Below are 144,179 nucleotides of genomic sequence, written 5' to 3'. Positions count from 1 at the left end.
TATTTTGCATCGAATGTATTCTATGGATTAATAGGCGTTTAAAAAAAAAACATTTTCCACTTTTGATTCTTAATAATTCAGTAACAATATATCAGATAACACTATCATTGATATGGGAGATAGTTGTATAGTGTACAATTTCGTTGGAGGTGGTTTAAAACACAAATCAGTTTTATGAAATCCATGATCAATTTCACAGTTAGGTTACAGATTTTGCTCTATTTCCAACCCTCTGTACAAAATTTTCACTTTGCACAGGGGTCAATGGGTGTGTATGGGAGTATGTGGTTAACACCCTGACAGTGGTGTTGAACAATGGCCAGGGTTTGAATGCTTTATTATTTATTCATGAGAAATTCCACTATGACAGCTAGTCTTTATTCATTCTAAAATGTGGTGTTTGCAAGCACACGGAAACATGTGCTTACATTTTTCATGTGCATGCATTTTACCCATAGGCTTTACCGTGCATGAATCCATGAAAAAAAGGGGAAAAAAAATCAACCCTTACAAATAAATCGTGTAGTTTGCACCCTTATATATCCGCGAGTTTGCTCTCTAAATGATTTTAGTTTATCATTTCCTTTACTTTCACTTAATAAAATATGCATACATAAAATGTGACAATGGTATGAATAAAATGACAATGTGACAAACAAACAAACAAAGCAAACAAACAGCAAAAGATATCAAGTGAAGGGGTGAGTGAGAAGGCAATTGGCCTTATTTAAAACTAATCCCGGAAAAGTAAATACATTGTATATACAGAGAAAAACATTGGCACACACACACACACACAAACACACACACACACACACACACACACACACTCACACATACACACACATGCATACACAGACAAAAACATGGACCAGCGCATATTAGCAACACACAAGATGTCATTTTCACAAACACACCCTATCTTTCTAGTCTCTTATAAATTCGTAAAATGATAATGGTAACTTCCAGAAAACCTTTCAAGTAAAATACGTTTGAAAGCTTCCTTAAAACTTTGTACTGTTTTCTTACATTTCACATCAGAGTGGATGGAATTCCAGATTTGAGGGCTTTGAAAAAATATTGATTTTTTTTTTCTGTCCCGAGATCGAGTCGCAACGAAAATCTTTAGCGTGTAGTAGGGTTTGATTCCATCATCGCACAGTAAGCATGCAGGGAATGCTGTGACATATTCCATTTCGATTGGTCAATACCAGACGAGCAGTCAAGTATTCTTCGTTAGCTTGTTCGCAGACCCTTTCATCAAAGACTCAACTTTATTTAAAAATGCTCCGATGAATGATTATGAAATTATGGGAGAACATCAAGTTTTATGATGTCTTAAAAAAAAACATGTACATAGTAGCACCACGACGGTATGCAATATTGTATTCAAGTGTCGATCAACACCATATGGGTCTTTTTTTTAGACTTGTTATGGGCTCAATATTGCACCTTAGCCAGAATGAACCACAAGCAGGAAGATATGTCTTTGTAATGGTAATTAAGTTTCGACATCCCAACCAATAAGAGATAGGTTAGGTGAATGTTAAAGACACGGGGATACACGAATAGAAATTGCTCCAAAAAAAAATGAAATAAAACGAACATTATTCTAATAGGCATGCCTGGGCAGTAATCTGATGTTTCTATTGATAAAGAATTCTATTTGAAGATTCATATCAGTTTGCATTGTCAGAATCATGAGGAAAAGTGATAAAATAAACCGGCTATCCAGGGTACAGTTTAAACACTTTCACATGAAACAGCTCTGATTAACACTTTTGCACAATAATATTTCCGTTCAGAATTGACTTTTGCTTTATATGTTTTTATCTTAAAGTATAGGATTTCATTTGAAGCAAAATATAGCCAAAATTATGTAAACGTCCGAAATGAATCTTCAGATTGCTCAGCGAGACGGCGACATCGAATCCCGATCAGCGAAGGCACAAATGCACCTGTGGAACTTCATCTGTTAAACCTCCTAGGTTATGTGTACAATGTGATTGGTCAATACCAGACAAGCAATCAGGTATTCTACGTTTGTTTGTTTTTTAGTAGACCCCTTTCATCATGGACTCAACTTAATTTGAAAATATTATTCTCTCGATGAATGATTATAGAATATGAAAGAAACTTAAGTTTCCTGATATCAAAAAATATATGTTCATAATATCAGCACAAGGATATGTAATATTGCATTTTAGTGCCGAGCAACACCATAGGATGGCCTTTGTTTTGAGACATAGTTTGGGGCGTAATATTGCACCGTCAATGACCGTGGCAAGATCGAACCCAAAATGAACCATATACGAAGCAAAGTTCCACCATTTTCTCAAATCGTGTAGTTTGCACCCATTTTCGCGACTTCGAACCCTTCTAGCTCCCTTATTGATCCTTTTTTTCTTAGTGTGTACATAATTAGGACGGTGTTATTATTGTGATATAAAACGGAAATGCTAATATTCGGATGACTGAGATCGGAAACACCAAATAATCAATGTCACCTATCAGAATAGAGTAAATGCTATGTAGAAGTGTCTAATCACAAATAAATGACTGAACTTTGAATATATCGACTTGTCTTCTTGGTGTTATCAATTGTGTTGAGTGAGTTTTCAACCTTTTACCTCCAAGCGGTGCTAGTGGCTGTATTGTCTGGTATTCTGGAGGTAAAAATCAATACAACCATATTGGTCTGCACAGTAATTAGCAAAACTTAACAGATATTCCCTAAAATAGATCGTTCATTTTAAGGTTGTTTAGCTCTGTGCATTAAGTTTTTTGAAGCTATTGCCATCCTTACGTATGAGCAGAATTTAGGAATGGAAATGCATAGTGTTTGGAATTTTATTTGGATGTAAACTCGAGTCAAAAGGGACCTGAGCTTTCGATCATGGCAGAATCTTCCTCAGAGGCAAAATGGTAATTTTGTCTCTGACGAAGATGAACGTATAAGGTCCATCCATACTCACGAGATATATGTATTTTTACTCCTATAGTGCGTTTTTTACAACTGATTGACAAATTGCCCTACATCCATTGACATCGACGTAAAAAAACACTGAAGTGATGATAAGTGTGTTAGAAGTAGCCATTGACAGAAGAAATCATGGGCATACATACCCGAGCAGGAGTCGAACCTACGACCTGCTGATCATAAGGCAATCTTCTTAACCACTGGACTACCGAACTTTATCCCGACAGCCAGTACTGGTTCTAATCCTTGTAACATGCAGCGGGTACTGGTCATAGGTTCAAATCCTGGTCGGAGGTTCAAATCCGGCTCGAATTCGTATGCAAATGATTTCTTTTGCCATGGCTACTACTAAAACACTGATGAATTCAGTGCTTATTTCCGTCGATATAGGGCAGTTTGTCAATCAGTTGCAATAAAACAACTAATGCAAGAATTTCATCAAGTTGTATCTATATACGCAATACCCGCTACACGCTACAAGCAGTGACAAGGAGCTGGCTGTTGGACGGAAGCTCGGACGCCCAATGGATGAGACGACTTTTATTTTACTACTTTGTCCCGCAAATTTGCCTTGAAACTTTCTGCTCCTACCTCAGGTCTTCGCCATCTACTCCCAACTCGAAATCCCGGCATACGAACAACGAGACACACCCAGCCTATCCCCCAACTTAGATTCCGAACAAATAGACTCCGAGATTCCGCAATACCATATTTTGTTACTCTCATCAACCAGCCGTAATTATGTCTTCAACCAATTGTTAACCGACTCTGAAATGATTGTATCAAAGTTTTTGCAGTACATTGCTTTATTTTCTGTCACCCCATAGCATGTGTATTTGAATGCACTGATCATTATTATGCATGTGTTACACCGCTGTGCGCATGCTCAGGGCACAAGCAAACTATTATGTCGTACTTGTGGGTGTACGTGTGTGTCTGTGTTGTATACTGCTTGGGTATATTATGCGTATATACTTGTATGTTCGGAAAAGTATAATAGGCGTATGTGTATGCCTTTTATGTGTACAGCACATTATGTCCTGTATGTGTGGGGGTGAATGTGTTTGAGCGTGTATAATGGGTATGTGTGCCTGTGTGCATGAACTACTTTGCCTGTTTGTACGCATGTATGTACCAGATCGAACACATGTATACTTGCATTATTATAGATGAGCGGGTGCGAGTACAAGTTCATATAAATTGAAATACTCACGGTAGGTGTGGCTCTGTTTGGTTGTATTATTATTACCACAACACGAACTGAATGGATTTAATCACGGAATTTACAATGTCCATTTATGTGTTTGTATTTTTTTTCTCCTTAGGAGTGATTGCAAGTGATTTCAAGCTTCTGTTGCAATGTAACATGTGCAATTTGAAGTTAACATATTGAAGATGAATCTGATATAGTTTTTGAAGATACTGTGAAGTTTTTACAGCTTTGTTTATAGACTCAACAAACTGGATTTATTTTGCCGCTCTCATGTACCTCTGTATTACTATTCACATCCGAAATCATTTACCCTTTACGTTTGTGTGTGTAAGTGTATATGTGTGAATATGTGTGTCTGTGTGTGTATGCGTTTGTGTACGTGTGTATATGTGTGTTGGCGTGGGTGCGTGTGCGTGTGCGTGTGTGTGTTGTGAGGGTATGTGTGTGCATCTTAGTGTTCCACTTGTCACTTGATTGGTTTATGCCATATTTCAAAGCACGCGGAATAACTGGAGCGCTAATATTTATCACTTGGTTCAGGTTATATTTTAGTACACCATGTAAAAGCAACAAATGTACCCGATACTCATAAGTGATGCAATAATTTTTATACTTTTGATATGGTCAATGATAAATAAGTGACTGATATTTTTATTCATGTTGATTGTTGCCGTTTAAGGAGGTTTTCTTACAGCGTGAAGCAAACTTATTTTCTCACAGTTTTATCTATGAATATAATATGTACGAGTGTATATGTGTGTGGGCGTGAATGCGTGTGTGTGTGTGTGTGTGTGTTGTGAGGGTATGTGTGTGCATCCTAGTGTTTCACTTGTCACTTGATTGGTTTATGCCACAATTCAAAGCACACGGTATACAGAATAACAGGAGTGTTGATATTATCACTTGGTTCAGGTTATATTTTAGTACACCATGTAATAGCAACCCATGTACCCGATACTCATAAGTGATGCAATAATTTTTATATTTTTGATATGGTAAATGATAAATAAGTGATTGATATTTTTATTCATGCTGATTGTTGCTGTTTAAGTATGTATTCTTACAGCGTGAAGTAAACTTATTATTTCCTCACAGTTTTATCTATGAATATAATATGTACAAGTGTATATGATCATTATATATTGTTTTCATGCAATAATGACTTTTTATATTTCATTGTGTATACAGTTGTACTACTCCGCAATTCAGCCATTTGGCTGCCATGGCAGTATTATGGATAAACCTGATTGAATTGAATTGAATTGAACTGTCCGATGATCAGGAGGTCATAGGCTCGAATACTGTTCGACTACGTATGCCCATTATTTCTTTTGTCATGGCTACTACATAAAAACTGATTAGTTTAGCGCTTATTTGCGTCGATGTCGGGGACTTTGTCAATCACTTGCAATAAAAAGAACTCGACGCAAGAATTTTATGAATTTGAATCATAGTGAGTTTGTTTGACCAAGGAGGTTCAAGAGATTGAGTCAGTATGCTATAGGCCTAGATCCACACAATAATTCCACTGTTGCATTTTTTTTTTTTTTTGTGCCTGGCCAATCGGGGTCCGATTATGCCATCTTTCTGAGCAATCTGAAGATTAATTTTGAACTCTAAAGCTAATAAGGTCATAACTCAGAGCCGTGAACGGCCGATTTGAAGCTAAAGAAGGCGCCGCTGGAATTTAGGCATCGCCCAAGGATTTTTGTAGAAATCAAGCTGGCTGTTAGGGCCCTGCCGATGCCCTGCCAAGAGATGCCCTGTCGACTTCCCATTGGTTGCCAATCGAATTTCGGTCAAAACTTGTCAAAATCGGGGGATATCTGCACGGCGTCCGGGCAGTGACCGAATGATTTCCCACCGTCCACTGGCCGAGTCTTAAGAAATCGATCAGTGGTCATCGGCTTAATAAGATAATCAATCAAAATTTGGCACATTAAATTACCGACCTGTTCAAGCTTAGCAATGACCGGTCAGTGACTCCGTGCAAGGGAGGGGGATGTTCGTTTTCCGAAGGTTCCTCATTCCGAAATACCTGACTCTTTACGTAATTTGTGCAAAAATCTTATTTGATCTGTAATCACAACCCCCAAAATCAACCTGCTCGACGGCCGGGCCGCGAGATTATGGCCAATTTCCCCTAGACCCTGACCGCAGGCCGCCGGGTAATATACGCTGTTTTTCAGGGCCTGTCGTTTGGTCGCCCTGAAATTTAACCACGGAGTTAAAATCTCGCTCAAAATACGCTTGATGGTTTCCGCCGGGTCACCGACCTATATAGAACGGTTGCCGATGAGCGATTTGGGTTTGTGGTCTCGGCAGGATCTTGATAGCTGTTGTAGTTGTTTAGGTTGAATCAACGGCATCGCAGATCTCGTTGATCTCTCATTTACAGAGCAAAAAATGTTGTGGTTGTTGGCCACGGGACAGTCATATTTTCCGCGATTTCCCTCAGAGACCGGCCTGCCGCAGCTGGTTCACCCACGGAACGCCGTATAGATGCCCCGCCAATTACCGGTCGACCGCGATACGGTTTTTTTTTTTTCCCACAAATCGGCCGGTGGCTGTTTGGAGATTGTCTAGTCATCGATGGATCAGTCATTCGGTTACTGCCTAGACGCAGGGCCGAGAAGACTTCCTGATTTCGCAAATCTTTGACATAAAATCGACAGTCGACCGACGGGAAGCGACAGGGCATGCATCGCTTGGGCATCAGATCGCTTAAATGGCCCTAATTCCGGTGGGGGTCTGGCAGGCTGCAAATCTACCGGTCGCCGCTCTGAGTTGTGCCCCAACCGTTCAGCCGAAAGTGAAATAGGGCTCATGAATCCGAACATTAATTTGTGGTGTTATTCCGAGAATCATGTTTCCGACGCTTCGTTGATCCGAGCATAAGATAATGGAGAAACAGGAAAAAAAAAAAAATTTAAACGCACTTTTCACACCAGCCCGACCAATAGATAACGTTAATGAAAGTCAAAGAGAATGAAGCAAACTCATTAGCCGATCAGATGCTCGACCTATGCTATTGCACTTTTTTTGCTTCCTTTTTATTACTATTTTTTCTGCTGTTGTCACAGGAAAGTTTCAGTTTTACAGGATACCTATTGTTATTGAACAGAACAATCGGCTATATACTTCAGCAGTTTAGTAGAAAAAGGAAACCACTATAGAATGTTACTCTTGTGCTCGGTGCGGCACATAGTTTCAAATCTTTTGAAGGTCGCGTGAGAGTATACAATAGAAGCTTAGACGCATAACAAAGACGAATCTTTCCTGTTTAATAGGATATTAATTTGCATCGACGTATGCTATCAGTTCAATTGCGACTGAGCTTCACCATCAATATTTGCCAACCTCCGGCTGGGTAGAACTCAATGCTCCGCTCACTGAGAATGGTATCTTCAAAGAGTGCTAAATCCAAGAGCACCGTTAGGAACGACCAATTTTCACATTGTATGTTAAGTTTCTGCTGATTAAGAGGTACTCTTTGGGCTGCATCTGTGTAACGTTGCAACGCAAGACGGTTTGCCCATCTCTGTCACACAGAGCAAGTGTTGTTCATCTTCAAGCGTTATACTCAGGATATTTTAGTCTGTAGAATACTTGGTAATTAAAACAAGAGCAAAAGAAGATGGCATTTAGAGTAGGTCTTCTTTTGAATTTTTTATATTTCTTTGATATTGTTATGGCTTCCTCGGATGCAAGGTTGGAATCTTCGGCCGTTTCCTTTATTGAACAGCCAAGAAATGTAGTTGCTTCTTTTGGGGAAAATGTGGCGTTTGGTTGTCAGGCCTCCAATGTCGACATGGACAGTCATCGTATGAAATGGTACATGTACTCCGTGCAGCAGGATAGATGGCAAGAATTCGAACAGTACACATCTGTCGTCTGGAATCAGAAGAGGAGAACAGCTTACTCTTCGTTAACAATTCCAGATATTTCAAGGGATCACCAAGGGCTGTATTTCTGCGAAGTCTATGACCATGAAACATTGATCAATTTCACTAGTGCTTCTCTGGCTTTGCGAGTGGTTGAACAGAATCTGACATGTTTGGCATCTTCCCGACAGGAAAATGTTATTTGTCTGTATCCCGGACGTACAGCTGAGAGGATCTCTTGTAAAGTCCCGAGGAGCTTATTTGTTGAACCCGCTTGGAACGCTCTCCATAGCACTTTTGACATCACGGGGAAGTTTGGTTATAACGTCGAAGATAAGAGTAAGTTAGTTAAATTCACACAGACTTATTTTCACATCAAATGAAGATTAGCACGCACTATGCCTGTGTATGCGGAACTTTTTTTTTTCTTTCAAACTGGTCTGGTTGATTTTGCTTGTTGATCGAAGAAGAAAAAGACGGACATAAACGTCATGAGAAAGTCTGTCTTAGTTTACAATAACAGAGATATTGATCGGCCTTCATTATTTGTTTTCAAATGATCATTTAAAGTTGTTTGATAAATTTGAGGATGAATCATGATTTATACCCACTGAATATCGAAGAATTTGTTAAAATTCTTTACGTTGGAAGATATTTGAACGAACCTCAACACAAACAAATTTTCAAATTGGACCATAGGCATATACCTCTATTAAATATTCCTAAGTAATGCTACAAAAATGCTAGATTATTTTGATACGCGTGATATGTTCTACACTGGCTAAACACGATCAAAGAGGTAATGATATTTAAGTTTTTAAAAAATGCTCTTGGAGACGTTTCTCTTTCTCTTTCTCTTTCTCTTTCTCTTTCTTTCTCTTTTTGTCACTAAATTTGTCTCCGGAACGTCAGGGCTAGGAGTCACTATCCTGGCTTTTCAGTGTTTGTTTTGTGATTTGTTTTGTTTTTGCATGTACAGTATGTATGTTGACCTTGTATTTGTCATATGAAGTATAAATCATAAAACTTCACCTTTAGCTATCAATTCCAATAAACCTGTGCTCTACGTGAATAGAATAAATAAAGTTCATTTGTATATACCTCGACTGAGACAAATTCTTTAAGTAGTCATTTTATTAGCATGACTGGATTTTTAGTCAGATGACACACTTGCAGATACATGTAGGTAATTCATAACACATGCATATATACATGCGGTTTCTTCCGTGTAAGATTTTGTAAGATCCAATACAAGCAATTTTGTACATGTTTTGATTTCCACATTCATTTCAGATGGATACAGACATATAAACGCCATGTTGTCGTGGGACCTGGAACTAGACAATGTGATTCTTTATTGCACCGGACATAGTTTCACAAATTCTTTTCCCGCCAATCCGTGCGTTTTTGGATTGATCAAGGTTGTTCATTCTGCAAGAGCTAAACCAGCGACTCACTCTATCATCCAGGGACTGGTCAACTCTGCCGAATTCCTTTGTGAAGTTCGTGGATTGTCATCGTCGTCCTGCTCGTACTCGTGGACATGTGAACCTGAGGGTTTCATTCACGGCTGCCATAGTGACACCGACAAACTGAACTTGTACACTAACGCCTCGATGACTTTACCATCACAAGATAACCTGTTCAATGTCACATGCAAAGCTGAATGTGATAATGACTACGTGACGTCATCTTCAGCAGCATTAAACGTCCAAAGCTCGGCAGGGTTTGAACCCTCAGGAGAACATGCAAAATCCGTGACTTTTTCTTCCGGTACATTTGGCTCCCAGAATCTTTCGCTTTCCGGAATTTATGATGAACATGAAGGTGCTCTTGCTTTCACGTGTTCGTTCGATTCCGAAAACACTGAAGACCCGTCATTCAGGTGGTACATAGATGGTGAGCAGCTTTCGGCTAACAGTGAAGTTAACAAGGAAGACCGAGGAAATGCATCCGTAATCTTTGTATCAGATCTTAATCACGCGAATTTGATTGCTTGTGATGTCGTAATTGAAGCTGAAGTGCTAAGAGTGTGGGCTTCCGTTGATGAAGTGCATTTGACATCACACATGATAACTGACCTTTCTGGAATGACTGTTAGCAAACAAATAGCAAATGCAGTTTCCATACCACCTACGCCATTCTCTACAAGTAAGTCCAAGACATCAAACTTTATTCAGTTTATCAAAGATTCTTGGCAGGTTGTCGTTGTCGTGTGCTGTCTTTGTCTGGTGTTACTATTCGCCGTGATCGCATGTAATGTGATGATTCGTCGGTGCCGAAGCTCAGGTGATATGCGAAGTGCTACAAATTCAGTAAAGAGCCAGCGTCATCAGCAGCACAAAGAGAAAGAAGAATATTATGACGTATATTTAGAGCCAATTGCGGCTGGACATACACGTGGTACGACCTCTCTCTCACATGCCGATTCTCCAGTTGACCATGATTACGCCTATGTTGATTATCAGAGCCCCTTCCATTTCACGGATCTCAGTAAGAATTATGAAAAGCCAGATTCTACTTACATGCCAAACTTTAATGATTCTTCAGTTGTATCCAACTATGAAAACGCCGATAGTGGTTATCGTGGTCCCATTTATGTCACAGATCTCATCAAAAATCAGGGTAAATAGTCACACTCAAGTTAAGAGAATGGAAGAGATGCCGCCAATCGCATTGTCTGGCACTCTGAATAATGAATGCAATCATCGCCGATCCAGCCCCGACTTTCACAGACAGTCATTGGAAGGATACGATCCCTTACAGTGGACACACCCTTCCCTGAAATGACTTCCCTCCAATATCATCCTGCAACTCCTAGTCGTCATTACCAAAACTAAATTACCTCTACACTTCCCTATCCCTTACACTTCAAATGAGAGTGATCGACCCTTCAAAGCTGTGAAGAAAAGAAGATTTCAATAAAGAGAGACTAACAGATAAGAAACGGCAACGTCAAGTATCGACTGAACTACTTGCAAGACTGCATTCACACCAACAGGAGATTTAAAGTGAAATGATAAATCACGGAGTCCATTCAAACGACTCGGACATAAAAGACATAAGAAACCTAAAGTCGCTTGATAATAACTTTCTCTAAGTTGATAAAAAGGACAGAGAAAAACCGTTGCAAACATTCGGAAAAAATGAATAAGATTTCGATCTGCGACAGTCCATTCTCTGGGATAGTTGTTAGTTATTTTTCCTTTTTGTGTTTTTCTGCTACTTCATTGGAATTCTGCTGACTAAAAATTTTAAACAACTAGAACCAGGCATCGTATGTTTCAGTGCACATTCTTTTTTATTTATTCTTCATTTGAGCTTATAACCAAGAATTAACAAAACAATAACTATTGATAAAACAGAAATAAGATTGGGCATCTGTAGATAGCCCATCAATGAAAACACATATGAATTACAGGAATACATGTATGATTATTATCGGGCAAACCTACATAGTGTGCAGGCTTAGCTGTAAGAAACAAATCTAGAGCTGCTTTCACTTCCGCATGATTTCATGATCACCATTAGTTTTTGTAAAAAGCGACTGCTGACAACGATGCTATTAAAATTATTACTCTGTAACAATTTTTGTTGGAAAATTCGATGTAATCGATGGGGTTAAAATCAAAATGTTGACAATGACCTCACGTAAACTTTACGCGAGCGTTGCAAGTGATTCAGGTAATTTCATTGTTGATAAACAAGGATTCTGGAAACAAGTTTTATGGATTATGTTCTTACCTGAATATTTGCATAAAATGTGTAGATATCCGTAGATAAGTGAGAGGAAATAATAAGTATGCATTTATATAAATACACACACACATACACATATTTTTCATGATAAAAAAAACTAAAAAAAAACTGTATACACTGAAAAGCACTTTAAAATCTGATTACGAAATGCACTGTGAGAGTAAGAGGGATCCCATGTGCCATACGTCTTCAGCCTTGCCTTTATTGCATGTTTAGAAACTGATAAACGTGGGACTTATATTGCATTTCTCTTCCGTTGTAAAGTGGTACGTCATTCAGTTGAAAATGTGTTGTTCAATCTGGCTCTTATAAACAAAACACATACACTTATACACTATACACTGTCTTTGATTATTGATGCCCCTATGTACGATAGAAGCATAGCTTCTTAATCTTCGGAAAGATAAGACTGGATAGTTAAAAGAAACTCCAGGATACACGAGTATCATTATCATTATCATTATCAGTATCATTACTTGATATCATGTACTGTTTTTACATGTAAGTTTTATAGCATGTTTCTTGATGCACTAATGAATAGAAAACGGTTATTATGATCATGAACAGCTCCTGGAAATCCAAATATGTCATTCCTGCTGGAAAAGAACACAGTGTCCCACAGTATTGACAATGTATTTACAGTGTGTTCACATATTTTGATGATTTCTAATGCTCGAACAATTAAGTGTGAGGATGATTTCACACTGTGGTAAGTTTTTGGGGTATTTTTTTTTTTCAAAGAGATCCACATAGTAATAGTTTGTTTCACACAATGAATTGAGGATTCACAATGTGTTCACATTGCTAAAACCCTCGAATCAAACAGTGAAGAGATTTCACACTGCATGTTCCACATCGTAAAACCCGGGTTGTTCTTTGCCAGAGTGACTCGAGCCCACAAGCGGTTACAGGTGCACGTTCCATTTTGCCTGAAGTACACTGATGCTATTTTAATTCACCTAGAAAATATGAGGCACAGAAGAATAGAATTAATTGAATAGCAATGTTAATGAAGTTGCATAAGGTAGAAGAATACACTGTTCATATGAAACTCTACTTTGTATTATACCAAATGTTAGTGTACAGATTCATGTGTCATTAAAAAAAAATCCCTAAATTGAATTAAAGGAGACATTTGTCCTTGAGGAAGATAAGAGGTTGAGGGCGACGAGGATTTTTTTTTCTTTCTTGATTGTAGTATTTGGCGTTGCCACGGTCAATTGATTTTGGTCGTCTACATGGAATGTATGAGCAACAAAACACGCGCGACTGAAACAAGAAAAAAGTCCCTTGTCTGATTTGAAAAAGAGCTAGTTAGTCCATGGGCCAGGCCAGATATTGGTACCATCTGAGGTGGCAAAACCTTTTTGGTGTCATTTTGTTTGTCGGGCATAGATATGCTTATTAAGCTATGATAGCATTTCCAAATGAGTAGCTTAGTCATAGTAAATGAATTTTTAACCAATTTGGTCTCGTTGTTATATCCCTATACTTCTGAATCGAAACTAACCGCTATACAAAGAAGAGCACTGTCTTCTGTATGTTCCATAGAGCTGTAAAATGCAGCTCTATGGTATGTTCACAGGTGTTCTATTGTAAACGCGGTGCGCTTAGTCTTTATTCAAGGCAGCGAAGGGAATATCCAAAGGTTATGATGTCCACAGCGCTTAGTCTTTATTCTAGAGGGCGAAGGGAATATCCAAAGCGTATGATACAGTGTATATCCTTTTATCTAAAAACAACAACAACAACAAAAGCAATTCCTCGTGAATTTTACCGTATCTTTCAATTATTTATCATTTTCCGGCGAAAACGCTACGGTGAAAACGCTGATACCACGCCAATGTCGCTTTATTTCCCTCCAACGATATAAGATATGCAAAACCAATGTACCGGTACACTACAATACATTATAATGAATGATATTGTAAACGAACAGAGTGATTTTTGTTTAAAACTGATGTATTTGTTGATAGGGTAGTATAAAAACAGTATAGATAATCCCTTTTATGAGGAACTGTAGATATGATAACGGTACATTGGTCTAGATAAAGACTAAGCGCACCGCGTGACAGCTGTGGACATCATAACCTTTTGGATATTCCCTTCGCTGCCTTGAATAAAAACTAAGCGCACCGCGTTTACAACAGAACACCTGTGGACATACAGAAGGCAGTGCTCTTCTTTGTATAGCGGTTTAGTTTCGATTCAGAAGTATAGGGATATAAAAACGAGACCAAATTGGTTAAAAATTCATTTATTATGACTAAGCTACTCATTTGGAAATGCTATCATAGCTTGATAAGCATATCTATGCCCGACAAACAAGCTGACACCAAAAAGGTTGTGCCACCTCAGATGGTACCAACAACCCATTTTTCGGGTCTTGGCCCATGGACTAAGTGATCAAAATTTTGTTTTCGCAATGCAGTCTGTCAAAAAAAAAAAATAGCAGAAATTTTGATTAAAGGCTTTGAATTTTTCAACATATCAGCACAAGCGTTATTCAAAAGTAAAGAGTCATAATATAGGTATTCGGATGATTGAAATCTGATGCACCAAATAATTCATCTCACCTATTAAAATAAAGTATGCTGTAGAACATGTCTGATCGCAAATAAATACTTAGAACTTATATCGGATTGTCATGTTGGCTTTATCAGTTGTTGAGTGAGTTTTTAATTCAATACCTGCTGTCGCTGTTAATGACTGGATGAACAATAATAGAAATTATAATATTCTCTTTCATAAAGCTCTAATCCTATCATATGTCTCTAATTAACCTCTATATTGGCTCTGATGGAATTTCGACCTCGGGGAAAAGTTTACGAGACCATCAGAATGAAACTATGATGAAAAGTCAGTGGAATGGACCACTATCGAAGACCATGTCTGATAATGGTGTATATCTATTGATTTGAGTCCTCCCTAACAGAGACAAAATGTTCTGAAATTACAATAGACAGATTCCACCTGACCATTATAAATTGTCTGGTTGTTTTATTTCTAATGGTACTGTCTACTCCACAATCAGATTGTATTAGACCCACATAACCGTAAGTAAAGTTCTATGACTGGACCATTAGAAATTCTCTTATTATTTCTTTTGGAAAATCTCCTTCACCATGTATTAGGCCTACAGATACTATTAGGACTCTAAAAAACAAGTTAGATTTTCCAACATCAGTAGGCATTATCTAGTGGTTTTTAAATTCATAAGCTCCTCAACCATTAGACACCATTAGATCAATGGAAGACAACAAAATCTTACTGAGCATTAGGAACTGCTTAATGGTGTTGGACGACGTGTTGGCATGACGTAAAATTCAAACGGTCTCAACCTAAAACATTAAGATTTTACAAAGGTCTTTACACAAACATTCGATTTCTTCTAATGGTTTCCATTTTCATTAGTTTTTCGACCTGGGTTGATGCTTACTCCCTTTTTTTGTACTTGATATGTAACATCATACAGAGTAAAATTCGTAAGTAGGAAGATGAATAGTATTGTTGTTTTTCCAATTTCATTTTCCTCCATCTCATCATAATCAATAACATAGGCACATTGTAGACGAAAGTGTACATAAATATCAACATAAGTAAGTAAAAAGAGAATGTATACATGTACGCAGTATACTTTAGAAAGGGATTGCCGAAATATAGGCATTACAGTGAGATATGATTGGAGAATGGAGATGTGTTGGGGGACCCACTTTAAAGAGAAGATTGTAGATTGTGAGTCCAACCATTTACAATATACGATGTACATTAAAAAAAAAGAAATTCAAGGTCACCAAACCCATTTCATATTGCTTAAAGGGATGGTACAGTATTGGTGGAGGTGAGAATTGGGCTTTGAACTTTTTGCGAGATACCAAGAAAACACTTATGAATAGTACAGAGCATACCAATTTAAGAGGAATTCAAAGTTTATTTGAAGAAAATCGGGTTTGGAATGACTGAAACATCCAAAAACAAAGTAAAACAAAGCGATCGTAATAAATTGTGGGTCCCACACTTGTTAGAATCGCTCTGTTTTTGGATATCTCAGCCATTTCAAAACAAATTTTCATCGAATAAACGTTGAATTCCTCATGAAATTACATGCTCTTTCATATTTCATAAGAGGTTTCTCATTATCTCACCAAAAAATGTTAGAAACCTAAAATTAGGTCTCAACCAAAACTCTGCCATCCCTTTAATCAATAATGACCAAATTGAAATGTATTTACACTTTTCATAAAAGCGTATTTTGCCTTGAGATTTTGTATAAAATTGCATTATAAATCAATACTTCATAAAACTGTTATAATTGTGTATATATACAATATGTAATCTTCTAGTCTTTTTTCTTTCTTATCTATACCTGTTTACAACTGGTCCCCATGGAAGATCAGCGGCACCAGAAAAGTACAGCTGATTATGGGCTATCCAGCCGTTATCTTCCTATAATCCCACATTCTATTCTTTTTGTATATCGATGATCGATGATGTGTAACACTATTCATTTGGTATGTATGTATGTTTCACTTTATGCATGATGTTTTATTTTCCTTGTACCTTATGTTGTCTTTTACATCTGTATGTATGTTTATGACGGAAGTAAAACAAACGAACAAACATATACATATGCATATACATATACATATAGCTTTGAATTGTCTTCAGGGATTGATACAACTAAATATAGTGTATTAATCCAGCAGATTTGATTAGCGTTCCCCTAAGCCAACAAACCGAAATGAAGTAGAATCAGAGAGGAATACAGCATAAGTAATGAAGTAATTGGAACTTAAAGTTTAACTCTGTTATTAACACCAATATAAATTTCGAGATATAATTTTGGAAATATTATCAACATGACATCTCCAGGAGAGTTTATTATCAGTGATTATTTCTACAAATATGAGGAACACTTTCAACAGAAACTCATCGAAGAACAATATCTGTTGGTATTTGCATGCTAGGTTGCACCAACGTGGTACATGTACCAGTGAAAAAATAGAAGACCGGGTGCACAATATATTTCTTAGTTAAGTGCGCAATGTATTGATGGAGCCAGGAGGGAGGAACTTAAAAAAAAAACTGTCTTCGGTAGGAATTGTTACCTCATCTGATAACACATGTATTTTACGGTACGACACATGCTTGTTGTTTATTATTTTGTTGTTCAAGTATTTTCTGTGAAAATGTTTATAGAGACATAATAGACCCTCGAGATATGCTTTGTCCCTTTTACTATTTTTTCTCTTTATTCTTTTATCTGATCCCATACTCAGTGCAGGTGGACAGGAATTGGAGTGTATAGGACAGACAGTTTAAACAAAATTTACCCTAATACACCATGTACACAGTATAAGTACAATGGACTGTACAAATAAAACTGATAACAATTTCTTTCACTGCATCACTATCAGTACAATGAATTTTTATTTTATAAAAGGTTGGGCAGGAGGCTGTGCGAAATTTGTTCGAAAAGCAGTCATTTCAGTTCTTCACTTGTGCGTTTTCTCATTTTGGGCAGTTTTTCTCAACCGATAGACCTTGTAATCCTTTGTTTTCGTAATATTTCACACGCTTTTCATAACAACCATGTAAGTATAAAATGAAATTGATGTCAAAAAGAATGACGCAAGTTCATTGACCTCTGCTCTTGCTCTTTTACTTTTGTTTGCTTGGATTTTCCGCTGTTTCACATATTTGTTTCAGTTTTACTGGACAATTGAACTGAAAAGAAAAAATATAGGACCTACTTGAACAGTTTAGTGGGAAGAGAAAACCACTATCTTTATGTTGACATGACAAACGTTCAAGCTCCTTAAGAGCATATTAAAAACGAGTTTTTTTTTATTTCAATAGGACCCTATTTTGAATCGACATTTGCCATCAAACCCATTTCATATTGCTTAACCAATAATGACCAAACTGAAATGTATTTGCACTTTTCATGAAAGCGTATTTTTGCCTTGAGATTTTGTATAATATTGCATTATAAATCAATACTTCATAAAACTGTTATAATTTTGTATACACTCTTAAAACATCCGAGTCAGAACTGACCCGAAACTGGGTCCGTTGGGGTCACACACCGTTCCGGGTCAGAAATGACAAGGAATGGGGTCAGATATGACCCATTTAGAGTCATGAATTGGGTAAGGGTGACACCATTTGGGGTCTTCATGACCAAATTCCAAGTCATTTTGGACCCGGAACGGTGTATGACCCCAACGGACCCAGTTCCGGGTCATTTTTGACTCGGATGTTTTAAGAGTGTATAATATTATGTAATCTTCTAGTCTTTTTTCTTTGTTATCTATACCTCTTTACAACTGGTCCCCATGGAAGACCAGCGGCACCAGAAAAGTGCAGCTGATTATGGGCTATCCAGCCGTTATCTTCCTATAATCCTACATTCTATTCTTTTTGTATATCGATGATCGATGATGTGTAACACTATTCATTTGCTATGTATGTATGTTTCACTTTATGCAGGATGTATTATTTTCCTTGTATCTTATGTTGTCTTTTACATCTGTATGTATGTTTATGACGGAATTAAAACAAACAAACATATACATATACATATACATAAATACATATACATACATATACATAATTATACATATACATATACATATAGCTTTGAATTGTCTTTAGGGATTGATACAACTAAATACAGTGTATTAATCCAGCAGATTTGATGAGCGTTCCCCTAAGCCAACAAACCGAAATGTAAATGAAGTAGAATCAGGGAGGAATACAGCATAAGTAATGAAATAATTCAAAAGTTTAACTCTGTTATTAACACCAATATAAATTTTGAGATATAATTTTGGAAATATTATCAAAATGACATCTCCAGGAGAGTTTATTATCAGTGATTATTTGTAGAAATATGAGGAACACTTTCAACAGAAATCTCATCAAAGAACAATATTTGTTGGTATTTGCATGCCAGGTTGCACCAACGTGGTACATGTACCAGTGAAAAAATAGAAGACCGGGTGCACAATATATTTCTTAGTTAAGTGCACAATGTATTGATGGAGCCAGGAGGGAGGAACTTTAAAAAAAGATAATACATGTATATTACGGTACGACACATGCGGGTTGTTTAGTATTTTGTTGTTCAAGTATTTTCTGTGAAAATGTTTATAAGAGACATAATAGACCCTCGAGATATGCTTTCTCCCTTTTACTATTTTTTCTCTTTATTCTTTTATCTGATCCCATACTCAGTGCAGGTGGACAGGAATTGGAGTGTATAGGACAGACAGTTTAAACAAAATTTACCCTAATACACCATGTACACAGTATAAGTACAATGGACTGTACAAATAAAACTGATAACAATTTCTTTCACTGCATCACTATCAGTACAATGAATTTTTATTTTATAAAAGGTTGGGCAGGAGGCTGTGCGAAATTTGTTCGAAAAGCAGTCATTTCAGTTCTTCACTTGTGCGTTTTCTCATTTTGGGCAGTTTTTCTCAACCGATAGACCTTGTAATCCTTTGTTTTCGTAATATTTCACACGTTTTTCATAACAACCATGTAAGTATAAAATGAAATTGATGTCAAAAAGAATGACGCAAGTTCATTGACCTCTGCTCTTGCTCTTTTACTTTTGTTTGCTTGGATTTTTCCGCTGTTGTCACATATTTGTTTCAGTTTTACTGGACAATTGAACTGAAGAGAAAAAATATAGGACCTACTTGAACAGTTTAGTGGGAAGAGAAAACCACTATCTTTATGTTGACATGACAAACGTTGAAGCTCCTTAAGAGCATATAAAAAACGAGTCTTTTTATTTCAATAGGACACTATTTTGAATCGACATTTGCCATTAATTGTGTGACTGAGACTCTTTTAAATATTTTACAGAGTTTCGCCATAAAAGTGTGGCATCTTTATTCTAATCGTGGGAATAGACCCCCGCTGAGAATGGTTTCTTCAAGGAGCAAGCCTACTAAGCATCTAGAGTCGCGAAGGGAACGAATTGTTGGATGACGGAAAAGTACTCTTGGGTTATATAATAGTATAACGCTGAAGGCAAGACAGTTTACTCATCACTATCCCATAACTGAACAGCCAGTGGTGTTTATCGTCAAACAATACATTTTGTCTGAACTCCTTTAGTTTGTTGAAATTTTGGTACACTTGTATATTACCACCAGTAACCAAAATGCCACTGAAAACAGGTCCTCTACTTCTGAAATGTTTATATTTCTTTGGTATTGTGATGGATTCCGCTGCTCAAAGATCGGAATCTTCGTATGTTTTCTTTATTGAAAGGCCAAGAAGTGTGATTGCTCCTGTCGGGGGACATATTGTGACGTTTGGTTGTCAGGTTGGCAACGTCGACATGGATCGTCATCGTATCAAATGGGACTCCATGCATCGTACTAATGTAGACTCGGCGTCTCGGTTCCAATGGTACTTCGTGCACAAGAGTTGGAGTGATCTCGAACAATATGCTTCTGTCGTCTGGAACAACACGAACCGATCGGTGTACTCTTCGCTGACAATTACAAATATTGCACAGGATCACCAAGGGCTGTATTTCTGTGAAGTCTATGACCATGAAACATTAATCAATTTCACTAGTGCTTCTCTGGCTTTACGAGTGGTTGAGAAAAATCTTACATGCTCAGCATTTTCCCAACAGGGAAATGTTATTCATTTGTATGAAGGAGGCAGAGATGTGTCAATCACTTGTAGGTCACCGAGGGAAAGACCTATTCCTGAGCCCCGATGGAAAGCGCTGCACAGCACAAGAAATCTCTCGAAGGAGCTCCTGAAGTTCAGGAAACATGACACTAGTAAGTCAATTTTCAAGATAAATGAACATCTTCCTTTCATATTACAACTTGTTTAGAGCTGCGGTGGACAAAGAATAGCTAACCTCTATCACTTGAATTTTGTAAAGTATTACACGAGCTTCCAATTAAAAAACAAACAAACCCCAAAACAAGAAGTACTGGACAGTAAATGGAGATGATTGTATGTACGTAAATGACAATGACTTTTTTCTCTCTCTTTGCTTGTTTGTTTTATTTCCGTCATAAACATGCATACAAATATAAAAGACATCATAAGCTACTAGGAAATGATGCATCATGCATAAATTGAAACATACATACATAGCAAATAAGTAGTGTGACACACCATCGATATACGAAAAAGAATAGAATACATTGTATAGGATTAGAGAAAGATAACGGCTGGATAGCGAAAAATCAGCTGCACTTTTCTGGTGCCGCTGGTCTTCCATTAGGACCAGTTATAAAGAGGTAAGAAAGAAAAGATAGAAGAGTAGAAGATTACATATATAAATATTACATACATATTACATAAAGATTACATATATAAATACAAAGATTAAAGTTTTTTTATTGCAATGTTATGTTCCTACAGAAGTGAATCAGCCTGTTGGCTCATTTTAATTTCTTGTCGAAGAATTTTGATTACCAATAATACACTGTCACATATTTTCTCGTCCCTGTTGTCCTGAGACACTTTCAGAGTAGATTCAATTCTACTTGTATTACCTCCGCATCTATTTCTCTCTATTTTTCCATATTTCTGTATCCTTTCCACGCCTCCCATTATTTTTTCGATATAGTTCTGTCGAGGATCGCTGGATCTGTTTTTCCTTTCTGTCCCTTGTATTGTCTTCCTATTATGTCAATCTTGTTTCGTTCTGTCTTGTATTTAAGTCCCCTTTCATAAGTTTTGTCGTCCCAGTCTCGTTTAATGTTCATTCGCCTGTGTATGTGTGTCTGTCTGTTACTCTGTCTTCTTATTGGGCTTCCAGGCCTTTTTTTTATCTGACTTTATTCCCAATCTTTTTTCCCCTTTTTGCATCAGTTCATTTTCTATTGACATTCTGTACCTGAGGGGCCCACATTCTACAAGCATTGCCTTTTTAGTGGGTCCCTCCATTTTTCGATATTTTTTGTAATGTAATATCGTCTATATCACTTCAGTCAATTTTCATTACAACATTATTTGTTACCCCAAGGTTCCACAATTGTGTTTTTTTTTCAATTTTACTTTGTTTTCATTATATGTAACCTTATTCTCTGTTACCAAAGAAGGTGAAATGTTTATGTTCTTTTCGAAAAATGAAATAAAGTTTGAATTGAATTGAACTGAAAAAGTTATAATAATCTCTCTATATTTGGTTTTTCGTTTAGTATCTTAACTAAAATTGAGTTCCCCCCTCGGGTATACTTGTTATTTGTAAAACCCTGAGTAGTCTCAAATTAAAAAACAAACACGTATAATATGCTAACTGAAAACACAAAAGAAACCATATCATTATCTGAAAAAGAAAGAAAGAAATTGGTAAAGTTTAATCATCTGGCAAGAAAGAAAATCGCAGATTTTTCGGTACTCCTTTCCAATTTCCCTCCCTAAAAAGACCCCTCCCCCATACAAAAGTAGAAAAGGACAATGCACTGTCATTTTGGAAATGAAATGTTTTGTATGTAGATGGCGTCAGAAAGATCTTTTAGGTTTGATTTGATTTTAAATTGGTTTTCAGGTCGATACAAACAGATAACAACAGAGCTCTCGTGGGACCCGCACCTTCACGGAGTGATCATATTCTGCTACGGGGCGTCATATTTTGATGCACTCCCAGCTAATCCTTGTACCATAGGTTTGATTACGGTTGTTCATTCTGCAAGAGTTAAACCAGCAACTCACTCTATCATCCAGGGACTGGTCAACTCTGCCGAATTCCTTTGTGAAGTTCGTGGATTGTCATCGTCGTCCTGCTCGTACTCGTGGACATGTGAACCTGAGGGTTTCGTTCACGGCTGCCACAGTGACACCGACAAACTCAACTTGCACACGTACGTCTCCACACCTTTGCCATCACAAGGTCTCCTGTTCAACATCACGTGTACAGCTGAGTGTGTCAATAACTATGTGACTTCATCTTCAGCAACATTAAACGTGCAAAGCTCTATCGAGTTAGGACCAGGAGGAGAACACGCAAGATCCGTGACTTTTTCTTCCGATAGATTTGGCTCACAGAATCTTTCACTTTCTGGAATTTATGATGAAAATGACCGAATTCTTGCTTTCACGTGTTCATTCCATTCCGCGAAAAACACAGAAGAGCCATTCTTTAGATGGTACATGGATGGTGTGCAGCTTTCGGCTAGAAGTAAAATTCAGCAAGAAGATCTTGGAAATGCGTCCGTTATTTATATATCAGATCTTAACAACACGAATGCGATTGCTTGTGATGTTGTCATTGATGCTGAAAGGCTGAGAGTGTGGAAATTTCTTGATGAAATTCATGCGGCATCTAGCACGACAACTGTACTTTCTGACATTAGTATTACAAAACGCATGTCAACTACAGATGTCATATCACATACGACATTTTCTACAAGTAGGTCTGATGTATTTAACAACAATGGGCTTTTGTCAGAGTCTTGGCAAATTGTTGTTGTCGTTTGTTTTCCGTGTCTTGTGTTTCTAACCGCCGTGATCGCATGTAATGCCATGTCCCGTGGGTGCCGATGTTGTGGGGATAGGCGAGATAGTAAAGATTCATCGAGGATGCAGCGTCATCGGCAGCACGAAGAGAGAGATGAAGGTAACTTAGAACCTATTGTAGCCGTACACAGGGAAGAAACAACCTCTTTCTCACATGCTGATTCTCCAGTTGACTATGATTACGCTTACATAGATTATCACAGTCCTTATGTCACGACTCTTGGGGAAAATCGGGGAACAGAGACCCACCTAAGTTTAGAAACAGGAAGATGTGCCGACGATTTGCCCTGCTCTCTAAATAACGAATGCTGTTGTGACCAGTCCAGCCCCGACTCACACCAACAGACGTTGGAAGGATACGATCCTCAAGAGTGGACAAACGCTTCGTCCTTCCCGGAATGAACGTCCCCCAATTTCGTTCCGGAACTGTCGTCTTCATTATCAGAATTAAATCACATTACCTCTCTCTGCCTATTACCAGCGCGAAATGAACTACAATGTATACAGATAAACATAACATGCATCATTGTGTCGAATATCTGCAAATGCAATTCTATTATGCAATCTATATTAAGTTCATATCGACTTAATTACAGAGTCAACTAAGGCGAGCAAAATTATAGAAATTTAATCGTACTTAAGATCAGCCAGATAGAATTATGGAATATTCAAGTTTCACATAATATTTTCAAGGAGAATAGCCTCAGGCAGGATAAGTAAGCCTATGTGTATGATGTCATCACCACGTCACTCTGCCACGAGTTTGTACAGGAAAACATACAGATTATGTTGTTTGGTTGATGATTTTAAGTTAGCTAACTGCTGGGTAACTCCCACCCCTCCCCCTGTCCCCAAGAGTCTTCAGTGCTAAATTATTTAAACACAAAAAGAATTTAATGTAAAGGATGCCAGTTTTTCTTACTTCCGATAATCATTATTTGTGTGTATATAATGGGAGACTTACAAATTGTAATGTGAGGTTATAACATCACCTCATCTATATTTTCACAGGTGATTGCCAAATACCAATGTCGTTGTTTCGTTAAGGTAGGTGTATCTTCGAAACTCAATATGACTTTATTATCTGCAGGTCAGATATTAATGACAGGGGCCGCGGAACCGCGGGGGCTTGGAGCTGCAGCACCAAGCCTACTCCCTCCCCCGTTAATCTTTATTGCAACTGATTGTCAAACTAGTTGGGTTCAATTCATGACATCGGCACCCATGAGTCATACACCACGTATGCAGTCCACGAGTCATACAGCCCATGAGCTCGACACTAGGCAAATAAGGCCCTTAAGTCTGAAACTCGGCAAAAATGAAGGCCTTTAGATACTATAAGAAAAAAAAGCCCGCGAGATCCCGACACATTGAGCCCCGCGATGCGATGTCGAACTCTGGGACCTTGTTTGTCTATTGTCGCCTGTTGTTGGACTCATGGGCCTTATTGTCCCAGTATGGAGATGACTCGTGGACTGTATGACTCATGGACCTTTTTCAATGTCGAACTCCTCGGCCGTGTGACTCGTGGGATGACCCCGACAAATTGCCCTGCATCGACGTAAAATACGTCGATATTGGGCAATGTCGTGATGTAAGGCAATTCATCAATCAGTGGTAACAAAAACAACTCGACAAAAAAGATATTAATCAAACAGTGGGTCTTCATCTTTGGCATCTCTCCTTAAAGGACAAGTCCACCTTCGTACACATAAGGATTGAGAGAATGCAGCAATATTAGTAGAACACATCAGTGAAAATTTCAGGAAAATTGAACAATCCGTTCAAAAGTTAAGAATATCATAAGTATCTGCACAGTCACTGCTGGAAAAGAAGACTACTACACTGTATGATGTCATGTGCGTGCAACTATGTAAGGTAAATAAAAAGAGAATTTCACAAAACTTTACTTTTTTATTAAAGTGCACATTTCTTCGACTCGCTACTGACGTATGTTAAGGGTAATATTACTCCCCCTGCCTTCCTCTGAAGGAGAGAAGTCGAGTGTTCTTTTGTTATGCGAGAAAAATGGAAATATGTTGAATTTTCTTTATTCTTTCTTTATATCGTTGTACTCATGTGACATTACAAGCTATAGTAGTCTTTTCATCCAGCCGTGACTGAGCAGAAACTTCAAAAATTCATAACTTTTGAACGGATTGTCTGATTTCGCTCAAAGGGTGTGTACAGTTCTGGTCGAGGTGAGGATTTAGCTTTTAACGTTTTGCGAAATATTCAGAAACCACTCTATTAGATGTCAAAGAGCATGCAATTCTAAGGGGTATCAAAAGTTCATTTGACGAAAATCGGCTTTGAAGTGGCTGAGATATCCAAAAACAAGGTGAAACAAAGAGATCCTAATAAAGGTGGGGCCTGTAGTCTCTTATTATTATCACCTTTTTTTTATATCTCAGCCATTTGAAAACCAATTTTCATTAAATAAACGTTGGATCCTTCTTAAAATTACGTGCTCTTTCATATTTCATAAGATGTTTCTCATTATCTCACTTAGGAATGCAAAAAACATGAATCCCCACCTCAACCAGTAATGTACAGCCCCTTTAAATCACTGATGTGTTCTATTAATATTGCTGCATTCACTCAACCCACATGTCTATGAAGGTGAATTACTTGTCCTTTAAAGGGATGATATAGTATTGGTGGAGATGAGGATTGGGCTTTTACCTTTTTGCAAGATACCAAGAAAACACTTCTGAAATAGTACAGAGCACACCATTCTAAAAGGAATTCAAAGTTTATTTGATGAAAATAAGTTCTGGAATGGCTGAGACATATAAATCAAAGTAAAACAAAGTGACCATGATTATCATAATAATAAGGTGGGTCCCACCTTTTATTAGGATCACTCTTTATGGTTATCTCAGCCATTTCAAAACCAACTTTCATCAAATAAACTTTGAATTCCTCTTTAAATCACACGCTCTTTCACATTTCATAAGAGGTTTATGTTAGGTCTCAACCAAAACTGTCGATCCCTTTGATATCCGCTCCAGTTCACAGAGTTTTTTTTCCATCCTTATGGAGTTCAGTCCTCCCAGCCCCCATCGATGCACACTGGTCTTCGGCCTTACATTTTCTAGTTATTATTTCGTTTGACTTGTGCCACTTTGTGTATGGTTTCATTTCAGTTCCTTTTTTTTTCATTTTATACTGTATTATATCTGAAAGTGTACCTAGACTGTTATTTACATGTTAATACAGTATGTATATTCTTGTTAAAGCCTATTTCTCAAATAGGTTAAAAAACAAATAGGTTCTCCAAATGCTTTGAGAATCTATTTGTGTTGAATTGTGCTTTATGAAAATGTTGTATATGTATTTTTGTGTCATAATAGTGTAAGTAGTTTCCCTATATCTAATATACTGTATGTGTACTTGTATAATTCATGTCTTGTACGTAAAATAATCTTCTGATTACTCATTGTGTTCGAGTAGAAAATGTCGAAGAAAATTAATATCATGATAATATGCGCAGATGACGAAAAAAAAATGTACGAGTAAGAGCAAGACAATTTGTATAGGTATACCATCCTTAATTTCTCATATGATTCTTCCTGAATTATAACCCTGAGTGCACGTACTTCGAAATATAGGAGCAATAAGCATCTCGCAACTTGTCACTGTGTTTTATCTTTACAGTATCCTGTCCATCTTCAGACAGGTACGAAACTGAACACACGATCAAGCCAAAATTAAATGCATTGACAAGAACCTGTAAATTAACAGTACATGGAAAAAATCTCCCCCCCCCCCCCAATTGGTGAAGTCACCGCCTCAACATTACAAATTACATGCATGTTAATCTAACTGAATATCTTGTTTTCACTAAATTATCATTTTTACAGTGACTGGACTACATGTGTATTAGTTAGTTTTCAGTGAAAGCACAAAACTTGATACAATGTAGGCAGCTGTGGCGTACCGTGGGTCAAGACATGGGGGGGGGGGGCACCTCGTGGTAAAAAGTAATTTTGAGGGTGTGTATGCTTGTGCGTGCGTGTGTGTGTATGTGTGTGTGCGCGTGTGTGCGTGCGCTGTCAGTCTGCAAACAATGGGGACTATAACGGAATGTGATTGCAAGTTTTCCTTACATGGATTATGGAATGACGGTGTGAAGCGTACGACAAATTACTAGCAGCAACATCAGGAGAAATACATAACAATCAAATGCGAGCGAGCGAAGCGAGCGAGCTTGAAAATTTTGACATTTTACAGTTCCAAAACTGCCCTTTGTAGCTATATTTTTTCGCTTTGGAAATTAAAGGGGACGCACCGGGCGCAACTGCTGGCAATTACTGGCAGCAACATTAGGAGAATTGCATAACGATTAAATGCGAGCGAGCGAAGCGAGCGTAATTGAAAATTTTGACTACAGTCCCAAAACTGTCGTTTGTAGCTACATTTTTTTTTTTCGCTTGGGAAATAAGGGGGGGGGGGCGCATCGGGCGCAACTGCTGGCAATTACTAGCAGCAACATCAGATGAATGGCAAAACGATTAAATGCGAGCGAGAGAGACAAGCGAGCTTGAAAATTTTGACATTTTAAACTGCCGTTTGTAGCAATATTGTTTCGCTTGGGAAAATAAGGGGCGGGGAGCGCACCGGGCGCAACTGCTGGCAATTACTGACGGCAACATCAGGGGAATGGCATAACGATTAAATGCGAGCGAGCGAAGCGAGCGTGAAAATTTTGACATTTTACAGTCCCAAAACTGCCCTTTGTAGCTCTTTTCGCTTCGGAATCTAAAGGGGCGCACCGGGCGCAACTGCTGGCAATTACTGGTAGCAACATCAGGAGAATTGCATAACGATTAAATGCGAGTGAGCGATGCGAGCGAGCTTGAAAATTTTGACATTTTACAGTCCAAAAACTGCCGTTTGTTGCATTTTTTTCGCTTGGGAAAATAAGGGCGGGGGCGCACCGGACGCAACTGCTGGCAATTACTGACAGCAACATCAGGGGAATGGCATAACGATTAAATACGAGCGAGGGGAGCGAGCAAGCTTGAAACTTTTGACACTTTACAGTCCAAAAACTGACGTTTGTAGCTCTTTTCGCTTTGGAGATTAAAGGGGCGCACCGGGCGCAACTGCTGGCAATTACTGGCAGCAACATCAGGAGAATTGCATAACAAATGCAAGCGAACGATGCGAGCAAGCTTGAAAATTGTGACATTTTACAGTCCAAAAACTGCCGTTTGTAGCTCTCTCTCTCCCTCTCTCTCTCTCTCTCTCTCTATATATATATATATATATATATATAGGTTTTTTTTGTGGTTTGGAAATTAAAGAGGGGGGGGGGGGGGACGCCCGGGCGCAACTGCTGGCAATTACTGGCAGCAGCATCAGGATAATGGTATAACGACTAAATGCGAGCGAGCTGAGCTAGCGAACTTGAAAATTTTGACATGTTACAATCTAAAAACTGCCGTTTGTAGCTATACTTTTTCGCTTTGGAAATTAGGGGGCGCACCGGGCACAACTGCTGGCAGTTATTGGCAGCAACATCAGGATATCGATTATGTCATAACGATCAAACGCGAGCGAGCGGAGCGAGCAATCTTGAAAATTTTGACATTTTATCGTCCAAAAACTACCGTTTGTAGTTATATTTTTTAGCTTTGGAAATTAAGGGGGGGGGGGCGGTGCAAACATGAAAAGCAATATTTTTCCTGCAATCAATTTTCAAGTTTGCTAAAATTGTTCTCGTGATAGTTTTCATGACATTATACCTGTCAGTGAGTCGTAGTGTCTCGTTGTGCCTCGCTGACAATGAGGGCGCTCCCATGGTAAAAACAGGTTGAAATATCCTTACAATAAGTCAACATGGTGCCCTTTAGTTATGACCAAATTTCGATGAAATGAAACGAAGCTGCCGGTCCGGAGGACTTCGTTTTAATGGGAGTCGACTGTACAAAATCTTCACCGATTTTGAATTATCTGATAGATTAAATTACGCAACACCAGAGCAAGTTATTTATTGTATTTCCTACTTTACTTCTAATAGTAATGGTTGAAAAAGAAAAGAAAAGAAAAACATCTAATCAAAATAACATTAACTTTGTCTGTTTGATATAGACTGTTCACTAATGTCATTTCAGGAAATTATTGTATGTTTATTCATTTTCATTATTCTCGGTGAATATTCCCGTTAGATATTTATGATTACTAAAATTATCGATGGCCTCTCAGGCTTTGCTAAAGGTGTGACAGGATGACAGAAACTTTTGACTTTGACCTCTGGTTATACAGTACATTCCTCAATTTGTCAAAAATCTCAGTGTGTTAATTGCCTCAGTAAAAACATTTATTGTACCAGGCCCATTCTTTTATTTTGTTGTGTTTTCCATCCCACATACACCAAAGTTTCTCTCTAAGTCGATGTTTTTTCCAGTATTCCCAAGAGATTCAACATAAGTAGTTAACTGTCTTGGTATTATATCAAATGTATCCAATCATATATATATATATATATATATATATATATATATATATATATATATATATATATATGTATATAGTTGAAAGAAATTGGACTTAGGCGGGACGTTGCTCTCGATCTTAGTCTCCCTTTTATTTGTCAAGCTTTCGGCCCGTCATTGGGCCTTCGTCAGGACCTACCCAGGCCCAATGACGGGCCGAAAGCTTGACAAATAAAAGGGAGACTAAGATCGAGAGCAACATCCCGCCTCAGTCCAATTTCTTTCAACTATATGCATCCAACAATGCGGCACCGCGTACGTTCGGGACCCAGGGAACTATTTCTCACATTATATATATATATATATATATATATATATATATATATATATATATATATATATATATATATATATATAGACATACAATAATGTGATTACAAGAAACATTTATTTCAACAAAAGTGATGATTATGTAATTGAGGATTACAGTACATACATGTATTTGTATTCATAGTTGTTGTATGTTTGTTCTCTTTTGTTAATTGTAAAGCACTTTAATTTGCAATCAAAAAGCAAAAATCTGAGCTAAGGGAATTTATTTTTCATTGACAACAAAGCGTTAAAGCACCACTGGCTGAAATGATGTAATCTTTAGTGATGGGTACATAATAGTACAGTACATGTACTTTAATTTTTACACTGCAGGTACATTAATGCTCTGACGATGTATCTCTGAGTGGGGCGAGGGATATTTGAAGTGTGCGTGTTTGTGTGTGTGTGTGTGTGTGTGTTTGTTTGTTTCATGTATGTATTATTCCTCACAATCCAATAACCCATTCCTCTGCACTGGCCTACACAGGGGAACCTCATTATGATGAGGCTGGATACACTGCAAAGAGAAATGCATTGTATCTAATACAGTGAACAATGAGGCAATTTTGTAGGTCCCATTTGTTTTTATCCCAGACAAATCGTAACAAGATACCGCATATTATGAGGAAATTTCAGTAGTCCTAGACAACTTGTTCTAATGAAACATAAATAATTTAAAAAAAACTTGTTCTAACGAGGTTCCCCTGTAGGCCTACATGTAAGCTGTTCTTGCTGTATATATTGTATTCATATTCAAACAAGTAACATCATAGTATGACACAAACACTGCAGAAATGAGCTTTGACATTTTTCAGCTTATATTTAAAAACTTATTTAGGAAACAAATCTTGGTGCAAGTAAAGGAGTAAGACATTCAAGAACTGACATGGGATGCATTGTACAAAACACAGAAAGTGAATGCAATAAATATACATACATGTACATATAAAGATCTTCTTTTTTTTAATTGTGGAAAATTGATGACCAACATTAAAGTACACAGGGCATATACACCAGTACCATTTCAAATGCATATGCAGGATCCAGGGAACATGTAATGTAAATGACTGCAGACATTAATAGAAAAGATGAGCTTCAACTGTGAGCATATATTTAAAAAAAAAAAAGGATTGAAAAAAAAAATGTGATGGATATCAATGAAAACATAATAGCAGACTTGCATATAAGCTTGAGCATGGTCATATACAAGACTTTAGTCTAGATGTACATAGGAATCAAGACACTTGCCGGCAAAGCTTTCAATATACTGTTGATAAAGGTCTTATCACAATCACCTTTACTTGTAGCATGAATACAAAGATTAAAACAGTCTTTTTACATTTGTGTCACACAAACACCTTCCACTGTCCAGATTGGAAAGCAATATGATTAAATTTATAGCATCTTGTCACTGCATTTTGAGCAGACCTACCAACAAAAAACAAAAATGTAAAAGTAGATACTGGTCATACATTTAAGGAATGAGTCAGGGGAGTGACAGTACCTGTAGAAAAACATTTGGGGAAAACAATCATATTTTTTTTTTCAAGCCAACTCTTATGTGCATTAAACTGTGAACATTTTCTACTACAGTGTACATGTATTTCAACTGCTAGAAAGTCTGAAAAGTGGGTTTTGAGCAGAGTAAAAAAAAAAACTCTGAACTTTCATATACCTGATGAGTGATGGGTGACATCCAAGCAATGTCACAAACTAGATCCAAAGACATTTTTTTTTTTTTTTTTTATAGATTCTCAATGCATGCCATGCCAGACTTTGCAACTTGAAACAGTCCACACTTTCCTCACACTTCATTAAAACTTTTACTGAACTACTCACTTTACACTGCATAAACAAGAAAGAAGATTCTCTCTCTGAGAGGTTAGTTTTCCATAAGACAATCTTGTGGTAGGCCATCATCTACAAGTGTGTATAACATTAACTTCTTTTGGAACAGGAATTTGTAAGTGGTGCTATCTTAGGTTTAGTTTCAATCTCTCCATTCACAAAATATGTACAGCAATAGGGAGAAAGAATTCACTTTTGTTGTCTCACAGATATTCACATGGTGTGAAAAACTACAGGAAATATGACATAATAAATTAGAATGGAGACTTTTACTCCTATTGAAAGTGAATCCATAAAGGAAGACATGCATAAAGTACAAGTAACTAATATCAATTCACTATCAGCTAAGTCAATGCCTAACCATTTGCTGAGGTGTTTAGATAATCTGCATTAACATGGTGTCAACAATCATTGTACATTAGCAACATCGTGACATTCGTATGACACCTACAATGGTCTCCCATGAGCTCATTTTTTTTTTTTTTAAGTGAATGGAATGTCACCTCTGTTTCCAATCAAAGCAAAGCAAATCTCTAGAAATGCTTGTTGATTGATGAGCTCTTCTGCTAACTGATAGCTGTTTGCTACACGTGATAAACTATTCCTGCATAAAACCCAAAAGAAAAAGGATACACTACAGCCAAACCCATACCCTGGACATGCTGTTCTATCACAATTTTGAGTTTTCAAGTTTACCTGGTAGCAATGAGGAGATTTAGCAGGCAGTACATCTACAAAGACTTGGAACAAGATATTGTAAGGTATTGCACCAACTTCATAACATCTATACTGCAGAGTATTCATTCAGAGATATCTATATCACATTGAACATTGACAGCAGATGTCTTTTGATGCTGTGGTGTCGGCTGAAAGTAGTAAGAGGGATTGAAGGTGAACATAATAAACATTTTAACACACTCTATTTGGTTAAGGCAAACATGATAGCTTTACACCTGCTTCCATCCCTTATGTACACTAAAGACCAGCTTCCCTCTCCACTAATTTTCTCCTCCTCCTTGCTCCATTTCCGGATTTTCTTGTTGAATCTGTCGATGAAAAAACAAATTGAGGAAAAGCGATTAAAAACACACAGAATCTTGCCTCCTGGACAATTGGAACAGTTCATCTGTTCTACCATAGCAGCATAAACAAGAGACCCGGGGGTCAAGCGCTCACCTGAGTATCGCAATTTCACCTTCAATGCATTCTTGCACACTCTTACCTGAGAACATTCAAAACTTAGGTCTGCATATGGATCCCCCCCCCCCCCCAACTCCAGGGGGGGGGGGGGGCAGGCAGCCCTGGATCTGCCATGAACAAACTTGGAACGAAAGTCATTAATGTACAAACTCATGGTATTAACTTTGCTTTTAAATCATTTCTGGTTCTGGGGTAGAAAATTTTAAATATTCCTTAATGTGTGTGTGGGGGGTGGACCCCCTAGGGGCCCCCAAGAGGGACATGGAGCCCATTTGAAGGAATTAAGATTCTATCCCCCTAGGGGTGCTACCTGCTAATTTTGGTCAAAATTCATTATGAGGTTTTCAAGAAGAAGATGAACATGTACAATTCAGGCTCCATTACAACTGTAGGACTTCTCCCCATCCCCTCTCCTGGGTCCCAAGGAGGGGGGGGGGGGGGGGGCAATCCTTGATTCCGCCAACGCCATGAACAAACTTCAAACTACAATCATCAATGTACTAACTCATAGTATTATCTAAGCTCTATCACTTCTGGTTCTAGAGAAGATTTTTAAGAATTCCTTAATTTTAGGGGGTTTGGGCCCCCTGGGGGCCCCCCAGGTGGGCCATGGTCCCCATTTGAACAAATTGAGATCCTATCCCCCTAGGAATGCTACCTACCAAGTTTAGTGAAAATTAGACATGGCGATCTCAAAGTGAAGATGAAAATGTACAATTTAGGCTCCATTTGGACCCTTCCCCACCCCCCTCTCCTGGGTCCCAAGGGGGGCACCCCTGATTCCCCCATGAAAAACTTGAAACTACAGTCATCAATGTACTTACTCATAGTATCAACTAAGCCCTATCACTTCTGGTTCTAGAGAAGAAGATTTTTAAAGATTCCTTAATTTTAGGGTGTTTGGGCCCCCTGGGTTCTCCCAGGTGGGCCATGGTGCCCATTTGAACAAATTGAGATCCTATCCCCCTAGGGATGCTACCTGCCAAGTATGGTGAAAGTCGGTCATGGGGTTCTCAAGAAGAAGATGAAAATGTAAAAAGTTTACGCACGACGGACGCCGCACGACGGACGCCGGACGAAGAGCGATCGCAATAGCTCACTTGAGCCTTTGGCTCAGGTGAGCTAAAAAGTACAATAGTACATGAAAGATGGCTCCTAGAAACAGCTAATATTTAATTGTAGCTCCACCATACCAATACATCAGTGTGTACTGCTGGCAAGATAAAGCATAAACGAACGTTATCATTAAGCTATGAGCAAAACAGTAGTAAAATATTCTGGGTGGGGGAATACGGAATGTTCTTTAAAATCATGTTTTCCAGTGTCACAATGGCTATATTTTTAACATACTATGGAAAACAAATGAACGGTGAGTATGGGAAGATCTGCATCCTGATGCATGTATACTGTAACACTATGGTATACCATGGAAGTTGTATGTGTTCATTATCAAAACCCTACACAGGTCTGCATGGAGTGCTGTACAAAACTCTGCTAACACAAACACTTTTAACACCACCATTATTTAAATTCATTTTTTGAAAAGTATAAAAGAGTACAAAACAAAGAAAAAAGTATACTCTTATTTTTGAGCAAATTCCTGGACCGCAGTCATTATTAAAGTGACCCGCTACAACAAAAGGATCCTAAAGTCGCTGACGGGCGAGCCAATCATGGCCCAGAAAAATGCTATTTTCAGGCCTTTCCTTTGATCATTTAGCTTCGAAATTTCGGCAGATGATAGAAGATACATTCGACTACAAAATTATGTAAAAAACAGAAACCCAAACGTTTTGACAGATTTTGGTGATCTGACTTTAAACTCGATTTTCTTGGCTCACCCGTCAGCGACTTTAGGATCCTTTTGTTGTAGCGGGTCACATATAGATCATGACTGGCGGGGAAGGGAACATACGAAATGTTCCATCCGAAGGGTTTGAAAGCTATTGAGGGAGGTTATAAGTCCCAAGACGAAGTCGAGGGACTTATAGCCTCCCGAAATAGCATTTCAAACCCTGAGGGTGGAACATTTGGTACATATTCCCGACAACAAAAGTCATCATCTGTTCTATTATATGGGTTAGTCAAATACATCAACGTCAACCACCAGCACAACGCACTCGATTGCTCGCTCGCGCATAGCCAAATTCACTGTGTACGCTCGGTCCTAGGCCTTCTGTCATTTGTTACGTGAAAATGTTTTCCCATGGGAGAACATTACAAAATGTTTGCCCACGGGGGAACATAATGAATGTGCCTCCATCACATGACTGTGTTTAGACAATCACTAACTGGTATTTGACTAACCCACTTTAATATTACATTATGCTATCTAATCCAATACAGTGCACTCCAGCTTTACCAAAGTCCTCGGGACCTGCAGTTTTGTTACATCAAAATTTTGTTAAAGCGTAACAGTTAAATATATAAAGATATATACATAGATTATAATTTCTGGACCTGAATTTTTAGTCTTTGTAACGAGAATTTTGTTAAAACCATGCTCATGATAACAGGAGTGCACAGTAGCCATGGAGCCACACCCAGAGCATCTTTGCATTCCACTTTACCCATGAAAGCATGATTATTGCTCTAATTAATGTATAAATATGTACTATTTTGAGAACATAATCTCCTAATTCCATGACATAAATGCTCAGAATGGCTGCTGACCTTTGCCCTGAGTTCCTTGTTTTCATCCTGCAGCTGCTCCACCTTTTGTTGCAGTTCACTGACCTGAAGACGGAGAGCCTCTACATCAGCAGTGTCTGGGCCTGCTGTGCCCATGTGCTGCTTCAGAAAGCTGGAATCAGACATCCAAGTTAAGGCAAACTTCTGTATGCAGGAAAACCCCCTTGTAATAAACTCACTTATGAGGTACAAATGTACTGCTTTCACCAAGGTAAACGTAGCAGTTCAAATGCTCTGTATACATTAATCTATGACAAAGAGAATGTAATAAGGTTTGTGATTGCGGTGACAATTGACTAAGGATTGATTTGGGTATGAGATTTATGTTTGCTCTGCACTCTGTTTGAACTAATTTCCCTCCCCTCTTCTTTCAATATACTGTAGAAACGTAGAGTCTCTCAAGATCAGTTTTCACAAGACATTAAGAGGCAAAACAGAAATTTCCATTGGTTTATTTTACTAAAGAAGTAGTGAATTACAATAACTGGAACTTTGTGGGGTCACCAATGTAACAGTGGAACAACAAACATACCTATAAATGCCTTCATATACACTGTACTACTAAAAAAAAAATGACATTTCAGCTCTACATTGTTTCTGCCTTGTAGAATAAACACATTACAAATGCAAGAAATCTGCAACATTCCTTGTTACCCATCCTTCAATGAAACTCACAAGTGAAGCTGCAGGTAAGGAGAAATATTCAAATCAGTATGACCCATGCTATCACAGATCACAGCTTTGAAAACAACAGTGGGAAAAATTGTGGTTCTATTCCATTCGATGGAGTAGAATATACATGTACATGCCCCCTGGTACTAATTGCAGATAATTCATTAAACACATGAGGCAAGGGGCAAGAAAAATTCTAAGAAAAGAAGTGATTAAAGGATACTCCAGTGCATCATTTGGTTTCTCAGGCTCTTCGTACAGGGCTACAAGAATCTTGGTGAGGGCATCCAAGACTCCTGCCTTCTCAAGATACTTGCGGAATTCCTCACGCTTTGAATCTCCTGGCTAGAAAGTCAAAACATGAGAGATCAGATTTAGAGACAAGAGGTGCAACACGCAATAGAAATTTGTCACTTCAAGACTCTGAGTCAACAGCTCTAATGAAAACCTCATTAGTTGTGCAGGGAAGGCCTACCTGGTCACTGCACAACTAGTACATACAGTTAAACTCGCATAAGTTGATCTTCTTGGGACTGAGCAAAACACATCGACTTAGGCGATTTTCGACTTGTGCGTAAGTCGAAAAAAAATCGACTTAACAACAGTTACACCACACGTACATTATGTATAAATGTACATTGTATGTTGTCTACTCTGGAGCCGAGAGCTGGAGAGGTGTGCCGCAGCACGGGTCGCCCGGCAGGGCCGCGGCTAACTTTGCATGGACAGTGTATTATTAGTATTGGCACAGGTCCGATTACTTTACACCCTTGTTAAACCTTGGGGAAGTGAATATGAACAATATTTGAGCAGTGATTGATTCCAGTTTACCATACCGTGGCTTGAAATGCGTGTAGAGATGTAATTCTGATTTACCCGTGCCCGTAACTTTCCCCCTTCTTTCCGCTTTGAAAACTTCATCCATCTACTGCACAGCGCAGACTGCAAACATAACACACAGACTATACAGCCCAGTCACTGTGTACGTAGCGCGACAGGGCTGTACCAGCGGACCTCCAAACACGAAGAGAGTTCAACAATCGCATGCGATCGCTTTGAATTTTGATGCTTTAGATCATTTTTGTCACCTGTCTGGTCGGGCTAGGTCTTATGTAAACAAAAACTGGCGTCTCGTGATTTTGACAGTGATTTATTGCACAATAAAATCTTATTCGACTTAGGCACAGTGAATTTAATGGTTTTTCCGTGAGAGTGTTCTTGGAATTTCATCGACTTAGGCGAGTATTCGACTTACAAAATTCGACTTGTGAGTGAATTAATACGCGTAAGTCAATGGGGAAAAATCGGGACTTTTTAAAATCATCGACTTGCGCGATTATTCGACATATGCGATGTCGACTTAGGCGAGTTTAACTGTAGTTACCTAACAAACTAGTACAATATGCCGTGCAAAATACATTTAACTCAGCACGAGTTGCAAACACATGGACCATATTTTACATCTTAATTTTGAAGCCAGAGTAAATTAAAGATTTTCCACCATGACTTCAACTTGATACAGAATTTCTGCCAAATTCAAGTTGCAGAGTCGAGTTTCGGATAAGCCAGTGGGAAAATCAGTTCGCTTTACTCAAAATAGAAGGGAAATTCGTCATCATGTCAGCTGAACTGCAAATCTGTTTCTTCATGTCAATTGTTATATCACGAAAGAAAGCTCCCATTTACTTGAAAGTTAAGGTATGAAAGATACCAAGCCCTAATAAATTCAGTTTCAGATTGAGCAGTGTGAGTGCATGAATCAAGAATGTTTTTAATGACAAGAAAGTTGATGTTGATATCAACACTTCTAGAAAACCATTTTGTTTCACACCCAACTTGATGAGATTGTAATGTGATTAAAATAAGCAAGCAAAGAGATCTTTTCTCTAACGATATGTCTTGTATTTCTGTCATTTTGGACGAATTTAGGTCACTTATTTAATATGTAGAATTTGAAATACATCACATGTACAGTACAGACGCATTCGAAGCAGTTGTCTTTAATAGACTGTAACATTTAAGAGCGCGTACACATGTACCTAACTATAAGTAAAACTGCATTTGATCTGCAATATGCACTTGTGAATTCTGATTTTCTTTAATAGACCTTATGCATATGACGTCACACGGTCTTACCAACTGAAGGGTGCCCTCCCTCAAAGGGCAAGCAATGCATTGCTAGAGCATGCTTTTACACGCGAGGCAACGGGCATTTACACACAACATCGGTGTTTCTTTTACTTTCTTTTCTATTGCATGTAATCCACAGCCGTAGATCGGGAAATTTAAGCTTGTATAGCAAAATCGACATTTGAGGTATGCATTGCACTCACCAGGTTAATGATATATCCAACATTTTGGCACAATTTTCATGAAAAAAAATGCAACTACCAGCGGTCGTAACAGCTCATCAACCTACGAATCCGTTAGCCAATCACATGCGAGGTAGATTTCTACGTGTTTTTTACTAAATCACGTACCTCGCATGTGATTGGCTAATGAAATTCAAAATGGCGACATACATCCAGCGAACGGCGATGTTGCGCTATGGATACAAATTTCTGCGATATAACCTAGTTCTAGTTGTAGTTACTGTGAATATTTCGATCGCACAATGTGAGAAAATTACCCCAATATTGCTGCATAATGTGTCATGTCATGTCAAACTTGTTTGATGGTAAAAAAAACTGCCACTGGCCTGGGGACTAGCGGCGAGTGAGGCGATCGCCGCTAGCGCGCGTAAAAAAAGCACATAAGCTAGCTGCACGCGTGCATTGTCAAGGACTTCTCTTGCCCTCTAAGATGGCGTCGCGAGAGGTTGTCAAGCGAGTGATGACGTCAATGCATAAGGTCTATTAACGTTGTCGTTAAATCACATGGGAGTAAAATTTCAAGCGTGTGGTGAGATATTTTAAGTTTCTTTTGATAGAAAAACGCAAGGGTGTCGACGTATAGGACATCCAACCATAGCCAGGACCTAACGTTACTTGTTAATGATAATAATGCGATCTATGCGACGGCAATTGAAAGCACGATATTTAGCAGCTGAAATTTTGTGAATTGGACATCTAACGTTGTTGTTAGTCTAGCTAGAACCTCCCGTCTATCTTTTGGTTTTGTTGAGCCGACAGCGGCAGCGGCGTTTTTAGCTGCTTCGCGGCTATTATCAATCGGCAATCATGGCCTCATGCACTGCCATTCAAGAACTTTATACATTGTACCTAAACTAGATTCTAATAGACAAGAACTTTCGCATGCATGATCTTGGCGTTCGCGAATCTTGGCTATCGCGAAATTAACCCGTTCCATACTAAATTCTCAAATCCCCATAGACTTAATACACATGCCACCAGGTTCCCGGGCCGGTTCCCGTATGGAACGAGTTAAATAGAAGTCTAACGGTTAGTTCAGTCACCATCGGCAGTAGATTTCTAGACGGTCGCTGCACGCACTAGCGTAAGCCTGTTACTGCAGAGAGTCGGGCGACGGGCGGGACGACGGAACATCCGACAAGGCCAAGCAAGGGCAGATAGTGCAGTGAAACACACACCAGGGACAGGCACGTCGTGGAAGCTGGAAGCAGCACGGCATGCGGCATGCATCTAATCAAGATATGAGTCATATACATTCAGAAACTGGTTAACGAAATAGAATTTGTGTTCATACCCTATATGCAGTTGTCATTGTGGTTGGTTCTCAAATGAAGGTTCGAAATACAGTATTTAAATTGGGTAGATGATTCCGCTGGCAGAAATTGTGTACCCTTCGATCGGCGGTCGCAAACACAACTTTACAGCGGGTTGCTAGCAGTGATCTGCGCATGCGCTAGAACTCCGAAGGCATAGTACTAATTTACTGATCATCTGTGCAAAATGGATATGAACCTTATTGAAATTCCCTAATGATAATATTTAGCAAAAATAATTATTACCTAAGACAAAAATATTTTTTATAAATAAAAAATGACGATAACAATAATAAACTTGGACGAGCTTTTCATCTAAATATACTACATTCTTTTGGTCGAGGAGCAGTACCTTCAGTGGGGAATTTGACGTGAACTTCTATTACACATCACACATGCACATCGAACGTACGGAATTCCCACGACGGGCCTAGAATGAATGTCTGAATTATGATGGTGGAACTGGTGCTGGTAATTGATTGAGTTTATCGTTTGTTTATTGTAATGTTTAATATCAGGTCCTTGATTGCATTGCCGTCATATCATGATTGTGTAACCACTAACAGTTACATGATGTTTGTATAAATACTAGTTCCTCTGTTTTCTTGATACGTCGTCGTCGCGCAGGTGTGCGCCTGTGTGCTGTAGCTGTGCCTGCCTGCCGTGGCTTTCCATTGACGATGTTGACATTGTATTGATTGTATATATTGCAAACCACATGTGACATGAACCATGTCATCATTCACAGATTATTAGTAACACTAAAACAGATTACAGGTTACTCGCACAGTGCAGTAAGTAGCCAGGATCGGGAGTGGAGCTTAGGAGTCACACACCTCCCTGGTGTAGTAGCACATGTAAAATTATCTTGTTGCCAATGTCAATGAATGTTAATAAATTTACAATACTAAAGCTAGGGACATGTTCCGTGGAGACTAACATACATATATAGACCCTTCTAACGCCAAGAACACTAACATTAACAAAACAGTTAAACGTTACAATACATCTCGTCTGGCCGGTTTGTTGTGGTAGTGTCTGGCTACATGGATTTTTTTACGGAATGAGGCCCCCCCCCCCCCCAAAAAAAAAAAAAAAAAAAAAAAAAAAAAAAACCAACCAATGAATGAATAAATGAAATAGATATATAAGAATGAGTAAATAAATGAATAAAATAGACCTCTAAAATTAAATTTAAAAACCTCCGGAGGACCAGACTGCGGACAGATGGATTTTTCTTTCTACTTAAAGGGACTGTACAGTAGGGCCTACTTACCAAGGGTACTGCTACTGACACAGTACTGTACTGGTTGAGGTGGGAATTCATGTTTTGAACATTCCTAAGTGAGATAATGAGAAACCTCTAGAGCATGCAATTTTAAGAAGGATTCAACATTTTTGATGAAAATTGGTTTTAGAATGGCTGAGATATCTAAAAAAGTGATAATGATAAAACTAAAAGGTGACAGGCCACGGCTTTTATTAGGATCTCTTTGTTTCACCTTGTTTTTGGATATCTCAGCCATTTCATAACCTATTTTCATTAAATAAACTTTTGATACCCCTTAGAATTGCATGCTCTTTGACATCTCATAGAGTGGTTTCTGAATATCTCACAAAACATTAAAAGCTGAATCCTCACCTCAACCGGGGTAGTCAGCACTGACAATTTCAGAAGCTCTTGTCACTGACTGTTACCATGGTAATTGTCAGTGACTGACAACTTGTCAGGGCTGACAACTTTCATGAGACTGTCCCCAGAACTGTACACACCCTTTCAACTTAGTACAGAATATACCAACCACATCAGGCCATATAAAATGAGATGTTTCAAGTAGTACAGTGTACATGGCTGGGCGGAACTGGGGGGGGGGGGGGGGGGGGGGGGCAGAGGGGCTCGGGCCCCCCCCCCCCACACGTTTTGTGCACCATTATTAAAGCAAAGGAATACATGAGGTGTCATCACTTTGCCCCCCCCCCCCCCCCCCCCACTCTTTTTCAACCCGGAAGTATGTTAGTGGCACTAAAACAAAATAGAGATCTTGAAGTGTGAGCACGGTAATGTTATGTGTTTTCGCTGAAGACTAGACCCCCCCCCCCCCCTTATTTTTTTTTTTGTGTGTCGGCTGAAGAAACCGGGAAGTGAAGGGGAGAGAAGAGCTGAAGATTTTTTTTTTTCCTTTTTTTTGCTTATATAGCTCTCAAAACCCAGAAGTGGCCCCCCCCCCCCCCAACTTTTGAAAATGCTACACCAGCCCTGGTAGTAGTGTACTCATAGTACTACTATTCAGTATATAGCCCGACCAGACGCTGTAAGTACGCTGTACGAACCTACATACCTATACGTACCAGCGACTGGGCTGTGTAAAGTTAACTATTCAGCTGCTGTTAGTACACAGCCCAGTCACTATAAAAACAGGACTGTACCAGGGTGGTGCGCCAACAACAAAGCAAACACAAAGCGAACATGCTGATCGCATTGAGTTTGATACTTGACATCATTTTTTCTCACTTCAAACTCGTGAAAGACAATTTTTGTTTATTAGACTTCATGTCTATGTTATTGGTATTGACATTTGCAATTTACAACTTACCGAAAACGAAGATTATACGCAGTGTGTGCGAACGGTACATTTGGAGTTCATGCAGAAAATGGCCGTCAGTGAACGTCATCCTGGAGCTTGACTGTGTCGTCTTTGGATGATATTGTGTGAAATACTAGGCAGTCATCCACAAACAGGTTGATGGAAGAGTTTTTTTTTTTTTTTGTCCCCGATGTCATTGATGATGACTGGTACTACCATTAGGTTCTAGAATCCATTTTGTTTTCACAGCTTTCACTTTTAATTACACCAAAATAAAAAAACATTAGCAAGGTTTGTCATCGAGGCCATAGCTTATAGTTTTAGATAGGGGATTTACCCACTTTTCAGAATGTAGACCTAAATGACTTCATATTTTTCTGTAAATCAAAGGCAAAAGCCTAAATATGAATAGTTGAAGGTGCTTTGTGACATGATACATGCAGAAAGTCTTTTGAGGAGATTCAGCCTCTTTGTATTTTGTTGTTGTTTAGTGACAGCTAGACATGGGTACAAATGTATGGTGATGAGAATACAGTATGAATTTGTAATGAGATTATAGATTGTAAAGTACTTGTCACCACCGTCGCCACTTTTTCAAAAGGGGGGGGGGCCCACTTTGGTTTTTCATAAGCTAACAAGCAAAAAAAAAAAAGGCCTTCACCGCAACTTCCACTTCTGGGTTTCTTCAGCTGACAAGCAAAAAAAAAAAAAAAAGGTCTTCAGCTCATCTTTCTCATTCCACTTCCTGGTTTCCTTTGTATGGTGCAAAAAAAAAAAGAAGTGGGGGCTATGCCCAGCCCCGCGGTTCCGCCGGCCCTGCTTGTAACAGCGAAAATGTCTATGGTAATTCCATTGATGTTATTGCCAGCAGGCAGTGTACTAGTAGTATCTTTTAATTGACACACTCAACAGTGAATGTTAAAAACTAAATTTGTAATGCAGCTTCAACAAAGAAGGTAACTGAAAGTGATAGAGTGATATTGGTCTCTTCTGTTTTGCTCTGACATTGGGTTATTATAGGTAGCAATTTTATTTTTTGTTTGAATCTTAGAACTGTTTTGACAAAAATACACAACAGTCATGTCAGACCTTCGATATGTGCAAAATTTAACTGTTTACTTTTTTGTACATTTATTTATTTTTTATCCCCATATATTTGTTTCATGTGCATGGAGATCTGAGGAGAGAGAATAGATCTGAGTGTTGTAGCAGTGATGGCCGGAGTGCTGGCTGCCTTGTATACAGCTTGCTCCTTTGTAACCAGTGACAAGATCTCTGAGAGGAAGGTAATCCCTATTCCTTGATTTTCTAGAAATTATTTAGCAGAAAGTTTTGAATGTTTCAATGTTTTCAGGAGAACTTTGTTTTGAAGGAAAGTTACTTTTAAACTGCACAGAAATTGTCCCAGATCACACTGGATGTTAGGTGGCCCTGAGAGTGACGCCCAATTTCAGGTCCGGGTTTCTGTTTTGCCAACTCTCATTCTGCTAATTGTCATCACCAACTAGGGACCAGCATATAGACCATGATCAGAATGAATCATGTTCCATTTAACGTCAGAGAACTGTTGTCTGACTTGGCCTCAAAGTTAGTCAGTATAAAATTTTCAAAGGAAGATAAGTATAGTTGACACTTCATTGCTTATTATGCTCCAATATTTGGTTGCTATCATTGTAATTTCTATGCTGGAAATGCATGAAATAAGTGTGAAGGTTCATTTGTGTGAAAATGTTCTGACATTGAAGAAATAACTATACGTGTATATTATGTTGATACATTTCATTACAATTGAGATAGCACTAAAATCACTTTTTACAATGGTGACACTCCAAGGCTTGTGTGCAATTCCTGTACAATTTTCATCTCCAGAAACAAATTGAGGCTGTGAAGAAGGAGCTGAACAACAGACATGTTCTCAGAGAACTGGACAGCAAGAAAAATGGCTGGGATCACATCTTTAACTCTGTCTGGGGATACATTCAAAAAGAACTTGAGTTGCTGGAGAAGGGGGCACGAGAAAAGAGTAAGTGCAGTCCTTTCATGCCGGTATATATCTGTAGAACAAAAGTGATAATCTATTGAATAAAGAAATGCCCTTGACATAGAAATTCTTTCATATCATGATGGTCACTGCTTATTATCAGTGTCAGTAATAATTTTGTTATCAGTATTATCATTATATTAATTTGTTATTTTAAGTTGTTATTTTCATTGTTACCATTATGGTTATCATTGACTTTGTTTTCAATGTTTCTTATGATTGTATTAATATCATTAGTGGCATTACCCAGTACTAATTACAGTAGCAGTTGAAATGGCTACAGGAATCAGCGTGTGATCTTTTGCTCAAGCATTTGGTCAGACACTTGCAAACATCTACGCAGCGAACTACTTCAAAGAGATGCTAGCAATTTATGTTGACCTTGATGTTTTAGTGTGTAAGACTCATTTCAAGATTTGAAGAAAGTGTGTTGTCATGAAAATAGCATAAAATAGAAGAGAAAACAAAAATCAGGAAAGTGTTATGCAAAGTTAACAACAGTTTTTTTTTCTGTTTATAAAGCTATTCGTATTGAGGTGTGGATATGTCATACATTGTACTTTAACTTTTCCTTATTAATATTTTTGTGTCTTTCAGGTGGAAGGGCCAGCACAACAAACAGTCAACGAAAAGGAGATATCCAATCAAAGCTAAGATGGATCATTGCAGTTGCCAATGCTCGTAAGTCAATACAGAAGTTCATTATGATAACTTACAATAAGTTTCTCTTGGGAGGAAACTCTTCAGAGGTGGTAAGAGCCTCATTTTTAAACTTTCTTGTCTTTACAGATGAACTGTCCATACTTCACTTTCATCATGTGTCTGTGCCCTTGTCAGCTGGCTATTTGACTCTTTGGGTGATTTCAAGTTCAGTGCTAGTGCTTGTGCTAGTACTTTCTCAGCACTAGTACCAGTGGTAAAACCGAGCAATGAAATCAGTCAGTGTTTGGAGGTTGACATAAAAATTATGACATATTTCCAGTACCGGTAGTTGGTGTTTGTCTCAGTGTTGAATGCTGTCTGCTTGATGGAGCTCCACCATTTGTGGTTGCAATTTAGGTGTTTTTCCCATTGGCTAACACTAGCACTAGCCCCTAGGGATTATCATCCTTGTCATTTCAAGTTCAGTGCTGGTGTTAGCATTGCTGTGTGAGACCCACATTTACATCTGTAATAGATGTACCTTGTATGTGCAGAGTCTATGCTAATGCAAAGGTCGACCCCATGACAGACACAAACACTCAAGACATGGCTACATAAATCTGAGCCTGGAGGCAAAGTTAAGATCATTATGTTTTGGAAAAGGGATGAACTTCGTGGCATTCTAATCTGTCTTGTTACGTGTCTAAAAGAACTAAGCAGTCATGACTACATGTTTTTGATATTTGACTTGAACTACACACCATCACTTTTTTCATCACGCTATTCCCATGGACTTCGCTGTGGCTTGATGCAAGCACCTAGTATTGGGATAGATAATTTTGATTGGTATTGTAGCTTGTTTGGCAGTTGTCACTGGGAGATAGCACAAGCACCATACTTGAAATCACCTGTTGTTATTGGCCGTCTTATTTCTGCCAAATAATGTCCATTTACAATCTGAAATGATTAACCCTAACTTACAAGGCTGTACCTGGGCTATTTGGCAAGCTTGAATTTTGAATTTCTGGGGGGGGGGGGGGGGGGGGGGGCATTATTAATTAATTATGCAAATATATCCAAAAAACCTCATTTTCGTCTGTAATTGGCTTATAAAAGCTTATGGAATGCTGATTTTTGGTGTAAATATTTCTAGTGACATTCCGAACATTTGTGCGTAAAAAAAAAATTCAGTATCAAAATTAATTTCTTATGTTTTTTATTGTTTCATCATTTTTTATGTATTTCTTTGTTTTTTCGAACTTTTGTTTTTGTTGTTTTTTTCAGCAGAATTTGTCATACACATCTTTAGAAGCATAATTACACTAAAATAAATTTATTTCAGCCATTAAAATTGAAAATATGAATCTTTATACGAATTAATTGAAAAAAACACAATTTGTATTGACTTTGTACACAAAATCACGTTTTTGAGCAATTTTGGGGTTGACGAAAATTTTTTGAAGGGGCGTGGCTTCGGAACGGTATGCCCGGGCGCAACAAATCTGGTCTCAAAAGTTGCGCAAGACTTGAAAGTAAAAAGTCAGCGAGCGGCGCGGTCAAAAAATTTTGCGCGGCGGAATGGTCGCGGAATTCGTTGAGGGGGGGGGCCATTATGGCCCCCCCCAGGTAAGTTAGGGTTAAGCACTCACCGCGTGAGGCAAATCGTCCCCAGGATAAACAATTTTATAGACCAATTTTCGTATTGCATGGCATAACACAGGTAGATTTTGTGTGTGTGTGTGTGTATGTCCAAACTAAAAAATCATCTGTATTTCATTGACATTGCGGAAATTTTAGATGTAGAATCATAATAAGCCACATTGTTGAGTGTGTGTGAACATGTCTTTAGTGTCCAGACATCTCTACCAATTGGCAAATACAGCAAAGTGTTGGTTCAGTGATTCTACATGGCAGTTTTGTGACTTCAGGCTAGGAATTACAAGGTTCATGATGCACCTGTAAGTGTGAATATGTTTTGTGCTACACATTCATTGTCTTTCAGGTGATCAATGGTTCTTGTGGTCTTTGTTCATTTCTCTTTGAAGGTGGACCTCAGCTGCACTGTTCAACCATGGTGAAGGCACTTCTCTCCTTGCTAAACAATGAGTATAGGTGTGCAGAGTTTGGAGGAGACTGCTGCGCTGTACTGACCAAGGAAGTGCTGGGATGCCAGAAGTACTGGTGTGAACTGAGCCAAGATGACTGGCAGGGTAGGATTCACATCACTTGGCACTCAGCCAGACTGTTCAATTTGCCAATGTGATAGATTCACATCTCTGTGCAGTTATATCAAATTGTTTCAAAACTTTGGGGAAATGTTACATAAACTCAGCACAGACTATAAAGCTCCCCTGTTCGATAGAGCTTGTGGATAATTTTCAAATTCAATTATTTTGAAGTTGTATTGTACTGGGAAAGAAAACTTTTCCACTGTACTTTTCTTTTTTTCTTTTTATTGTTACTATATTGACTTTGTGATATTGTTCATGTCATTTATGTCATTTATTCCTTTTCATTAAAAAAAAAAGGTGTACGAACTGTAGCCATTACAGACATCAGCAAACAGGAAATTACAAAGTAGACAGTGGTATCTATGTCATTGAAATCATATGAAGAATTGTTTGGGTTTTTTCTCCACATCTTGTTCCCTATAAAATAGACCTTCTCAAAGCAGTAACACTTGCTTTGCACAAAAGCCCTTCAGGAACAACCTCAGACTCACATGCCAAGGCTGTCCAATGTCTTGTTGCCGGGGCAACCATCCAAGGAAGGGTACCCACAGGACACATGTTCAAGTTCTTCAGCAAAATGCTTCAAAGGATGAAGTAAGTGTAGAATACAGGGCTGTAGATGAAGTGGCATCATGCAGTCTGTCTCTCATAGATTTACATGATTTGCATATTCCACAGTTTGTTGAAATGGGTTGAAGTGGCACACATCGTATATTAAAGAGAGTTTAAAGCTAAAATACAGTTCTGTTAAGGGCTCAAAATTCATCTTCCAGCATTCTTTTTTGGAATTTGCCTGCAATATGTCAAAATGGTGTACAAAGAAACTTGTCTGACTGGCACCGTTTTCCAGGACAACAATTGTTTTTAGATCAAAATAAAAAGAATTTCAATTGTAGTACCATACACGACTTTTATTCCTGAAGCGTCCTCCCCATTCATTACTGAGTAGAGAGATTGTGAGGTGATTAATATTGTTTCCTAGCAATATTAAGTGTAACAAAAAAAACTTCTGAAAACTGCTTATCCAAAAAAGGCGAGCCAATGGAGTAAAATGGAGTCAAGAGGGGCCTGAGCTTTCGATCCTAGCAGAATCTTCGTCAGAGGCAAAATTTTGCCTCTGACAAAGATTCTGCTAGGATCGAAAGCTCAGGCCCCTCTTGACTCCATCCTAGCAATATCATTAGTAGTTCCCAACAAGCTGCATGTCATCTACTCTTTTGAGGAAGATCAATGGATACTGCAATGGCCTGATTTCTTGATTATTGATAATCAATTTCAAAACATTGTGTACCACATTGGATATATTTACAGATTGCAGTACTAATGGCATACCTTTTTTGCTGATATTTTGCATTTTCGTTGTTACCCAACTGAAATCTTGTTATTACAGCATTATCTCACACATTTCGTTTGCATAGGTGTCCATTTTAGAGCAAAAATCAACAGTCTCTGCTGGCATATGAAAACCATGTTTTACCTTTGATATCTGGTAGGTCAGAGAAGAGTGTGACTGTAGTTTCCTGCATCCTGTCAGCACTGAACTCCTTTTCTCTCTGGGCTGCCCCAGACTGCCGACATCAGCTGGCTAAACTTGGTGAGGATTCCTTTAACTGCCTCATCAGCACATGGAAGACCAACTCGACTGTCATAAAGGTATGTGAATGTTGAGAATTCACATTGTCAGTCTTGGTATTACCGTATAAGGGGTCATTGCTGTCATATGCCTTCATTCCACTAAAATGATAGAATGACTTTTGTCTATTTGCTGCTTCCGTTGTCCGTCCAGTGTTTTGAATGACATGTATAGGTGCACAATTCAGAGTAAAATGCTCTGTAACCTGTTGAGGATAAAGTGATTTTGCTATAACACACATTTCCCCATAGACACCTGCCTGAGTATACTCAGGACTAGTCTTTAAAGGATGAACATACCATAGGACTTTATACTTACAGTAATTCCCTCTGTGAGTGAGTATACCGCTATTCAACATACCTATTATATTTGTCTATTCGTTGTAACAAATCTGAAAGCCTCCCTTCCTTCTTCTCCCCCAACAAACACATTTACCTATTAAAGTTGCATTCAACACAAGAATGACATCCCCTGTGATTTTGACTCGATTTTGTTTTCTACTCATTTGTAGTGTGGGTGAGCTTCAAATGGCATTAATTTGTGTCAAATATAAGCTGTACATGGTCATGCAGTTACAGGAACACAGGGTGAAAAAAGAAGAAATGTATAACTGGCTTGATTCTTTGCAACTATTAAAGATGGTCCTCAATCTTTAGGTGCTTCTGAAGTGTAGGATGCCATGAATTAGGGTTAATGATGTTTCAAATATTCTAACTTACTGTTAATGAGTTCATTATCAATTGTTTGATAATTTTACATGTTTGTTTTTTCATTTGGTAGTGTTCTCGTTAACCCGTTGAGGACGAGCTGATTTTGCTATAACACACATTTCCCATTGACACCTGCTTGAGTATACTTGGGAGTCATCCCCTCGGGTAAAATGATACGTTTTAATTTTCTTTTCTTTGTTTTATTCTGTTGTATTCAGGATGAACTTGTGAAGTTTTTTCAGTACCAGATGACGATTCACCATCCTAACGGAGTTAGTGCAGAAAAGGAGGGAGTTTTTGCCGCTGACTATGACTTGTGGAAAGTGAGCTTTAAAAAACAACAACATTTCTTTCTAAAAAACAGAAACAGATAGTTAAATTTCAATGTGTATTGAGTTCAAAGTTGTTCATCTTCAGCTTGCAGCTTAAGTGTACCAGCAAGTAAAGACATTTCTGAGAACCAGGTTTTCTCAGAAATCTAAACCAAACCTATATCATAATCCTACTGAAGTTGTTACAATCACGTATGGCCACATTTACTTTGTACCCTGTTTGCAGTTGGCCTGAAATCACACCTTTCTGTGTCGTAAAGAATATGCTAAAGTTAAACAATCATTACACTGCTGCAAGGCCAAGTCTTGTGAATGATGAGAAGTGTCATATCTTTGACAGAGAGAGTTGTGTTCTTTGTTTTTATTGTTATCCACATCAATCTACTTTGATGATTGCTAAAGAAAGAGTTTCTGTTCCAGATTCTGTGAGAATGAGACTTTCAGTATGCCCTCCTAGGAGACAATTTTATCCCAAGTTTTGACATGTACTACATCTCAATCTTCTCACCAATGAAAAAAATGAAATTAATTTTTCACCTAAGATGACAGCATGGCATTCTCTAAGCAGTTTGAAAAACAAGAGTTACTAACTGTTTATGGTTCTTACAAGAAAAGAAAATAATAGCGTACCCTTTTAAATAGTTCCTGCTTCCTGCATTACATTGTGATCTCATTTTGTGCTGTAGGAGTGTCTGACCACCTTGTGTGAGGAATTGATGAAGGAGTGGAAACAGCAAGCAGCAAAGCTTAAACTGAAGACTTCAGGGTAAACTTTATTCTTTCTTATATCTTCAATAAATTTCCTCATGTTATTTACATCACTGAAACATTGGTATTAAAAATGTTTGGTCAGCTGAAAAATGTTGGTTCTTGGTTCTTGTATACTGTAGAGCTTGATATTTTAGCGGCATGAAATTTTTGTGACATCTGCTTGTCATATAATATGTGTTTTTACTTTGAGCACTAGCACACTGCACCAGTCATATAGAGCTGACTCAATAATATGTGTGAGGCATGGGAAAATGTTGCACAAGTTGAGTCCTTCATATATCAACTGAGAATCTTGCTTTTTACAACTTGGTAACACAAGGACAGTATCTGCTAAATGTAATTTTATACCTACTGTCAGGGGTTAAAGCAAAAATGAAATTTTGATAGTAATATTGTTAAGAGATCTATGTATCTTCCTAAACATCAGAAAATAGTAAGCATGTGGGTACTAATGCAAGGATATGTGGTGGCAAAAATATCTGATTTCTATTCCTTGTGTATTAAAAGAAACCTGTACTGACATTTTCTACTTGTCTGATAATTCTAATCTACATTATTTGATGCCTACAACTGGAAAGAGAGGATTCTAAAACCCAGGATAAGCCTGTAATGATTTTTTGAAAAAAATGAAAACGAGCAAGCCAAGGAACGATCCACACAATTTGGCATACGTCACAGGTGCCAACCTCCGACTTTAGCAAAACGAACTACACATGTCAATTTACTGATGAAATCTCACACGAAGTACTGCAAAAACTGTTATTTAGTAAAATTGCAATATGGAGCTGAAATAAACATGTTAAACAATACTTATTACTTTCTAAAAGGAATCTCTTCAAAAGATTTTTATTTAGATAAAATTCGTGGGGAATATTCCAGATATGCAAAATGAAATTGGCGTCATTGTCCGAACGTGCTGCCCATAAGAAAACTGTGTATAAGTAACGTTGCACTAACTATGCATTGATGATAAGCGATAATGGTTCGACATCACAGTTCAAACTATCTAACGAAGATGAGGACTGAGTGATTCTTAAAATCTAAATCCAAAAAATGGTCAACGGCAATCACGGTTTACGCCTAGTTAGAAGAAAACAGCACCCAGTACATATAGACTCTAGACTAGAACTAGGACTAGGACTAGTGAGCAGTCAAGGACCGAGAAGATTCTACCCGCCGCCCCGTCGACAGCTGTACGTGCACAGTGCTCAATAGGCACAGCGTAAACGTTTAGTATGCAATACATACCCCTGCTGCCAGAACTTGAAGAAAGTCCAGACGAAAGTCCAGACTCCAAGGTCTAGCGTTGCCGCTAGATCTAGGCCCTTGTCCTGCAGGCCCTGTTGTTTCTGTGCTGAATTTTGCAGGTAAGGTATCTGCTTTATGGATTTTCAATGTATTTGTAGTTGAGATAAATCTCATGGTGGTCGTATTAACACCATGGACTAAATTAGATCTAGTTTTAGTAGGGCCCATACCTCGGAAGAGTGGCCTGACCACGTAGATACAAACAGTGCCGCCTCTTCGCGATCCAAGCGCTGGTGTAACGCTAGGCATAGTGCTAGAGTACTTCCGTATCCATGTAGATATCTCAAAATTCACTGAACCAAATTGCACCAAAATCACAAGAAATATTTTATGACTCATGTCCACTTGCTCACGGTAATTGGAACCAAATCGCAAGTCGGGAAGCATAAGTGAAGTTGTCAACTTTCCTGTCGTCGCTAAAAACAATCTGCTCTGTAGGACTAAACAAGAGTGATCGCGGCGTAGTAGCCCTACGGCCTGCGCACGCACAGACTGAAGTTAGCCATCTAATATCATGAGACAAATTTTTCAAGTAATCGGGAGCAAAAAAAATCAATTTATAAATTATTTGAGCTCAGTTGAATGAAAAATAAAGTTCGTAAATCACACAAATCGCCAAAATCATGACATTTTTTAGTTTAGTTCCCGCATAAATTCCCCGTTCGCACAGTACTAGTCGGCTAACTTCAGCTCTAGATTGTGCATGTCGTGTTTACCAAGATCTCTTGCGAAGAGTGAGTTTTTTTTTTTGTAACAACTTGAAAGTCGGCGTCAATATTGATACTTCTCGATTACCGATTTCATTCAAATACAATATAGTATTTTGAAATATGCTTAGAAGTATATTCTGTAATTTTGGTGCGATTTGGTTCAGCGAAATTTGAGACAGCTGCATGGATAGGACAGTACACAAGTGCCGCCTGCTAGCTAAATTGGGCCTAAGCGTCGTCTGCTACTCGGCACGATTTAACGCACGCGTATGCGAGGGCTTGTAATCAGAGATATATTTGGCACCTGTGACATCACAACATCCGGGCTCGTCAGCTCATTAGCATAATTCTCGCCAAAAAAGTTCCATTTTCAACATGAAGTTACGGGCTAAATCGTTATGAAATTTTGATTCTGTTTGCACCTCTGGGTCTTTTAGAATTAAAAGAACAACATATAAAAAAATTAAAAAACGGTACAATGCCCTTTTAAGTATCAAAAGTTAGGGATTATAGGTAGGGGAAAAGCTTTAAGTTGAATATTGCAGGATGATATCATAAATTGGAATCTTCATATTTTCTTCTCCAAAATTTATGGATACATCCAGATGGACAGAAAATATCTAAGATTGCTTTCTAGGTTTATGATGATGTCTATGTTATTGTGTTGTTCATGTTTGTTTGCCATACAGGAAGGAAGAAGTCTTGTTTAGTCAAGACATAGTGGACCTAGCTGCCGATGTCTGTCACCAGGTATTGAAACATAGACTATTATCCTATCTATCCTAGGTCTTCTTTTCTGATCTGCACATCCACAACCATACTTCTGCTCCTCCTTCTCCAACCAATCAGTCCCTCTTAATTTTCTAGTGGCCTCCTTGAGAGGCTCTCAAAGTATCTTGAGTCTATTTCTATCGTAAAATATGGCTGACTTTGGGCAACCAAATGCAAGTAAAAAACTTGGCCAAGTTCTAGCCATTGCGTGTGTGGGCATATGAAAGTGAATTTGTTTCCAATCCAATCGCTATTATGTAGCCACTTGAGATGTGCACAATGTTTAGTTCTGAGAGCCACTTGTTGGAAGGACAGCCAAGTGCTGATTGGTTTAAGATATCCTTGTGGAAGATATTCTTCAAAATCTCCTGCATGATAAGGGTGACTGAAAACCAAAACAAGCTTTCCACTAATTGTCAGGACTGTATGTAAAACTGCCTGTCATTGATGATAAAGGCCAAAGTGGTATGCTATTGGCTGGCCTTAGGGAGACAAGAATATATTGATGTGATATTACAAGGACAGTACTTATTTGTGTCCCCTGAACGTGACTAGCCTTTGTTTTATTATCAGTATTATTGTCTATAGATGAAATAATCTACTATTTTCCTCTGAATATCATTCTCTTCTACTCTGTACATAAATGCATATCTTGAACTATCAGTGTTTACAGATTAGCAGAATACATGGTGCCATACACATATTATGGTGATGATGCAGTGTCACATATGATGATGATGGTGTTGCTCACAAGTTGTACAGCGAGTCTGCATACTTCATAAGGAAGAATTGAAGTCCTTGCATAATCTTGCAGTGAAATAGAGATGAGATATGGGCGCTATGACTGGCAAATTTGTAGAATGCAGTGGTAGAAAAGCTACTACAAGTGACTCTCAGTACTAGAGCAATATACATATTGTAGTGTGGTATGGTCTTTGTGTAATCTACCGGTATCCTTCTAGAAAAAAAAAAAGAGGTTAGTATTCAAAGTAAAATGTGTGTTGGTATTTTACCTGTATAATGTACAATCTTTAAAAGAATCGTGTACATACATGTACATACATACATACATTTTACAGTGTACATATAGGTCCACAGGCCTTAGTCTGTAATTATTTGTTTGATATCTAGTTCTCTTTGATTATCTTTATACTTTAAGGTATTCAGAGCAGGATCCATGCCTTTTGAAGCAACCCAGATGGGTACCCAACCAATGTCCACTGGCAGAATGTCCAGTCAAGCCACCACACCGGCCAAGAGAAGACGACTGGACACGGGATGGGAGCTCCTGAGGGAACATATAGGCAGACCTTCCCAACATACTTCCCTCGTTCCTTGGTCAGCAGTATTCATAATCTACTGATGTAGCATGAAAATAAAGAAATACAAATTTACAGGGAGATTGGTAAAGTCTGTACAGAAAGACTTCCATCAGGCATATTATGGATGGGTGAAGTTTTACTGAAATGTGAAAGTGTCAGTTTCTAGATTATGGTATCTCAGAATTATTTACCTTTGAATGAGGGGCGGAGAATTGATAGAGAGTACAGCATCACTTTTTGAAATCATAGTCAGGTAATGAGAAACTGAGATATACATAAAAAAGTTATCCTGGGATACAAATATATTGTGCAATGAGAGGCTGTAGTTGAATCATGGATCCTGAGGTGGCAGAAAGAACACTATTTTCTGAGGAGCACCATGAAGTCAGTAGTGGCTTGAAATGGTGTATGATATTTATTTGTTTAAAGGGACTGTACAGTACTGGTTGAGGTGAGGATTCAGGTTTATAATTTTTTTTTTTGTGAGATAATGAGAAACCTCTTATGAAATATGAAAGAGCATTTAATTTCAAGAACGATTTAATGTTTATTTGATGAAAATTGACCTTGAAATGGCTGAAATATAAAAAAGAAAGTGATCCTAATAACATTTACATGCCATGACTTTTATTAAAGATCTCTTTGTTTTACCATGCTTTTAGATATCTCAATCATTTCAAAACCGATTTTCATCAAATAAACTTTGATACCCCTTTAACATTTCAATAGAGTGGTTACTATATATCTCGCATAACATTACAAGCTGAATCCTCACCTCAAGCAGTACTGTACAGGCCCTTTAAACAGCAAGTAAATGGTGCTGATGATTTGATGTGATTGATGTTTATCTGCAGGCTGCAGCTGATACTTACTATTCTCACCAAGTACCCAGAGGACCTCCCAGAGCAAGAGTTTCACCCCTACCTCATGGCTCTACATCAACTCCAGGCACAGAGCAAAAGGTCTGTACAGAAAAACATTGTTCAGCCATTTGGAAGTGGAAATGATTGATATACAACAAACTGTGTTTTGCATATATGTGACCCGCTACAACAAAATGATCCTAAAGTCGGGCGAGGTCGATTATTTGAAAATTGCATGATGTAATCCCCTAGTCTTTCTGCTTTAAATTGATATATAACACATTTTATAAAAATAATCGGCTGCGGAGATATTGATGTTTAAAAGAGAGCATGTCGAGACGTCTGGAAAATCACTGTTTCGAGAAAAGCACCCTAAAAGTCTTCCTTTCGACGCAATCGCGATCAAGGGACACGCAAGTCAGTTTTCACCTCTGGACAATAGAAGGTAAGCCCTAGCAACCCCTGAAGAGTTCATTCAAGCACATCAGCATCGGCGGTCTCCTCACCAACCAATCAGTGACCAGGATGTGAGAAGCGGCTGAGCATATCCAAATTTTCGAACCAGTTTCTGCTTCGTTGAAATGCCAAAAAACATGGCTCAGAAAAACGCTATTTCTTGGTCTTTGCTTTGATCATTTTGCTTCAAAATTTTGACCGATGATAGAAGACATGTTAGACTCCAATAATATATCAAAATCAGAAAATCGTAAGTTTTGACCAATTTTCATGCTCTGACTTCAAACTCGATTTTCATGGCTTAGACCGTGCGCGACTTTAGGACCTTTTTGTTGTAGCGGGTCACATATTATGATATAGTAGTTTTATTTCATGTACGCATCATGGTATTATGTCTATGATGTCACTGCATTGCATGCAATGTTAGTACTTGTAAGCATGATGGGAAGGATGGACAGGAACTTAACTTTTGCCCCCCCCCCAAAAAAAAAACAAACAAACAAACAAACAAACATTATTTTCCCAGGATTCCACCAAGATACTTTCATTTGAGGAGAAGGGTCGGGACTTGCTTCATGCCCTTGTCCTAGTAGCCCCCCCCCCCCCCCCAAAAAAAAAGGCTCTGTACCCTCTGCACATGTGCATGTACATGTATATAATGTTTTTAAGAATACTGACATCTCTTTGTAATAATGGAAGTTACAGTACAATGCATCTTTGGCTCTATACTTTTCTTTTATTTCCAACCAGAGGCAAGCTTCAGATCTGGGTGCTAAAGTGTCTTCAGGCATTCGCGTCCAGCCAGAAGGTCAGGGAAGATCTGTCCTTGCTCACCAAGGAGAATTTGGGAAGAGCTTGGACCAAGATATGGGCAGCTACCATGAGGTATGGGTGTTTGGATTCTTGATTCGAATCCTGTAACATTTGTAAACTCTGCTTGTTTATATGTTTGCATTTGTATGTTTATGCATTGTATGTGTGACACGAAATGATCATTTCGTCTTAATATAGAATTTGTTCAGTAAGCATTAAGAGAGAGAAAAAAAGAGGATGGGGGTTCCCACTTGTAGAGTTGAGTGGACGTGATAATCAACTAATTTGAAAGTTAGCATGACCTGTCCTTGAACCCTATCTCCTTCATTATAGCTTCTGGGTCAATCTCCAGTTTGTGTTGCACACTTCTGTATTGTCGCACATTATTCGATATACTGCTATTTCATTTTTCGAGAGTTCATGTAGGTGTTGTGTGGACATGTGTCATACACGTTGTTAAAAACTGCAAGCTAATAATTGAGGTCTTGAACTTCAAAGATTACAAATTCATTACAAATTTCCGGGTCAGCCTCCAGGGCATGTTGTACATTAGTGTATCATAGCACAGTATTGGGGTTTAGTGCTAGTCCTGCATGTATGCATTTTTTCCGTTTCTGTGGTTAAATCACTTGAAAATTCACTTTTCAGGAGTAGGTGTTGTGTGGACATGTGTCATAGTTTGAAACTACAAGCTATTATAAGAGGTTTAAAAGAAACCTGTACTGACATTTTCTACTTGTCTGATAATTCTAATCTACATTTTTTTGATGCCTACAACTGGAAAGAGAGGATTCTAAAACCCAGGATAAGCCTGTAATGATTTTTTGAAAAAAATGAAAACGAGCAAGCCAAGGAACGATCCACACAATTTGGCATACGTCACAGGTGCCAACCTCCGAATTTAGCAAAACGAACTAGAAAGGTTCTACACATGTCAATTTACTGATGAAATCTCACACGAAGTACTGCAAAAACTGTTATTTAGTAAAATTGCAATATGGAGCTGAAATAAACATGTTAAACAATATTTATTACTTTTTAAAAGGAATCTCTTCAAAAGCTTTTTATTTAGACCATATTTGTGGGGAATATTCCAGATATGCAAAATGAAATTGGCATCATTGTCCGAACGTGCTGCCCATAGAAAACTATGTGTAAAAAAAGTAACGTTGCACTAACTATGCATAGATGATGAGCGATAATGGTTCGACATCACAGTTCAAACTATCTAACGAAGATGAGGACTGAGTGATTCTTAAAATCTAATTCCAAAAAATAGTCAACGGCAATCACGGTTTACGCCTAGTTAGAAGAAAACGGCACTCAGTACATATAGACTCTAGACTAGAACTAGGACTAGGACTAGTGAGCAGTCAAGGACCGAGAAGACTCTACTCGCCGCTCCGTCGACAGCTAGCTGTACGTGCACAGCGCTAATAATAGGCACAGCGTAAACGTCTCGTATGCAATACATACCCCGAATGGCCCTGCTGCCAGAACTTGAAGAAAGTCCAGACGAAAGTCCAGACTCCAAGGTCTAGCGTTGCCGCTAGAGGCCCTTGTGCTGCAGGCCCTGTTGTTTCTGTGCTGAATTTTGCAGGTAAGGTATCTGCTTTATGGATTTTCAATGTTTTTGTGGTCGAGATAAATCTCATGGTGGTCGTATTAACACCAAGGACTAACTTAGATCTAGTTTTAGTAGGACCCATACCTCGGAAGAGTGGCCCGACCACGGAGATACAAACAGTGCCACTGCCTCGCGATCCAAGCGCCGGTGTAGGCATAGTGCTAGAGTACTTCCGTATCCATGTAGATATCTCAAAATTCACCCAACCAAATTGCACCAAAATCACAAGAAGTATTTTATGACTCATGTCCACTTGCTCACGCTAATTGGAACCAAATCGCAAGTTGAGAAGCGTAAGTGAAGTTGTCGACTTTCCTGTCGTCGCTAAAAACAATCTGCTCTGTACGACTAAACAAGAGTGATCGCGGCGTAGTTGTAGTAGCCCTACTTATAAGTACCTGCGCACGCACAGACTGAAGTTAGCCATCTAATATCATGAGACAAATCTTTCAAGTAATCGGGAGCAAGAAATCAATTCATAAATTATTTGAGCTAAGTTGAATGAAAAAAAAAGTTCGTAAATCACAAAAATCGCTAAAATCATGACATTTTAAAATTTAGTTCCCGCGTAAATTCCCCGTTCGCACAGCACTAGTCGGCTAACTTCAGTTCTAGATTGTGCATATCTCGTTTACCAAGATCTCTCGCGAAGTGTGAGGTTTTTTTTAGTGACAACTTGAAATTCGGCGTCAATATTGATACTTCTCGATTACCGATTTCGTTCAAATATAATACGGTATTTTAAAATATGCTTAGAAGTATATCCTGTAATTTTGGTGCGATTTGGTTCAGCGAAATTTGAGACAGCTGTATGGATAGGACAGTACTACTCGGCACGATTTAACGCACGCGTATGCGAGGGCTTGTAATCAGTGAAACATTTGGCACCTGTGACATCACGACATCCGGGCTCGTCAGCTCATTAGCATAATTCTCGCCAAAAAATTTCATTTTCAACATGAAATTACGGACTAAATCGTTATGAAATTTTGATTCTGTTTGCACCGCTGGGTCTTTTAGAATTAAAAGAACAACATATGAAAAAATAAAAAACCGGTACAATGCCCTTTTAAAACTTCAAGGATAACAAATGTTGTGTTGATAATGTCTTGCTCTTTCCATCCACCTTGCCCTGACTAGAACCATCTGTCTTCACTCAGCAGAAGATGAAGGTTTTGACCTTTTGACCTCTCTCCTTCATCACTCAATTGTCAAACCTGATAGAGAGGTGTGGAAGCTCTTCTTGCCAGAAGTCATCAAACCATCAAAGTGAGCAAACTCTTCTGGCATGTGTGTCTAATATGATGTTGTGTCTCTGGTTCATGGATGTCAATATTCAGGTGTGAGTTTCTTCAATTTGTCTCCCTCTACAAAATAAATGGTTAAGATCGCAACTGCTAATCTGTAAATCAACAAACATGTCAGGAAAAAGGAACCAGTGGGACTCGAACGTGTCATCTACTGATCAGCAGTTGCGATCTTAACAATCTAACTTGTAGAGGGAGACAAATTGGAGAAACTCGCACCTGAACCTTCACTCCTCTGAATAATATCTATCTTTCATTTAATATCAATATTGTTTAGCTCTTTTTAAAAGCATTTGTAAATGAATTATTCTTCTCGTAAAAAACCCAACAACAACAACCAACTAGTCATAGTGATTCTGTTACAATTTACAATAATTGTACCTGTACTTCATTGTTATTGCTTGTTTCAAATGTCAGTATTGCAAAGCTTAGAATTCTGAAATAGGTTATGGTTGTTTTCAGTCTGGTACTTTCCTTGTGATGATCAAAATAAATGAGATGATTATGTCATACATTTGATCAACTATGTTCCCAGAAATCAATAAAACTTTTTCTATCACTGCTGTGGAACCCTCAACATACACTTCTAGTACATATTTAATACTTAACTGCTACAATGTGATGCTTCTACCGTGTATTGTAATCAGAAGTATGCATGATACCTTTGATACTATAGTTGCTGCCATCGAAACAACATATCATATTTCCAAAACTACTGCTACTAGTACAGTTCTTTATTCTTCTTATACAATTCAACTATTACCTTCACTACTAAACGACTACTATTCAATGATATCATCACTACCAACTGAACTACTCTTGCCACTATTATCATGACTCCTGCTGTTACTGTGAGCTTCTATTACAACAACTGTTACTACAACCATTACTGCAGCTACTACTCCCCTCCTGCTACTAATGTAAATGCCAAGACTGCCAATATTATGTTGATTACTGCTACAGTCCACTCCCGTCATAACGAAATTTTGGTTACAACGAAGTAAAAATTCAGGCTGCAACACTATCAACTCTGTGTATTCTTATTGTTCATTTGTTCAGTTATAACGAAATTTTGATATAGTGAAAGAAAACTGCCGGTCCACAGGGCTTCGTTATAACAGGAGTTCACTGTAGTGTTACCACCGTTACTAATGTTTAGTTTGCCACAACGACTACTCCCAATGCAATATTTGCACCCCTCAGCTGCTCTGTGAGGTTCCTGGCCACACTCCTTCACCTTAACCCTGTACCTGAGAACCATGTGTGCGAAGTGGGTCTCCTAGCCTCCATGACAGGAGTTTTGAAGCGTCAGCACCCTCTACGACACCAGCTCCTGGACTGGTTGCTGCCTGCTGAGGAAGTGGAGGAGGCTGGAGAGAGACTAGTGGTGATCCCAAAGATTTTACAAAGGTAAAAGCTTGCAACACATTCTTGATATGTAACTCTCTGTGATATAAAGAATAATGACTCTATGGTCAATACCTGCTTGAGCCAATTTCTTGTGCAAGAATTTTTGCAATATCTTCCAATTTCTTGAAGATTTGATCTGTGAGTGATATGTGGTGTTGTGAATTCAGACTAAAGGCGCGATCAGACTAGCAAAAGATCCAGAAGTTTAAGATCTTCGCGATCTTTTGTTGTGCAGTCACCCTGGCAGCCAAACTTGGATCAAGAAGTTTGGGTCATTGGTACGCGAGCGCAAGAAAGAAGAAAGAGGTGCCGTCTGATGGCTAGTGATTGTGACGTAACAATGCACATCTGTACCTGACAATGGCCTCGTGCTTCGGACACACCGCCCGCAAACGGATCGAGAAGTTTGGTGGGAGTGAGGGAAATATCCCTAGTTGGAGTGAGAAGTTTAGCAAGAAGTTTTGCGAGAAGTTTCACAGGAAGTTTGCGGTAACACTAGCAAAACTTTGAGATCTTTAAAGATCGCGAACTTAATCTTCTCGATCTTTTGCCAGTCTGACCGCGCCTCAAGTGTTTTCCTGGCTTAGCTGGAACAAATGAAAGTTATCTCTTCTTTGCCTTTCCGTCTTTCCTTGACACACTCTGAGCACACTCAGATTAATTTTAATACTGAACACACCTTACACAACCCTCAGTGTATCACCCGACACCCTTGCCCACGTACTGACTGTACTGATGGCCAAAAACTGCTGCAGCCTGCAGCCACCAGACAACATGGACTTTCTTGGCCGAATTCAGAGTGCCACGCAGTCCAGACTGAGCACCATCGCAGATCTCTACCTCAGGTCGGGATTTCACCTGCCACTAGCCAGGCCAGCTGGAAGCTGTTTGAGGGGCTGGGATACAGCCATGCCCTCGTCTGGGGGTGTGGTGATAACCTCCATGGTGGACAGCATACTGGAGAGGATAAGTTTTGTGACCACACAGCTACAGGACACTCAGTCCAGAGAGGTGAATGTCATCAAGAGATACTGTCAAATACTCTAGTTGACTGCTTTTCCCCTGTCCTGGTTACAACTTTAAGGTGATTCTTCAGTGTCATCGTACAAAATTCACTTATCAAGTCTCAACTCGTGAAGAAGTTGTTGGCACCAGTGAAGTGTGTCATTATGCAAGCTGTCCCCTGTTAATAGAATCAGTTGAATATAAGTTATTAAGAATTTGCAGTATGGTACTGTTCTGATGTATAATGACAAAGTATCAAGTGGTTTATAAAAATTTTAAAGATTACTGGTAGTCATTTGTGCTCCAGTATTTGCACACTGCAACAGAATTTAATGATGTCTGTGCCAGCCTTATCATGATTAGCTTTTCTTCTGCATCTTGTTCTTAATTTTATCCTCCTTTCTTCTCCCCGCACAGGTTGACCACTATGAATCAGTGGGTCATCTGGCCAGACTCCAGGTGGCTGTGATGACCGGTGTATCCAACCATTTCCCGGAGGCAGTAAAGGGAGGTCTGAAGGATACTCTGACCAAACACATCAAGGTAACTGACCAGTCCATCCAATCTGGACATGAGTATGTTGCCATGGCAAAGATTACATCTCTCTCCCTTGTATGAACCTGGTATAGGATTTAGTATAATAGTTATCCAAAACATCATCTGTGCACTTTCAGATGAACCCTAAGTTTTCAGAACCCATCAAATAGACATGATATTGATAGTCTGCTGAATCAGCACTTGTCAACCAATATGTTTAAATACGATATCATTAGTATTATGGGATAGTGGGGGGGGGGGGGACTGAAGAATGACAGTTTCTATCAATAGCAGAGACTTTTGTTACAGCATAGGGTATCAGCAGCCGTACTTCAAACCAATCCTTTAATCACATATGTTTTGTTTTTTTAAACCACCCTTACAAATTGAAGTGAAAGAAGTATAGATAATGTCCGATAAATGTTGGTACTCATGTCCACGTCTAGATGAAATGAAAAATAATTCCATGTTCCTTTTTTTTTAATTGTGTGATTATCTTTTCATGTTGATAATAAAAAATGTAACTTGCAGGGTGATAGGTTATAGGCCATTTGGGTAACTACGTGGGTAACTACCAAAATACGATGAAGAACTTGTCCTGAAAAATGTGTTTGATTAAACAATGAAGTCATTTTTCTTGTATTTTTCTTTTTGGAAAAAAAAAATAATCTAAGGTGCTTCTGAAGAGACTAACTACTGGCTTGAAGGAGATGTGCACTCCAAGGACAGACTCCATCACAGACAGTGCCAAGAGTCAAACACACTCCCTTCTCACCCTCACATCAGTGCTTCTATCTCTGTACGAGTGTCAGGGAACAAACCAGAGGGAGGGTGACCGCATAGTGGCACATCTACTGAGGTCACTGACCCCCTCTGAACTACTTGACAATCTTTTGAGCCTAGTCCACAATAAGGTGAGATCTACAGATTCAAGGAAGTTGCACAAGTATTGAAATGTAAAATATTGGCACTTTCATAGTGCATGTAGTAAACATGGTAAAAACTTATACCCAGCTATTTATTGACAAACAAGTTAATCAACGGTAGATATGATAATGGAAATCTTGAATCAAAATGCAAATTCAAACAAAATGAAATAATGTGTGAAAGGAGCAAATAAGAATTTGAGCAAGCATGTATAACAGTCCTTGGTGCTCATGACTAAACCAAGCAGCCAATATTTCTTATCATATATAATATGAATCAAATGAGAATATAAAATTATTATCAGGAAAATAAAATGAATGAGAACAAAGTGATATCAAATAACTTCATGTACCAACTCATATACATCAATATGTGTAATTGTGTGTGCATCAAAAGACAAAATACTACAAATGTTATGAGTCTTCAACGATTCTCTTCAGGGTTCACGCATCAGGCAGGGTTCAAAGGTCAGCGGCCGTGACCTCTTCGGTGATGCCATGGACCAAGGCTCAGACGATGAATTCCCCAGCACCCAGACACAGCGAGATCTTGATGATGAGTTTGGAGATGTCTCGACGTCAACATCGGTGATGAGAAGCACCTCGAGCTCGTCGTCAGGCAGGATGGAGAAAGATCACAGTGGGGCTTCCTCTGGTCTGTCTTCTTTCAGTTTAACCCTTTGAACACTAGTCCTGAGTATTGTCATGAATATGCATTTATGCAAAGTAAAAAAAACAAACAAACTGTTCAGCCCATGTTGGGGCAGAGGATGGATCAAAACTGGGGACGATAGCGCTCGAGGCGAGTGAGGAATAAAGTTTTGTCGTTACTTACATGTATAAAGTCTCGTATGGTGGTGGTGCATCCACCATACTAGACTTTATAAGTAACAACTTTGATTGTTTTGTTTTGTTATTTGTTTGTTGTCAGAGAAAATATGTGTGACATGTTGTGCCACCAATATTTTCCTCCCCTCCAGAATGGTATACTCGGGCAGGTCTATATAGGAAACTTGTGATGTAGCAAAATCAGGTTGTCCTCAGTGGGTCAAGCATTGTCATGTATTACTGTACACCAGTGCAGTTTTCTAAAAAAAGGCTCTATTGAGGATTAGGATGTGACCAATACCAACTTCTGTCGAACCATGTCTGGAATTACTGTGTGTTGTTGTTGTTTTTTTTTGGGGGGGGGAGGGGAGGGGAGGGGTGTGTTATGGCTTCTTTACTTCACAATGTATACATATATGCCTGTTGCACAATACTTTACAAAGTGTATTGAATAAAGTTTGATGAGATAAACAAAACTTTGGCAAATCTGGAATACAGTGCACTCCTAGTATAATGAACATGGTTGTAACCAAATTTTGCTACAATGAAGTAAAAGCTTCAGGTCCCAAAAGTGTTATTTATGTGTCTGTTTATACTTGATTTGTTTGGCTTTAACAAAATTTCCATATAGCAAAAGAAAACTGCTAGTCCTGAGGACTTTGTTATATTAAAAGGGAGTCGCACGTAATATGTCATCTTTATAACCCTAATACCACTATTCCAATAACTAATCAAGAATTCAAGATTGGATACCAACGATGTGTTTTGAGCTTGTATATGTCTAAGTTGCCTTCTCTTGTTTGTCAATGTGGAATCAGGATATTAGAATGTTGCCAGAATATTATCCATGATGTAGAAATATAACAGAAGTGACATTTCTTCCTGCTCCTCTCATATTTCTTCATAGAGTCATACATGGTTGCCTTATTTCAAGATTCTTACAACATTTTCTATTTCGCATTGAATGGCAGGTACCCACAGTTTACTGAGTGTAGACAGACTAAGTCCAGAGGAGCAGCTGGCCATCCGATGTGCATCCCTGCTGTCAGCCTGGTGCTGGTCACCTGATACCCCTACCTCTGGTCAGCTGACCACTGCTGCTGGGAGCCGAGGGGTTAACAGAGATGTTGTCACCCAAAAAATCCTTGAAGAGCTTGATGAAGAGGTAACGTAGCTTGTTATGTGAGGAATTTGTTTTTAAGTAGGAGAGATGAAATTTCATGCCTAGCAAGGTATTGCTTTGATGCATTGTACGTTATACTGATCAAAATCTTGATTTATTCCTTTTTGGGGGGTGGGGTGTTATTTGAGAAGACTATGAAATTTTGATAAGGAAATCAAGTATTTTGTCTTTATTGTACTAGGACCACAGTGAAACTTAAGTTTGGTGTGGAACGAGAAGAGGTATTGATGTAATTGTTAGCGTGATGGCTGTCTTATTGTGTCTCAAGGGTTCTGTTGCTGAAACTTTGTGTTTAAATGCAATTCCAGAAATTAAAAAAAAAAATCCTCATATTGCATGCAACTTTACATTTAAACACAAGTGCCTTTGCTGACAAAGAATTTGTATTTTATTTTTGAGTGCAGACATAATAAATGCAACTGTCCTAAGTCAAGCACGAAGTTGTGTTTAATTTATCCAGGCCAAGGCCATTTAAAGAAAAATAAATGCATTGTCACCACCATTATGCTAGTACATTTTGTATATAATCCAAGATGGCACAAATCCCTTGTAAGGAATTTTCATTGACTGCTAAGGTTTGTGATGAATTAGTTGCTACTTTAACAGATTCACAATAAAGTAAATACATTGCAGTGTTTGCATTAGATCTCCACGTTCATTCAAATGGATTGACTTTGATTTCTTAATTTTTGTTGTGGAATAAAGTGTTACCTATAACTACTGGTTTTTGTTTGCAGAAATGGGATGAATCCAGTCCATATGGAATTCAGCTGGTGAGAAAAGTACTCCATTTTAGTGTTGAACTGTACAACTAATAACTATACCATCTTGTGTTAGAAACCTTCATTTAGAATAGTTGTCCACAAAGTGAATGTGGTTGACATGTGTGTATTCTACAATGCTGACTAAATATGAGAAATGAAACCTGAACTGGCTTGAGTATTGATTTCCTCCTGGTTCATGATAATACTAATAGTCTTTTTCTTTGTAGGGTCAATTACTAGGGATGTTGCGTGCTGGCCCATTTACTGCACATCATGAATATTGAGACATTGTGTGGTTAAAAAAAGAAGAAGTAGAAAAAAAAAGGGAAGTTTATGGACTGCAAGCCATTGATAGCAGATAAAGCCAGAAGTGACTCTATTCAAGACATGACAGTTTTGATGTTCAAACCATGTCAGAGTCAGCAGTCGGTGTAACCATAATGTACACTTGTGGTTTCAGTGGGCAAAAATGACTTTACCCGTGCACGCGACTTTGTGTAGTGTAGTAAACAAGTTATCAGAGTGTATTTTCTTAATTCTATTTGTTTAGTACAACAGGCCTATAAAGAGTAGCTGTTACTGCTTCTATTAAACCATGTGACTTTATGCATTCAAGTCTTGTTTTAGACTATGTAAGAGGGAAATGTTAAAAAAAACCAACTGCAGTTGTTTATTGAGATAAGCAACTATTTATAAGATTCATGATTCAAAATTTACATGTGTAAGATTCAAGAATATTTTGATATTGCAGTACTGTATTGACCTGTGCATCACAGGAATATTGTAACATGCAAACATTGTTTACTGTGTGTGTGAGTGAAGCAGTGCGTGAATTTGACATGGCTTGACTCTTGATGAGCATCTCACTGTAATTCTATAGGACTGATATTGAGGGATAGTGGAAAACTGCATTATGTGTTGAGGATAAGCTTGATGAATATGAATTCCTCTTGCAGTTCTTTGCAGTGGCAGCAAATGTTGCATTGGACTGGACCAGAGTGGAGGACTCAGAGCTTTTGTCTGTGCTAAACGCCTGGAGGTGAGGTTGCCTCTTTCTGTGTAATATATTTGAATCTCAGTGTCTCAAGTTTATGAATTCTTAAAGATGAGATAAAAGTTTGCTTTCAATCTTGTGGTCACTACAACACTATCCTGTGAGTACTGCTGTCATTATTTCAATTTTCATTATTTTGCTATAATTGTTATGACTCATAATCATAATTATTCAATCACTTCATTATCTGTTTATGCATTGAGTACTTTATTTTTTGATGCATGTACAGCTGTATTTCTGTACCGATTAATACAAGTTTGGCAACTGCAAATAAAACATACAACAAAATGTTGACTTTATGTATGAGGAATCAAACATGTGCTTGCAAAGGATGACTTTTCTTTTTCTTGTTGGATGTGTCAAAGAGTTTTTATAGGCATGGGTCAAGATGACCATTGGCCTTTTCTTTAGACAATAGGATAATCAGAAGACTTCACAGTAAATTATGAGTCATCGCATGATATCCAAACTCTGTGATGTAATCTTCTTCAAGTTACCGTGATGTTGATTGACAGATGCTTGGTTCAGCCATTTTGTCTTGCAGTGCAAGTAAAATCAGCCATTGCATTGTCCTCCAAATATCCTGCAGAGCGCTTGTTTCAGCCAACCGCAGGGTCCAAGAGGTGTGTCTGGAGGCTCTCAAGTTCCTTCACGCTGTCAGTCCTCGCCTTTCATCCACGTCAGATGATGACATGGTGTCGTCAGACATCCAGGAATCTCGAGACGTGGCCGTCTTCATCTTGAATGCATTCTGGTCTCTTCTCTCTCTCTCTTCTGTCTTGTTGCTGTATAAGCTCTTATTTTCACGAGGGTTTAATTTCCCAAATTTCGCAAATCGCAGTTTGATTGCGAATCAACACATGAAAATGTCGTCATGTGCTTGGGGAATATGCATCTATCATACTATAGTGTCAGTGTAGATTTGCAAAAACAAATCTCGCAAAAATGTCTGTGACTCGTCATTTGCAAAAATATCTGTACACGAAAATAACAGCTCATACAGTACTTGTCATGCCAAAAAGATCAAAGTTTTGCTTGTCTGTTTGTTCAGTGGCTTGAAAAATTAAAAATAGTGAAATGATGTGTTGTCTCTAAGAGTAGGATAAGAATTTTTACTCCTATCTTATTCATCTACTGGTCTTTTATGTATCCATTCACGAAACACAACACTTTCTAGGCAACTTTCAAAGTTTGTTGTAAACCTCCAAACAATTTTGTCTTGATATATTAAATGTAAGATGTATCGATATACTCAATCAGGTGTATCAATGCAAAGGTTACATGTGATTGCCATGATTATGTTACAAACTTGTGTTTGGAATGCACAATTATTATTCCTTAACTGCTTGGTTCAATATGTGCACTTGATGGTAAAGAACAAGGCTTGCTGGGCAATTTTATGATTGGTCAACAAAGCATGGTTAGGTTTTTGCAACATATTTGGCATTTCAAAACTACAGTGAAAACAACACATAGGATGCAGACACTGTGGATGATTGAATGTAGTCTATTGAAGAGGGTGTCCTCTTGATTTGTTGAAAATTATGGTTCTTTCTTCATCAGTGCGTGTCGCGTTATAAATCAATGCTTTTGAGCACAATACAACTCCACTTCCTGCTTCATGTTTACATCTAAAGGCAACTAAAGTTAACCTACTCAGCCCCTGTGAAACGCCAACTGGCAGTGTGCATGGAAGCTTTCATCAGGGCTGACCCTGAAGGTCAATGGACTATAATGAGGTCAAAGGGCAGAGAGAAAGGTCAAGGAGACTCTGATGAGAGGTCAAAGGTCAAGACAAAGTTCCCAAGCCTCCTGCGGGATGGTGCCCATGAGATTCGTATGCACATGACGTCAGCTGTGGGCTGGTAAGTCTTCTGGCAAATCTATTTGTTGTGACAACGTTTAGAGAGTTGGGATCAAAGCTACACTTTCATGCCCCTGCTTTTTCATAACTCCAGTTTCTCTTTGCAGTCATGATGAACTCTTTTGATTCATCCCCCTTGCGTGGGGTCAGTTTTGAATGAGTAGCTATAGTAGCTCACCACATCTATTAGTTCTGTACTAATAAGTGTTTTTCACCATTGTTTGTGTGTGTGTTTGGTGCCCTATTTCTAAAGTAGTAACTACAGAAATGAACCGCTTTGTTCAAGACGTACATGTAGGGATGATGCAAGGGAAGTGAGAATGTAAGGTTAAAATTCAAAAGACTCTGAACCTTGTGAGCCCCATTTTTGTTTTCACACACCCCCAAAAAATGCAGTTAATTCTGCTTACATTGAATCTCTTGAGACTAGAAAACAAGAAGAAAGCTTTGACTAAGAGAAAATTTGACATATGCAGGATAAAAAAAAAAACAAAAAACAAAGGTAGAATGAAGGATGGTCCCTGGAAAAGTTGTTTGATTTAGGGAATATTTGACAAATGTGACTTTAACATATGCAGAGTTTGGTGTAATAATATTCCTTGTATGTTGCATGTGTAAGAAGGATGAAGCAGTCACTTTAGCCAAGCTTGGTAGGTATCTTTAGTGAGATGAACTGCTGGGGTCTGATTTAGGCATGGCAGACAGGAATACATGATGCTAGGAAAAATGGAAATGATGTACTGTATTCGCCGTACATTTTGCAAGGTTCTTATTTTCATGACTTTCGTTAGAGGGGTGCTATTCGCAAATTTATCAGCCAATGAAATTATTACCCAATAACTCTCGACATAAATGTGATGTTCATGTCTACATTTAATCTGTGGTCATTACTGTACTCCACAATCACAAATTTAACCACTCATGAAATTGTCAGGAAGTCCAGATTTGTGAAAAAAATTAGACTTGATAGATATATGGCATATACAGCACTTGGGTAGCCTTACATTGGAAAGAAGCCATGCTGTTGAATGAGATGAATTCAAACAACTGCTACATGGAGTTTTTAATGTGACTGTTGTTTTCCAGCCTCTTCTATAGAAGTCCTGGTCATCCTCACAAGTCAGACATCCAGAATCAGGTCTTTGATACTATCTATCAGACTCTGCAGGAGGCCATGGAAATTCCTGTAAGTCTCTGCTTTTTTGTTTTGGTTTGTTGTCAAACTCTTCCATTAGAGAGAGACAACAGTGACAAGATTATTTTTATATTGTGTTATTCATTTGTGTGTGTGTTTGTTTGTGCAATGGTCAGTACTTGTAATGTGTTTGACAGCAGGACCACATTAACTACATTAAAGCCACAACAACATGCAAACTCAAGAGAGTGTATCAGTAGTTGTGATTTACATTGGAGATTGATATAACAGAACTACAAACAAACTCACTTAAAGCAACGGTTTGCTGGATATCAATTGGCTTCCTCGGGTGAATGAAGTTTCCGTAGAAGAAATAGCCTCATGCTACAATGTATGTGAGATTGTGTGAGGGCTGTTTCTTATATTGTATCTTCATTCACCCAGGGAAACCAATTGATAATTAGCAATATGTCACTTCAAATGAGTTCAGTTTATTTCCAGTTCTTTGATTTAGATATTCATCATTATTTATTTCCAGTGGATGAATGAGAAGAACTTACTTCAGTTTATCAGTAATTGTATTTAGAAATCATTCAAGTTCCATTGTCCTTAGATTCAGGTTTCTCAATTTGATATTATGTTACAGATGGTTAAAGGTTACTTCCCTTCAAGTTGTACAGCTTGTACATGTATCATTCATTCAATAAAATTATTGTGTTGTATCTCCTTTATGTGCATTCTGTAGTCTTACTCTTCAACTGTCTCTCTCTTTCTAATATCATATTTACAAACCAAGACTGTTCATCTTTTTCCTCCCATGTGTCATTTATAGGATGGCCTCACTGGATCAGAAGCAAGGGAGGAGGCTACGAATCGTAGGGCCAGTCTCTTACTGACCCTGGCTAACATTGTGGTCAAGAGTCCAGTTTGTGAGAAGAAGGCCATCTTTGCCCTGCTCCAGACCACTCAGATCAACCAGATGTCCACTACTCTACTAGCCAAGGTCAGTGGGAGTCAAGGAATTTAAATCAACAAAGATAGTAAAACAATCCAATATACGTACTAAAGTGTGTTATAACGAGCCTAGTTTAAAGGGATGGTACAGTATTGGTGGAGATGAAAATTGGACTTTTAACTTTTTGCGAGATACCAAGAAAACACTTACGAAATAGTACAGAGCATACCATTTTAAGAGGAATTTAAAGTTTATGTGATGAAAATCGGGTTTGGAATATCTGAAACATCCAAAAACAAAGTAAAAGAAAGCGATCGTAATAAAGTGTGGGTCCCACACTTCTTAGAATCGCTCTGTTTTTGATATCTCAGCCATTTCAAAATCAATTTTCATCAAATAAACGTTGAATTCCTCATGGAATTACATGCTCTTTCATATTTCATAAGAGGTTTCTCATTATCTCACCAAAAAATGTTAGAAACCTGAAATCAGGTCTCAACCAAAACTATACGATCCCTTTAAATAAGAAATTCAACATAACCAGGTACATAGTTTCATTTGGATAGCTGAAGCTGATTATTTTGACAATATACCACAATGTCTTGTATGCATGAAGAGATATTACCTTCAAATTCTCTCAAAGACAGAAATCTTATTGCTATGCTTCAAGTTGTAAAGAGTATGATTTTATTAAAGTCTGCAAATGAAGTTAGAAATATCCTCAATCTGTGTAATGTTTGCTAGGTTTCATTAAAACCTCCTCCAGAGTTGCCAACCAAACAGTTTCATGGATTCCGTATAGTACCTCCATCCAATCCATCTCCAGATTTTTGGCATTTATTTTTACTCTGAAAGTTCTTTCTTTATTTTTGATTTTAAATATTTGTCATATTAAAGCTGGCAGTGTTGAAATAAGTAACATGCATAGAAGTACATTAAAATCTGACATGTGACAGGTACCCCATTACTAAATACATGTTTTTCTTCCTTTAATTTATTGATTGTCTATGTAAACTTTAAAAGAATGATTTTTTGGGGGTTTTTTTTTGTGTGAAATGTGTTGGTTAGTAGATGCTTCAGAACATCAAACTAGTAAATAGTTAACTTTTGTTTTGCCTTGTGTTACATATCTACCTTTTAGGTGTTAGACTGTATCGCCCAAAGCATACCATCCTGTGAGTCTGGGCTGGAACTCGCCAAACTGAACCTCAGCTACCTGGTATATCAGTGGCTGCAGGAAAATTATGTCATTGGGAAATTCCCGTATGCCCTCCTGGGATGTTCCTCCACCAAAGACTTCTTAAGGTGAGGTGCTTGTTGGCATGGCAACAGCTTCAAACAAACATTCTCCTTGTTAGCCATTCAGGAGTTGAGTACACACTATGACATTTGTGGTCATAGAGGGCAGTATGCCATCGAAGAATTGCAAACTTTTATTATGTAATGCAAACCTACCTATACTCATCAAAGCATAATCAGGAACTTGCTTTACAGCACTGATAGTTTGTACTCCAACAAGTGCTAATCTACTTTTATTTTGATGTCATTGTTCATGTGTTCACCAGAACAATGTATATTAGCATGTTTACTTTCGTACCTCCTTTTTTGCAGTACCAGAAGAATATGTATTTCACATTCATCTGTTCATTATTATGTACAATGTATGTTTGTTCCCCAGTGATGTTGGAATGATGTCAAGAATCTCAATTCTAACTGTTTGTCATCTATGACCATACATACTTCTAGTTTATTGGAATGTGGTTATAACTACCTATTTGCCCTCAAGAAAAAAGGTATAAACTTTCTACTATTGTGCAACTGCACATTGCAACATATGAGTCATTATATTTGTTCATTTTCTTTTTGATGTCTTGCAAACTTCTTCATCATATAAGACAGCTAGCTTGAGTTGTAACAAGGCAAAGTTTTCTTTGCTTTCAATGAAATATTCCAGGAAACATCACACAACGATAGTACCACACCTGGCCACTAGGAAAGAATTTGATGTTATACAGTCCATCACAGAGGACTTAAACATGGAGCTAGCTGCACTCCTGAGGGCGTCCTTCCCTCGGACCATTGCTAGCCTCCTACCCTTACTGGCTCACAGTGATGAGAGTGAAGAAGACAAGGGAGACCAAGAAGAGAGAGCTGCTTGGGCTGTGTTGTGTCTTGGAGAGCTGGAGACAGCCATTGGGAAAGATGTGAGTCTGTTCTCTGCTTTCAACATCTCCATATCTTTGTATATTTACAGGATGTCATTGTCCCTATGAAATACAGCACTTAAGATATATGTACAATGTTTCATATTTATAAGATGATTCTTATGCTCCTGAATTTACCTGATGGTGTACTTCTTTTCTAAAGTAATAATTTGACTATGCAATGTGTGTAATTTCTAGGTTACTCATTGTTGGCAAAGGAATTTCAATCAAAGTGCACTTTCAGTTATAGTGCTCAAGCACAGAGGTGTATGAAAAAAAAAATGGTGAGAATCAACTTTTGCATGGTATCTCTTGATACCCACAAGTTTCACCACTTATGCTGTTCATGCATATATCATACTGGCAACCCAGCCAGTAAATCTTTAATATTTCTAACATGGCATGCAGTCAAATTTCTCTTGAGCTGAATTATGAAGCAGTCAATATTTGTTTTATATACCAATCAGTGCTAAGACATCACCAAGACCTCCGTATGATTCCATACTGGCTACAGACTAACTGCATTATTAGGCCCTTACAATCCCCCCTACACAATCTGATTTTCTTTAGCAATCAATGTCACACTGTTCAGTAAACATAGTATATTGGTGACATTTTATACGGCCCTCTCAGATTGGTCAGAAATTGAGATACTGTTTAGTCTTTACAGTTATCTTTTGACTTACTCCCAGACTCGTGATGCATGGATCCATACCCACCTAGACTCCATTGTGGTGGAGCTTCTCACGATGCTCCGTGAGCCCTGTGGTGGATCCAGCGAGTCTTCCAGATTTACCACCGACTGTGACCCTGAGCCACACCCTCCTTATTTTTCATCCTACGTCATCCAAGCTACTCTGGACTACCTGACAAAGTGTCACGCTGGAGGGAGTTCACTCACCCTTATCTCACTCCTCTCTAAAAGCCATGTGAGTTTAGAAATTTGCACTAAGGTAGAGGCCAATGTAATCTACAAGACTGTATAGTTAGATTTTTCAAATTTCAATTTATGTATTTTATATTAATTAATTTATGCTAATTTATGCAAAAATATATATTTTTTTGCCTATAAATCAAAAGATAAAGCTCCAAGACTTCTCATTTTTCTAATTGTTATATGAATTAATTGCAAAAACACAATTTACAGTGGGAATAGGGTAAAGTTACGAATGACTTACGAACGACTGGTGATCAGTTCTGATGTGCTATACTTATCAGAATTTCAATAATTCAGCACAAGAACTGATCACCAGTAGTTCTTAAGTTGTTTGTAACAGCTCTGTGAAACATCCCCCAGTATGCATAGCCAATGACTACCAGTGACTTTCATGACTCATAAATGTCATGCATAGTTCGTAGTTGATCGGGAAGCAGACTTGTAAATTTGCTTTAATTTAGTGCAGAGCACACCAGGCATCTTCGGCTGAGTGCATTTTGAACATACAAACATACATCTGTACAAAAGCTTGCCTGTGAAAAGGAAGATTTAGCGCAGCCCTTATAAATGTGACATGTTGGGCTCACCTCTCTCCTTACCTGTCTTGTGGCTAAAGTAGAGTTATTTACAACTAATTTGTGGCTTTAAAAATTTTACCTATAGCTACAGTGTAACTTGTGACTGTGTTGCATAAACGCTGCCTCAAGTTCATCTTGCATGAAATGAAAGCGTACTGTAAAACATGATATTTTCGCGGCATGACATTTTCGTGAATTGGAGCCGATGGCCTTTTTTGCAGCATGAAATTTTCGCGAGTTGCCTCTAACGTTGCCTCTCGCGAAATTCGCGCAATTAAAATGCACGCGAACATTCCTCGTTTTACAGTAGTCACTTGAAATGCATACACATTTGTCCTGTGATATTGCATAGCAAGTGTAATGATATGATCCCTGAGTTTTGATCAATTTATCATCACCATACAGGACAGCATTCAGAAAGTGCTTCTAGAGCTCCATATCCGCATGGCCAAGTCCTGTCAACCCCACGAACATCACAGACTCCTCCTGGCTTACCGCCTCTTTGCTCTACTCCTGGTCCGAGAGCTGGGCACCACCTTGGGTGGTTCCTGGGTCTTTGTGCTGCAGGACCTGGTCTACACGATAGTTCATACCATCACCAGGAGTCAGACTGGGAGCCTTGAGGGTTTAGGGGTGGGGCAGGTTTCAAGCCTGGTCCCACCCTGTCTAGACCTCTTACATCGTCTCAGTGAGGTCGCCATGGAGAAATGCACAGATGTAAGCATGCATAGTTGCTGGAGATTGGGGACAGCTGAACTCTAATTTCCCTTTCTGTTTCTCTATTAAGAAAAGACTGCTATACTCCAAAATTCCTTTCCTTAACCCATTGAGGACGGTCTGATTTTGCTACAACATGCATTTCCCATACACCCCTGCCCGAGTTTACTCGGGACTTGTCCTCATCTATAGGTTAAGGCCATTTGCATAAATTCCTGGGACAAAGCTTAGGCAGGTGTATGATATCTGATATGGTAAAATTTTGGTCTATCATCTTTTCCATCTACACCACAATTATAGTTCATGTTCTGGACACAGGTTGAGTGTACTAAATATCATCATGTTGTATGGTAAGGTGAAACAAATTTTTTTCATCAAATTGAATGTATTATAAAAGGGTATGAATTTCCAAAGTTTCATGTACATGAATTTTTACCAAAGAATAATATTGGACATTCACACATATGCAAGGTAGATGAGGGGATGATATAATCACCCTACAATTCTTTAATTGATTGCTCACAAAAAATAGTGACAATAATTTATTATTTACTTTTTTTGTCAATGATAAAGTAGCAATGAACTCTTCAAAGGTTACTATTGCTTGGTGATTACAACACTTGATATCAAACCAAGGATTTCATTATTTGTTATGTTTCATTTCACAAAAGGAAATTTGTATGAATATTTGTGTTGAGGTCAGTGGAAGATTTATTCATTGATGGGTGCAAAGTAAACTAGGCCTGAGAAGTAAGTATGAATTGACTTCAGAAGGTAACAGGTGAATTGGAAAAATGCTGATGAAAATTGATGAATCATTTTGATTAACTCTTTGACGTTTTGTGAGATTTCATTTGATACAACCTTGATAACTTGTAACCATTGCAAGCTTCTCACAATTCCAGGCCTAGAAGTCCCATTTTCCATGTTTGTTTCACCACAGGAATTCACCAATCACATCAGTGTCATTCTGAGGGCTGTCGTGCCATTGGTTGAGTGTAGTGATGATGTCATCAGCAGAGAAGCCAGTTCATTGGTCCAATTACTCGTTGAGAAGAGCAGCCGCACTCAACGTGCAATGCTGCAGTATACCAACCCTCTCCCTGCCAAGATGCGCAAAGCGAGGGCGCTTCTTGCACAGTCGTCCCGAGATTCTGAGGTACTTGATACTACTGTAACTTGAACTGTAGTGAACTCAGATAGTCATTGGTTGATTTGACTTGAAGTCTTCTTGGCTGTGCTCTCTTATTCTGTCTCAAGAATAAGTTGTCTCATCAACTATTTTGTTTTGTTTTGACAGAATTTTATTTGTTTATATGTAACATCATAACTCAGAAGAAAGTAATGTGCACCCTAACACGATAATTCTGTGTGTTCCTACATGTAGCTCTGACTTGCCCAGCTGTTTCATAAGCAGTTTGTTGAAATACCAGTCTGAGAGCAAATGAATTAATAAAAGAGTGAAGAATGATATGACACTATGATATTCATAAATGAATGATTAAATGAGTAGATGATGAATAAAAGAAAATGACTGTAAAGTAAGTAGGTTAATATATTTAGTTAAAGCGTTGCTCCAGTCCAACACCAAGGCCATTGTGTGATGCAAATTGAAATAGGAGTGTTCACTGACAGCTAGTTTTGGGATCTGTCTGCTAAATGACAAAGAAACCTCACGAAATATGATGTAGGGGGAAAAAAAGGTATAGTGACCATTGTTGCACTGTTTCTAATGACTTTGATAGGATTTGTTTCTCTCTTGTGCTTGTTATTGTCATGTATGATGATAGTAAATATCATTTATAATGTTAAGCACTTGTTACTTAACCCGTTGAGGATGAGTCCTGAGTATACTCGGGCAAGCATCTATGGGAAATGCGTGTTGTAACAAAATCAAACCGTCCTCAACGGGTCAAGTTTCTATGTATGTACCAATGACACTTGCTTTGATAGAACTGTGACTTCAGCCAGGAGGTCAGCTATTTTCTGAGGAGTGGTGGTCAGCAGGGTAAGGGTCACACCCCTGAGGGACTGGACAGGCTCCAAGGTCACCTTGCCTCGAGAAAGGCAGAACTGGCCGAGCTGCTGACTAAATGTGCAGGTACATTGTAGTTTTATACTAGACAGTCCAATAGACGGAGTCTATGCTCAAAACAGGAGTATATTTTAGTGTGTATGGCACTTCTTAATAATGGCTGTCTGTATATAAGACACAAGCACACACAAACACACACATTTACCTGACATAAACCCTAAGGATGCAAAGCAACTTGGGGATGAATGTGTGGGATCACTGAAGTGATACAGCTCTTTGAATATGTAATAAATGCAAACAAAGGGAAACTGACCAAAAATGTATGTATTTCATATGTGAAAAATTGAGAAAAGAAAATGGAATTCCATTGGGATTTGAACTCAAGACATCTGGATGCTAACCCAATGCTCTACCAACTGAGCTGTATGAATAGGAAGTCCTTGTACAGTGTACAATGTTTATTCCTAAGCGTATCCGGGCAATTACCCCCAGAGGGCAATTACCCCCCCCCCCCCCCCCCCCCCCCCCCCCCCACCGGCTAAATACTGGTTAGTGGTAAGGTAAGGGTTAAGATTAGGGTTAGGTTTAGGGTTAGGAGTTTGGGTTAGGCATAGGATTAGGTTCAGGAGTAGGATTAGGATTAGGGCCAGGGGAACTGTTCGGGGTAATTGCCCAGGGGGTAATTGCCCTAGACCCATTCCTAAGTAATACTGTTGATATACTTTCTTGCCTTTGTAATTTTGTGTAATATATACTGTACAATCCCTTTCCCTTCCAGGGGACTCCAGCACCAGTCTGCTGCCAAGGCTCATCTGTGAACTGGTGTCAATTTGTGGCAGTTGTCATGGCAACCCAGATAAAGAAGCCCAGATGCTGATAAGTGGAGCTGGTAATTAAAGTATTTCTCTGTGTGCTACATTAGGTATGCTGGGAAGTGAAATTATTGTTTGTCAAACACATGTAAGTGCATTGCACTCTGTTGAGTGACAAATTTGTGATCATTTGATTGAAAGTTGTTTTTTTCTCCTCCATGTGAATATCAAAGTGAACACCATGCAGCCATACAAAGTGATGAGATTGGTGTTCTGAGGTAGCAATGGATACCTTGCTGTGGATGCAAGTCCAACCCTTTGCTCCTTTCAAGCAGGCACTCCTCCACTTTCTTCATCCATTACATAGCAATCGAAAAAGAAGCTGTGTACAGCAAACAGAATAATGTTGAAGCACATGTTGCAGATAAAGTTTGAATTGTTACACTGGACTGGTTGATAGTAAACCTGCATTTATCATTAATATCATACCAGTCAATAAACCATTGATATCTATTCTCAGTGATCCCAACAGTTTGGAGTAGAAGTGATTTATGATACTGTTTCAATCTTTGTTTTATAGACATAATTTTTTCTGAAAAAAATGCCCCATAGAGTTGCACATCAAAAACAAATGGCTCGAAAGACATTCAACTAAGTCAGCACATACATGTACATGTCAATGCATACACTGAAGAGGCATAGAGAATTAAAATGATGAGATGAAATGCCACTACCAGTTTATGCATGAGATGCATTATTTGTATTTTTTTTTGTGAATAAAGAAAGATACTTTACTTTGGGGTTAGGTGATGCAAAAGGACAAATTTGTGTTTTGGCCTGACCTTTCACCTCTGTGTTAGCCTAGGAATACATTAGATGTGAAGGAGACTCTATGTCCTCTGTCTTTCCAATTGTCAATCTCATTGCAGCCAAGTGTCTAGGTGAGATAGGAGCACCAGATTTGTCCATGATAGCCATCAAGACCGGTCAGCAGGAGGACAATGCCAGCTATGGGCCAGCGGTCAAGGCCTTCCGTGAGGCCGGAGACACTGTGGGAGCAAGGAATGCTATCATTCTTCATCTGTTGAAGGATTACCTCACTGACCCATGGTGAGAATGATGGCCTCATGATGAGATGTTTGCACAGATTCATTTGCTTCATTTCATTATCATTTCATTTTATTTCAACATGGTAATAAAAAGGAAACTTGCTCAGCCATCGGCTGTTATTCTGCATGTCCGTGCATGTATACAATATAACAGAACGAAACATAGATTCAGTAACAGCGTATAGCAATGATTGAAATAAGAACAAAAAAGAGAGAAAAAAATCACGAAGAAAAAGAGAAGTATATCTACATATAACATCATATGAATAAAAAAATACAGTCATTGACAAGAGATTGATATAAAACAAATGTCAATAGTACTCATCGCGTAACATAATAGGAAACGTTATGATAATTGATATGATGTATGATTATGATATATAATGCAGTGGATATCAAACTAAATTGCTGCTGTTTCAAATGAATTGGTTCAGACAGCATCCTCCTCCATTCTCTTGATGAACTTCCAACTCTTCCCAGACCCATCTCAAACCTAAGGCTAACACAGAACATTTATATGATGTATTTGTGTATGATGACTAATATTGATAACTACTGGACTTTTTAACTTCCCTTTATGTACATCATTGTTCTACATGATTTTTACTTGCATTCACCTACAGTAGTTTCAAGTTTTACACATGATGTTAGCCTGTACAGCAAAGGTCTAAGATAAACTGGTAGTGCACAAGACTTCCATAAAGAGGCCCTGTATGGACCCTGACCAGTAGTCCAAGAGTATGGAAGCACATTGTCACTTTTTGCTGATACAGGGATCTATAGGATTTCATTTAATGACTTGATTCTAGATCTTTTTTGAGTAAATGTACATATATAAACAAACAAACACATTATTTCAAAGTGAGTTGAAACAAAGAATATGAACCTTAAAATGTAGGATTTACTAGATAGGATTAAGTTGTGTTTGCTACATTGATGCGCAGATTTGTTTAGCATTTAAATTGATTAATACAAGTGTAAATGTCATAGAATATGTCGTAGAGAGTGAATAAACTTTCTCTGATTGCATATATAAAAAAAATAACAGACGTTATATGTGTAATTTTGTAATTTTCAAAGTGTGGACACCATAGAAGCATCAGCTAGCTGTCTGAAAAGCATCTTGGCCACACCAAGTGGTCGCCAGTTCTATGAAAAGTACAAGGACCTTCAAACGGACCACCTCTTGGCTTACTTGCACCCCTTTAGGACCCCCAAGAAGAAGGTGAGAAACACACAATAAAATTTTTCATCTTGCCCTTTTGTAGCCCAACAGATTGTCCCTCTTTTTTTTCTCTTTTTTTTTTTTTTTTGAAGTCTTCATACTCCACTCCTGTAGTCTAACAGGTTTTGCTCTGTGCCTTTAACCCATTGAGGACGAGTCTTGAGTATACTCGGGCAGGGCTCTATGGGAAATGCGTGTTGTAGCAAAATCAATCTGTCCTATGATAAAAATGTGCAGATACCTGCTGTGGCATATGCTGTATCCCTTTGACACTTTATGATGCTGTTTCAGAGTGTTTTGATATTTGCAATGCAAAAATTCACTGCGTTAGATTTAGCATTTTTGCACCAAAATGCTATTTTGTTACCTCATTTTGTGTCATTTTTTAAGTAAGGCTTTCTCACTCATAGGTAACACTATCCTATGATTCACAAAGTAGGTTGTTACAGCAAGAGTCCACTCAGTAACCTTGAGGTTGTAGTAAGATGATTTAGCCCTCTAATTCTTTCTCTGAAGATTAGGAATATCCTTTGACAAGCACACATACCTGAGACAGTGACATTCACCAGCATTTTTTTCTTGGACTAGCACATGTCATCTTTTGTAAGGCGCAGTTAAACTTTCATCTGCCCATGTTGTCATTTGTTTCCTCTTGATGCACATACAATTTATGTCTTTCGCTACAACCACAGGCTGCAGCTCTCCCTTCTCTGGACACCAGTGATGAGGCATTCATTCACAGTATCTGTGAGGAGTCGCTATGGCAACCAGCTGATGGTAGCCATGAGCATTGGCTGCGGAATCTGACGGTTGCTCTGCTGCAAAGCGGCGGAGTGAGGGATGAAATTCTGAGACTGCTGGAGCCAGTGTGTGTTGCCAAAGTAAGTTGGAATCTTGAAATACTTATGAAGTAATGAATGATACAATGTCAGTCACATGATCGATACAAAAGCATCACATGATCCAAACAAAAGTGTCACATGATCTCGACTCCTCAGGATTTAATGAAAGAAATGTACAGATGTATCATGGCCAGTACCTCATATCTTTTCGAGTTATACATTAAGCTCTTGAATGACAATTTGGCATGAAAAGGCAACTCATTTAACTGTGGCTGATTACATTCTGTCTTTTGCTTCCCATGCTGCTTTGAGTAATTTACAGTCCACAAGTCATTCCATGTTCAAGTGGACATTGATGCATAGAGAGAAATCTAACCAAACCCTTAGAATATAAGTTTTGTCAATATTTAGTTTTATCATGATACATTTCGAGTTTCTTTTTCTTTTTTTAGACTTTCCTTTGACATGCCATGGTGGCTTCATTTTTGTGGTAAGACTCCTTAGGATTTAGGACAGGACAGGACATCACTTAACTGATTATCTAACCATTAATCAAAAAAGTCAGTTTCACCTAAATTTGAGACACAAGGTCTTGTCACCCCAGCGATGATATGCAAGTGGGTATTACTATGTAGGTGGTAATGTACAATTTTTGATGACTATTGTGTGACATGTTATGTGCAATTTTTTGATGATTATTGTGTAACATGTTTCAAATCTACAGCATGATGTATAATGTTCCCTATGTGTCTCTCCTGTGACAATAGGTGGAGTTTGCTGAGAGGGTATTCCCTTTCCTCATCCACAACATCCTAGCAGTCAACAACATCGTCTATCGCCAGATTCTATCAGAGCAAGTCAAAGCAGTCTTTGCTTGCTTCACTGAGTCGTCCTGTACCCGTGGCCGCTCCGTGACCCCCATGCCAAGCTCGCAAGGTATTTGAACATGTGATCTGCATCTTCCTGCATTAACCCTTTGAGGACGAACTGATTTTGCTACAACATGCATTTACAATAGACACCTGCCTGAGTATACTTGGGACTTGTCCTCAATGGATTAAGCACAAGGGATTCGGATTCTGATTCCAATGATAACGAATGATAATGATGTATTAATGATAAAGATCTAAGTGATTGATATAGAAGGCCGTATGAAATGCAGAATCCACAATTTTGGATGTACGCTATAGGCAGCTCAGTAATGAGATTCAACAGAAGTGTATGTTCAAATGTAGTTTGCATATCTATCCTAATACCAGGGACCTGTGTTGCTTTCCATTCTGATTTTCAGACTATAGAGGGCAGCCTTTGGGTCAAAGGTCAATCAAAACTCTCCTTGATACAATTCACTATTTGAGAAATCAACCGAGGAAGAGTGGGTAAGTGTTCATCCTTTTATGTATTTTCCTTTTCTTTTTATGCCTCCGCAACGAAGTGGCCGGAGGCATTATGTTTTCGGGTCGTCCGTCCGTCCGTCCGTACGTCCGTACGTCCGTCCGTACGTCCGTCCGTACGTCCGTCCGTACGTCCGTCCGTCCCGTTTTGTTTTTGTCGATATCTCAAGAACCGTGTGGTGGTTTTACATCAAACTTGGTATGAGGGTATATCCTTGGGGGATAATACTTTGTGTGGATTTTAGGGTCACAGGGTCAAAGGTCAAAGGTCACAGGTTATTTTGTGAAAAAAAAATTGAAATTTCATGTTTTTCTCCATATCTCGCAAATGGTTCAAGGTATCTTCATGGAACTTAGTATATATGCTTGTACCGATGGGCAGTGATTATCTAGGGAAGTTGGGGGTCATGGGTCAAAGGTCATGGGTCAAAGGTCAAGGTCAACTCCTCAAAATATCACTACTTTCCTTATATTTATGCGATGAATGAAGGTTTTTTTTTTTTAAAACTTGATGTATACATGTATTACCCAATATATATTCTGTGGGAAGTTTCTTGCCAAAAGGTCAAAGGTCAAAAGGTCAAAGGTCAAGTGAAAGTGCTGAATTGCACTTTTTCCTCCATATCTCAAAAGTAACTCAAGGTATCATCATGAAACTTACATATTTATGCATGTTCAACCTAACAGTGATTCTCTTTGGAACTGTGAGGTCAAAGGTCAAAGGCCAGGTTTAGATAATGCTATTTTCCCATTTGATACTGAAATTATACTTTTTCTCAATACCTTGAAAAATTACTCAATGCATAAACTTATAAAAGAGTCAAAAGTCAAGTAAAAATCATCAGTTCCCCAAATACCTGCGCTCTGACATTTTAATCATTCATCCAATTGAACCTAGTTCTAGGAAAGTGAACATTCAGCACATTTGTGTCAAACCTGTCATTTTAATATTTTGCCAATTGTTTGAAACTGTCATCACACATTGTCAAGACATTGTACTATAGACCTATTAGGAGAACCATGCATTATGGCGGAGGCATATCAGTCGCCGTAGCGATATATCTAGTTTGCTCTGTGTATCTATCTTTCTACGTGTATCTCTTTGTATTTCTCTTGGTTCTACTTTTACAAATTTTGTACAGCGACACTACCAAGATACCTGTTTATCAATGTATTGTGTTTATTTGTCATCATTGAGGCAGGAGAGAGAGAAGTGAAAGTAAAAAAAAAGAAAAAAGATGGTAGTCATGAGGGGATTTGAGGAAGAGCTATTTTTTGATTACCTCCGCCAAGGGAGGAGGTTATGTTTTCATTACCGTTTGTTTGTTTGTCCATGTGCAAAATAATTCAAAAAGTTTTCGACGGATTTGGATGAAAGTTGCACGAAAAGTTGAGGATGACACAAGGAACAGATGATTAAATTTTGGTAGTGATCCTGCAATTTTTATGATGGATTTTATGAAGGATTTGCGATATTTTGGCAGGTAGGGTAAATGAACTTGGGATTTTAAGCTGCACATTTTTGAGGTTTTCACACGCGCGCTAAAGTGCATGCTCTAGTTTCTGTGAGGACAAGGCGTGTTGCGCAGTGGAGGGTTGATGACATAATAAATGGCTTCTATACTCCAGTATTGGGAATTCGAGCAATTTAAATTTTCAGCATGCATATGTATGGGTGGAAATCACTAATCTATATGGAAGAACAAGATCATTGGTAGATATTGGCTGCTTGGCGGAGGTCTTCACTCTCAGAGTGCTTCTCTAGTTATTATTTGTGACATAGTTTGTCAATCATCTCTAGTCAAGTATGAGTTTGCATTGGTAAAATACACAGAATTTAAGTTCTGAACAGAGCCTAAAGATGCTAATATTGATGGGATGGAAAATTAAGCAAAGTTAATTATTTTTTCCACGGAAATGCCAGAAGGTCAAGGATCATGTTGGATGACTTCACTGAGATGACACAGTCATACCAGAAACAGTACTTATGATCCTGGAACGACGATCTGTGATGACCTGTGATGCCATCCGTGAAAGTGTTGAAGGGGCATTGGTATACACAGGACTGAATGTACTGCATTAATTTGTGTTGCTGTTAAAAACATGTACAGTGTATATGTGTAGTAATTAAAAGGATCATATTGACAGTGATGATTATTATTTCCCATGAATGCTGCCTCTTCTTTAGTCTACTACGGCTGCTACTGGTATTACTACAACTGCTACTCCTAACTGCTGCTATTACTACTACTACTACTGCTACAATTATTACTACTACTACTCCTGCTACAAAAATACAGTGTATCTTATATTTTATTGTTGTTTCTGTCAATATTTTGCAGTCAAAAGCGTTTCACGCCATGGGATAACAACTTCTGGCTAGATGTGGACTATCTGGTTGTAGCCAAGGCAGCCCAGATGTGTCAGGCCCATTTCACCTGTTTACTTTACTCTGAGATGTGGTGCAATGCTCAGAGGTAAAGATACTGACAATGAAAGAGAAAGGTTTTTGGTAATATTATGTGTATGTAGTCCTTATCCAGATCATTGATTGGCAGAAGAGCCTAGAAAGAGGAGAATTGAAGAGGGAAGCGACATATGGGGGTTGTAAGGAGGGCAAAAAGTGAAGAGTGGGGGACAGTAATGGGCTTGAAGTTGAAGTTGTACTAGTGGAGACGGTATAGAAAGGAACAGAGAGAATGGTAAGGAAGAATAGAGTGAGAATCAAGTACGATGTTCAGACATCGTTGGGAGTAGAAAGATGAAATAGAAAGGGAGGGGAAGAGGGAGGAGGTTTATGGTGTGACTGTAAACCTTTCTGTATCATTTACTTCACCATGCAAACCTTCAAGCAACACAGATACTGACAGTGGTCTTAGAAAGTGTCTTTGGTGCAGCCACTGCTCTTCCAGAGGGGTTTGCTATTAGTACTCCCCCCCCCCCCCCCACCAGCTTTGAAAGGTTTTCCCTTTACAGCTGACTGAAGGGGACAGTGTAGATATATCATTTTTGTTAAGGGATGCATGCAGTGGGCAAGAAATAAACTAAATATCTCCTTTTGCTTAGCTGTTACTTGTAGCTGTATTCAGTGTACCACAGTTTGCCATGAGAGCTTCTGATAATGACTGCCAAGTTTGTGTTAAATGGTCCTTTTTAAGTTAAATGGTTCAAATTGTAGAATTCTAGGATGAGAATTGAAGGGAGGTATTTTGTATGTTCTTGAATCGAATTGACTAATTTTACATTAAACAACTCAACTTGAGTAGTGGATAGGAAAGCATTTAACATTGTTCCCTTTGTGAATGCAGGGTAAAGTCAAGATTTTAAAATTGTTTGCTTTCATTTTTTTCAGGTGAATTTAAGGCTGCCATTGCCTTGTGAAGAGTGTAAAAAGAAAACAACAGAATTATTTTCCCTTTTTAGTGTCTTATCTTGGGTAGCTTTGGGGAAAGAGGGTTTTCTTCTTCTGGTTGGTGTGCTTGATGTTACTACACATATCAGACTCAGCAGTTAAAGAAAATAAAATGACACATTTCATCCCACGGCTGAGCATTTTAAAAGTTTCAGGTGAAAATACAATGATGATTTTCCCCACAGGATGGAGGGGTCATTGTCCACCAACCCAGTGACCATCGAACCCTTCAGCCAGGACTCTGGGGACTCCGTCTCACTGGGTTCCCTGGCCGGAGAAACGGGCATCAACGTCCAGAGCCTACTGATGGAGGCGTTTGGGAGCATCGGTGAGCCTGACAGTATGTACGGCTGTGGCGCTGGCCGACTGGTCAATACAGATGCAAGGTGCGTGTGTCTCATAGTTTCTGTGTATTCATTGCCATGGCAACAGTGTGTCAAGTCCCTGTGTACTGGAGGTGGATGTTCCATGCATAAAATCAATGGAGTATGTCATTTCTCAGAAAGAATGGGCTAGTCAGGGGCAGGTCTCGTGGTAAAGTCTTAGATTCCTGTGTTGGTAGACTTTTGCATGACTTCCACTGAGTGCGTCACCAAAGTATTAGAGCATGCTCACTGTGTGCAAGCTTACACAGACAATTATGTGTCACCTCCATTCAACAATGATTGAAATGGAGATAATATTATAAAATGCCTTGCATGTGTTATTCAAGAATACAAGAATATAAAGATTAAAGTCATGAGTGACTGAACATATCATTCATATAAAAACTATTATTCTCAGGTGTCCATAATTGAGTGAGTTATTATTTTATTGACATATGGTATGCAATTTGAATTAAATTTTATGGACGTTATCCCTGTATTGTAATGAGTAATGGTGTGTTTCAAACCCAACATCAAAATAAAACAGCACATTTTTATGCAACAACAATCTGATATCAGGGACATTTTTTTGACCTACAACAGTACAAGCAAACAAATAACAGTAGCGAGCTTTTGATATACGATGTGAACAGTAAAAGTGACAGTATTAGGCTAAAAATGATGTTCTGCACATGTTTGAGACAGCTGTTTCCCTTGTTCAACCTGGGAGGGTGGGTCATCTTAGCGTGTGTGTCACAGATCTTAAGTTTGCTCTTTTCTCCACAAGGTGCATAGTTCTTTCGGTAAAGAGCATCTTTATATTTAAGTTAAGAATCCTGGCTTATATTTTTCATTGTAAATTCGTTGCTTTGATTTGCTCTCTGAAAAGTGGATACATGAAACAAGGTATGAGTGAGAAATCAAGCAAATTAGCTGGCATTTCAAGAAAAGTGGATACTACCAACTACTCATGATGTGTCAGAATGAAGTAAACTGTGCATTGTCTGGTCTTCTCGCTCATGAATGAAGATGGACTACGATACATCAATTTGCTGTAGCATTTTATCATTCAGTTAGAATGTCCATCATATCTTGGTTCCCTAGGATACACACCTATGAACATGTAGCATTTTATTATTCAGCTAGAATGTCCATCATATCTTGGTTTCCTAGGATACACACGTATGAACATGAGAGAGAGTGGGGAAAGGCGCTAGCAGCCTACGACCTCCAGATGAAATCTTCAACCAATGAGAACTCACAGCTTGGTCTCCTACAGGTAGGCTGGTTTCATTTTCTACACACATTGAGGCATGGTTTCTCAGTTTGAATCGGCCCAAAGATTGCAGATATAAGGTCAGACTTGTGTTCCATACTGTCTGCATTGAGACCAAAGGGATACAACAACCTGAACAAGTGGCCACGCTTGCGTATTAAAAATGACTGTCATTATAGTGTTGATATAGGAGGATTGGGCAAGTTATTGGAAGATCCTGGTTTCTCTTCTTTTGTTTTTTTGATATGATTCGTGGACATACTATCATGACAGAAAGCTGTACAGGCTGGAAGAACAATAAAAGAAACAACATGAATATACAAATAAGGATTTTTTACCAATATTTGCTTGCATTTCAAACGGATCATATGCTTGTTAGTGTTATGTCATATGAGAATCAAGAGAAGAATATGATAAAGTATTGTGATGTAATGATACATTGTGTAACAATTTGTGTGCAAGATAAAGTTTGATCTCAATTTTCACATCTCCCTGTGTTTGTGTGTGTGTCCCCTCAGGCCATGCAGAACTTTGGTTTGACGAACATCATGCAGACTTACTTAGAAGGTCACAAGTCTGTTGGGGGTCAGGACTACGACCCCGCCCTGGCTGAGTATCAGTTTGAGGCAGCCTGGAGAAACTCTGTATGGGACCTTGACATTGAGGAGAGGTAATAGTTGGTTGGTATAGGGTTAGTAAGTTTAATCTATTGACACATTCGTTCATGTCTTCATTTACTTCCAACAACTTCATTTGTCTCTGTATGTTATAAGAGGGAATGATATAGGGCTCAGCTTTGTAAATGTAATCTAACATTAAAATGTTTTAGGGTTGGGTGAATGTGAGACTTGTAGTCAGCACACTCCTCATGAAAATAAGAATATAGATGGAGAGCAAGAGAGGCATATGAAATAAAGCAGGAGAAAACTGTAAGTCACATCAAAGCCTTTTTCTGATAGCTAGAGACAATTCGAACAAAAAAGAAAATATGAAGGCACAGTCAAGAGAGCTGGATGCTAGCCCTCGAAGACAAACAAATCTACATCTTCCAATATCTCCCCCCCCCCATACAATGTATTTCTGTGAGGGTCACCTGCCATTTCTCTTTCTCATTTCTTCATCAACCCTCTCCTGTCTCCACCCTCTCCCAGCCCTGCTGACAAAGACTCCCTCAGCTACCACCATAACATCTTCTCAGCCCTGAGCAGCCTTAGAAGTCGGGACAAGACCTCCTTTGACCGGTCAGTAGAGAGGGCATCGTTGGGTCTGGCCCACCAACTGGCTGAGGCCAGCATGGAGAGTGTCCAGCACATCTACCCAGTGCTGGCCAGACTTCAGGGGCTGGTAGAACTCCAGGATTGGGCTCCTGTGGTCCTGAGGTAAGATGCAAGGAGTCCTTCATTTTTACATAGCAGTTTTAGAAATAGGGCATGATGTTACATGTTGCTTGTACCCACCTTTCCTTGTGTGTTTACATGTTATTAGTGTTTTCTCTTTTTTCAGTATAGCACATGTTTTTATTTATCATTCTTGTGTGTACCTTCTGCAGGCAGCTTTGAAAATCATTAAACCGTTGAGGACAAGTCCTGAGTATATTCGGGCAAGCATCTATGGGAAATGCGTGTTGTAGCAAAATCAAACCATCCTCAACGGGTTAAAGAATGGGTTTGCATGAAAATTTTTTATTATTATTACTACAAAGGAACTACTGTTGATTTCATTGTCATTCGTGTTTGATATATTATTATTATTATTATCAACATCATCATCATCACTGTCTTCACTTTAATAACTACCATTTTATGATGTTATTTTTGTTCATCTTGTGACAGTGGAGATGCTGACCCACAGCCAGTCCTGGCTAAGTGGCGATCCCAGCTAGTCCTCATGGCCAATGAGTTTGACTTCAGTGAGCCCATCCTGACCCTGAGATCCACTCTCTTACACATGGTTCCCCAGGGTGGGGACAGAGATAGACAGCAGGCAATGCATGATGGGATAGCTGGCCACCTCAAGACTCAGATACAGTGGGCAAGGGATGCTAGCAGATTTCAGGTCTGATTCTAAAGACTATTATACAAGTCATATTTCTTTGTTTACTGTTATCGATTTTACAAGATTCTTCTCTTATGGGATTGAATTGATGGGATGTAAATAAAGATAGCACACAATCCTCGCCTACGACTTCATTTTCTCATTTGACCCGTAAACTTGACAATATATCAATCAATCACAGGGATAAACTAGACAATAATAGAATGTGAGTGTGTCAGGGGATAGGGATGGGGCAGACTATGTATGAAGTGTAAATGAGTGTATTGAGTGGATTTAGGTTGGTCATGTTTTCATTGCAGGTGTGCTGGTATATATGGGACCTTTGTTCTTATTGTCTTTTTTTTAAAACGGTAAACTGCAACTTATTAAGCTATGTGCAGAGCGTTTCTCTTGTGTTTGTTTTGGTGTTTCTTGGAGTTAAAGAAAAAAAATAATGTCACATATTAAAGAGGATGGCTAGTAACTGATCATTGGGAATCAGTGGGAATGCTGGGGGGATGATTGTTCCAATCCTTGTGGGATTCATTTAAGAGTACATTATATATCTATTCTTGTGTGAACATTATTTGCTTCAGAATGGTCTCGTATTCAAGTAACGCGCAGTTTAAGGCCCATCACTGTACAGGCATGCTAACCTGGAAACATTAATCTGCACATTACGTGAATCTGAGACCATTCTGAAGCAAATAATTTTCACACAAGAATAGATATATAATGTGCTCTTAAATGAATCCCACAAGGATTGGAACAATCAACCTCCAGCATTCCCACTGATTCCCAATGATCAGTTACTAGCCATCCCCTTTAACAAGCTTCCAAGTAGGTGGAAATGCCTTATTTAGTAATGATCACATCTTGATCATCACCTGATAATGCTACAAAGTAGTGTACATAGGCCCCATTTTTCTCTCTCTTCTTTCTTTCTATAAAACAACAACATAGGTTTAATTTAAAAAAAATGCCATTGCATTAAAGTTATTTTCACAGACTCACTTTTCATTTAAATACATTGATTTAGTATATTTTTGTTCTGTCAGGTGGCTGAGAGGGCACTACTTAAACTGAAGGAGCTGGAAGAGAAACTGGACAACCGGTCCACTTCCACAGAGGGGTGCTCAAGTGCATTGGAGGAGGCGCAACTCTTCTGGGCCAAAAATGAGAGGATAACAGCACTGCACCTGATGAAAGCTGTCACCAATCAGTTATCAAAAGTCAGTTGTTGTTGTTTAGGTGCTTTTCAGTGAGGTAGATTTAACTCAGTTCAATTGTTTTGTGTTCTTTTGGAAACAACAGGAATGAAAGCAAAGGTGTCATGGTAAATTCTTCAGAATTAGAGGGGAAAAAACAATGAAAATGAGAACTATGATTTTAAGCTGGGGTTGTATATAATTTTGATTTGAGCAATCAATGTTGATTTCTGTGTTGTTTTATATTTTGGTTAATTTTGTAGAAATGGGGAGGCATTAAACTTGATATCTTTTTTACTATTTCCTACAGACTGGTAGTCATGTTTATAGGGGTAAAAGATAACAATGTATTGATGCTGTCTTTGCTCATTATTCTCATTGCAGTTATGGCAGGTTACTGTATATCCAAGAGACAATTGTTTAGTAAATAGCCTTGGCATCTCACAGAGCTGTGAATTATTTTGAGCAACTCAATAGCCCCAATGTGCTGTGTAGGCCAGTCACCATCTGAAGTCACCATCTGGGTGAACAATTACCGTTTCACCGAGTAGTCTTATTCAGTCATTAGAACTGATATTTAAAGTAACTTTATGCATCATCCTTCACTTCATATCACATTCCTTTACTTGTAAACACAGATTGTGATAAGTTGATGATCAGAGCAGGGTAATATGTCCAAAGTGTCCAGTGTTTACAAGAGCTAATGTTGAATAGTCCTTGCAATGATCAGTGGCAATGTTTTCACACTCCCTCTAGGCACACTCGTCAAACCCAGCGAGGTACAAGACATACGCAGCAACTCTTAGTCTCCATGGCAACTGGTTGGCTGAGACGAGGTCGCAGAGTCCAAATGTCATCCTAGAGGAATACCTGGAGAAGGTACTGGAGGAGATGTTGAAATGAAATGTCTGCTGGTATTTTACAAGATCCTTTTCCACAAACTGACTGTCATATAGTATGCATGTTTTGTAGATTGGCTGGATGTATGTGACCCAGAATATATCATCAGTATTGGGCAATTAGCCAAATTATGCAGTATTTTGAAGGCTGCAGTCAACCAAAAGAAATAGTCTGATGATATTACGAATTAATAGTTGATTTTGCATAGGTTGTGCTCCTGACAGTGTGGTTTATCTCATGTTATCTCACACGATTTTCTGTAGTCTGCCAACATTTTTGATGCCAACAACGACACTAGTCAGCCAGCCATTGCAGCCTACCACACCCTGGCCCGCTTCGCAGACAACCAGTACCAGCGGCTAGTAGACTACATGAAGTCTAAGGAATATGAAGCAAAGAGGGCACTCTTGAAGAGTTCCCAGTCCAAGGTGGAGAAATTGAGTGCACTTGGTCTTGCCAACACCACTGACAAGTGAGTATAATTTAGTTAGTTCATCTCGTTGACTGCTGACAAGTGAGTATAATTGAGTTAGTTCATCTCGTTGACTGCTGACAAGTGAGTATAATTTAGTTAGTTCATCTCGTTGACTGCTGACAAGTGAGTATAATTTAGTGAGTTCATCTCGTTGACTGCTGCACTTTACCTCCCCACGTAGTTCAACTATGGCCATGTCACAGTAGGTGATCTGTCACTTGGTCTACTCCCACTTCGTCCAATAGCCATTTAGTCTCAACTCACATGGTCTAATCCCATTTCGTCTAAACCCAGTTGGTCTAATGACCATTTAGTCCACTTGCTACTTAGCCTCATTACCAGTTGGTCTAATTCCAGATGGCTATGCCCATTTCGTCTAATACCCACAGTATATTAGAAATTTATTAAGACTTTATATTATTAAAAATCCCAAGAAGACAAAATTGCGATAGACCATCTGGTTATTAGACGAATTGACCATTAGCCAAACTGGACATTAGACTAAGTGAGGATTAGACCAAATGGGCATAAGATGAAATTGACAGTAGACCAAATGAGTTTAGCCGTAGTAGTGTTTTTTGTTTTGTTTTGTTTTGTTTTGTTTTTTTAGTTGTAACTGACATCTAATTCTAGTCCTGCATAGTCTCATTGTATGCTGACGTCAATGTGTCTTTACAGTTGTACATCACAAATTTAGGATTTGTTTGATTGAAATGTGTAGCAAATGCTTTTAGTCATTGAATTTGTTGTATTTTCTGCATCCGCCAAGCTTTACCTCTCAAAAGCAACTATCTTCACTTTCATAATATCATCAAAAGTAAATTCAGTTGAAATAAGCACAATCATCTGACATCTTACATTTCTCGTAGTCAAGGAGACCGTTTTGGCGCCATAGAAGACTTCACAGCCAGTTTCCTCCATCCCTTCCTCTCCTCTGCCTTCCTTTGTGCCTCTCTCAATCTTAGGCCTGTCCAGTCTCGTATGTTGTCTTCCCATCTCTTCTAAGATATTCCTCTTGCCCTCTTAAGATTGTTTTGGCCAGTCCTGATGATCTCTTCATGATACATTTTTTAGTGGACAGTTCCCAAATTTGTGATTTGTTTACCAGTTCACATGAGAAAATAATTTGCATGTGATGGGTGTCAGAGGTCTTCATCATGGTGATATTCATTTGATCATTATTCTCTTTTTGTCAAAATGTTAATGTTTTCATGAAAGTCCTCTAAGATGAATTCCTTCCAATCATTCCTCCCTCAGATATTTCCGCATCCTTCAGAAGCAGTCAGCCATTGACAAGCAGGAGGTAGACTCACTGCGTGAAGACCGAGATCGTTTTCTCTACCGGTCCATGGAGTGCTACCTACGCTGCCTGGAGTCCTCTGAGGAGACACAAGACATTCGTGTCTTCCGGGTTTGCTCCCTCTGGTTTGAGAACACCACTGATGACGAGATCAATCGTCTGCTGGAGGAGAGTTTGACCAGGGTGGAGAGTCACCGGTTCCTGCCCATGATGTACCAGCTGGCCGCCCGGATGACCACCAAGATGCAAGGCAAGGAGCGTTTCCATGGTAACCTGACTGGACTGATGAGGAGGATGGGGGCAGACCATCCCCACCATGCCCTGCCAGTCATCCTGGCTCTAGCTAATGCTGACAAAGATAGCATCATCACAGCTTCAAGTCGACCTCGTTTGGCCAGGAGCAACAGTGGGGTCAATGAACTATCCAACTCTGACAAAGTAAGTCTCACTGTAATCCAGGAATGCCCATACATTATTATAGAATGGGTAGCGAGAATCCTGCGATCTGATTGGTCGAGAGCTATGTGTTGATTTTTACTGGCTGCACGCTGAGTCACAGTGGTAAACATGTTATCGCGCACTTGTAGCAAGAGTACGCGTACTTGTAACAAAGGTTCGCGCACTAAGCAAGCGTTCGCGCACTTAGGTTGGCCATGTGTCCAGTAAAAACTAATGCACGGCTGGCCATGCGTCCAGTAAAAACTGATGCATGTTCGTTTACGGCAAGCCAAAAGGAAATGCATCCAGTAATTTTGTCATCAGGTAAATCGATAGAAAAATGGGTTTTTGACAAGAAAATTACCCATTCTATAAATCAGATGACGTACATGTCTTTTTGTGCGTCAATCGGAATATAGTGTGCATGCGGTAATTATGGAATTTAGCCTAAACCATTCCATAGTTACCTTATGCACACAATTCCGACTGACGCACTCAGACCTGTGCGTCATTTGTATACTGATGCATGGCTGGCTGGCCATGCATCCAGTAAAAACGGTCAGCACGGGTATGCATGCCCGTTTACGGCAAGCCAAAAGGAAATGCATCCAGTCATTTTGTCATCGGGTAACACGATAGAAAAATGGGTTTTTGACAAGAAAATTACCCATTCTATAAATCAGATGACGCACATGTCTTTTTGTGCGTCAATCGGAATATAGTGTGCATGCGGTAACTATGGAATTTAGCCTAAACCCACTCGGCTTCGCCTCGTGGGTTAAGCATTCCATAGTTACCTTATGCACACAATTCCGACTGACGCACTCAGACCTGTGCGTCATTTGTATACTAGCTTCTGTCAGTCAGTTTCTTTGATGTGGCCTCTATTAATCTTGTTTTTTAAGCTTGTTCAGTATAATGAGAGAGGACATGGTTGGAATATTGTCTCTGAAGACAGTGCTCCTTTTGCAGTGTTGTGAGAAATTAGGTCAGGTTAGCTGGTGTTGTGGTTAGAAAATAACAAGTCAGTGGAATACGTCGCAGGATATAACATCAGCTCATCATCTAATTTGTATAATGTGGTAGCAACTAATATCAATGTTTAGTGATCTGTGCAACTTTAAAGTTCTGTAACTTTATTAATTTGTTTTAGGTGCACTTTTGATTAAACTTTTACTTGTGTTTGATTTTTTTTTTTTTTTTTTTTTTTGGGGGGGGGGGATAAAAGTCTACTTGAACATTGAGTGGAAGTGCATGTTGTCTGCGTCAGTGAAATAGTACAATAGGTATCTAATACCTGGTATGGTGGTATGACATGGCAAAGTTTAATGGAGAGTAAATGATCATTTGCCAATTCTGCATCTTTGTTGGTTTAAAGGATCGGATGCAGGCAGCCAGGGATGTGTGTAGTCATCTTCAAAAGACGTCGCCATGCAATGAGATCATTGACTCCATGAACAAGTTGTCTGATGCCTACGTACGCCTGGCCTACTGGGATGTCAAGCAGTTTAAGAAAGAGACAAGTAAGAAGCAAGAATCAGACCCCAAGTTATATTGTGTTAGCACAATAAATGATCAACATTGAAGCAAAGTTTTTAGTGTGTGCTCACTTATTCCAATGCTGCAAACTGGTGCTTGTCCGACGGTCTCTGACCAGTAAAATAACTGTCGGATCAGTAACTTTCAGGAATTTACCAATAAAAAAAATTAAAAACTGGGTACCCACTGGTCCAACAGACAGGTTGGACCCGTAGAAAAAATAAATGGGTTAGTGTGCAGCCTTGCTTATTTATTGGCCATACAGACTTATCTTTTTAGTAGATAGTCCTTTGGAATGGTCCAGTTGTGGGTCGGTCGATGGAGGTGCACACTGATTTTGATTTTCAGTACTTATTGCATTTACACACTGTATCTATTTTTTGTATTTTTGTATTTGTATTTTTGTATTTTGTATTATTTTGGTCTAAATATTAATTTTTCCGGTAAACTGTGCGCTTAGAAACAACCGTATTAAATGCCTAATAAATGTATTGTATTATCATTATTATTATTTATGATAAAGTTTGAGGTAAGCTACAGTATGAACTTCTGGATGCAGGAGACTAGTTTGTGAGTTGTGTCAGACTCTTTGATGGGAAGAAAACATGAAAGATTGATGCTCTTTCTGATAGTGAAACTGTCAATATTCTTGTGTTTGTTGGTCTCTTCTTCCTCACCATGGACTTTTAGGACCGATCCGAATTCCCCCCAACCAGCCCCTCCTTCAGATAAAGTCCCTCCAACATGTTGCCCTGCCCACCCTGGAGCTGGAAGTGGACCCATCCTGTCGCTATGACAACATGGTATATGTGGAAGGTTTTGAGCCGACGTTCAAACTGGCAGGAGGCTTGAACCTACCCAAGATTATTTCCTGCATGGGATCTGATGGGGTCAAAAGAAGGCAGCTTGTTAAGGTATAACATCATCTAACCAAGGAAGGCAAACCGTGAAATTATCAGTTTCCATGGAAACAGAGCACCCTTTTAGTACACTTGTAACAAACCAACCATGATGTAGGATGAAGGAATGCATAACATCATAATTCAATCTTATTATTTTGTAGCTTTTGTATTCTCTGGCATATGAGGTTTTGCTCAATTTTCTTCTGAATGTTTGATTTGTATTTTTCATTCCATTTCCATATATTTATGGTCTCATAGGGATACTTTTCTCATCTTCACTGAGAATTATTTCTGTAATTTTCTTTTTTTTTGTCCCATGTTACGCGTGTAGGGCAATGATGATTTGCGACAAGATGCAGTCATGCAACAAGTGTTTGGATTGGTCAACCAGCTCCTGAGGAGGAACACAGAAACCAATCGTAGGAAGCTACAAATCAGGCGCTACAAGGTGAGCTTAAACATTTCAGGGGATGTGCATCTACATACATGTATTGATGCCTTGATACATGACTGTGGTGTGACAAGAGTAATTTACATGGCATGAATACATGTATTTAAGACTATTAGTATGTCAATGTATTACTGTCCAGCAGCATCTAAACTGTTTGAATATCCATTCAATAGAGTGAAAGGATTCAGCTGATCTTGTAGTACAGTCCAATTTATTCCATGTATTTACAGGCTGCACCAGTCACATTCAATTTGAAATTTTTGTACCAGTTGCAGCATCACATATTGTTTCTTCTGTTATGGTCAATGGCTGTGAAATATAATTTCAATGAATGAATTCTTCTATACAGTAGCTATGTGGGTGGTACATGATGTGTGCAGTTATGATATCATTTTACCCAGATGAAATGCAATGTTTTAACAGATGTCATTTGTTTGTTTAATAGATACTTTATTTTCTGCAAATCAACAAATCAATCAGCAAATCAATATACATAAGGCACATGATCATGAACATGTGGGAAATATACAAAATAAATTCAAAACAGAGTCGTTTGACTTGCGTAAACAAAGATATAAAAGGTAATTAATGATACAATATACAGTATGCATGTCTATGCAGCGGGGATTACAACAATTATAATTATGGAGCGATAATGCAGAGGGCCGCCATTGTAAGCATAGCTTGAAAAGATGGCCGGCCATCCCTCTGTGACTTTTACAATGATCATGAGCATTGTGACAGTAGTAGTAAGGAAGTGTGCTGTATCTCTTTGAAGGAGAAGTCTGTATGCAGAAAGATGACGGAAAAGAGTGAAGGATAGTCAGTGTGTATGAACTGAAGAATGGGGGATACTAGTCATGTTTGCAAGTTGCCTTTGTATTCTTTTCCTCTTATGATTCTCTCAGAGCTTTCAGAGCCCCCAAAACAAGATTCTTTTTGTAGGTCGACAAAGAATGGACAGGTTGATAGTACACCTGTGCAAGAGCAGTTGAGCAGTACATGTATATCCCCTTTTCAGTCAACCGCTATTGTCATCTGACATTGCAAAATACAGATCGGACGTTAAGTATGAATGGAGCATGCACTCATAGGCTCGCAAACTCTTTGGTCAGACACTGTATAAGGCCACATAAATGGGGTCAGTGAAAGTCAAAATCTAGTGAGCTCAGCCTTGAAAGCTACATGTATGCATGTCTTCATACGACTTTTACAGCAAAACAGTTGCAATCAATACTACACTTGAAAAAGGTAAATTAGACAAAAATACACATATCTTCTTGTAGTTTTGATACAGATATTGATGGAAGAAATTCTGATTTTTCAGTCAGGGCATTTTTCTGGTCAGCTTCTGCAAATAAGTGTGAAAATTGGCCACAAATGCAGGCACTATGATGGTATCCATTTTAAGAGCCTTCTATACCAGCTTCCTGTGAGGAACAGGTAAAAATCGTGTAAGTCTTTACAGAATTTTGTTTAATGCACCTGTAATAAGTAACCTTTTGATGAAATGATTTGCCTACATGTGGTTGTTAACAGGTGGTTCCTCTCTGCCAAAAGAGTGGTCTCCTAGAATGGTGTGAAGGCACCATGCCTCTAGGACTCTACCTCGTGGGAGACTCACGCACTGACCATGGGGCTCACAAACGCTACAGGCCCAGTGACTGGTCAGCTATGCAGTGCCGAGGCAAAATGGCTGTAAGTCAATGTGAATGAAGACTGCATGTGTACACATCTGTTCATATAAGTTTGATGTGTCGTAGACCTCATGACTAGAGATTTAAAGGGAAGAATAGCATGCACTGGTCAAATCTAATTGGGCTGAGGCATAATCAAATATAACTGGAAATATGAATTCATTTCTAATTGATTTTGAACGTCTTCCTTGCAAAGTGGAATTGAAGACTATAAGCGTTTCTACTTTTGTCAAAGTGCCCCCCTGACATTTTTTGTGATAATTTTAAAATGCAACATTTTTTTGTGCTGAAATTTCATGACTTTTCCTTTGACATTTTGCGCACATTTCGAGATCGTATTTGTGAAAATTGGGGTTACACTTGCCAAGATATAGCACTTTTCCGTGACCAGTGTCACCAAAAATGGCAGTTCCAATGACTTTTGTGTGTGCAATGTATGGGTTTTACATGAAGTGTCAGATGAGTGTTTTTTTTTCAGATAACATCCTTTTTGGTTATCATCAACTATTCTAGACAAAAAGAAACAATGAAAAGCAAGAATAAAAAGCAAAGAAATACATAACAGACTAAAAACAAGGAAATACATAAGAAATTAAAAAAACAATGAAATACATAAGAATCAATTTTGATACTGCAATTTTTTTCACGTAAATTTGTTTATGCTACTACAAAGAATATTTAAACAAAAAGATAGCCCATTTGAAGCTTTATTCAGAGTTTAAGAGCTTAAAATTTTTTTATAAATATTATGCCTAAATTAGCATAATTGTCATAATTTAGAGAAAATTACCATGTTTTCGGAAGAATTAAAGATTCATTCTTGGACATCACATAATGGGCAACGTGCGTGCCAAATTGCCATGATAGCTTGATCAACGGCCAAGATCTTGGGGGGGGGGGGGGGGGGGGGAGGGAGGGGCAAATAAGCCAGCTCCCCGGGCTATATAGGGTTAAGGTTTTATGTATGCCCCATGTTACTTGCTTTGCGCATGTGACTTTCTTAATTAGATATTTTGACTTTAATTATTTTTTTTACAGTCACATTCAACTTTTATAAATGTAAAGATGTTTGTTACTCCTCTGAAAGTAGATCTTATGGCTGGTTTATATTATATTCACAAATGTGAAGGTACTCCAGAATGGAGGTGTAAGCACCACTCTAGTGATTCCACATCTTAGCTCCTTGTTGCTGTTACGACCCTTGAAGACTTATTTCTGATGTCAGTGACAATGTGTCCATAGTGAGTACAAGCAGTTTGGCCAAATCACCTTGTTTGTTTTCTTAAGTTTTTATGCTTTCTTTGTCTTTGCTATGTTCCTGCATTTTGCTTCAGCTGTGAATGAGCAACATGTTCGTAGTTAGTTCAATGATCCATACCAAATTATCCCTCCCCCCATGTTGTAGGCTGCTCATCAGGCAGGTGACTATAGCACCAAGTATCGGGAATTCTCAAAGGTGTGCAAATATTTCCAGCCTGTCTTTCACCACTTCTTCCTGGAACGTTTCCTTGACCCGGCCGACTGGTTTGAGAAACGTCTCAGCTACACACGCAGTGTTGCCACAGGATCTATAGGTATGGTTGGAAAACTAAGGAAACAATTTTATAGTTTGATTTAAAAAAAATATATAAAATGTACAATTTAATTCATCTGCTGCCTTAGTGTTTGAAGGAAATAAACCTGTGAAATTGATGGTAACAGAGACTTTCTTTTTCCCTGTGTAATAGTCACTTCCGTCTTGTTATCTGTCTTGTCATTTTCTGGTGTTTTTCCCCTTCAGCCTACCTGTATGAATTTGTTTGTCTTTCTGCTGTTCTGTTCATTTCAGTTTTTGTCTTCATCATCTCCTTATCTACTCCTTTGACATTTGTCTGTGTTTCTCTCTCGCTCCTTTTCTCTTTGGTTGCATTTATCATCATTCTCAGTTTGAAACGGCTTTCCATACCCACTATCAAGGTCATTTCCAAAGCCCTTTACAAACGCCTTTCAGAATAAGTTGTGTTTATCATCTCATTGCCAACACGAAATCTGGTCTTGTCACTCCGTAGCTGCATTGCGCTGTTTGACCCGAGGAGAAGGGGTCATATATGGCGCGCGCAGTACAAAGTTGCTGAACAGCTTTACGTTTATCTCACTTCTAGAAACACGTTTCTGGCTGAAACCTGTTTTGGAAAGCACAAATTTGCAGTTTTCAAAAAGACTTTCCGAACCCCATAATCAAAAGAGCTTTGTGTTTATTATCTCTAAAAAAAAATCCCTGAAAGCCATTTGGAAAACCTGTTTCTGCCAACAAAAAAAAAGAATTGATGAACGCACCCTTTTTTTGACTAAGATGAGCTGCTCTGTTGAAAGAATACTTTGCAATGAGTTAGATATCTGATAGCAATACACCAGTCATGCCACTCATATGACTACTACTCACTATGATGAGTTATCCAAGTGTCTGAATATTGTACATGCAATATACAGGAGTGGAGATAATGACTCAATACAGTCACACTGTAACTTACAGTTCTTCACACTGTTCTATTCTCCTTTGCGTTGACAGTGGGCTATGTTGTTGGGCTCGGTGACAGACACGTACAGAACATTTTGATTGACTGCAAGACAGCGGAACTGGTGCACATAGACCTGGGTAAGAAAGTTTGGAAGTTTGTGAGTGACTAGAACCAAAATGAAGCCATTCACATTAAAAAGAATAAATAGTCATGATAATGAGGTGTAGAGTATATTTGTATCCACTAAGTCTGTGGAACTGACCGTGTGACATTATGTTTCTGTATTGTTAATTTTATGTGCAGATTTTAATGATGATTAGGTTGTTAGGGTTGAATCAGTTTATTGTATGTTGCTATCTGGGCAAATTTAATCCAAAGAGTTCAATCCCGAGTGCCAGGATTAAAAATTTGATAATAGCCCTCTGTTTGATGCTAATACTCTAAGACTTACACTGTATATACTGTAAGGCATCAAAATTCTAACATTTCTAGCTTTGACTCTTTCACCTTTGCTAATACAAGCAAGGTGTGTGACCTTATGTTGATCTATGATCATCAAATCAAAACAGAGCCCTTTTGCATAAAAGTCAAAATCAGAACATAAGTCAGAAAATTGATCATAAGTCTGTGAATACTCAGTTGTGAGTGGCTAATGCCTGACTTACATTTGATTTTCTGACATGATCAATTTCATCTTCTTCTTTTTTATGCTTCAGGGCTCAGAATTGTCTGATACAGCTCAGCTTCAATGATGTAGGCAGTTGGGAATGATTGCTTGCATATACTTCCTCCTTCAAACTTCATACTTTTCCCTCAAACAAAGAAAATTGTTCCCTTGAAGTAGGAAATATTCAGCCCCACTTCTTCATTAGAGGAAGTAATGTTTTTTGAATGGGAAAAAATGCAAATTAGAAAACAGTTTGATAGAAAAACCTTGTCCTTCATTTTATGTCATATTCTGTGATATTTGCAAACTGATGCAGTGAGTTGATTCAAGATGTAACTCCTTCTCTTTATGTGTAGGAATTGCCTTTGAGCAGGGTCGCAATCTGCCCACTCCTGAGACGGTTCCGTTTCGTCTGACGAGAGATCTTGTAGATGCCATGGGGGTAGCTGGTGTGGAGGGAGTGTTCAGGAGGTTAGTCTCAGGTTCTACCTTAATGGGTACCTTACCAGTGGCGGATCCAGATGGAGGCGCACCGGGCGCGCCCCTCTCTTTATTTTTTGTTAAAACAAAAGGAAATAAAAAGAAGAAAAAATGTGGGGTGCACACCCCCCCCCCCCTTAATTTTGTGAAGGCGCCTCCCCTTTAAGGAATTCCTGGATCCACTTCTGCTAATGGAGTGGAGTTCATGTGTAATGGGTCTATGCACCGAGCAGTAATGTGTCAATCTATTTTGCCTATTCCTAATGTACAGGAGACAAAACCATGCATGTGAATAAAAGGGGGTGGGGGTTCACTTCAGACCAACAGCTGGTGTGATATGTGGTGCATCATCACGTTGCCTGTATAAAGTCAGAGATCATAAAAAGCAAGACAAATCAATATTGAATTGAAGCTTGGCACCTGGTGAGTTAAACCCTCCTCTAAAAATATTTGCCCAACATGAAATGTGTTTGTGATGATGCATCACATAATGATTCTACAAGTGATATACACGTATACCCGAATTCACAAAAGTGGTACAATTAAAACCATGGCTTAAACAATGGACAATTTGTATGGAGCGCCAAGTGTTGCATGTCCTATTTCTTTACAAAATCAGTTTTTTTTATCGACGAAATGACTGATTTCACAACGAAATGGGCCATGCGACACTTGGCACTCCATACAAATTGTCCATTGTTTAAACCATGGTTTCAATCGTACCACCTTTAATTCGGGCCATAGAGGCAGAAGTTGGTTGGTAAAGAACTAAAAACATTTTTTTTCTTTTCAAATTGCTTTGTTATTTTAAGAGAGTTTGATTACAGGTGTATTTCAACATGTGAATCAAGCACCGTTGCCTAACCTTGTGATACCAGTTTGTTTGGTGTTACCACATTATGACTCTTGGTGCAATCTCTTCTCCTGGCTCCTTTCCTCACTCATGACTCTTCTTCTTGACTACTTTTTGACTCTTCTTCTTGACTACTTTATGACTCCTCTTCTTGACTACTTCTTGACTCTTTTCTCTGACACACAGGTGTAGTGAGAAGACAATGGAAGTGATGCACAATTCCAGGGAAGCGCTGTTGACAGTGGTAGAGGTACGTACATTGTATATCCATTGCCAGTCTTCACATTTTTTATGTGCAGAGTCAGTTACAGTGATCTTTCATTGTTCATAATTTTGTTCTAATGAAAGTGTTTCTACACATACTTTAATGCATTCCCCAAAGTATTCACAAAGATTCTTTGCACTAGTTTAATGAAGTATGCAAAATGCAGTGATGATATTGCCATTATGATTCAATATGTAGACTTAGCAGTAAGTTTCCCGCATAGATGACCAGACCTTCACTCCTTGCTTCAGTCTTTGTCATTGCAGTACAAAGGAAAGAAAGAAAACTTGTGGGTTTGTCATAAATATAAAGATTGGTGTTTGCCTCATTGTTATGATTCATCTTTAGATGCTGTAAGGATTTTGAATATCATTCAGATTATTACACATGGAAACAAAGGTACTTTTGTATCATACCAATAATGAATTTAAAAACATTACAAATTTTGTGAAAATTGCAGAGCATTTCACCTGCATAAATGCTTCTAGTATTGTGTGTGTATGATATGTGTGTATCATTTCTTTTGTGTTTGAAACAGAGTGATAGCTTTTCTACACACTAGAACACTTAAGTCACTATAACAGAAAATTCTTGGTCCCACTCCTTTAACCAGGTGTTGCTCTACGATCCTCTCTACACCTGGACCATGTCCCCCTCCCGGGCCCTAGCCCTACAAGCCTTGGACCGCACTGAGGCAGGAGAGGCCTCAGAGCTCAACGCCACAGGGGCTGACACCCACGATGTCCTCCCCGACGACGATGACGGCGCAGGAAACGGCCGAGAGGACGTGAATCAAGTCGCTGAGCGAGTCTTGATGAGATTGAGACAGAAGCTTGGAGGGTTGGAGGATGGAGTGGCCCTGAGTGTAGAGGGTCAGGTTAGTCTCTTGATCCAGGAGGCGAGGGATCCTAAAAACCTGTCTAGACTCTTCCCTGGTTGGCAGCCATGGATCTAAAACTTGATTAACACACAGAGTAGACTGTTCCCTCATTGTGCCAAAGTGGGTATGCTGTCCATTTAAAGAGTATGTGTGTTGTTTGTTTCTGACAATCCAGACTTCATTGTTGTACATTTTATGTTTTCTTTTCTGAGAACTAAGGTATTATTAAACATGCAGGGCAGGTGGCTGTATGCATAATAATATGAATTTGTTTTGACTCATGTGAATGTGAAAGTATTCAGACATGCTGCTACTATTTTACAGGATAGTATTATTTTTTGCCAAAAATACTGCAAGTTTCAAAGAAAACACCTTCTTCCATTTTTTTTTTTTTTGCTATACATTGCTATTTATGTTGCACTGAAGGTAAAAACACTGTTTTTTCGGGGAAAAAAAGGAATATATATATACAAATTGTAGAATGCCTTTTCGGCCCTCTGAATACTGCAATGCTACAAATTTTGTATCTACAAGGTTGCCATCACTATGTACTTTAGTGAGGCAGTTATATTTCTGACAGAAACCAATCATACAGCAGCTATCTCGACTTCTTCCAAGTTTGGCAAAACACAAAGTGAACACCATGGTGCCATGATATACATGTTTGTTTGACTGCAGTCCTTCTATGTGTCGTAAAATGTGTGTCTTCAGTATTGGATATCTGTTGCTGTATAAGATCTGTCACTCACTTTTATGCAGACAAGAATTTGCATACATTGTAATCCATGGCCTAAATTTAGACTACCTTGAGTTCGAGGCATTGAATTCTATTTCTTTTCCAAATAAAGAGTCGCATGCTGTAAGAGATAATTGGTACTGAAGTATTTTGCATGCGTTCACAGGTAAAGGAGGCAGTAAGACTGAAAACCTCCCTAGAGATCAAGGCATGAGAAAGCCTCAGCTGTCTGTAGCAGTGAACAGTGAAAGTGATAATGTTTTTGTGAATGTTTTGTCTACTCATTAAACCGTTGAGGTTGAGCTGATTTTGCTACAACACACATTGCCCATAAACCTGCCTGGGTATACTCGGGACTCATCTTCAATGGGTTAATTGCACATAAATGTGGTGTACTGTTAGCAAGTACATGTATGGTTGTATTGTATAACATTCACAACTTCCAATGCATTAACTGTAAAAGTGGAAATTTTCGCGGTGTTGAAATTTTTGCACATTTCGCACAACCAAAAACTAGCACCAAAAAATAAAAGCACGCAAATATTTATGCCTGCTGTATGTTCCTGTAGTTGATGTCTTGATTTCGGGGAATTAAAAATCTGTAAAATTCTTCTTACCCGGCCGAGCGTGAAATATAAGTTCGCGAAAATATCAATTTTTACAGTACTTGCAAATGTTGTAGGGACCTATCATAAGCAAGCATGGCCGTGTATATGACATTCACAACTGTCATCTCTTGAAGATGTACATGTAACATGTACACTGTATATGTATTTGTTGACATCCAAAGCACTGTGTAATAGTGCTACTTTGTATGTTTCCTTGTCAATAGCTCACGGTTTGTTTTTTTCCTACTTTGTAACTTTGTAACAAATGTGAACATGTCAGGTCCAAGACCAATCCATCCTTTGTTCTCTTTTGTATTCCAAAGCAATAGCTATAAGAGATGTCAAAAACATTTTATGAATTAAGTTGTAACACAGTACTACTGCTTTACTTGTAATTTCTGATATGTATTTTACTAAACAAGTCTTCCTTGCCTGAGATGATAAAGTATACTACTTTTTTCTTTTGTTTTTGTTGTTCACCATTTTGCCTGCAGGTTGTGCTAAGAGATTTGTATTGATGTACAAGTATTAAGTTTGTCTTGGACATGTTTAGTATACTAGTTTGCACAGATATCAGTATCATTAGTGCGCAATAGTTTACACCCATGTCAGGGTACTCAGTAATACACTTGATGTATATCATGTCTTTGAGTAGTCGTCAACTTTCATGTTATGCTTTAAGGTAGAATATCAAAGTAGATATACAATGTACTTTCTCATGCTGAGTTTTCATTAGACTGTAAGGTACAAAATGTACTGTTTTGTATTAGAATATCATAATGCAGATGGTGTACATTTGTTGTGGTAGACTATTAACCAAGTGACTGAGGGTACACAGGTATAAAGTGAATCTTTCACCTTGGCTAGTCTCCTAGGCAGGTTTTTGAGGAACATCCATGCCTACACTGACTGTAGATGAATGATATGATACAGGGGAATATTGTAATAATGAGGACCTAAAATACCTTGCCAAATTTGGTTCCTCGCTGTATCAGCATGCAAAAAAAAAGAATCATGAGTTGGGACCTGCAAAGTCACCTTGTTTAAAGAGGGCTTTGTTATATCCAACCTCTCCGCAATGAGGTCCAGTGCTACTGTAGATTCTTGCTAATGAAGCAAAATATAAGATACATCTTTGTAGATACCAGGTTTTTATTCAGTACCTGGTATCTCACAGTGCTCATGTAGTCTTGGATGTATCGCAATACTATTATAAGCTGTGAAAGTTTACTCTGATTAAAGGGTCATGAAATACATTTTGAGCTATGTAAATTTTGTTCAGTGGCTGAAAAGTTGATTCGGATGTTTGTAAATTCTCAACTTTATAGAGACTAGCAGAATTCAAAATTACCAAAGCTTAATAAAGTCAGTGTCTGCTGAAAAGTGCATGCATACATGTGTGTAGAGGATAAAAAACAGTTAGGGCTCATGACAAAGAATTTGTGTAAAATCGTCATCACATTTATCTTCCAGTGATTTGTTTGTCCTTTGGACCAAAGATAGAGTAACATCTGTGTGTAAGAAAGGCAAGATATCAATTTTGTATTGATGATGATGATGATGGTGGTGGTGGTGGTGATGATGGTGATGTTGAAGATGATGATTTGCAAAAGTTAGAACCCACTTCTTGATATTGTACTCTTCAAGTGTTTACTTTCCTGCAATTTTACGAATTATTCAGATTTAATATGTAAGGAGTAATTCCTATCTATGCTCCGCTTCTCGCGTTTAAAGCTAGAATCTCCTCCAACATTCTTTCTTTCTGTGTTTGTTTTTGTGACCTTAATTCTGGCCAAATATTTAGTGCAACTGGTAAGAGCACTTTGTAGAAAACCATCTTAATGTTCACTTGAAGAAAATAAAGCTTCAGTATGAGTCAAGCATGAAAGTACAATGTATTTTAGCTCCAGTCATATATCGAGTCATGAAAATACATGTAAAAGCAAAAAGTTGCTTCAATTTCTGTTTGTATGTTGATTAGCTGCTCAAAATGTCTTAAGGTCAATTAAGATAAAACCATCAAACATCTCAAACTTTGCGTTGTTATGAACATGTGTTTTCTACTTTGAGAAATTTGCCTCAGATGTCATTGACTTTTTGCTGTCAAATAGAATTCTTTTTGTGACCCAATCTGCTTTGTTGCAAACTAGAGTGATATTTGTGTACATTTGTCATCCGTTGCAGCCACAAGCACCTATTGTAACTACACAGAGTTGTGAAATGTTGTGAGGACCTTTATGCTACAGTACATTCCTACCATGATGAGCACTATATGATAGACGAGTTGTCATGGGAAAGTGCATTGAACTCATTTTCTCTTCAAAATACTGATTTGAAATCAGGTTTCTCACCTGTCGAGAAGTATGATGAGTCATTCTAAAAATGTTGAACACTCTTCAAAATCTGAAATTTAATAACTATCGGCTGATCTCTGTAATGTCTTGATCACTGGAAGTCAAATACACTATTCAGCAGAAAATACATTGTATCACTGTAATATATGTAGGCCTACACTGTATCCTCAATCACTTAAATTGTGTGTTGTTTTCTGTCACAAGAGCTTTAAATCAGTGTAGTAGTGTACAGTTCATGTGTTACATATGGGCTGTACAGAAAATGTTGCATTTTGATGAAATACTGTTCCTTGATGTGACCATGACAGCATTGTACATTGTACATGTATTTGAGAAATGTAGTCACCATTCATCATATCAAATTCACATTTTATTCTTTACAAGCATTTTCATATCCATGGCTCTTTCATCAAGGAATTGATAGTTTGTCACTGTAGGATGAGTTGAGAATCAGTCTTGTAGCCCAATGACAGTTTGTTAGAGAGATTGGCATATTAACTGGCTTTCTTTCTGTGCAGATCAAGATATGTCCTGAAACTCAATAAAATTGGCGTTGAGTAATTCTCCATAATATCCATTTTGTGTAAAAGTTGCTTGCTTTTTATTGGAATTTGGCATTGTTGAGTTGCCTAATGTATATTACTGCACACTTGTATAATAATGTATTGTGTTTTACAGGGTCTCAACAGAATACAGATGCACATCTCTAGCTTGGAAAGTTATGTTTGGTTTTTTGTGTGTGTTGGAGTACTAGAAAGTACATCATAGGTCAAGCTATCCAGAATAATTCACAAAATATTTGAGTCACTAACAAACTACATGTACATGTACCATCAAATGCTAGACAAAAACTTCCATTGATGCATGTATTGGGTATTTAACTCCTTATGTGCCACGTTCGCATGCCCGACTCGGTCGACAGTGGGGTGTGTCAAGTGTGCATATTCTGCTCAAATGCACAAACCCGCCAGAATTAATCGATAAATCGCCACATTCCACCTTTGTATGAAAACGTTTCTCGTGATTCCCTTCTTGTCACATGTAGCTTGCATTTTATGTGGTACAGTGTAATTGACTATCAAGCGATGTTCCCTACCGGATTTGCGAGTACATTCTGAGTTACATGTCCACGGTAACAACAATCTATAAAAGTTACACAAATTTGAAAAAAAGAATGTTTTCCCAAATCATAACTGTTGCTGGCTCAGAATAATGTGGCACACAGGGGGTTTAGACCATTGCACATAAAGAGTTAGAGAAAATTTATAATTTCACAAGGAAACTATGTGTTTTGCCCTCTGTCTGTGATAATTTGTCTAGTCGCTCACACGGAAAAGCAAAACTGACATTGATTACAGATATTAATATTATGATATAAATTTCTTGCTTATAGGGAAAGTTGGTGCACATTTCTTGTAGGCCCTGTCACGAGTCAAAATCTACTTTTCATTCATTAGTCCAAGAATGCTTGTGCAATACTTTCAACACACACAACTACTTATACACACATGTACTGTTTACTTATAAACACATTTATTCCTGTATCATAAATAAATAGTAGATAACAGTTATGGAATGAATACAGTACTATCATTACATGAAAATGAATCCATAAATCTGTCAAACGAATTCATGCCTAGATTATGAAGTGTAAACTACTTCCACACAGCAATACAGACATAAAACAATGGCCCAACTTTAAACAGCATACAATAAATGATAACCTGTATGTCATTCTTAGCTGTTAAGAACCTTGTATCAAACTAAAATAGAAAATAGAAAAACAGGGGGAAAGAAAGCAAGCCACAAATACACAACACAATAACTAGTGTGGTCCCTAAGTGCTAGGTCTCTTGATATCACTAATCAATTTTTCCCCATGTCACTACACAACACTGATTAGGCCATCATGGCATTCAGTCAAATAGTGCGGTCAACTCTGTTTACCCGTTGAAGATGAGTCCAAAGAATACTCGGGCAGGTGTCTGAGCAATACATGTTACAGCAAAATCAGCCCATCCTCAACGGGTTAAAAAGGAAGCTGTTCCTGTGAAAATGTTGGTACATTCGTAGTCGTACTATAACTCTTACTTCTGATGCTTGGTGTTGTAGACATACAGCATGTATCAGGATATACAATCTACCTACCAGTTCAAAGCAGGATAACATGGGATTTTAGAGGCTTTCTGAAACTGGAATCAAATTGGCTTTGCAAAAATATTGTAGTCTTTATTTCATTCTCGATTTCTTAGAGAGGAAATAAGCAACAACTACGAAAGAGCCCAAAGAGCCCTTTAAAAGTCTTTTAAGAGTAGGCCTACTCAAAGTGTTTAATCCAATGGTTGTGTCCTAAAGGTAAGGCACTTTATCCACCTAGGATTGTCCTTTGGAGGACTTCCCTCACTTGAGTTTTCAATCAAGTGATTGCTTGCTTACAAACATTTAGCTGCTTCTTCAGCAACCACATAAAATAAAAAAATAAATGGGGTATTAAATAAACTTGGACTAAAAAACAATGCATTTCTAGCTTGGCAAGTTGTGGCTAAGTGAATGGGCAGCAGAGGAAGGTTTAACTGGATGTTTGAAGCTGTTGTTTGAGTTCCCAGAGACATCTCATCTTGGTCTAGCAGGCGACACCCTTCCACTCCTGTGGTATGACTGCTGATAGCTCTCCATGCTGCTACTTCCTGCTCAAGAAAACCAGGAAACACAGGAAAAAAAAAAGATATTTCCTTGAAAACCATGGCACAACTTGAGTGACAATAACAGCTAATTTGGATGAGGTTGCCTTAGAAACTGTTTCCTGTTAGACTGCACACATTTTTTTCATATTACCAACTGCTCATACACAATCTACTTGGACTAAAGCTTCTGAAAAGTTTGTGAAGACCATGCCAATAACAGACTGCCTACACATAATGCCTACACACAGGTTTACAACAAACAAAAAATTTGAGAAGTGGTAAAATGGATACACTTAGAATAAATAGTGGGCCACCAACAGCTGCCAGCTGTTCTATGCTTGTTAAATGCAGAACAAAACTTTTCCTGTTTCTACTTCGCAGTAAATTTACAACGTTGTATAATAAGCATAACAGACTCTTGAAAAGTAACATCTTGCATTGATACATAATATATATATATACATATTATATATGTATATTCCATTGATATGAAATTAACATCACATATGACCAGAAAAAAAAAAATTATACTGCAAAGAAAAGAGAGAGTACAAAATGGGTCCTAGGATTTCTTTGAGTAGCACCAACAGACAAAACATGTACAGTTGCACTTCAATACAATCATCCTGTAATAACAGAACTTCCTTACAGGCATTTACACTACATTTACATTTACATGAATGCTGAAAGAGCCATGTTGAAAAATAACATACATGCAACCCACACAAAGAGTTCACATGCATATCCATGTTTTCCCACCCTAAAGAAATGCCTACAATGTACGCTGTACGGTAAAAGTGGACATTTTCTTGGTGTGGAAGTTTTTGCATATTTTGTGCTACCAGAAACTAGCGTAGAAATAAAAGCATGCAAATATCTTTGCTTGTTATACAAAATAACTACCACTGTGTAATGTCTTGATTCTGTGCAATTAAAAACAAGCAAAATTCATCTTACTCTGCAGAGCACAAAAAAATTACTCACACAAAATATATCCACTTTTACAGTACATCATATACAGTGTACTCACTCCTTTGGGTGATGTGGGAAGTTCTTGTCTTTGGAACTGGAATGGATGATTCTATGGAAGCTTTGAAGAGAAAAAAAAAAGAGAGGAGAATTAAACACAAAAATAAATAGGTAGAAAACATAAATATGAAACAGTGAAAGTACATGTATCTCATAATGCATCCTAATGCTCCTTGAAAGGAAAGGTATTTTGCACCATGTCAAAATGGTAAGAGCAACAATCATGACAGATGCCAAACTTCATGATAAATAGGTTAACAAAAGAACAAATGGCTGACCTCAACAAACTTGGTATGAAAATGTCTTGGTCTGTCTATTCACCTGGTATGCTGTGCCTCTGTGTCTGCCTGCCTCTTGGAGCTATTACTGGTGATTGGTCACCACTCCCTTTAATATGTGGGTAACATTTAAAGGAGTGAATAGAACAGGCTTTATTATCAACAAAAACAGATCCTATTCAAATGTTCACATCACATTCAGTCATGATAATTTAAAATTTTTGATATAGCTGCACAACTGACAAAACAAATTTTTCTTTGGTCCAAGTGAATGCATTGTTGTTTTTTATGTCATCTGATTACTGATTTAACAAAGTACTTCACACAATCAACACACTTTTTAAAATATGTGTGCCTTGGACCTCTGACAACCAAGTTTTCACTAATCAGTGTGAAAATACGATGAGGAAGAGCTAGTTCTTTTGTTGTCACAACAATAAAATTCCTACTTGATACAAGAATATGTTACTAGTGAAGGCCAGCTCAATATTTCAAAGCTGACCTTTATTTGTGTCCAAGACAAGAACTGTTTCTTGCCCTGCTATCAAGATTTCATTCAAATTACAATAAATGGAGCAAAATTCAGCTCCTTGTTCCTTATTTCACAGCTATAGTTTTGACTGACATTATGACAGCAAAAACCAATATTTTCTAAAATGCCTGCCATATCTTTTAGAAAGTCAACCGATATCAGATAAAATGTAGATAATAATGGACTGTACCTAATACAAACAATAATCATACACCATGTGTGGTACCTCTCCAGCAATAATACAGTGAACACGTAAAGCTATCTCCGTTTGTAAAAATAGGGATCACCTTTGAAGGTGACTAAATGCTTAATAAAGCTTCGGATGTATTCTAAATGCTCAATCCATTTGTTAAGAAGACCTTGAACTTTAAAAGCACACAAAAATAAGGCCTAGCTCCTGTCCTAACTGATATTCCTACAAGGAAAAAAAAAAAAAAAAAAGGAAATGAGAGGAGCTAATGAAATATACCTGAGAGAACACTGCCTTGTCTCTTCTTGACGGGTCCTCGCTGGATTTGCCTGGCCCTAGAGCCAAAGCCAAGGCACTGAAGAGTTTCTGTCATGTAGCGGTGAGTTGGAGACACACAGCACACCACCAGCAGCTTGGCATCACCTCCTGTTCATATCATGGGTTAATAAAGTTTTATTCACTAAGGGTAAGCTCTTCAGTTTCACCACTGCTCTTCCATCAGGTCCTACCATTACCCCAGCACTGCCTGATAGCTATCTATACACCTGGGCTAGAAGGGGCATCATGGAGAAAACCTTTTTTTCTGAAAATATTCTTTTACAGAGGTGTTAGGAAGCAAGTACATTATTGGGAAAGTGCTGGGCAGGTGGGGGGGGGGGGGGGGTGGGAAGGGGTATGGAGGAGGACAGTGTAAAACATAGTTACAATTTGTACATGTAGTTCACGAAGATACATATCTTATGAAATTTACAGAATCAAAGTTAATATTGGCAATGGGTAAGGTAGGTCAAAATCTTGAATCACAGTTCAGAAATAGCTTATTAACAATCCATTTTAGTTTTGCCATGTTTTCGGGAATGCAAGACATGAATGAATTGGAAGAAAAGAGGGAGCAAAAATCTCACTACAAAAACCGAAATGCATTACAGTGGAGTCAAGCTGTGGAATTAAGAATGATTGTCTGGAGGACTTGATGTGTTACCTATAGAGTCCTGAAGAAGGTGAGTGAGTCTGGAGTTCCTGTAAGGCACATGACCTCTGCCCTCTGCCAAGGCTGCAAGGACATCAGCCAACGCTGAGAGGCTTCTGTTGATATGAGATGTCTCTCGGAGGGCGGATCCCTTCACTCCAGACATTCCTATGGTGAGATTAAAGTTTGGCTTAGTCCATTCAAACCTATACATTACTGTACAAGCTGTTATTTTTGCATACATATATTTTCCCAAATGAGGTTACAGACATTTTCACCAGATGTTGTTTTCATGAATTGACACAAGGCTATCGTAAGTGCTCTATTCTCCTAACGCATGGTGACATTTTCATGTTTTGTTAAATTTGCGGTCTAACAGTGATTCGCAAAATTCCTGAAAATTAAACCCTTGCAGAAAATAGCAGCATATACAGTATACTAGGGCTGCAAATGTACACTATGCTTTGAATTTATCCATACTGTCTTCACATTGTAACACACAAAAAACATTAATGCACTATTAGAGCACAGATTCTTATGATGATAATTTTGTTTAGCATTGTACAAACAAATGCAATTTTGACAATGTTATGTGGAGCTATAATGCTTGAATGAAAAGGCTCACAGACAAGTCCGTGTAAATATAACGTCCCAGATAGACAGATGATTGTGGAAGCTTACCCACACACTCACTGCCAGCGAGATCTACCAGCTGAAGTTTGGTTCGTATGACCTCTGACCTCTGCTCCTCATGTAGGGATGATGAGAGAGATGGAGACTGACTCCGGGATCTTGTGCCTGGTCTAAAGACATGACAGGAAGAAGGGGTCACTTCTCATTCATAAATTTAGCCAGACATGGGTGTTACATACAAATTCATGATACTGGTGTGAATTGACCACATGCCATAAAAACTCAACACTGACATTTTGTGTACTTTAAAACAGAAACACTGTCCTCTATACAGCTTTGTACATACCAATATTTGTGTTCATGATATTGTCATCACTGTATGGACAGAAATTAACTTCTAAAAAAAAAAGTGCAATGCAAAGTACCTTGGCAATTTTTCAGTTGTAAATTGGTACAAATTGTGAAAAAAAACACACTACTGTATCAGTAAAAGCATACAACTTATACAGAACCCTGCAATGTATTTGAAAACTTCTAGGTCTAGAAATCCAAAAGGTCACACGGGCAAGGTTGTGTTTGTCTTTCATTTCTTCAGTTTGTTTGTTAGAACAGTCCTCTCATGCTAACCTTGTTTGGTAACTCTCACTCATATCATTAAGGTCAATCTTTCTCGACCAGTTTTCATCTTCTTTTCCTCTACATCTTCCTTGCACTGCAAGCAGGGAACTTGAGAGTTTTCACTAATAAACCAGGTGTCAACTTAAAACATGTTCCTTTCCCTGGTGCATACCATGCTTATTGGTTATCATTATCCAAAATGACAGTAATTCCAACAGGAAACATTTCTCTGTAGCAGGCACTTAACATATCAAAGAATGACATCCTTGAAATGTTGTTGGTCATCCTGCTTTCATCGCAGTAACCGGACAACAAAGTGACCTTTACTTCAGTCCGAGACATCTACATCTAGATCTATCTATGTACCCTCTGTGTCTGAATCTCACACAGCATTCACAGGGGTACCTTGTCTACCTGACAATCTCACCTGTGTGACGGCGACTGAATGATGGTGACCGTCAGAGTGACCACTAGGTGGGACCGGCTGGAGTGGGCGTGGACTTGAGTAGCATCCTCATGGCGGTGGGTCAGCCCATGCCGGACTAGGTCAACAATCTCTACAGCCGTTGTGACAGGCCTTTAAAATAAATTAGAGGAAAAAGAGCCTATACAGTACTGTATGTTTGTATTTCGATATCCCAGTGTGCTTTTATTGTATCAGTATCTACACTACGGTGTATACTCTGTATAAAGGATTGTACTGTTGAACCTGTCTATAGCAGCTACCAACATGAGGCAAAATGAGTGATCTTTATAGACAGGTGGCAACTATAGACAGGTTTCTCAACTGTACAACACACATGTACAAATATGAGCTGAGGTAGTTATGTGTACGGATGTGAATGAGTTATTAATAGTGTTTTGTACATTGAAAAATGTTGTTTATTAGTGATCCCATTATTGCACATTAGGGTACATACAGCAAGCAAGCTTTTCAAGAGTGTATTACTAATCCTGAATGATGGGTGAATGCATTTACTATGATGACAATAGATAGTTATTATACAGAACTTTACAACACATGCTTTGTACACCTATTCTACTTTTTTCCTACCCCCCCCCAAAAAAAAAAAAAATATATAATAATAATAATAATAATAAATAAATAAAGTCAAACCCCAAAGATGTAAGATAAGATTTTCTCTTAATCTCTACTTCTCATATATTCACAAGCCATGCCTCCAAATTCAATTAAAATCTGAAAAAAAAAACCTCAACAAAAACTACCATGCAAACAATTTACGAATCATGACTGAATAAACAAATGTCATTTTCTTGTATTCATTCACTTAAAATCAAAGGTAGAATAATGAGCAAAATTGTACTTCAAAATGGAACATAATTCAACTTTATAGATGCTTGTAAAGTTTCACAAACTGCTGTAAAGAAAGATCATAGTACATATAAAGTATACATCATTCTCTCTGCTCTACTGCGTGTAGGTGGTCACTGACGCTGTAGTCCTCCTCCAGCCCCTTCTGTCATCAAACAAATGCAGCAATGCGGATTCTCTTTTGCCAGTGAAGTAATTTAGACTGCCTTATTGGAATTGCCTGCAGATGACAATATTCACAACCTTACGGAGTCAGCTGTGCCCATCTATGTAACACAAATCTCACCTTTGTGTTAGAGAAGGGACTTCCATGGACCCATCGTCTCCTGTGTAGATCCCATGCCTTGAGCTGGCTGAGTTCAGGGCTAAAAGGTCACGGATGTCATTGTTATATACTTCTACCACTGAGACTTCGACTTGGTGTGAATTGGGCTTTTCTCTCAGCAGTCTGAACAAACAAAAAATAAAACATTCAGCAAGAAAACATAGAATGATAAACACAAAATAAGAGCATAAAATCCAGTCAAAGTGACAATCACATTATCATCATCGGTATGCACAAACTATCTATAAACGGTGTAATACTGAATACTGAACAGATATACATACTAGCACTACCATAGTGTGAATGAATGGATTTTGATTCATGTTTTTGAGCATGGTTACTCAGGAAATCCACCACTTTGACTGTCATTATTTCCCCAGTAATATAGTTGGAAATTGCCACTTTCAGGTACTAGTTAAAGGACAAGTCCACCTTCATATACATTAGGATTGAGAGAATGCAGCAATATTAGTAGAACACATCAGTGAAAGTTTGAGGAAAGTCGGACAATCCGTTCAAAAGTTATGAATATTTTAAGCATCTGTGCAGTCACTGCTGGATGAGAAGACTACTACAGTGTATGATGTCACATGCGTACAACTATATAAGGAAAATAAAAAGAGAATTTCACAAAACTTTACTTTTTGAATAAAGTGCACATTTCTTTGACTTGCTACTGACGTATGTTAAGGGTAATATTATTCCCCCTGCCTTCTGAAAGAGAGAAGTTGAGTGTTCTTTTGTTATGCGAGCAAAATGGAAATATGTTGAATTTTCTTTATTCTTTCTTTATACCGTTGTACTCATGTGACATCACAAGCTTACTTAGTCTTTTCATCCAGCCGTGACTGAGCAGAAACTTCAAAAATTCATAACTTTTGAACGGATTGTCCGATTTTCCTCAAAATCTCACTGATGTGTTCTACTAATATTGCTGCATTCACTCAACCCACATGTCTATGAAGGTGAACTTGTCCTTTAACCTCCCTCTCCCCCTAATACACACTGGATAGTAGTATAATTGTGTGACAAGCCACCTATCACATCATAGTGATATAATCCTACACAAATGTATACAATATGTAACAGGTATTAACATGAATACTGGATATTTGTTCATTAGCAGCCATCTATGTCAATTAGCATTCAGGATTGAAGACAGTATTTGAATAGAAATGGCTTGCCTGAAAAGCTCCCTGGCAGCCCGTGGTATCACGCCATCCTCCTTGTTCTCATCAAGGATGGTACGAGATGAGGTCGGGTCGTGAGTATAGCGCCCTCCTAGCATGGTGTGGGTCTTACCACTGCCTGTCTGTCCGTAGGCCATGATGCATACGTTGTATCTGAACAATTACACAGAGTAAAAGTAGGAATGACATTGTGCTCCAGTGTACTTGTTACATTCAATCTTTTTATATTACACAAAATAACAGACGAACAAAGAAACAAACAAATAAAGGAAGGAAATCAAACAGGACTAAAATAACAAAAAGAACAAAATAAGTTGATAAAAGTCTGCATCATGTAACGTTAAAAACAATTACTGGTATCTGAAATACAATGTTGGTTTGGTTTGGATTGGGACCATCACAAACTGCACATGAAAGAAGGCTTGCTTTTACATCATATTTACCAATCCTCAATCTACATGTATATTATCCATGTATAGAAACCTAAACATAGTGTCACAATGCACATATTCTTTTGTCAGCCATATTTACATACACTGTATATAGCCACTGAAGATAAAGAGGAAAAATCAGAGTGCTGACAAGACTTTCAGTTGAGGGAGAGAGAAAGAAAAAAGTAAATGTAACATTATTGATAAGTAATCCCATCCCACCTGTGCAAATCAATGCTAGGAAATAATGATTACTTTTTTTCTGTGTGGGTGTATTGGCTGATCACAAATGGCAGTACATTTGCTTTTACTGCAGTGTTCCATACCTGCACATACACTGTATGGTGAATGAATGATAGATATTGTTACCGGCTAACGCCTGTCGCAATATCTATCATGCATTCACCATACATGTGTGTATGTGGGACACCAACGTAATGACGGATGTGATACCATGTCGGATCTGTCGACAGGATTTGCTGGCTCACAGAGTTGATGGGTACTGTATATTTGTACAATGATTGACATCACTTACAGTGAGCTATCAGAGCAATTACTTTTGATAGAATGTGTTTCTATTACCAAAAATTTTGATGGGTTTGTACTAATATAAAATCATGAGTGGAAAAATGAGCAAAGAAAATGGGATTCCATCGGGATTTGCACCCAAGACCTCCTGATTGCTATCCCGGTGCTCTACCGACTGAGCTAGACAGAAAGCCCTAGTACACTGTTCGTCCCAGAAACCCATAATTCTTAATGCTCGAATGGTCAGAAGCTATATCTAATTGCAGTGTGTATGTGTATGACACACATGCACACATTTGAACCGGACATAAACCAGATCAAAATTTTGCACTGTTCTCATGAAGGGTTTGCAAAAACTTAAAGGTAAAACATAAAATGGATGGCCAGCCACTTACCCATCAATGAGTGATGTGAGTAGAGGCTTCACTTCACTGAATACATCATCTTGGTCTTCAGTCTGGCTGTAAACCCTGCACGATATGAGGAAAGTACAGCACATCCCATTTGGGTTTAAAAGGTTGTCATCTGTGGTTTTGTATACATATCTAGAAAACAACAAACTTTACAAAAACATGCTATTAAACATTACTTTAAAAGGGCACGTAATACTGAAACCAAGAATTCAACTTTCATCAAACTGGTGCAACACACTCACAGTATAAAGGTAGTGAAAATTATAGTCACAAATGACCTATTGCAAGAAAACTGACTGATTAACTTCCGTGGGGATCTCTCCCTTCTGGCTGGGGTGTTTGGAGGGCTAGGGTGTTTGGATGGCTAGTGTGCCTTGAGAGCTTGGGAATTCAAAGGCATTTTTCCTCATCATCATAATTCAAAGAGTAGATTTGATAGAACAGTTTTTTTTCAGTTACAATCAAATAATGTAAGGGAATAGAAGGGCTCTTGAAGAGAGAAGGGTTACCACAATTGCCAGAACGAAACTCTTGCATCTATATTGGCTAATGTTAGCATTTACAATGAATTGATTTATTCACAAAAGGAATTCTTTGTAATGCAAAAATCTACTATAATTTCTTTCACATTCTAGATCCCTACATTTACAGGCTGTATGATCTCACCTTTCAAACTCAAATGTCCTGTTTATCTGGGGATGGCCAGGTCGACTACAAATCACTCCCATACTTTCCTGCACAAAGAGATAATAAAACCCTTGTTCAATACACATCAAATATCATGCGATCTGATATATTCCTTTCTTGGACTTTGGAATAATCCATAGATAATTAATGATGGCATGGGTTCTTCATGAGTCTGGAGATCAAACTGAATGTAATGTGTGTTTTTTTAAATATGATGTGCTTCCAAATGTTTTGGGTATTTGGAAATGGCACAAATTCAATAGGTAGTTATCTATAATTATGGGTCACACATTAATTAAAGTTTTATGTGGCTAATGATCCCCCTAATGATCCTGAGAAAAAGAAAAGTATACATTGACTACAATGCTCACTTCAATTTTTAATCATGTTCTTCTAACAATTTTTATAATTCCTCCAAAACACAACTGTCAACTTCATCTCACATCAATACAAAATTCACATCAAATAAAGCTGCACTGAGCTATACTCCTTTCCAATATATAGGCACCAAATAAGGCAGAGTACTGTACATGCACACTGTACGTACTCTGCAAAAGAGCACAAGTTTTGCATATCGAAAGAAATCATAACATTATTCCCTGATGATTCGTTGTGGAATTAAATCTATAATCTTTCTCTCTGTGATTTTGTTTAAAAATCTGTTATACCTACCTCATCAATCACATACACCACCTCTTCTGCAGTATCCCCCTGCCTGGATATGGGCAAACATTCAGGAGTCATTATAAACATACACTGATTAATTGAAAGAATAAAGACTGGGAAGATATACATTGGAGATCCTAACATGATGGAGACAGGGAAAAAGTTAGGGAAAAAGAGCCGTTGTTTCTACATGTCTGGCAAACTTCTATTGATAGTATTCAGAGTTCTTACCACATTGTCTGCCATAATCACAGGTACATTGTACAGCAGTCATACAGTAACACATTTACACATCCAACACATCTTTACATATCAAGCAATCCCCATTGTATAGCTCATTACATAGAAAGAAAGAATCAAAATCCTATATTCGTAATTACACCATTATGAAGCAGAGTGCTAAATTACCCTATGTGTGTGTGTGTGTGTCTCTCTCTCTCTCTCTCTCTGTTTGTTTGCATGCTTTTTTTCAGTGCCTGCATGGAGTGTGTGAGTGTGTTTGTGTGTGTTGACAAGATTTTTTGTCTCACATCGTCACTGGGGTGACAAGACCTCATATCTTCAAAATGTCAAATGTTCAGGATAGCAAAAAAACATGGTAGCCAAAGTACTATAACAAATGGGATTCCCTTTCCTTTGACATGCCATGGTGGCTTCATTTTGGAGGAAAGACAGCTACACGTAGGATTTGGACAGGACATCACATAACTGATTATCTTACCATTAATCCCAAAGTCATTTTCACCAAAATTTGAGATACAGGGTCTTGTCATCCCAGCGACAACATACCCTTTTTTGAATGAATCTGCTAGACTTTAATTCCCACCTGTTACTCAGTGTATTGGAGCCAGAGTGTTCCAGGTCATAGTCCAGGACAGGCCTCACTCGGCAGTGCACTCTAATGTTACCCCTCAGCTCCTGTGTAGAAAGGAAATACAACAAGCTTAATTCCTTTGTTACACCACAACTCTTTTATCTCTGACTACATATCATTCAATCATACTTTCAGGCCTACAAGCTGAAGTACTATGCCATTGATGTTGGGCTTAAAAAAGAGTACTACAGCTACAATGTACAAATGGCAGAGTTTCACCACTGAAGGAATAATAATTGCCATATCAATTGTAGCTTTGTGATCAACATACTACTGAACATGATAATCATTTTGTTGTTTCTTGGGAAACTGGGGTGGCAGAGAATACAGAAGAATAGAATTGTAGTAACTTGTTTTACCCTGCAATCACTGAAAATCATTAATTTTATGAAATTAGTGACACATGTGTGAAAGAACTACTATATGTCACACATGAAATACTTGTAGGATTCCATTACACTATTTGTGGCTTAAGATAGCACTTTAGTGCAGTAGGATGCAAGACACAATTATACACAGGTCTGTACAGTAGAAACAAACTACAGTACACTCTTAATGATCTCATATTAATCATTTGTCTACAGGATTGTTGCAGGTCCTGTTTAAGGTCTTTGAAAACATGGATTTTGTATGGAAAGGGTTAAACCGTGAAAACACATAAATTGACAATAGAGTGCACATTGATGAAAGGCTAACAGAGAAGGGTATCAGTATTTAAACTCACAACGATAGCATTGTGAAGTTCTCTTCTCCTTCCTTTCTCCTTCATGTATCTCTCCTGGGCCAGGGTCAGATTCTTCTCCAAGGTTCTCACTTCTTGCTGTAGCACTGTCAAGACAAGGGCATACAGCAAGCAACTTTGAAGTTTATAATCTTCACTGAGCACTCACTTCCAAGATTAGTTTTCTGTAGTAGGAGCCACGTGTCAAGACTTAACCTCAACACAATGAGATACAAAAATACAAACTGGCATATGAAGCATACATACACAATATACTCTTACACTCTCCAACAAAGATGAAGTAATTCCTAAAGAATCTTTGCTCAGGACTTTCAGGCTCTGTGTACACAGTTTGATGGAAATATTTCACAAACTTTAACTTCATTATATAAATGCACCAACACAGACAGTTTAGAATTTGATCAAGATCTAGGTTGGATTTAGAATCTTAGCTCAGTGCCCCGAGTACACAGTTTGATGAAAATATGTCACAAACTTGAACTTCATTATATAAATGCACAAACACAAACAGTTCAGAATTTGACCTAGATCTAGGTTGGATTTTTCTGGCCTTGAAGCAACACATGACAAAAAAGACCAAAGTGTCTAGTATTCTCAATCTACTCTCATACAGAAACAATAAATGGTGTGGAAAGAAGACTTTGAATCACACATATTTCTGCCATGTCTGATTTATCTTTATCACTTTATTTTTCTTGTGTACGATCATGGGCTAGTTGCCTAAAGTAACCATTAATAAATGAATTAATAAAAATAAATAAATTGTCCTTACGTCTGAAATCCATCTTATCTGCCTGCATTGAGTCTGTCAAGGTGTTCACTCTGTACATGGCCCAGTCAGAAATATCCTGCATCGCTGTGGTTGTCATGGTAACAGCAGAAGATCTCAGCATCCTCAGTTCACCTTTGATGTCCTAAGATTCCATAAAGCAAATCATAATTTTGAGATAGACATACCAAACATGATGCGGACTTGGATAAACACAACTTAAACAGCCCAAAATAGGTGGAGATAGAAATGACAGTCAACATTTTGTGCCATGAGACCCGTGTGATGCAACAAATGTCAAAACGAAACATACTCCAAAGCCCAATATGAAATCTCAGAATTACTCATAATTATCTTCCATGTCAGTTTACTTGTTTTAATCTTAAAACATGCAGAAATATCAAGGTTTTGTGCTCTTTTTTTTCTTAGCATTCCCATGTCTACAGCCATCTTCATGACATGGCATTTTTATCACATTTTTTTTTTTTTAGGTTTCATACCGTATTTGATATTTGCCATTAAAATAGGGAAGAAATCAGTGATTCTAAGCACTTACTCTGATCTGAGACAGAAGAAATCTCAGGTTTTCTGATCGATGTGACTCTCTTTGTCGGGCTGTGATGAGAGAAGTTTGAATGTCACATTCATCCTGTTTTTGTCTCTCCAACTGTCCTTGTAGCTTTAGTGAAACAAGAAGAAATAAAGGCAGTGAATGCAACTTAACAGGTACAAATATAGGTACACATTATTATAAACATACAAATATATCAAAAACAATTCAGAGTTGTTATCCATAATATGTCATTTACTTTGACTAAAATTATTATTTCTGTTAGAAAGTTATAATTGGTCTCATGACAATGAATATGATATTGATTGACACTGTCACTATAAATGTCTGTTTTCTTCACAACGCATTGAGCTTATTTTCACTCACTCAGTCACCCTTTAACCCGTTGTGGATGGGCTGATTTTGCTACAACACACATTTCTCATAGACACTTACGCGAGTATACTTGGGACTCGTCCTCAACAAGTTAATTAAGGAAGGCTGTTTGATAATCATTTTGTGAAACTTTGATCTCAGCAGTTCCAACCTTACATGTTTAATGACCAAACAAACAGAACAAACAGGTTCTGCACAATGCTCATCCACGGTCATTACTTGCTGACTTCCACATAATCTATTCACGCAACAGTTAAAGCCTTCTCAAATGCACCACAAGTCTAAATCAACATAGCATTGTAGACCATTAAGCACTGTGTGACAGATACAGCCATAAAAAGGGTGGAGCCCAACATTACGTGACATTCTGAAGAAGACTTACCTGGGCAAGTCTGAGGTACAGCATGGAGTTTTCAGTTTCCAGTGCTATGATTCTTTCATCTTTTTTCTACGGTAACAAATCAACAATGAATAGCAAATCAGAGAGCAGTAAAAAGGATGAACCAACACAAAATCAATACAGCTGCATTCTGTCTTGTCTCTTATCATGTTCATGACAGCTTTGTAGAAGTCCGTATTTGTCTAAAAAAAAAAAAAAAAAGAATAGAAAAGTTTGCTTATTTGAATGAGTGGCTGCAAATGCTGCAAGCATTAAAATCAATATATCAATTTATCTGTCCAGTCGATTCTTTGTTGGTAAATGCAAAACTTTTACTCGATCCCTTTTGATTTCAGTTAACACGTGCAAGCCGCCCATAATTCCACTATAATGCCATTCAAAATTTGACTGCCTGCTACATGTAGAAACCTAGGCACCAATATGTGACCCGCTACAACAAAATGATCCTAAAGTCGGGCGAGGTGGATTATTTGAAAATTACATGACACAATTCCCTAATAATTATCTTTCTGCTTTAAATTGATATATAACACATCTTATAAAGATAATCGGCTGCGGAGATATCGATGTTTAAAAGAGAGCATGTCGAGACGTCACGGAAATCACTGTTTCGAGAAAAGCGCCCTAAAAGTTCTCCTTGCGACGCAATCACAATCAGTCAGTATTCACCTCCGGACAATAGAAGGTAAGCCCTCGCAACCCCCGAAATGCTCATTTAAACACAACGTCGGCGGTCTCCTCACCGACCAATCAGTGACCAGAATGCCAGGAGAAGCGGCTGGGCATAGCACACCCCGCCCGCACGCTCCAGTCGACTGGGCAGTGTGCGAGCTTCACGCTTCGGTAAGCGGCAAGCAGCAAACTGACCAATGAGATCACTCTGGTCATTGTTAGGGGTGGAGCCTATGTGTGGCGCTCAATCCAAATGTTCGAACCAGTTTCTGCTTCATTGAAACGCCAAAAAACATGGCCCAGAAAAACGCTTTTTTTTTCGGTCTTTCCTTTCATCATTTTGCTTCAAAATTTTGACAGATGACAGAAGACATGTCAGACTCCAATAATATGTCAAATTCAGAATATCGTAAGTTTTGACCAATTTTGATGCTCTCACTTCAAACTCGATTTTCATGGCTTCGACCGTGCGCGACTTTAGGACCATTTTGTTGTAGCGGGTCACATATGCTTTTGCGCATGGTCGAACCTTGGTGCGGTTGCACATGCCGTATATTGCACTTCTAAGGGACCATGTCATTAAGGAATTTACATTGTAATGCAATGGTTAAAACTAACGAGGCGACAAAGTGAATCTATTAATCTTCCTCGTAAGTTCCACCTAAAAATAGCAGAATCATAATCAGCCACTGGGTACTATCATTATCATTAAAACATCTAGTGATCTACATGTACAATCACTGTAGCTGCAGCACGCAGGTTGCACCAATTTACAATTAAAGTTTCTTGATTAACTTTATCAAATGGCAAGGGCAGGCATTCATTCATTCGATTCATTATTTTCATTTTGCACAAAATGCAGTAACAGCAAGACATTCATACAAATAGAAAGTTTGGCAAGAGTTCCATGTGTACCCCCGCTAAAATTCAACAATAAAGGAAAACACTGACTCATTGACAATGTCATATTGTCGTCTCTGGACATTGAGTGTGATGAACTGAATCCAAACCCACTGCACACTAGGCACTTGCACTGGCGAGTGGCGTGTAAGTTGTCTAACATCTAGTAACATGACTCCTTGCACAGTGCACCCTCTTTCATAAGATACACTACTGTCAACTTCTACGTTTACCACATGTGATTTTCCCAGCTACCTACATAGGAAGGCATGATCATAAGCTCAAGTACATAATCCCAATCGCGACCATAGATGTGTTTAAATTTTCCTTTTTTCCCCGAGCTGTTAGAACCTGGAACCATCTGCCAGGACCTGTGGTCACAATTACCAACCCATTAACATTCAGAGAGGCTGCTCTTCCAGTCATCCGAGTGATGCAGCCTCCTGTTGGGTCACACATGCTCTAAGAAAAGATGCATGTTTTTTTTACTAGCACTATGCACCGTCACTTTTATTGTACATTAGTGACATTTAAAATCATCCTGTTCACCATGTCACCTCTCACTGACGCACGACACTTCTACCATCCCGGGATAGTTTCAAGGAACTGCTGAAAGGGATTACTACTTCAAGGTTCAAGGTTCAAGGACACCAGTCACAGAGCGTGGGACTAAGGCACTGAGCTTCAACTACAGTAAAAGACTGAAAAGTGATACATTCATCAACAAAAGATCGTAACTGTAAACGTAAATATATATAAAGAATAAGACTGCAATCCTACCTGCAGTTGTCTGTCACATTGCTTGACTTTTTCTGGTATAGCACTCCTAAATAAATCAAAACCAAGCGGCATTTTGACATAAACTATCGGTGGCTACTGAACCGTTAGTGTCTAGGCCTCCGACACGACTAGTGCCAATCTAAGAACAGTAGAGAAGTCCAAAATATAATACAGATCAGAAATAAAACTTGAATATTTTTGTTGTTTTTTATTTCTTTGAATAGACATTAAATCATAATGAATACAAAATTATAAATAAATTACTAGTTAAAAAGGGTAATGGATATCTTAGATGAGTGTTAGTCCCATCAGTGCATCACTTACAACTTCGCGTCTGTTGGCTTTTAAATTGGCAAAATATTTTGGCAAGACATTTTGTTTTTGTTTCGTTGTGTTTTTTAGCGGATCATTAAAATACTTACTAACTTCAGTCGAGCTCGGGATTTTAGCTTCCGTAGAAACGCTACGAGTTGACATGGTAGTGTTTGGTACGCGTACGGTATTTTATCTTATCTCTAGAATCTAGGCCTCTTATGTCCCTCGACCGCCGAATGAGCTGAGGTGCAGTGACCTGTGTTCTGATTTTACGAAGCCTAAGGGAGAAAGTTGCGGGGCTGCATCCCTAAATCAGTAAATATCATGTAAGTAGTACTAGTATTCAGTGTATCACTATTAGACATAGACAGCAAGATCCGTCTGTCCGGAGGACTCTTTTTATATTTTGCCATTAACGCTGTCCTCCGTATACGGAGGGGATCCGTGAAGCCAGACGCAGTCTCCGCGGAACATTCCCCGACGGACAGATACAGACCGATCTTTCGGTCAATATGAGACACAGCTACACAGTGCCGCCGTGTCACAGCGCTTCGCACCAACGCTGGTAACGGGCTGCAGTGGTTAACGGTATAACGATACAGCTACACATACAGCGCCCCGGCGGCCGGCCCGGGGTTACGTACGTACGGCGACCCCAACACTACACTAACAGCACTGTCGGCCCAAGGAGGGTGGGGGTTATTTCACTCAGGTTTCTAACATTTTTGGGTGAGATAATGAGAAACCTCTTGTGAAATATGAAAGAACATGGTGGCAATGGTAGACTCTTTGAGCTTAAGAAAGTGTGGCTGTGGGACCCATCCAGTGATACTAAAAATACTCTAGCTTTGTTTTACTTTGTTACCTCTGGCTCTGCCAAGGGAGGCTCGGAGGAGGTTATGTTTTCGTTACCGTTTGTTTGTTTGTTTGTTTGTTTGTTTGTTTGTTTGTTTGTTTAATACTAAGTAATGGTTTGTCCATGTGCAAAATGACTCAAAAAGTAGTTAAGGCCATCAACTATAAGGGATTTGGATGAAACTTACAGGAAAGGTTGAGAATGACACAAGTACTGTAACATGTCAAATGATTAAATTTTGGAGGGTCGAATTTTGGTAGTGATCCAAGAATTCTTGGGGAATTTATGAAGGATTTTTGATATTTTGACAGGTAGGGTCAATGAACTTGGGAGTTCAAGCTGCACATTTTTGAGGTTTTCAAACGCGCACTAGTAAAGTGTGTGGTCCACTTTCTGCAAGTGCGAGGCGCGCCGTGCAGCTGAGGGTTTATGACGTAACAAAGGCTTCTATATTGGGAGATCGGGCGATTTTTCAGCATGTATATACCTACAAGTGTAAGGCCTATGGGTGGAGATCGCTTATCTCTATGGAAGAGCCCAAAGAGCTTTCCCCCAGGGGTGGAGAGGAGAAAAATCTCCTCTTTGGAAAGTAGCTGCTTGGCGGAGGTCTGCGAGCTGTGCTCTCAGAAATATCAGAGACAGAGTGCTTTTCTACATGTAGTTTTTTGATGTTTCAGTCATTCCAAACCCAATTTTCATCAAATAAACTTTGAATTCCTCTTAAATGGTATGCTCTATAGGTGTACTATTTCATAAGTGTTTTCTTGGTATCTCGCAAAAAGTTAAAAGCCCAATTCTCATCTCCACCGCCACATATGTAGTCATAGTCGTGTCATAGATCTACCCAATACTGTACCATCCCTTTATAAGCAGCAGAATAGAATGCTAGAACCAAGGACAGGGCCGATCTTGGGCTTCGCACTTCCAAAGCTAAAAAGCTATGAAAAAAGGCAAACCTTGACCTAGCAGTAGTACAACTATGTACCTTCTTCTAATACTGTGTAGTTCTTTGCTTGAAACTGAATTCCTCTAACTAATTGTACACAACCCAGTCGTTGTTAAAAAAATCACTTTTTTCAGCGATTGGGCTGTGCCTCCGAACGGTTAGAATTTTAACGTTAAATTTAGTTAGAATTCCTCCAGTCAGGAGAACTGCCAAAGTTGCAGAGTTGTCTAGAACATGAGGTTTTAGAATGAATACTGTATTCAAAGTCACAGGACCTAGGTACAAATTGTATTACAATGATAGTTACACAGTTGTGCACTTGTACATTTGTACATTGGTATAAATTTTACATTTGTATGTCAAGAAGAAAGCTACATAAACGGGCTGATGGCCTGGAAGATTATGAAACAGAGGGGTTTCTCCAGTCAGAGAGGGAGATACAATTGTAGTGGAGTTTGCAGCAAGATCCAAGAAGGGTGAGTCTGGTATATATTGGTATTAAAACATTCAGGTGGTGTTGCAGTTTTGGTGAGAAGTGTTTCCCATCGTTTTGGCCACTTGGTGATGAAGCTGTCTCTGACTCTGGTTTGTACAGTAAACATTCACCCACCAAGTGGGACAAAAATTGAGTTTTAATCAGAACAGATTGCATTTTTTTCTTGTTCTCATCATGGAGAGTCATGGAGAGTGGACATGTTTGTGTAACAAAAAGTCACAGTGCGAACTTGCAACCATGATGTGAGATGGACGAGAAGTGAAGAGGAGGCCTCATGAGCACTGCGGGGAGGGAGCCTCTTGAGTACCCCAGAGGTGCTCATGAGGGGGAGAGTGCCTTGTGAGACGGAGCCCCCCTAATGAGCGGATTTCCTGGTCTAAATTAGACAAAGGCATCCTGGGCTTGTTTACCTCTTATGGTGTGTAGGCGAGATCTGGTTGGGTATGCCCCGCTGACCACTTGAGCTTTGATGGGTATTGCTGGTTGGAGATGTGGTGAGTGAATGATGAAGGGCTACAATAAAGATATTGCCTCTCGGACCTGAGTCAAGCAAGACGAGGATCATGTCTCTCTCTTGCTACATGTAGTCTATCTTCATTTCTACATACACAAAAGCAGGAGAATTATGTCCATGACCCAGGACGGTGGAAAGTAGGTGTAGCGATGACTTTTAGCTGACTGCTTTCGTGGTAATGTCCATGCGATGTTCTTTCACAACACATTTCACCATCAACTTGAAGGTGTGCGGAGGGTGTGGTGAAGTAATGAGCTCATCTATAGGAGGGAGTTCATACAAAGCAAGCTTATTTTTAGGTCCTTCATGGTATGACTTGTTGGTATGTGGCAGATGGGATTCATGAGCAGTCTCCTTTCGATTCTGTCGTGAGGGAGCAGGAGGACTTTTCCAAGGAGTCGGTGAAACTGCTTGTCGGCTTCGTCAGTGACTAGTGGGAACTACCTACACCCTACACCAACACTACATCCAATAGTGTACTGGCAAACATTGAGTGGGCAATCACTTCCCCTTCGGCCTTCTTTTTCTGTGTGTGTGACAGATCAGATGGTAGTGACCGACTACAATTCTAGATCTACTATTAGATTGCCACTAAGACCAGACAGAAGACTGTCAAATTAGCTGTAGGCCTACCATTTTGATAGTGTGCATGTAGTATTGTAAAAATGTTACTTGTTATTTGTTGCAGTAATCCTAATCGCAGCTCCGAGGAAGCTATACTGGGATGCAAATCGTGTCATGTGCCAATGCATGGAGGTGCCAAAGACAGAGTGACAAGGTTGTGCATGTCTCTCCTACACTGTATGTACAATAAAAGCGAGAGCGTCTGTGCAACTGCAAGTAAAAACATTGGTCCCTTTCTACAGCATACGGAACCCAGGAGGAGGTTCCATCTAATTGATGAAGGGCAGTGCAACCTCTCTGATTGAAATGAATGTCTTGAGAGTCAAAGCGATATGGGGGGGGGGGGGGGGGGGGTTCAAGGCTCAATGGTTATCTCCAATTCCACCCCCCCCCCCCCCCCCCCCCCCGCATTCCATGGCCCATGTAATGTATGATCTTATGTATTCTATTTTTTTTTGTGTGTGTATTACTATTCATGGTGCTCACTCTCAGTTTCCTCCCAAATCTCTACATGTTTCCACAGAAAATCAAGAATCCAGAGAGAGTGACACTAGTCCCATAGGAATAGCACCAAGATGGTGAAGCTACACATCAAAAAAGGAGAAGAAAGTCAGTTTATGTATGAGACAACGGTTCAGATGCCTGTTGAAGATGTCATGAAAGAACTCCTGGAAATCTACAATGGCAGACTCAAGGTTGAGAGAATTTGCTCAGGTAAAATGTCTGTTTTATATCAATCTTGGAGTCAACAAATTGATGTAGGAATCTATGCATTTAGATTAAAAGTGGGGTAATATTCCTATTGGTTAAGATGTCAAATGATGAATGAAACAAAATACATCTAGAAAATTGTATACCAGGGTGTGCTTTGAAGGGCCAGTGAATACTGCAGCAGGTCATCTAATGCAGATCCATTCTGTGATCTGATTTTGTCTTGGTGGTGTCTATTAAACTAGAAACCAAACTCTATCATAATGTAAATAGCTTATTGATTTAATCTTGTCAAACTACCTTCTATTATGTAGGAAAAGACCTTTATGGCCAGCATACTCAAATTATTTCATGTTCATGCTAGATAGTGATTACACACATTTGTACATTCCAAATATCCTGTATTTTCATAATTTCAAAGGTTTTACAGCAATATGGTACAGTACTTCAAATAGTAACATTATCATTTGTCATGCTAACATTTAATATTTGCTTGTCTCAACTTTTCAGAAATTGGTGAACTTGCTGAACATGGAACATCCCTTCCTCCAAACATGCAGGGATTGACTGATGATCAGATCCAAGACCTTAAGTTGGTAGATGAATGGGGGCAAAAGTGTGAGCCAAGTGGTGGTGCCATTGACTGCAAAGATCCGATTGGGAGACGGAATGGCAAAGGTAATCAAGCTGTGATCTACGTATTTTTCTGTTACAATTACAGTACTTCCACCAAGGAAGGAGGTAATGTTTTCATCAGCGTTGGTTGTTTGTCTGTTTGCAAAATAACTTCAAATATTGTTTACTGATTTGAATGAAACTTGCTGGAAACGTTGATTAATGAGGCAAGGAATAGATAATTAAATTTTGGTAGTGATGCTGGAATTTTCATTGATTAAGGATATTTGATCATTTGGGAGATAGGGTCAATGAACTCAGGAGTTCAAGCTGTGCCTATTTGATGTTTGTATGCACGCGCTCTATATCGCATGCTCTGCTGGGGCAAGGCATCGCGTAGCTGGAAGCTGATGACATAAACAAAAGACCTCTATACTTAAATTGCCTTTGTCTACAGTCAAAAGGAATTTTGTTTGGGAGCATTGAAGGTTCTCAGAGAATTGCAGAAGGAAAAGGCTTAAAGGAAGGGTATATACTGTAGTATTGGAGATGAGAATTGAGCTTTTAACTTCTTGTGAGATACTAAGAAACCACTTTATGGAATGTCACAGAGCATACCATTATGGTATGCTCTGTAACATTAAAGAGGAATTCAAAGTTTAATGATGAAAGTCGGTAAGTAATTTATATTCTAGTTTATGCAAGAAATCATAGCTTTGGTTATTTCTCACTGACTAAAGCTTTAGGGATAGCAAGTTTTTGGTACAAATGTATTTTATAACTTCCTTATCAATTCCTCGAAAAAAAAAAAATAATGAGTTGAGATTTTTATTTCTTATGTAGTTTATTGATTTCCAATTTTCTTATGTATTTCCTTGTTTGTTCAACTTTTTTGGCTGTGTATAATGTGTCTATGTGTGAGAGGGTGTGTGTGTTGTATTTGTTGTACAGTATTTGGCAAACTTAATAAAAGAAAAGTTTCTGATTTTGTCCGTAGGTTTGTACACAGTCATATGTAGAAATAATGAAGTTTCAGTGGTATATGTTCAGTTTTAGCAATTTGACACCCTTACCGTAGGTCCGATTCCATGAATTTGGTGTCAAAACATGCAGGATGGATCACAGAAAAAAAGTTGTGGTATTTTGTTTCGAAATGTTAAGGTGTTGGAAAGCACTGACAAAAATTTGACAGGGGAGAGTCTTAATGCCTCCCCCCCCCCCCCCCAGTAGTGTTAGGGTTAAAAGACCTTCACATGCATTTCACAGAATTATATTGACTAACTTCAGTCTTGTTTATTGTGACTTATTTGAATGAATTGGGGGATAACTTTGCACCAGTGCTGTTATTTGCCTTGAGGATTTTTTTCTTTTAATCTATACACATTGAACTTTTTATTCCTTGACTAAATGTTTAATTTTTGCATACTGCATGAAGATGACACTATTATATGTAGTCCACCATATTTCCTTGGATTCGTGTTATTTCAGCCCCTAATGAGAAGATGAAGGAAGTTCTTACCAAGACAGTAAGCGAAGCAAAGAAGATTATATCCAAAGTAAGTAATTTCTGTAATGTATGATTTGATACAATTTGTATTCCTTTGTGTGATGAGCAACACTTTGGTCTCACAAAATTAGCATACCATGTGTCTTCCTCTGTAATGATTTTGTACACCAAAAATTATTCTGCAGTCCCCAAAGATATTCACCATTGTAAGTCTGCACACACATACACACACACACACACACACACTGTTTCTCTTTCTTTCTGTGTTTTGTATGAATGTGCCAGTGAAATTTGAATCCCTTGGCCATCTTTAATTAGAAATCTGGTTCGTGCTACGAGTAGTTGATTTCTTCAATCTGGCAGTTATTGTGTAAGTGTATGAAGAGATACACTGTATTATCAAGTAAATAAATATATTCTATTTGTCAATTTTAATTGAATGTTTATCCAGCTGAAGTGATTTTTATGCCTCCACCACGAAGTGTCTCCAGCGGCATCATGTTTTCGGGTAGTCCATCCGTACGTACGTACGTCCATTTGTAAACAATTTTGTGGACAGTGTAACTTGAGAACCGTAAGAAATGTCCAAATGTACATTGGCCTATGTGTTTATGAGGGAACAAAGTTGTGCCTTTCGACTTGTGGTTACGCATGCTCATGTTCAAAGGTCAAAAGTCAAAGGTTAAGGTCAAATTCTTAAAATCTTACAGTTTCACCCATATCTATATGCCATGCCCCAAGGTTTTTTCTTGAAACTTAATGTACACATGCATTGCCAGATAAAGACTATCTAGGGAAAGTTGTGGACCACAGCATTAGCGATGTGCCATTTATCTTTCTTCCCAATATAGGCTGTTATATGTATGTAGTATTGTACATAGCTCCAGTTATCATACTCTCAATCCTGTATTCACTGTATCATTTCTTCTTTGCTTTCATCAAGGAGCTTCATCTTTGAAGCTTCTTGGTTTAACTAAAGTAAGTTTGCTGTAAGTCAATCTAAATGATACATACCAAGGCAGACTTTTGATCATTTGATGAAATCTGTTATGTCTACAGAACCAGGTGTCTGCTAATGTCTGTGTCACAGCACCAATGGTAAAAGATGCCTTGGATCAGCTTCGGGGTGCTGTCACTATTGTCTATCCTATGGGACTACCTCCACATGACCCTATCAGGATGGAGTTTGAGGGTCAAGAAGAACTGGAAGGCACACAGGTAAGATTTCTTTAACCTGTTGCATACTCAGTTCTGAAATGCCCATAGACTTCAATACGCAGGTCACTAGGTTCCCATACGGACCGGGTTAATACTCAACTTGCAATGTGAAGCCTAAGTAGGATTTGGCCATACCACAGTCTACGCTTTGTTTTCATTGATTCTGTGCCCAGAGATGTGAGTGTGTGTCCTTGTGAATTCCATAGGATTATTGTATTAAAGTGTTTTGATTTCCTTTGAAATAATGGTATTTTTACTATTCCATTCTTAACTTTAAGCACTTTTATCTTTGGTTCACTGCAACTTTGCCCTGTGGCTATAGATTTCTGCAGATTTAGTTACTAAACATTTGCTGATGTAACATTATAGAAAAAATGTATGTTTTGTGATATGGAATATGATATACATGTAGTTTTGCTGCAGTCGAGGAATTTGTACTTCTTGGGACTTCATATCCAACTCCTGGTGTGTGAAGTCTAAATGGAGACCTAATCTTGCATATTAAGCCTTTCTGCATTCTGACAAGACCCGTTCAATTCTGTAATTGATTAGATCTAGCATTCTCTAACTCCTGTAGTGAGAATAAACAGATGAATAAAATTATAGACTCTCAGGCTGCAAAGGATGATGGACCGAAGACCCTGAGGTAGGGTCTCCGTAGCAACATGACTCTCATGTTCTACAAGACACCACAAACAAAACAAAAAAGAATCTTCACTATATTCAGTGGTACAAACATATCTTCTATTACTGCAGAAATGAGAAGAGATGCCGGACCTGATAAACTGTCAGCACTCATTTTGATTGTGAAAACTGTGTGTACTTTGTACTGTGTTTAAGTGTGCATTACAGCAGTCTGCATCCCAAGCTGGTAGTGTTTAATACTGATATATACCTACATTGTACAATGAAAGCTCTAAATTTCAATCTTTGTTCCATGTGTCTAGGCATCCCTCTCTGTACTAGAGGAGTCCAATGCCTCGCTGTGGTTTTCTGGCAAAGAAATGCATCAAGGCAAGAAGCTCTGTGACTACCTGGGAAAGAATGAAAAGACAAAAATCATTGCCAAGCTGCAGAAGGCAAGTACTAGATATAGTGTGGCAGATATTGATGACTTGGTGTATATGCAACCAGTAGCACTGGGATTGAAAAGAGACAATTTTTTAAACTTCAATCACCATCTTGTTTTCAGAGTAGAAATGAATGTTTCATGTAATTACAAAGCTACAGTATAGTTGCTGAGACTGGCAGAGAGAAAAAAAATGGTAACAGTAAGTTTGATTGTCATGTAGGCTTGAAGATTCTGATATGATGATCATTGGTGTACTACAGAGTTGTACAGGAGTTATCAGTCTTAGAATATACACTTGTATTACTGGTAATTTACAAATTCAAAGTCATCATGCAAGTGAAGACCATTTATTACATTTTCGCTGATATCACTATGAAAAGCTGATTATGCCATGCACTTGAGGCTATATATTTAGCTGTATGTTTGGTGTGTAGCTCTTTCTAAGGTGTGTGGTAGCTCTGTGTTAGGTGTGTGGTGAGTCTGTGTTGGATGTGTGGTAGCTCTGTGTTAGGTGTGTGGTGACTCTGTGTTAGGTGTGTGGTAGCTCTGTGTTAGGTGTGTGGTGACTCTGTGTTAGGTATGTGGTGGCTCTGTGTTAGGTGTGTGGTAGCTCTGTGTTAGGTGTGTGGTGACTCTGTGTTAGGTGTGTGGTAGCTCTGTGTTAGGTGTGTGGTGACTCTGTGTTAGGTATGTGGTAGCTCTGTGTTAGGTGTGTGGTAGCTCTGTGTAAGGTGTATGGTAGCTCTGTGCTAGGTGTGTGGTAGCTCTGTGTTAGGTGTGTGGTCACTCTGTGTTAGGTGTGTGGTGGCTCTGTGTTGGATGAGTGGCTCTTGTCTGTGAGGTATGTGGCTCTATTTTAGGTGTGTGGGCAAGTTTTGCGATTTTGAATTATTACCTTCTTGTTAGGGATGAATTTATTGGTTTGGTTGTTTTGTTGTTATTCACAGTTGGTCAGAGTGATCTAATATCAGTTGTAGTTATCCCCATGTTTTTTGTGAATAGATATCAGGATGTGAGATATATACAACCTGATGCTACAGAGGATGGTAGAAATCACGTTTTCATTGTTCTTTTAATGTGACAGAAAGGCCAGGGGGCCCCAGGGAGGGAAGCAGTTTTCAGTGAAGATGAAAGGAAACAGATGATGCTCCATGCTTACCGTAAACAGGAAGAGTGGAAGGTAAGGAGGTCGTACCTCTTTCTTGCTTGAGTTGTACTTTCCTCGCCTTAGACCCACATACTGGCCAACCAGGACCCCGTTTCATAAAAAGTTGATATGATAGCAACTCCTGCTGGAATGGCAATTGTCATGGTAACAACAAGAATCCAGCCTCCTGATTGGCTGTTGCTATTAAAAGTTGTCATTCCAGCAAGAGTTGCTATCCTAACATCTTTTATGAAATGGGGCCCAGGATAAATAGTATCACATTGCATAGTGTACACACTGCTTAAAGATTATAACACAATTGTGTGCTTTCATTTATCAATAAACATGCAAAGTCCTAATGCCACAAACTTGTGTAAAGCTACTCCTACAGCTGTGTGTGTGCTTCTAACTGATAATCTTTCATACAGAGAAGCTTTTGTGACCTTGCACCTCAAAACCCTTAAAAAGTCTCCCTGGTTGATTTGTTGGTGAGATCTAAAATACAAATTTTGCATCAACAAGGCACATGTTTAATGTCCTCTGGAAAATGTATCATTTAGCTGTCTGAATCTGATAAAGTTTAGAATGATAAAGGCCACCCCATCAGGTTCATACCTAACAGTAAAGTCCTTTTTGGCAGGGTAGCATACATTATGTATGTGGAGGTTAGATTTCTGTCACTTATTTCAGTGTACAGTGTTTTAGCTTTGATTGGCTTTTGATCTTAGGTATTCAAGGTCATGATTGGTATCTAAGTCATGTGTGGATTGTAATCCTTTGTCCCCAGACTGCTACAGGAAAACTTTTTTTTTTTTGATTGCTACTCACAAAGGAAGCTAGAGATTGAAAAAAAAGAGAGAAAAGAATAGGTATAAGGACAAATAGAATTGAACAAAACTGAAAGTGATGATGATTCAGAAATCTGCCATAACTTGTGTAATATTTGTAAATTTGTTTATCATTGTGACCTATCGGCCCAATCATAACATCTACTACAATCTGTGACCGTACTATTATGTAATTTGCATACACCCTTTGTTTTGTTTGTAAAAAAGGATAAAACTTTAAATTTATCTCCTAGCATGACTACATGTCCCCTATAGTAGATGCAGTGTAAGAGTGCCTTACATAGACATATCGTAATTCCAGGAAAGATATTAAGTAAGAACATGTATTGTTTATTTGTGAAAAGGAATAAAGAATAAGGGCAGTTGTATTCATCTAAAGAGTTATTTTGACAGTTTCTGTAAGCACAATATCATTTGTTATTATTTTTGTTAGTGTTTAGGTTATAAAAGTGTTGACTGAAGTTTACCAAAAGATTGTGATTTATCTTGGTTCACTGCATCTAAACATTCAAATATCATATGTCAATTATTTGCACTGACTAGAAAATGGAAGAAGACAGTGAGGATGTGTACCTGAACTCTGCCTGGGCAGACTCTGGCCAGCTCAAGAAGCAGCTTCAAGGCATGAACAACGTCAAGTGGGGACCACGGTGATACCTGGGATGTGGACCATCAACAAGCCTGGAGAAGGGAGGGTCCATTCACAGGCTTCATCGATGTTGACTTTTTCACGGACTTATATGACTTGTTTGAACATGCAGAAATTACAAGATCATTGGTAAAGACAAGCTGTTGAACCAGAGAAAAATTTCACAAAAGAAGTGCTGATAAGGCTGTTACGTGCTTCACAAGTCATAAGGTGTAGGTCTGTGTCATTACTTCATGTATCTGTTAATGCTATTTACTGGTTTTGATACAATTATCAAACATTTGAACCCTGTAGCACTCCCAGAGGTATCTAGCCTTCCGAAAAGGTTCTCTCATTCTTGTTAGAGTGACAGCAGTGATTAAAGTAAGCCAAAACTGAGTTCATCAGTGTGATAGCCTTATGAGATCTAATTATTACAATTATTATTAGTTAAAATCTAGGATAAAATGGTTAATGCAACACAGCACTCCTTTGATGTGATTTATCCCCTGAATTATTTGGTAAAATTGATAAATGAAATGAAATTGCTTGATTCCTCTGTAGGCAGAAGTTTAAAATTTAGATTTAGATTCCCACCGTTCTCACCTTAGGGCCTGCCTCTTCCTGCTGGCTTGACATTGTGATGATCCCCTGCTCACTTCTCTTATATTTACTACAGCAAGAGGGTGTTGGACAAAGACTAAGGGTGCGTTCGAGCGCTCTCTTAAAGCAAACCATACTGTACCGTACCCGCGCCAGAGGAGCGCTCGAACGCTACTAAAGTGTACCGTACCGTACTGTACCGAGCCAAAAGTTGACCACTTCCCGATGTGCTCCAAAAGCGTACCAAAAGTGTACCAAAAGTTCGCTGTAAAGCATGAGCGTATCATGCGTGTACGTCACAATGCAAAGACATCATTCTCTTTATTTGGGACAGCTGCAAGTTGTTCAAGCGCCAGGTGAATGACATTCTTAATACAAAAATGCTTGACCTCTTCTGAAAATAGGTCATGAGGTACGCCTTGCCAACAGAGCTCTCGGACGTTCCAAATCTGGCACAGTTCGGTATGGTATGCTTTGGTTCGCTTTAGAGCGCTCAAATGCACCATGAGAGGTATTTTGGAATATCTGCTTCCAACAAAGCAGTACATTTCACTCCATTTTGCATGGATGTAGACTATTGCTCTAAGAATGACAGTAAATTGCTGAGTAGATGTTATGAACTTGACAAAAAAGACACATTTTCACACCCCATACAGCAGCAGTGAGTTCAGTAATTGATTGGTGTGTCTTAATGATTAAGCTATGAAGATAACATGGGGTTTTGAGCTTTAATACTGTCACACCTTAATGAAACACATGTCTGTTGGTGACTGTTCATTCCAATAAATTGCCCCCATACATGTAGCTGTCTTTAGATGCTTACTTTTTTTTTTCTGGCAAAGGGGAGTTACTTTGTATAACTAACAATTTTACATACCTCTTAGCACTGAGTGTGATACAAGTTATGCCAATGCATGTCCATAACATGCTGAGAAGTATGATAGCAGGATGATAGGGTACACTGATGAAACAAAACATTTGTTTGCTTACAACAGATTGTGTATTAAGATATTATTGGTGCTATTGACCTTGTTTGGGTCTTTGCATTGAAAGTAGATGAAAAATCACATTTTGTGCCTGCTCTCAGCTACATGGGGATCAAATGTGGGCACATATTCCAATGTGCTGTAAAAATTTTAAAAAGTAGAACATATCAAAGACAAATTTTACAGAATGTTGGACTTTTAAGGAATGCTCACTTGTTTACTTTCCATCAGACACTTTTTGGTTTGTTTAAGTTGTTCAATGAAACTTTCTAATCCTGGGAATAATCTTGCTCCCTCATGATAACTACATCACCTTGAATTGATATGCCATTGTGGCACATTGACAATTATCGAAAGAAAGAAATAAATTTGCTGTGAAATTTTATAAGTGTTAATGTGATTCATATAATTCTTTTATTTGTTTTTGTGTATTATGTTTGTGCGTGTGTGTGTGTGTGTCTTTAGAACTCATGCTATGCAATCGTAGTACTTTCTTTCATTCGATTTTAAAGGGACTGTACAGTACTGGTTGAGGTAGGGATTCATGATTTGAACATTCCTAAGTGAGATAATGAAACGCCTCTTATGAAATATGAAAGAGCATGTAATTTTAAGAAGGATTCAACGTTTATTTGATGAAAATTGGTTTTCAAATGGCTGAGATATCCAAAAAAGTGCTAATAATAAAAGGCGACATGCCCCAACTTTATTATATAGTATCTCTTTGTTTCACCTTGTTTTTGGATATCTCGGCCATTTCAAAACCGATTTTCATAGAATAAACTTTTGATACCTCTTAGAACCGCATGCTCTTTGACATCTCATAGAGTGGTTTCTGAATATCTCATAATACGTTAAAAGCTAAATCTTCACCTTGACCAGAACTGTACACACCCTTTAAATGATAAATTTTGATTTCCCTGCTTGATATGTGGTCTATTGAGAAACGTGGCACATGTACATTATTTATTTCTCTTATGAGCACATGGTAGAGTTGAAGAAAAGTGTCATTTGAAGAGTTTTATCGCAAAGCGAGCTAACTCCATTTTTGTTAAGTTGACAGAGATATTTGTGATTATAGCTGCTAAAAAAACCAAAGAAAATAATAAAGTAAAAAATATTTTAAATCATAACTTACAGAATATTCCTTGTTATGTCACAAGTGAAGTATTACTGGAAAGGTATAATTTTGCTCTATCTGATGATGGACTTTGAAAAGTATTACATGTGTATTCAGACTTTGATATTCATGGCAAGTACATGCTCAAGGAAATAAAGAGCCCTGTCTACATCTCGGTTTCATCTCTAAAGCTCAAAGACACATGCATTTGAATTGAGCCCAAAACAATGTAAACTCAATTCAGGTATGAAGATTCTCAGTTGAAATAACTGCTGTTTTGAGCCCTTCTAAAGCAAATATCAGACCTACAATTTGTATCAGGTTTATAGAGGGCATATTATTACAGTGTACTAAGCTACTGGTAACTTTTGTGATCAAAGGGCATATTACGGCTCTTTGTAGGTATATATTTAGTAATAAATCACAGACAAAAGTGTGCATTAAACTTATAAGTCATCAAAATTTCTCTAATCATATTTGCCAGTCAAATGTCCTGTGTGTGGGTTCAGCATGACAAAAAGACTTTGCCACACTGGTTTGGTGTGTTCATAGCAGTATTTGTACTGTACACATTGTAGTGCTCATGTTTCAGGGTTAGTTTTCATGTAGATAGTACCATCATAAGCATTCACAGTGCCCTAAAGCTTGGTAAAAACTAAACATCACCCTTCCATTCTGAACCTCTTCAAATTAGTCATGTAATGTTCATATACTGCCTCACATACTCCAGAACATGAATACCAACTTTTGCATGTCTTCTTGGGAAATTATTTTCCAGACAACCTCCTGTAAACATCAAATGTGTTTTATGCACAAAATTTTCTGGTTCTTTGTGCAGTATTCACTGCATTCCTATATTTTAAGGTCATTCTTTCAATAAGCTTATCCACTAGTTAGTGTAGAGATTTTATTAGAGTTGTTCTTTGATGATAAAATTTTGTTCCAAGAACAACCTCTTTGTTGTTCACTTTTAATTGTTTATGTACAGTATACATAATGTATTATTTTGTGATTTTTATAGTGATAAAGTCCTTTAAAAAAATTGTATACAGTGTAATATGTAAAATTTTGTTTGTCTCATCTTTTAGAGTATGGTTCTGGAAAGTTTAGTGATTCTGACAATATGGAATGAAGAGTGGCTTGATTTGTCAGGATTGGGAAATGAACTGACATAACATTGACAGGTAGGCCTATAATTTAGCTATTGAAAGAGGATAACCTCTTATTTATTATATAACATTGCCCAGTATACAGAATAAGTAATTGGCACCACAAGAGAAGTTTAATGTGTAATTTCAAGTTTGGTGCTCCAGTTCAAATAACACTCGAGTTTGGTGCTTAAAGAAGAAATCCAGTCCAAATATAAGAGATAAAGAGAGTAAAATTCTATGAGTTAAATGGTCAAAATTTGACTGAAATTGGATGAAAAATAAAGGAAGTTAAGAAATTTTGAAGATTTGATAATTTCTCCAAAACAGTTCTTGTACAGTGGGTATGAATATGCAAATGAGTGAGCTAACCATGTCATACTGGATAGTACCCTCACAATTTTCCTTTGATGGCACGTACAAAAAAAAAAATGATGAAAATTCAATGTTTCTGTCATTGAAATCTGAAACATGTTATTCCTGGATGAATAACTTCAGAATAGTGATCAGTTAGATATACGAAGATTTGAACCTCGGGCATAATTGGGTTTGAATGAAAAACTGGAAATTTTACAATTCTATGTAGAAATTATATGGTAAGTTGTGAGGGAATGACATGCTCACTTTATTATTTGCATATTCATAATGACTGCTCAAGAACTGTTTCCCCCAAAAATATTGAAACTTCAAAACGTCATAAAAATGCCGTAGCAAAGAAGGACAAAATATAATTGATTGCATGAATACGTGAGTTTTGAGCATTGATTTCAACTTGTCTTCACTTTGAACTTGTTAACCTGGGGGGGGGGGGGGGGGTTGTATACCAAAGAAATGGAACAATTTCAGAAAATACTGGCTACCACAACAGGTACAAGTGTGAGGACCAGTGAGTAAAGGGGAATTCCAAACGATTTATACGTGTATTTCAAATCACGTAGTGTACAATTAATTGAAGGTGGCATTTATGCATAATAGATTTGTGGAAATTAATTGTGAC

General features: G+C 38.4%; 4 protein-coding genes across 4 annotated transcripts; 2 read left to right on the top strand and 2 right to left on the bottom strand.

Annotated features, from left to right (window-relative positions):
• Nucleotides 1-31,850: 31,850 nt before the first annotated feature.
• LOC139732282 (c-Myc-binding protein-like) lies at nucleotides 31,851-40,378 on the bottom strand. Its single transcript, XM_071643155.1, has 4 exons — nucleotides 40,246-40,378; nucleotides 36,803-36,924; nucleotides 35,890-36,019; nucleotides 31,851-33,062 (listed from the first exon to the last, which is right to left on the bottom strand). Exons 1-4 carry the CDS (start codon nucleotides 40,261-40,263, stop codon nucleotides 33,015-33,017), a joined length of 318 nt encoding a protein of 105 aa, XP_071499256.1. The 5' UTR covers nucleotides 40,264-40,378; the 3' UTR covers nucleotides 31,851-33,014.
• A 282-nt stretch (nucleotides 40,379-40,660) lies between these two features.
• Nucleotides 40,661-105,651, top strand: LOC139732291 (serine-protein kinase ATM-like). The gene is made up of 57 exons (XM_071643163.1): nucleotides 40,661-40,735; nucleotides 44,025-44,135; nucleotides 44,719-44,872; nucleotides 45,488-45,571; nucleotides 47,578-47,742; nucleotides 48,192-48,357; nucleotides 49,257-49,416; nucleotides 50,325-50,429; nucleotides 51,125-51,204; nucleotides 53,917-53,977; nucleotides 55,158-55,336; nucleotides 56,175-56,282; nucleotides 57,390-57,524; nucleotides 60,220-60,348; nucleotides 61,590-61,796; nucleotides 62,492-62,807; nucleotides 63,219-63,344; nucleotides 64,013-64,252; nucleotides 64,706-64,919; nucleotides 66,064-66,257; nucleotides 67,013-67,048; nucleotides 67,996-68,078; nucleotides 68,683-68,847; nucleotides 69,731-69,958; nucleotides 71,044-71,143; nucleotides 71,925-72,095; nucleotides 73,189-73,352; nucleotides 74,002-74,251; nucleotides 74,944-75,180; nucleotides 76,172-76,483; nucleotides 77,427-77,642; nucleotides 78,437-78,584; nucleotides 79,297-79,407; nucleotides 80,260-80,440; nucleotides 81,520-81,664; nucleotides 82,357-82,545; nucleotides 83,274-83,442; nucleotides 83,798-83,885; nucleotides 86,243-86,377; nucleotides 87,498-87,698; nucleotides 88,851-88,956; nucleotides 89,472-89,623; nucleotides 90,105-90,332; nucleotides 90,786-91,008; nucleotides 92,046-92,232; nucleotides 92,971-93,074; nucleotides 93,359-93,567; nucleotides 94,828-95,308; nucleotides 96,687-96,831; nucleotides 97,538-97,761; nucleotides 98,081-98,197; nucleotides 99,740-99,898; nucleotides 101,303-101,471; nucleotides 102,446-102,532; nucleotides 103,419-103,533; nucleotides 104,582-104,645; nucleotides 105,274-105,651. The coding sequence occupies exons 2-57, from the start codon at nucleotides 44,064-44,066 to the stop codon at nucleotides 105,613-105,615; spliced, it is 9,336 nt and encodes a 3,111-aa protein (XP_071499264.1). The 5' UTR covers nucleotides 40,661-40,735; nucleotides 44,025-44,063; the 3' UTR covers nucleotides 105,616-105,651.
• Nucleotides 105,652-111,851: 6,200 nt separating this feature from the next.
• Nucleotides 111,852-127,900, bottom strand: LOC139732281 (kinesin-like protein KIF25). The gene is made up of 18 exons (XM_071643154.1): nucleotides 127,829-127,900; nucleotides 125,459-125,524; nucleotides 124,687-124,809; nucleotides 124,134-124,275; nucleotides 123,344-123,447; nucleotides 122,572-122,663; nucleotides 121,752-121,794; nucleotides 121,059-121,126; nucleotides 120,375-120,449; nucleotides 119,015-119,173; nucleotides 117,792-117,953; nucleotides 116,600-116,749; nucleotides 115,603-115,724; nucleotides 114,934-115,089; nucleotides 114,231-114,377; nucleotides 113,273-113,338; nucleotides 112,953-113,012; nucleotides 111,852-111,925 (listed from the first exon to the last, which is right to left on the bottom strand). The coding sequence occupies exons 1-18, from the start codon at nucleotides 127,898-127,900 to the stop codon at nucleotides 111,852-111,854; spliced, it is 1,881 nt and encodes a 626-aa protein (XP_071499255.1).
• A 433-nt stretch (nucleotides 127,901-128,333) lies between these two features.
• On the top strand, nucleotides 128,334-139,365 carry LOC139732280 (cilia- and flagella-associated protein 298-like). Its single transcript, XM_071643153.1, has 8 exons — nucleotides 128,334-128,469; nucleotides 132,103-132,293; nucleotides 132,801-132,968; nucleotides 134,394-134,461; nucleotides 135,472-135,630; nucleotides 136,578-136,709; nucleotides 137,787-137,882; nucleotides 139,241-139,365. Exons 2-8 carry the CDS (start codon nucleotides 132,155-132,157, stop codon nucleotides 139,349-139,351), a joined length of 873 nt encoding a protein of 290 aa, XP_071499254.1. The 5' UTR covers nucleotides 128,334-128,469; nucleotides 132,103-132,154; the 3' UTR covers nucleotides 139,352-139,365.
• The last annotated feature ends 4,814 nt before the right edge of the window (nucleotides 139,366-144,179 follow it).

The sequence above is a fragment of the Diadema antillarum genome, unplaced genomic scaffold (assembly GCF_040938485.1).
Source record: "Diadema antillarum isolate AM-2024a unplaced genomic scaffold, OU_Dant_1.0 seq00000409_RagTag, whole genome shotgun sequence".
Taxonomy (NCBI): Eukaryota; Metazoa; Echinodermata; class Echinoidea; order Diadematoida; family Diadematidae; genus Diadema; species Diadema antillarum.
This window is presented reverse-complemented; position numbering and strand designations above follow the sequence as displayed.

Bases quoted from the DNA above. Each gene is read 5' to 3' on its own strand.
- LOC139732280 (XM_071643153.1), top strand. From the start codon at position 132,155: ATGGTGAAGCTACACATCAAAAAAGGAGAAGAAAGTCAGTTTATGTAT. The intron at 134,462-135,471 runs GTAAGTAATTTC...TTATGTCTACAG, and splicing joins CAAAGAAGATTATATCCAAA to AACCAGGTGTCTGCTAATGT. The intron at 136,710-137,786 runs GCAAGTACTAGA...TTAATGTGACAG, and splicing joins TCATTGCCAAGCTGCAGAAG to AAAGGCCAGGGGGCCCCAGG.
- LOC139732281 (XM_071643154.1), bottom strand. From the start codon at position 127,900: ATGCCGCTTGGTTTTGATTTATTTAGGAGTGCTATACCAGAAAAAGTC. The intron at 122,664-123,343 runs GTGAGTTTAAAT...CTTTCTACACAG, and splicing joins AACTTCACAATGCTATCGTT to GAGCTGAGGGGTAACATTAG. The intron at 121,795-122,571 runs GTGGGAATTAAA...GCCCATATCCAG, and splicing joins TCCAATACACTGAGTAACAG to GCAGGGGGATACTGCAGAAG.
- LOC139732282 (XM_071643155.1), bottom strand. The intron at 36,020-36,802 runs GTATCCTTTAAT...GTCTGATTCCAG, and splicing joins AAACCAAATGATGCACTGGA to CTTTCTGAAGCAGCACATGG. The intron at 33,063-35,889 runs GTCAGCAGCCAT...TTTCATCGACAG, and splicing joins ACAAGGAACTCAGGGCAAAG to ATTCAACAAGAAAATCCGGA.
- LOC139732291 (XM_071643163.1), top strand. From the start codon at position 44,064: ATGGCCGGAGTGCTGGCTGCCTTGTATACAGCTTGCTCCTTTGTAACC. The intron at 60,349-61,589 runs GTGAGCAAACTC...TGCACCCCTCAG, and splicing joins GAAGTCATCAAACCATCAAA to CTGCTCTGTGAGGTTCCTGG. The intron at 81,665-82,356 runs GTGAGAAACACA...CTACAACCACAG, and splicing joins TTAGGACCCCCAAGAAGAAG to GCTGCAGCTCTCCCTTCTCT.